Raw genomic sequence first — 144,179 nt, 5'->3', positions numbered from 1 at the left:
AACGCAAAGAGGTCCTGGAAGATCGTGATTGTCACATTGTTGTATGTGATGAAGGCGGCTTTCCTGGCTCCCTCCAAGATATTTACTTTTTCGGCATAGTAATGGAAGCAAACCAGGACATGGTGGGGTCCCCCGGTTCGGCCCCCCCACCCTGTGCGCCCTGTCTATGGTGGGTTTGTTTGTTGCTTCTTCAAACAAAAAGGCGGATCACGTCCTTGACAGCCCGCAGAGGTCTCTCTCCGTCTCCCCCTCTGTCTTTGGAAGGCCGAAGAACCTGAGGTGGTTTCTCCTTTCCCTGTTTTCGAATTCATCCATTTGTAGGGATTTTTCCTCATCCCTCTTCTCTAGAGTGGACAGTCTGGCTGGCGTTGATCTTTGTCTCTAGTAGGTTTATAGAGGATTGGTTGGCTTCCAGACCCTGTATTCTGTCCATCTTTTCTAGTCTGTGACCAATGTCAGCCCACATGTCCCCGATTTCTTGCATTAGAGCCGCAATGTCCCTCTTCATGGACATTGTGTGGTCTGCTCAGTCCGCCATATTGCAGGATGGGGTGCCTCCTGGTCTCTCCAAGGTTTCCTGAAATTGGAATTCCTGCAGTGCCTCCTTTCCAGTTCATTCAAGTGTACCAGAGGGGGGTTGCAGGTTCTTTCGTTTGTGGGTGGGCTAAGTGTTCTTCCTTTGTGGTTAGGGTTGGTAATGGTCTTGCACTTCTGGATCGGGCGTTGCTTTGCAAAAGATGATTATTAGGTTCAGGCCCCTCTCCACTAGCTTGCCTGAGGACCTGGTACCTTGGATAGGTGGGGGGAGGGCCCAGTCACTTGGTTTGGTTTGTTTATTCATAGAGCGAGGCCGAACCCTCAGGTAGCTGGGCGCATAATCATGTGGACAACATAGTTACATATCGTTGCGTGACACAAAAGGAAAAAAAGAAAATGTACATACATTCAATGTTACAATGAGAGTAGCAAATACAATAGAGCATGGGGACCGGGTTACATGGTGGTCCGTTTCAGGAAGTGGTAAGTCATACGGTAGAAATTGGTAAAGTTAGGTGGAGAGCCAGGCCTTCACCATGGCTCTAAATGGCCAGAAGGAAGCTTCCGATCTGATAGCGAGAGGGAGGGTATTCCAGCATTGAGCTGCCAAAACAGGGAAACTGGAACCTCCTGCTGTTTTTAGGTTAAATTTGGGGATCTTTAGTGGGTGCAGATAGGGGGTTCTGGTAGGTCTGGAAGTGCTGTGTCTAGAGAATTTGTCGGATAGGTAGCGTGGGGGCAGTGAGAGACAGGCACTTATGTGTAATGACCAGGGTTTGTAATTTAATTCTGTCGCGGATAGGGAGCCAGTGGGCTTCTTTGCTGGCTGTGGAGATGTGGGCCTTACGTGGGAGGTTAAGAGCGCATCTTAAGGCGTTATTTTGTAGAATCTGGAATCTGTTCAGATTTTTAGTCATGGTGCCCAGGAAGAGTGTGTTACAATAGTCTAGTTTAGACAGTATCAACGCTCTAGCTAAGGTGAGACAACTGGAGGAGGATAGAAAGTGTCTGCAGGCATTGATGAGTTTATTGGTGTAAGTGGTGGATGAGATGGTGGCATTTATTTGTTTTTTCAGTGAGAGAGTGGAGTCGAGATAAACACCTAATGTTTTGACCTCTTTGGATACTTTTATAGTGTTGCCATCAATGGTGAAGGATTGGTACCTGGAGTCCAATTTATTGAGGCGGGCCTGAGATCCTACGATAAGCAGTTCTGTTTTATCGTCATTGAGGCATAGACTATGTGTGGCCATCCAGGCTTGAATTTCTAGGTAGATTTCGTTTAGCTTTGCAACATCTTCTTCATAGCAACCAATGAGTGTGATGAGGACCTGGGTGTCATCAGCGTAATTGGTGTAGCTGACACCCAGATCGTCAAGACGGTCAAAGAGAAGCTTAGTGAAGATGTTGTAGAGTGTGGGAGAGATACAGGACCCTTGGGGGACTCCACATTGGATTGGGATAGGGTTAGCGGCCGCTGACGGGGCGAAGAACCTAGTCGACCTATCAGACAGAAATGACTGAATCCAATTGGTGGCATTCTGGGAGAATGCGGCAGCCGAAGAGAGGTGTTGAGTAAGGATCTGGTGGTCAACTAGATCGAAGGCAGCGGAGAGATACAACAGGAGCAAAATGGCCAGATTGCCCTTGTGTTTGGCTTCATCCATTTGGATTTTTAGATCCAGGAGGGCGGTTTCTGTCCCGTGCCTAGGTCTAAAGCCGGATTGTCACAGGCCTAGGAGGTTATTTTCTTCCAAATGTTGTTGTATTTGGAGATAGGCTACTCTGTCTAATATTTTGAGGAGAAAAGGGACTGTTGTGATAGGTCTGTAATTTGTGGGGGTCTTAGGGTCTAGATTGGGTTTTTTGAGAAGGGGGAGGACCCACGCTTCTTTGAGGTTATTGGGGACCATTGAGTTGTTGAAGGAGAATTGATCAGTGAAGTGATGAGAGGGGCTAGGTCTTTGGCTCCCTCCTTGATAACGGATGCAGGGCACAAGTCGCCTTTACAATTAGATGGTTTAAGGTTAGCGATTATCTTAATTACTTCCTCCTCAGTGACTGGGAGAAGTGAAAAGGTGGGCAGTTGGGAGAGGTGAGGTCTTTTTTGCTATTGAGGTTGTCTTTAGCGGCAAGGTTGGCTTTTTTGGCTTCAATCTTAGCTTGTAGAAGGGCTATTTTGTTAGAGAGGGCTAGCTGGATATTGTTACACCAGGCCTGGTCTTTAGTGCAGCTCTCTGTGGGTGGTAGCGGTGATTCAGGTTCTCTTAGTATAGAGAATAATTCTTTTGTGCTAGATTTAGCATGGAGTATTCTCATGTTGTAAATCTCTTTTTTGGCGTTTAAGATAGCGGATTTGTAGGTGGAGGCAGCTATAGAGAAATTGTCTTTCGTGGAAGGAGAGGGAGCTTTTCTCCAGCTAGATTCAGCAGCTCTTTTAATGTTACGGAGAGCCTTTAGTTCTGCTAAGAACCATTTGTTGGTATGGGCCATGGGTTTGGCTTCACATTGTTTGAGAGGAGCTATCTGGTGGAGGGCTAGTTCCATCGCGTTGTTATACAGGTCAACCAAGGTGGCGGGGTTGTCATTCTGGATAGGGAGGTTGGCTTTGGAGATAGGCGTGAGGAGAGGTCTAAGGTTTTCTATGGTGATGTTGTGATTGTTTCTGGAGATTATTTGGGGTGTCCTGGGGGGAGGTGTCATTTTAGGAGCAATTCTGGGTAATGAGAAGGTGATAAGGTGATGGTCAGTCCATGCACATGGCGTGATGTGTGTTAGGGAGAGGTTACAGTTAGCATCTGCTAGCCAGTCAAGAGATCTTCCTTTAGTGTGTGTTGGCTTGTTAATGTGTTGAGTGAGGCCTAGGTGGGTAATGGTGTCATTCAGAGAGGTAGCATCATTATCATTAGGGTCATTAAGTCCCAGATTGAAATCACCCATGATGATAATTTGTGAATTAGGTTTAGTGTTAGTGGTGAGTAAGAGAGAGATATCCTCTTCGATAGTGGGCCTGTTGGTCTGTATAATATGTGTAGGAGTATGGTTTGGGTGTTCGATAATGGGAGTTTGATGGATAGGAGTTCGGCTGTAGGAAAGGTTTTTGTTAGATGCTTCTCTGATGTTTAGGTCTGATTTAGCAATATCGCCACGCCTCCTCCTATTCCATTTTTTCTGTCGGCACGGATGATGTTATAGTTATCAGGGATGGCTAATGCTAAGGTGGGACCAGTAGCTGGGTGGAGCCATGTCTCTGTGATGGGGATGAAGTCAAGGTGGTTTGAGGAGATGTCAGCCACATCAGTAGCATGGGCTACCAATTGTAGTCAAAGATTGAATTTGTGTGTGGACATTTTATTATGCACAATGCCCATGCACAAATGTGCCCATAAGTGACACGTGTTTCTGCCTCCCCAAGGCCTTTCTCAAACTTGGGCTAATTGCATCAAAACAAATAAAATATAATTAAAAGTTAGCAAATTCATAATATTCCACATCCAGATGGTACCAGATGGTAAGCCTGCCAGCCTGAGCCTCCTCAGAGCTGGCAGCTGCCATCTCCTGTCGCTGGGTAAATGAGGTAAGTCTTCTAACACCCCTCCCCCTTACCCACATTTCCCTTCCCTCCCTCCACACTTACCTGCTTTTTGGGAGTGAACATGCTGGAAACACTTATGTCTCCAGGGCGTCCTCTCCCGATCTGCGACAGGCCGCCATGGAAAGGCAGAAGGGACTGCACATAGTCCCTTCTCTCCTCTTAGCAGCCATTTTTTTGTTTACCTTTTTCTTTTTTTTGAATGGCCACCATGGAAAGGGAGAAGGGACTATGTGTAATTCATTCTCCCTTTCCTATGTTTACTTTTTTATTGTTTTCAATGGGCGCCACGGAAAAGGGAAAACAGGCTTGTTTTCCTTTCCCCGCCGCTCATTTTTTGTACTTTTTTTTTCCTATGTTCCAAAACACTGGAGCATTTTAATTCAGAAAAAATGGGAAAGCATGGGCTACCAAGGAGCGGGCATTGATGAGAGCACCCTTAATGGGGGTGTGGGTGGGGTTAGCTTTTGGTTGTGGCGGTGTGTGTGGTATGCTGCAGTTTTGACTGATTGTGGGGTCGATATGTGGTGTCTGTTGTATGTGATTCTTAGTCTGGCTGGTGACAGATCTAACAGATTTGTAGCTCAGACTAGTACGGAGGCTCAGTCTGTCATTTCTGAGCTTGATAGTTGGGCCCACACTATGGTTGGTGGTGGTAGTTGGTGGAGCGAGGCGAGAACCTAGTCGTAGTTTTCTTAGCAGAGTTGGGCATGATATGAGAGGTGTGGGTGGACGAGCAAACCTATTTATCCATTCCACTGGGGATAGAGGTTCTGGGTAGAGTGGGGTATTCATGTTGGTGCATTTCTGAGGTGAGATATTGTGGAGTAAAGGGAGAAATGTTGCCATGGTCAATGTGGCTCCTCTTAGGGTTGCCATCATAGGAGGTAAGGCTCCGAGGTTGCTAGGCAGTCACAGGATGCAAGTGATTGGCTACGACAAATGCGTGTATAGGTTACCAAGTAGGCTACACATACTAGATATGGGCAGCACAATGGGCAACAGATGCAGGTCTGGGTATAGACCACCAATAGTGCTGTGTGCAATAAGAGTTATAGTGTTGTTTGGCTCAGAAGGTTATCCAGCAAATGGTGGGGTACAGTACCTTTGGTTGGCGCCGCTGGGAGTGGGGCCTTAGTTGGGCAGGGGTTCTGGCAGAAGGCCAGGACAGGCTTGGACAGGCACTGGCCTTGCTGTTGAGGGCCTTCCTCGAGGTGGGCCGGCTCATGCCTCCGGTCGCGTGTTGGTGGCCAAGAAGGGAGCCTCAGCCAATGGGGTGACGGCAGGCAGTGCAGCTTCAGGCTGTAGCTGCCAAGCAGAACGCAAGAACCGCCATCTTGGAGCAGGTTAAGCTGTGTGTAGGCTGATGGTGGAGTAATGATTTCATGCCCATTTGCTTCTGCTTTTAAATTATATGGGCGGCATGTGCACTAGCATACAGAAGCTAGTGATGTGGGTGATTACCGCGCAGTAGGCGCTAAGAGTAATCCAGGTCGATGAAATAACTTCATTTCTACACAGTTTGTGCCGCCTCTACGCCATTCGACCCTCTTTCTCTCTGGTCCAGTTAGGGGGTAAGTAAATGTGTCTGCTAGATGCATTTGCAACACCAGATATTTCCTGAACCAGCAGGCCCCCCCGTAGGGTGTTACCACTTCTCTCCTGGGTTCTGTGTACCCCAGCAGGCGTATCCAGTCTACTTCTCAGGGGCCCATGGTGGGTGGGGGGACCTCTGCTGGCATTGGTTAAAATGTTCAGGATTGGCAAGGTCATTCCCCAGGGCTCCCTGTGCGGGCCATTCCATGTTTGCAGGCTGCAGTAGGATGGGGTGTCTAGACAGTTCTATCAGTCGGGGCGACTGTGGCCTCCCTGTAATCGGGAAGGGGTTTGCTGGTTATGGAGACTGGTGTCCCCAGTCCATGGTCCCCCAGTCACTACAGTGGGGGACAAGCATGGTCTGTTCCCAGCAGGCCTCCCTCCCCCAGGGGTTTCTCCTTGTCCCCCACAGCCTGGCTCAACTTGCACGTCGTTGTATGGCATGGCTGGGGGGGGGGAGTTGTGTGGTCACACCGCCACCACTGGGTCTCCTGCTGGTGTCCTGGGTGAGAAGCAGATGCACACGTCTGCCCGACATGCTGCAGCCTCTCTGCTTTTCGCCCCCGGGACTGGATGTTGCAGGCGTTCAAGCTGGCCCGCCAGGGTTACTTTGGCGGCTTGCACCATTCTTGCGGATCGCAGGTGCACAGGATGATCCAGGTGACAGCGGTCACTGGGGGGTGTGTTGCCTCACTCTGGTTGGGAGGAGGGGTGGGGGGGAGGGGTTATGGATGCTGCCAGGCCGGGAAGGGGTCTTTTTGGGATGTGTCCCAGCAGGTTGTGAAGTCTGTCCCCAGCAGGCCACCGCTTTCCATAGACTCCTCTGTGTGCACTCAGGCCCTGCTCTCCCAATCCGGCACAGTCTGGCATGTGTTTCCGGTTGGGGGATGGTGTGCGCTTGCCGGCGGCCCTAGCTCGCCCTCTTTATCTCTGGTGTTACTGCAGATTGAGGCCTCAAATTCTGCCCAGGTGTGCCTCCAGTGCTACGAGCTATGGTGGGGGCACCTGTTCAGCCAAGTGGGGACTAGTAGGGGAGGAGTACTCGGATCCCTTGCTCTCCCAGTGGCGACAGAGCAATACAGAGTAGCTAGTACATCTCTGCGCCCACTGGTGGGCCGATCGATGTTGCCTCTTTTGATGAAGTGCCCTTTTCCAAAGGTCTGACTGGGTGAACGGAAGCCGAACTCCTTATAAAAGCAGAGTCTGAGGCAATGGTCCCTTCATAGACACCGTTTACAGTAACCTTAGCTCTTAAAATCTTGTATTTTGTCCAGCGATTTCCCCCCCGCCCCCTCCCCCGAGTTTCATGGTTCGCACCAAACGTAATTTCTGTGCATTGTGTGTGGGGTGTGCAAAAATCTGCGCTTACCTTCACTCATAGGGTTCGGCAAGTGTGTAGTGCATTGGTAGTGTTGCGTTAATGTGTGATCACTGCTTAGGTTCAACCAGGGGTGCCGAGTACGGGGGGGGGCTGCAGGGCCCGGCCCCCCCCCCGGCAGAATGAAGTCAGGGCTGAGCCCCCACCCCGAGGCCGGAGATAAGAGACGCAGTATGGATGGCCCTTTGTTCCATCCATACTGTGTCTCTCTCTGACGGCCCGGGTAAAAGCCGGGGAAAAACGATGTTTAGAAATTGTGGGACAGATGTAAAGCAAGAGGCTCTTGCTTTGCATCTGTCCCTCAATTTCAAAAAATCGTTTTGGGTTGGGTATACTTCTACATCTGTGCACCGGGAGGTACACCCAACCCAAAACGATTTTTAGAAATGGAGACACAGATGCAAAACAAGTCTGTCCCTCAATTTCTAAAATTCGTTTTGGGTTTGGTGTATTTGTACATCTGTGCACCCCTGTTGCCAAGAGGGGTGCACAGATGTAGAGGTAAACCCAACCCAGAAGGATTTTTAGAAATGGAGGTACAGATGCAAAGCGTGGGAGGGGGCAGATGCAGGGAGAGGGCAAATGAGACTGTTTGCATGTCTCTCAGTGTGCACGTGGTGAGAGTGAATGCTATGGGCGGGGAGCGGAGGCGTATGAGCCAGCACTTTCTAGTAGAGCTGCCATATTTGAAATGGGGCAATACTGGTACTGCTCAGTTAGCTCGCTATACTCTTGATGGGATAGTACTGCTGTAACAGGGCTTCTATAATTGTTGAATCTTCTCAGCGATAATACTTTGCTTTTGTTGAGGCAATGCTAATTCATTTTAGTGGGGCTGCTATACTTTTGATGGGACAACATCAGCACTTCTCAGTTGAGCTGCTACACTCTTATTGACTAGGCCCCAGCACTTCTCAACAGATGTACTACTTTTTATTTTAATTGGTTATTTATAATGTGTGTACTACCCAGAGGTTGGCGCGGACGAAACTGTGTTGCACAGACTGAGGGAGCGAACCAGTGTTGCACGGACTGAGGAAGCAAACCTGTGTTGCGCGGACCGAGGGAGCGAACCTGTGTTGCGCGGACCGAGGGAGCGAACCTGTGTTGCGCGGACCGAGGGAGCGAACCCGTGTTGCTCTGTGTCGTCTTGCTTCCAAGGCGAGCACGTTGCCCCTGAGCTATCCTTCCGATACTCTAAAGATCTGAAGTAGATTTAATGATACAGAACCAGAACCATTGAGAAAGTCTGTCATCATCAGATTAACTCAACACTGTTGTGGTTATACAAGAGCTCATATATTTAAAGGGATGGAATTACTCAAAATGTAGCAGCACTAGTCAATAACCCAAAGTTCTTAAGCATAGTTAATGTGAAAATACTACACTTCTCACCGTTGGGACAGAACTGCCACTTCTCAAAGAGGCTTCTACACCTTTTATGGGGCAGCACTGATCCAGCCTATTGCTCACATGCTCATAATTGTCATTTCTCGCAGGACTGCAACCTTATACCATTGTGTTCTGTATGTTGAGTGCTTCTTCACCACCAATGTGGATTCATGGCTCTCTCCCAGTGTCTAAATAGTAGATCTGTCTACATTAGATTGGCAACAGGCTTGTCCGGAAGCTGCCTGCTGTCCATAAGCTGCCGCTCAGGATGTTGGGAGCCGTGATGGGGCAAGGGATAGAAGGCTCAAGCCTGTCTGATAGCAGAATCAGCAGGATCTTAAAACCTTCTCACTCCTTCTGGAGGGGCCATGGGGCAAAATTAGCCTGATCCCACATACAGGGGGTTGTTACCCCTTTATGTCTCCTGAATTAAAGAATGAGCTCTCTCAGACACAAGTTATCACCCCTGCACACACATTGAATGAATATGGTATGGATCTATAGATCGAGAAAACTGGAGTGACAATTTAGAGTGTTTTAACAAAATATAATTGTCTTCCCAGATGGGAGACTGTCCCCATAAATAGACATGGGGTCACTGAGATGACCAAGAGTGAAACTGTACATTCATTTGTGAGATTACCAGCAACGGTTGATACTATACTCCTGCCCACTCAATATATCACACTGTTTATAGGTGTGAGACCCATCCTGAATGCTTGCCCAAAGAGCCTGGGCCAGAGTTTCACACTGAAGAAGTGAGCATGTGATCCGGGGTCTGCAGCCCACAACACGCAGGGGATTCCCATGTTCCCACTTGCGAGATTTGCACCAAATTAGTGAGATTGTGCTCCAAGGTAGGAGGCACACGCACAGTCTTTGCTCCGACGTTTGACACACTCACAGGATGGGACGGCATTTCGTTCCCCCATCCTAGTTGTGTTGCTCTGCCTTTTGAGGGCTACTACAACCTGGATGATTATAGAGGGGTGCAGTAGGGGCAGTGTTGGCCTACTGGAATGCAACTGGAAGTCGTAAACCTCCTTCTTACTTGACTTTAGTATATGCAGTACATGCTAGCCAATGCTTCCACTGTTCTGCGCTGCGCGCGCCTCCACCCCCCAAAGTGCCGTTGCACCAAGTTGGCAACTACATGCAGATTTGCGGTCCTATAACTGCCAGTGATGTCACTTCCTGTATTTGCCCCCCCCCCCTGGGATATTCATAAGTCGGCTCCTCTGCGTTCAACCCAAAAGTAATGTTCTGCTTGTTTTCCATGCCTGTTATCTGCATGATTGTGCGCTATGTTCGCTGCACAGAACGTACATCCAGACATTCACTCCAGGCATGTCCTTCCTGCCCATTTCTGTCCTGTGTATATGGTGGCCAAGGCATAGACAGGGTAGGGCCTGAGTGGGGAAGATACACCCAAAATCTGTAAATGCCCACTGAGCAGCGCTGTGTGGGCATTTACAGATGTTAAGGTCACTGTGCCAATCTACATTAGCTTCAGGCCCCATGTGTTGGACAACGCTGGCTACGTGGCAGTATATGTTGCATACGAGCAGGTGGTTGATGGTAGTTTCAGTGGGCATACCTTTTCCACAATGCACGTTATTTGTGTCGTACCAGACCAACTGCGCAAGAACAGATCTCCTTTTTAGTTTTGGCTATTAGGTGGTCCTGAAACTCCACTGATAAGCCTACTATCGCATTAGAGTACAGCTAGGGAGAAAGGGCATATGAGGGACACAAAGCTTGTAGAAGTGGTTTGGTTATTTGTCTGCCTACGGCCAATCCCACCCACTTCCTGAACACCACCCACCCCCAACACATCCCACATCCTCCTGGAATCTCATTGAACTATCTTTATCTAGCCTTACCATCAAGCTTTGTGCTCGAAGTCCCTGCCAGTGTTTTTTTCAGCGCAGTTTTCTGAGAGTGAAAGACTTAATTAGTGCTGTAAAAATGCTACTGGTGTAATGAAAATGTCTTCACCAGGTCTGCCTTCAGCAACTCAATTTATAAGCAGTATGTGTATCCTTAACTGAATTCCCATTAAAAACAAGCATTGGCAAAGCCCCCAGTTTTGGCTTGTGTATATGTATCACACATTTGCCAGATACTGCTATTTATATGCCCAGGTATTCGCACCATTTTGCGGTTGCTACCATTAATGGCCTGTGAATACCACTACAGCAGTGCCTGGCAAATGCCTTTCCCATGCCTACACAACTGTTGGCATTGCCAATACTTGGTTAGTAAATATCTCTTGGTTCACCCATCTGATTCAGGCTAAGTTAGTAAGGGGTCTTTAAGAGCTGTGCGCACTGAACTCTTGGCTGTGTTCAGTCAAACGTCAGTGAGGTAGAGGCCACCAAGATCTTTCCAGGAGATTTGTTGCCAATGATGAACATATTTATCCTTAATTTTCATATTGGGGTTGGGGAGCAGAGGTGTAGGGATCTCAAACAATGACAACATACAATTAAACCTTTATTAGAATGCACAGGATAGGGTCTGTGGTTGGATAAATACCTATAGGTACTAGGGACGTGTGCTAGAAACAATAAGGCACTCCTTAGTAAACTAGCTCCAAGGATGGCATAAGTATGTTCCTCTGGGTGTTCCATGGAGCTCAGGGTGTTCAGAGAGTTGAACATAAAAGTCTTCAATGTATTGCATAGGTTTCTGTCCCTCCTAGGATGCCCTATTCTAGCAACCAAGTTTAAACAATGATGGCCAATAGAATGTTCTAACCTACTGTTATTACCCTACAGCGTAACCCTAATATACAACACAAGAATTCTCCAAGTTTGGACAACAAAAGGGCCCCTAAAATGTATTTTAATGTCCATCCCTCTCCTACAAACACAACATACCAAATGGCTTCCTGGGAAGCCCACTCCTGGGGTTGGTCATAGTTCTGCCTCCTGCATCTGGTTAACACACATTGTTCAGGCTCCCCACAGCCTCTCATTTCTTTAACACATCAACCTGCTCAGGTCTCTCCATAATTGTTAAGATGGATTTCTAAACTCTACTACGTTTCAGGAGGGATCCAAGTGATCAGAAGGCCACAATGAGCACACACAGTAAAACTCCACAGATTATTCTTAGACAGATGTATCGAAAATACAATTATAGGTCTTATAATCAAAACACAGTTAAGAAGAAATAATACCACACACGTTCATATACTATCTAACATATAAACAATAATGCGATTAGCCCAAGGCTGATGATGGGGGGGAGAAAATAACCACAACCTGTAACAGCAAAGGAGTTAAATCAACACAGATATCAGTTTAGGCGGTCCTTCATCAACAATCCCTAGCTTATGTAGTCCAGCCCTACGAAGAGAGGAGCCTAGCACTCAAAGCGTGGATGTGCGTAAACAAAAAAAGCAGGTTCTCTTCAGAGGGCTGTAGCTGCTCAGGAAGGGGCTTGTGGCGATGAAGAATAAATTCCTATTCCTAGAAGATGGTCTACCCTTACAGATAGAGCAACTTTCGGAGTTTGGGAATAGTCGGGGAGCACAGACTATCCCAGCCAAGGCGAGTATCTTTTGAGGAACACTCGTATGTACGTAAAAGTGAATAGATGTGCCAGGGTGCCACCACTATGTTAGCAAAGTACTCACCAACCCTCGACACAGTCCAGACCAAACTTTGGCAGTCTAGCCCACTGTTCCTTTTGGTGTTGCAGTTCCAGGACACTCCGTCACTCAGCAGCTGCGGTACGGGACGATTGTCCATGACAGGACCTTTGCTTTTACTCAGCACTTGAAGGTTTGTTCCGGCGCGGTTTGTCTCAGGACACAGTAGGCAAGAACTTTCAGCGATGGTCACCACAGCGGTGCGACATAGGGACCGCATATGCTCACAGCAGGGCACACTCTCGTAAAATGCGACCCAGAGGAGCAAGGATAAGTTTGGGTGGGAGAGGGCCCAAGACGAAAAGATAGCGATTCCCCAAGTCTAGAGTCTCAACTTGGGACGGCGGCGTTCCTGTGCAATACCCTGGGTGCGAGCTGGTCAGTTTGCTGGATGGCCCAGGAACACTTCTGAAGAGGTTTTTTGTAAGGGTAAGTAGGAGAAGCAGACCGTAGTTGTTCCCACTGCTACAAAGGGGCGAAGTGCCCTTGCAGGCCCTCTTGGTTCGATGGCAGTTCCTAGAGTCTGCTTTCTTCTTAAGGATACTTGGCTCCTTGTGAGGTTCGGTGTGAACCTCAGTAGATCGACCTGGAATGGTTGCAGAGCCCCTTCTCTTATCCAAGATTCGGTTCGTGCTCAAATCTCAGATAGCCAATGGAAGATCTGCTCTCTTGCATGCACACAAGACGTGGGCCAATCGTGGCCCATGGTGGTTCCAGTCATTCATGACTACCAGAAATACTGGCCTCAGTAGTGTCAATTGGGACCAGACAATCCCATCCCTCTTACTGGGCACTAGCACAGGTGACCTGCAGGAGCCAGCACAGGTTGTGTTTTTTTCCTGGAGGCTGCATGCCCAAATAAGGAATACCCGGGTCTCTCGATCGGGGGTGGGGAGGAAGGCAAAAGGAACAAAATGCCCATAGGACAGAATAAAAGACTTCATGGCATGACCATTTTCGGCACTGCCCACAGTCTTGGGCTGAACGCGGCAAACTCGGTATGGTCCATAAAAATGAAGTAAAAATACTTAAAAGTAAACTGCTGCCACCAGTTCGTCCTAGGCACACGTGTACAAACACCAAAAAATCCTTAGAGGGTTGTTAGGCCATAAAACAAAAGGACCCCTATGCGCGGTACTGTAAGGTACTTGGCACATAGATAAAAAGTTACCAAGAAATGGCAACAAGTTGAAGACTAGCGGTAACTGTTTCCCAGTACTGACAGCCCGAAGGATGTGTCAGTTTCCCCATAACAAATGAGCGAAAGCCCAGAAGAGAACAGCTGAAGGCTTGTGGCTCAGCCCACTCATACCAAAGAACAGGGAAGTGTCTCCAACTCATCACACACCCCTCGCTTACATCCCTTTTAATTTGCTAAGGAGAGTAGACTCAAATAGTCAACTTGTTCTATCACTCGTCAGTTCTTCAGTGCTCCACCTCAAAGTAGATGGTTGTAAGGAAAAGAATCCTCTCAGTATTATCTTTAAGTTGACCTAACCATACCAAACGGGCATGGTCAGTAATGAGGGTGAACTTCCCCTTCTCTAAATAATACTGCAATGTTTAAACTTGCGTTTTGATGGCCAAGGCCTTCAGTTCAATGGTGGCATCATTTCTTTCCTCTGGAAGAGCTTGCAACTGGCATAAAGGTGGTCTTTACTGTCATAGGTTTGCTGAAATATTCCCCCTAACGCAACTTTAGATGCATATGTGTTCTGTAGAAATTGTCTATGAAAAAAGGCATAATCAGCTGTGGCATGTTACAAAGGCATTGCTACAGTTTCCCAAAGCGCTCTTGATGATCTTTCCCAGAACAATTGTTTAGGTTGATGGGTTGCCAACGAAAGTGGTGGCTATAGTTGAGAAAGCGGTTGTAAATCTCTTATAGTCCTCAATCACACCAATAAACAACCCAAGATCTTTCTTGATTGTTGTAGGAGTAGCGCATACTGCTTCCACCTTCTTCTCTGGGGTGGGTCGGTGGGGGTGCAGTGGGCCTGGGAGATTAATCAATTTCCCACAAGGAATCAAAGCTACTTCAATGCATTTTGGGCCAGATGACATTTGGGCAGATTTGCTGTGAGCCCCGCTGCTCCAAGCACACAGGTAATGACGTACAAATGGCTAACGGGTTCAACCCAGATGGTACTACAAGATCTAAATAAGCAATGGAAAATTAGCAATATAGTCTCGGTACCAGGCCAATTATTCCTTGGAATGTGGCAGGTGCCCTGCGCAGTCCAAATGAAGGGACTGTGACGTGAAAATACATTAGGTTTTGAAAAAGACTGTTTTCCTCTTCGGGACCCTTTCTTCGAGTCAAGCAGAGACATAAATGTGGTATTTTCTAGTCTCTCTATGCAATGCATATCAAATGCAATGCATCGAGTTAAACTGGAAATTGCATTAACTTTTCTAAAATTGACACAGACCCAGCAACATCCTTCAGGTTTCCCCACTAGGGTTAATGGTGATGACTGATGGCTGGGGGTATGTTTAATTACCTTACTTTTTTTCCATTTCAGCTCTAATAATCTGCATCTGGACTTCAGGTAGTCTTCAAGGTCTTAAGTGAACAAGTTGACGGATAACGTATGAACGGTGTAAAAAAACTTTTCCAAAGCAAAGGACATCCGGGAATGTGTCTATTAAATCCTGAAGATATTGATTTTCTCAGAGCCCAGGCCATCAGTGTAGCTAGAGAGGTAATATTAACTACAGGTGCTTTCCACTCCTTGTAAATTAACATGGTATAGTTAATCTTTTTGCCTCCTATCCACTTGTATGACCCAATAACTCAACCATTCCAGTACTTGAGTAATTGCATATGACCATGACATTTTTCTAGAAGCAGGTTATCATGGGTGGGCAGCAAAACAAGGCCTTTGTCACCAACTTGACTGTTGATGCAGTTAATATCGACTGCCTTCTGTTCATCTTTTGAAGAGATGAGAAGGACCTTAACATTGTTTTGCCTTTGCCCAACCGGTCATTTCTAAAAGTTAAGTTTGGTATGGAATTACATAGACCTTACACGTAAAATGCTTCTCACCCTGTTTGGACTGCTCTCGGGAGGAAAGCTCTGAGGCAACGCGGTCACCAGCAAGAAGACGCAGAGAAACACATGTTCGATCCCCAAATCTGTGCTTCGAAACCTCTGGGTATTAAGAGCGTTATTAATAACCAATTGTAATTATGTCCTGCATACTAGGTAGGCAGTGAGGGATGTTGCCAGCCTTTTGGACAGTGATGGCGCACTCCAAAAAAAGATGTGTGTAATTTACTAGTAAAGAAAAGGAAAGGAAAAGCTTCAACTCAGGTTTGACCAGAGGCTGGCATGAGCCATGACACACAAAAAAAATGTGAAGACCTAGGTTGCACTTTTTTTTAGAAAATGCAATAGAATACGTTGTTGTGTAGTTCTAGATTATTTGTTACATGTACAAATAATAAAGAAATGATCAAAATGAAGAAATGATCAAAATGAAAAGGTCAGTTGGAATACATTGATCTTAAGCGAGTTAGACAATCTAGTTGCAAGTCATAGTTCATGATTTTAAGTTCACTTTGATTTCATTGAATTTAAATAAAAAATCGCGACACGTCTCCTCTTGTCTTGACACTCTGGTTAAAGTTCACCGATTGTCAGTAGTAATTGTTGTTGGTTTGTAGTTTGTAACCTCCACCGCGTTTCTAAAAGTTAGGGCATATATCCTTTGTTTATATTCTTAATTTCAAGTCCACTTAGGTTTCACTGAATTTTTTTGAAGATCATGGCATGAATCCTTTAACTTTGAGATTGCAGTTTGTATCCTCATTGAATTCTTTTGAATTTCCAAAAGTTGCAGTTTGTACCAACGGGTACAAACTGCAACTTTTGAAACTTCAAAATAATCAAATGAGGACACAAACCGCAATCTTTGGAAATTCAAAACAACCCAATTGGATTGACAAACACGATTTATCACTATTAACAAACAGTGAACTTCAACCAACTTGTCAAAGTTAAAGGATAACATTTTTATAGGGAAGCAATATCCCTGATAAATAAAAGGAAATACAAATGTTTAACTACCATGGTGAGGTAGCAGGTGGAGTTGCTTCAATTAGTCTCGAGTTAGGACATGTTCGAGAACAAAAGCTTGGATAATGTTGGGTCAGAGGGTGCCCATTCCCCATTGGAAGGTGTTCCTCTAAAGGTTTCATTATTTGGTGATACCAAGTTTATCAGTCATATTACCCTTGGCTTCTCACTGATTAGCACAGGCACCTTACCCATCCAGGTGCATCCAAATCTTTTCAGATCCTAACTATTGAGCAAAGGCTCAATAGTTTAATCCCACACAACCATCTTAGTCAGGTTACTTGGTGGGTTTTGGACCATGGGGCAAATTCATAGGTGACGAGGTCCAATCCCCATGCACCAATCTGGCTTAGTCTGGTAATGGTGTACAGGGAAGGGTGGGAGCTTAGCAAAGAATTATCTTCGGGGAAGCCATTGGCAAATTACCTTCTCCACTCCCCCATGGTGATGAAACATTTTGTCCGTCTACAGAATGCAATCGGAATGGAAATCATCACGCAACTCAATTTTACTAAAACTCACCATTAATAATGATTGATGCTGTATCCTCAGACTGCAAAACTGTACTCTCACTCAGCGGCCCAGACAAGAGAAACTCTTTAGCTGGCTTTCTTCCCACTCGTCAAAGAAGTATCTCCACCAAGTCTTCCTGCCTGCGAGTGCAGCACGCTTCTTCCCAGGGACAGAGTGCTTGAGACCAGCGAGAGAGAGCCTTCAAACTCAACTCTTTTTAAACCCTTTGTCTGTGACCTCCCATGAACGTACGTTAACCTAAATAAAATTTAAAAAGCCTGCCTTTCTCCGTGATGATTTAGCCCAGGCATGGATCGCCCAGCGGGAAGCAACTGGCACTGATACAGTGGGCCTGCAATCTGTGGTCCCGAATGGACAAGATGTTTCAGCAATAGATGTTAACCCAAATAACCATGGCAACTTCCAGTCTGACCCACATTTCAACAGAATATGGCAACCAGGTTTATTATTGTCTTTTACCTACTTGAGCATTTTATTTTCTTGTTTTCCGTCAGTGCTTCTGTGGTGATCCAAATGTATGCAAGTACCAGTAGACTGAACTCAGATTGACGAAAATGACGTGTACCCGAAAGTCTGCAAGTTGCATTTGTTGAGTTTTGAGCAATGTGTTGTATGTCCAGTACATAATGTGATGGCAGTAGAAATGAGGAATCCATATTCTCCTCTTGGCACCATCGACATATAAGGCCTCATTACGAGTATGGCGGTGTGGGAAAAAAGTGCCGGTAATGCAATTACTGCCACTTTTCCTGCTCCGCCATACGAGTTTGGCCCTGAACTGTGGATAAATCCTCCCACTTTCAGCCGAAAAATCTGCGGAATTATGGTGGCAGCAATTCCACAGAAATCCCAAATGGAGCCCCATGGACTCCAAATTAATGGGGACTAACACTGTCACCACCACTTGTAATCCGGTGTTAAATCTGCCGGATCAAGTGGCGGTAACAGTAATTCCGTTGGGCTGTATTCCGGCAGATTACTGCCCAACCTGTAATGAGGCCCTTGGTCTTTAAGTGCTGCTCCTCTTTTGGCAAAGCTAAATCCAGGAAGGCAATACAATAAATAGCAAGCCAATGTTGTCACTACCAGGGGCCTTCCTTTTCTTTATTTCTGCCTGTCAAGGACTTCTAGACTCACTCTACTGATCAGATGTCAACTGTGTCCTCATCACCTGGGACTCTTGTTGTGTCACACTTTAAATGTGAGATCTTAGGGGGTTGTTAAGCGAGTATGGGTTGGTGGAAGTGGTACTCTGGAGCCCATGGTATTAAGAGTCCTAGGACGAGAGCTGTGAGATTCCTGGACGTTGTACTTGGGGATGTGGGGGTTGGAGAGAATCTTGGTGATAGCCCACACTGGGAGCATTCCCTGATAAAGAGTGACTCCATGTCTACAGGGGACGAATAAGTAACCCCCTGTATTTGTTAGCCATCCGCCTAATGCCTTTATGCACATATCAGTGAGGAGAGAACGAAGGACTGAGGTTAAATGGACGAAGATGCAGAAGGAACAACCCTTTCATATTGGGCAGAGTGTAAGAATATCTGCCTTTAAAGCGGAAAAGGTTGGGAGATTGTCAGGAAAGATTTCTCTTTAGAATCAGAATTCTGAACTTTATCTTGCGTTGCATTTAGATAGAAATGTGATTCTTAGCATGCGCCACACTTAGAATTCTGAACTTTAGCTTGCCGACGCAAGCTAAAGTTCAGAATTCTAAGTGTGGCGCAATCTAAGAATGCTAAGAATCACATTTCTATCTAGATGCGACGCAAGCTAAAGTTCAGAATTCTAAGTGTGGCGCATGCTCAGAATCACATTTCTATCTAGATGCGACCATCTAGATAGAAATGTGATTCTGAGCATGCGCCACACTTAGAATTCTGAACTTTAGCTTGCGTCGCATCTAGATAGAAATGTGATTCTTAGCATGCACCACACTTAGAATTCTGAACTTTGGCTTGCGTCGCATCTAGATTGAAATGTGATTCTTAGCATGCACCACAGTTAGAATTCTGAGCTTTAGCTTGCGTCACATCGAGATAGAAATGTGAATGGCGGCAGGTGCCACACCTAGATGGAATCCCATAATGGCAAGGACAGCAATGCCAACTAACCAACCTACTAACAATTTCATCCCTTGGCACACACCTCTCAAGCTCTAACCAAACACAACCACAAGCCTTAAACGCAGTAATCCGCACAAACTTCACAACACTGCAACAACAAAACAAACCACACAGACTTACACAACAGCACACGACGACTACCGACCGTAAAACACCCCAAGCCCAGCCAACGGACTCACCGGGCTGAGGCTGCCAACAGCACATCACTGCTCTCTTACACTTTTTCAGCCTATTCCCACTAACCTATCCCCCCCACTCCCTTTTTCAGAGCCGCCAGCGTGCTGGGGGCCACTCCAGTGGTGATAGTGTGCGGTACAAATATCCTTTAACATTAACACCTACCTTTGTCAAAAGGCCTCACTAGAATGTTCTATAAAACACGCAATTAGCCTTTCTTTTAGAAAGCCAGCAAACGAATGAAAAGTTATTCCGCTCCGTTTTCCTGTTCTGAAAATAAACAATGGGGCTACTTAAGTACATGGCTCTCCACATTCCACATCTCCCATGCCACGTATTCACGCAAGAAAACAGCTTTGATTCTGCACATTTATACTCTTAAACTGAGCTGGCTTATACCATAATTCTGTACTAATGTTTTGCACCAAAGAGCTATGAACTGAGTTGCCTTTAACATTACTGTGGGGATATATTAGTAGTTTAGGACGTTAGTAAGTACATTGTTAGTTTTGCAATACAGTCCATATTGAACCCCATGGTGTAGTGTTCAAACGAAAACATGAGGTTTTATGTAATGGCAAACTCACCCCCACTTTCACCTTTTAGGTTTTCAATGCATTCACAATACTGACTCAGCTTAAGTCTCACAATCTTGTTGGCGTGGGGTCAGTTTTCATCTTTGTTGAAATTCGGAACCCTCTCTTCCTACAGGCTCTGTCAAGGTGACACCGGACCTTAGTCCGTGGGAAGGTGATAGGAAAGAAACTAGACAACAAACAAAATCAGAGAAGAAAAACAAATGGAGGAGTGGGCAGGGATATTTTTGCCAAAGTAGGGATTTGTGTTGTTCCAATGTGATAAGTTATTATTATGCATGAGTGTAGGACTCAGGGGAATATAGCTTGGCTTATGTTGAATCTTTTATGACTTTCTATGCGGAGCTTAGTGAGCATGCACCAAGGTTGGTGCTGGGAAAGTTGAGTCTGAACAGAAGGCACCCGAAATAGTAATTTTCTCAACCTTTCATTAGAGTAAAGGTAGGCAGATCGGAGGTTCCTTTGTGGATTCTGAGGGAGCGCATACCAGAGACTGAAGCTTGATGTAAAATACCAATTCTATGGGCTTGGGCTATAAATGTATGGGTGGGATCTCTTACTTTGATAGGTCTTGCTCGCCCAAACATTCCCATAAGTTTGCAGTCTTGGCATAGTCCTCACTGAACAGCATTTATTCTCATTGATATGGAGTGCCTTCTAGTGTGCTACAGTAAGCCTTGCAGCCAGGGGTGTTGCTAAGTGTGGAAAATATCCGGGGCTATGCTAATGTCAGGACTCAGGGGCAAGCTAGCTTTTTGGGTGCAGGCCCGGAGCTTCTACCCTAACCAAAAGACATGGGGCTATAGCCCCCTCAGCCCCACCCCCAAAGGAACACCTCTGCGTTGCAGCCACTTTAAAGAACTTCCAATCAGGCAGCTGGTCTTCAGGAAGATGGGCCTAAGGTGCATTTTGTACGACATTCACAGAGCAACAAACACTAACCAATGGTCACTACTCACCAGGCCACAAATAGGGGAGAAGTCATCTGTTTGGGCAGCTGAAGGACAGATGATATGCCTAAATGTCCAAGCACCCAAACTGAAACCTGTGAAAACACATGCAGAGAAGCAGTGAGAGCTCTCCTGTCCTCACCATGGGTACCCATGAGCCTAATGAGAGCACTGGTGGCGGACGTTGGACAGGAAAATAAAATAGTCTTTGGGGGGGAAATCTGCTCTGGTCTCTGGCAAGACCTGGGCCCGCCTATGCCTCAAAGCTCTATTGGCCCTGGCACGAACCTTAACTAGATGGAACGAGGATTATGGGAGGCCAGGTCCCTCATGGGATGGGACTGGCCTCTTTTGGCAGTGCATCTTGATGCGGCAATGGCTAACATTCACAATCCTGTCTATATGTGACGCAGGGTAATATTCACAATTCTATCTAAATGTGGCAATTGCCAACAACCACAACTCTGTCGAAGTGTGGCAATGGTAAACATTCACGGTCATGCCAAGAAGTGACACAGGCCAATATTCACAATCATATCCAAATTCGGCACTTGCTCACATTCAGAACCCTGCCTAGATGTGAACCAAGCCAACATTTGTAATCCTGTCTAGGTGTGATGCGAGCTAATGTTCACAATGAATGATATTCGCAAGTCTATCTAGATGCAGCACTGGCTAACACTCACAATCTTGTATTGATGTGATGCAAGCTAATAATTACAATTCTATCTAAATGTGGCACTGGCTAACATTCACAATCCTGTCTAGAAGTGACGTGAGCTGATAATCACATTCTGTCTAAATGTGGCACTGGCTACATTTACGATCTGTGATTGAAGCTAATATTCACGATTATATGTGGCACTGGGTAATTCACAGTCCTGTCTAGATGTGACGCAAGCTAGTATTCACAATTCTATCTAAATGTGTCCGATGTGACACGAGCTAACATTCACAGTTATATGTAAATGTGGCACTGGGTAACATTCACATTCCTGTCTAGAAGTGACGCATGTCAAACAATTATATCTAAATGTGGCTAACATTTTGACAATCCTGTCTAGATGTGACACAAGCTAATAGTCACAATACACAGTGCTATCTAAATGTGGTAATGGCTAATATTCACAGTTCTAACTAAATGTATCAGGTAACATTCGCAATCCTGTCATTAAGTGACACAGGCTAGCATTCAACAGTTATATCTAGTCGTTGAGGGATTAGTATTAATATTCTGGTCTGCTATGTTCTGAGGGTAGCTTGACTGGCAGGGCCTCAGAGTAGAGCGATTGCTCTACTCCACACCTACCCTGATGGTTGTTGCTATTTGACGGCTGGCCTCCTCTGCCGACACCTGCAGACACAGTTCGGAGCTGCAACTGTAGGAGCTGCCCTTTGCCTTTGGGCTCTTAGCCGTGGAGCTGTCGGGCAGGGGGCTGCCCTGGGAGGGTGTGTTAAAATGCCCTAGCGGCCAATCACCATGTTGGTGGGCGGGATGGGGAGGAGGGAGCGGGGAAGCAGGAAGAGGGTCGGGTCAGGAGCCCGCGGCTCGAGAGCGTGTTAGCTTTTTTTTGTATAGGTTAACCTCTAGTGGTTGGTGCAGAGTATGTGTTAGGTTTTTTAATTCAGAAATGCACATCCCTGCAACACTATCCCTATCCCACATGGCAGGTACATGTGATCCTTCATGCGTTAACATCCTCAGATTGTTTTCTGACATGGTGTGTGAAACGGTTTGTACATTAAGGTTTATATCGATTTTTCCCTTTTCTGATCCTTTTGGGGTGGGTGCCTGAGATTCCAAGCAGATACCAGTAACTGTCTTTCTGCGGCTTGTAAGTAAGATTTACCCACTGGGGCTTGTGAATCTGATTCACAGTACTCAGTGAAGGCAATGGGGGAGCTGAAGGAGTACAAGCAAATAAAGGGTTTTAAAATTGCTTGTCCAACCAGAGCATCTGCTGGTTTGAGTGTCAACACAACATTGTGTAAAAGTGCCCACTGAACTGAGTGTCTGCTTTGCAAATGGCTTCCAAAAGGACATTAGCAGGGAAAGCCAATGTTGCTCCAGTACTCCCGGTGAATTGCTCTAGGGATAAATTAAGTGTTTTGTTAGCGAGAGAGTAGCACATTTGAAAATACCGGAGAATCACCTTCGAACAGTTGCTTTAGTGGCTGCATCTCCTTCACTACCCATTTTTATAAATATGTTTTTAGTATTTCTTTATCTTCCTAGATAGAACATAACAACTCTAAAAGTGTGTAAAGCTTTTTCTCCTCTCCTCCGTGCCTGTTGAAAGAAAGCTAGCAATGCAACAGATCAACGCAAATTTTGGTGAAACTCTAGGGTGTGTTCTAAGCACTACTTTATGCTCGTGTATTGTTACAAAGGGTTCAGTTAACAACCAGGCTTTTAACTCACTGATCCTCCCAACTGATGTGATAGCAAGAAGGAAAGACACGCTAAGAGAGTACTCTAAACTGGGCTTTATGCATTGCCTGAAGCAGTGGGCCCATACGCCACAAAAGCATCATTTAAATCCCACCTTTGGGGATGGAGGGGTGAGACATTTGGGGATAGATCCGTTTGACTCCCTCCATGAAGGCTTTACCTACCATCATGCCTAGAAGCCTCCTCGCTTTACCGACAGCATTTGTCCTGCTGTGAACTGCAGAACGAATGCTTGAAACGCATGTGCCATTTCTGGTGTAGGATAGGCTTTTGCTGATTGTCTAGAATTGCTCCTAGAAAAAACTTCCTTTGGCTTGGTATTAGGCTAGAGTCGACTTTCTCCTTGATTTGGATCCACAGTCTGTGCAAAACATTGACTGTTTACGTGTGCATTAGACACTCCTGTGCGCCCCTTCCTGTTATTAACCAGTAGTAGAGGGAAAGATACCCTTGAATTGCATCGTAGATGTGCTACAGCAACTGGGAGCACCTTGGATAGTATACGTGGTGCCGCCGCAATTCCAAAAAAGGAGAACTTTTAATTGGTAATGATTGTTTTGTATTTTGAATCTGAAGTACTTGCAATGATTTGGGAACATTGAAATATAAAAGTATGCATTGTTCATATCCACCGGTCATGTTGCCTCTTTTTAGGAGAGGTATGATCTCTCCTGTACGGTTGTCATTCTGAATTTCTGTGGGTTGACATCTTTGTATGCCAGTCGTGGGCCTAAAACTGCTCACTGTTTTGTCTTTTTTAGAAATTAAAAAATAAACAGAGTAAATCTCCGTTTAGGTACATGTTCCATCAATCCTTTTAAGAGGAGTGCCTGGATCTCTGCTAAAGATGCTCCTGGGGTACTCTTCTTGCTCTCAGCAGAGGATTGCATGGTTTGGATAGTAGCTCGATGCAGTACCCTTGCTTGACTGTGGTTAACACATGTGTATGCAGTTATCCCCTCCCATGTGTGTTATACGCCCTTCTACATAGGTTGCAAGGGAGGAGGCACTTTTACTGGGCAGTGATTTAGTGTAGGAGGCCGCCCCTCTTGAAGCTTGATCTCTACCACAGGCTCTACCTCTCAGAGTTTGTCACATGCCTGTTCTATGGGGAAATGTGCTTTGGGAACTGGAGGCCATTTGTGAGACATATAAGTGGCCTGCTGACTCGTTATAATACTGAGCCCGAAAAGGACTGCATGCCTCCGAAAGACCCCCTCCCCCCCGTTTGCTGGAACATTTTACCAGTTATTTTACCCAGACTCTATAGCATTATGCTCTTTCTTGGCCTTCTCTCTCTGGCATCACCTGCAGCTGCCGCCCCAAGCAGTCATTCACAATAGGTTGGTTCAGCAGATTTACCTGTGTTTCCGGTGTAAACCCCCTTAGCCAGGCATGTGTTAGCTATGCCTAAACCGGCTATTAGCACTTAATCAAAGGTTTTTGATAATGGCGTTGGTAGTTTCTCCCTTCTGTTATGACTTTAATCATGGCTTAAAGGGTACAGCCACTTGGTCAGTGAGATGTTCAATTTCAAGTTATATCTTGCTATAAGAACATGTGCTGGAGATGAGCCATATTTCTGGCGGAAGCGTGGATTTTCTTGCTTTCCTTATCTGGGGGGCAGGGGGGGGAAGTTTTGGGGTATCACTCAGTACTTGACAAACGAGCAAAAACCCCTTTTCCGGTTGTGGTAGCTACAGGAGAATACATCTTAAGGGGTTCCCTTATGTATAGTGGCCCACTAGGGATTTTATATGTTTTTCCTTAATGTGCGATTAACCAGCTTTGTTTGTACAGGGTTACTTTAAGGGGGGTCGGGGAGTAACACTTTAGTAATAGGATAGACAGCCTGATGCTCCTGTGTTTGTGCATCAAGTCTTGCAGCCACTCCAAGCAGATCAGCATATACAACCTGATCCGCTCGCTGTAGGTGAGGAAGAGCTTGGCGAAGGAATGGTATAATCAGGATCAATTTCTAAGTTATCATCCTCCTTTACCACAATCTGTATGTAGGTCTGCCTCAATTAGATCTTTCTCCTTGTGTACAACGTGCTCAAATTGTGCAGCTATTACCTTTTCTTTCTTTGGAGTCGGATCAAATGGGGGATCCCCTTTCCCTTCTTTGCAAGTTAATCACAAAAGTCCACAAAGGACTGCATTTCTCTCCCCCCCACCCCCCCAAGACTAGAAGCAAACCTTTCCCGTCTAAGGAGTTACTTGACGTTTGTTTGGGAATTACATCTGCTTCTTCTGGCTCCAGATCGTAGACGACTTCTGCATAGCAGATAAGAGTTCCCTTCCATGGACGTCGAGATGGTGCTCTAGTGTAAATTTTGCGAATATCTTGCACTCATACTTCATCTAATTTATTCTTGTATTATCGCAAAACCTTGTTAGTATCAATGTCAAATTCTTTTTTCTTGTTTCTTTATTGCATTTTTAGTGGTTCAAGCCACTACACAGCGTTTGTTATCTGTAACCATGTACCTACAAAATGCACCCAGATGTCTCTGGGCCAGGCGCACAATACAAATAAACTACTCTTTTCCACTACAGGCGTTGAACAAACCATTTTAGATGCAAAAACATTCTTCAAAATTAGTTTTTTCCCCCACTCTGCTTTGAAAGCTGCTCGGGCACTTTGTGTTTAGTTTTCAGCAAGAGCACGGAATGTTCAGATTACATTTTAGGTATATGTCCCACACGCCCTGTCCAATTTGACGGCTTAGGCCTTAGCAACAAACTGGTGTACTTGGATGTTCAGTTTTGGAATATTAGACAAATGCTTATTTTGGTGGTTCTCCAATTTCATCTTGGCCTTAGGCTTGTCATGACCAGCCTTGTGGATGCCAGAGGTTGTCTTCACAGCTCGACCCATCATTGGCCCTATGGAGCTGGGGACCGGCTGCAAGGATACTTAAGACGTTCGAGGAATTGCTCTTCAGTGTCACTCAAAGCCGATGCCCGCTTCTTCTGCCTATAAATCTCCGCTGTAGCAGTAGGCTCACCCCACTGCTTTTCCGCATGCAGTGCATATTATCTGAGGCTCCGAGTTTTCAGCTTAAAAAGCTTGCAAGCTTTAGATCAAGTCACATAATCCCTTAAAAGACAACTATTGCACACCAGGTGGGTGTGCTTCCAAGGGAACCCGGTGCTGCATGATGGACACATTTAAAAGACATTTCCCCCACAGGTTAGCAAGAAAGCTGGCAAGCTTATTTTAAATGTAGGTGAACGTTTCAATAGTGTTAAAGGAATTTTTAACAAAAAGTGAGATCTGCATCTTATGTCTTCCCCACTCGCCCTACTGTATGGTCTTTTGTTGCGTTGCTCCTTATGGTCAGATCAGCGTCGAACACTGCATCCTTCACTGTTCAATGCTGAAATCTTGAAACTTGGCCTTAGAGGTTCAAGCCACAAGTTACACATTCCACACCACCACCTAGTAGCCATTGCTGCAGTTCCAAGCCACATCCACCACATCCGCAAGGCATTGTTGGTATCCAAATGAGCTCAAATGCAAATCTTTTTTCCAAGACTGTCCCAGGGCAGTGCTACTTTATACATAGCTTGATCAACCCAAGACAGACATTTTGCATAGCTACAACCGCATACTTGGTTTTACCCCTTATTAGGGATCATCAGTACAGTCCAGACAGCCTTCTTCTTGGGATGGCTCCCCAAGGGCCAGACCCAGCGATGTCCATGTGGAGAGATGTTTGCCATTAGTCACCCTGGTCAGCCACGCACCTAACTAAAGCTCTTCACAATCCCCAATCTTAAGAACATACAGAAGGAGGCACCTGCACTGTTTTTCCTTGGACCCCGTTTTGAGGGGAACAAGTCAGATATACTCCTCACTGATACCCCAACGTTACTCATCCTGTCTATTAACAATTCCCTCTGAAGTCTGAACTTTTCACATTCCAAACACATAGTGATCCAAGTTTCCTGTGTGGCAACTCTGCATTCCACCCACATCTCTTACACAACCTTCCTTTGCATCACATACAAGTGCCTCCCGTTCGTGCTCATATCCCATCTGTTTGCCATTCTCCCTTCACTGCGCCTTTCACAGCCACCTGAACCTCAGCCACAAAAGGGATCTCTATATCCACTTCTTCCCTGGTCGTGGCCACATAAGCAGCCCCGTCACCAACTTGTTACCCAATATCCCACAATGATTGTGATCCATGCCAACTCCAATCACCATCCCATGCATTTCCCCAGTCACTGGCTAATACACAACACTATCTTTTCTATGGCTGTTCCATTTCTTTATAGCTTATTACTCAGCAAGTCCACAAATACCACTACTTTGCCAACTATTTCTCCATAGCTCTAACCACTGCCATCAACTCTACCATGCACTTGGAAACACGGTTCTATGTGATTTTACTGAAATCCTTCTGAGAAAGATTTTTATAACAAAACATTTATAATGAAAACATACGTTCTATTTGCCCCCCACCATGAGACGCGTTTCCCTATGCTTTTAACCCTAAAACCCTCCCTATATGGGATACATTACTAATCGTATTTCTGATGCTTGTATCTGCTTAGATTCACATGCTGTGCATAGGCCGACATCTAGTGGAAGCTGCAGAGTATTAGTTTGTTTTTCGAAACTCAAAAAGGGGTGCCGAACTACGGCGTGCCAGTAATACTATCCCTAGTGTGACATCCACTGTACCCATGATCCCTCACACGTGTAGGACCCTCAGATTGTATTTTTTCCTGACATGAGGTAGCATGAGGAGTAGCACGAGTACAGAGTATCCAAGCAGATAGATAAGACTACAAGCATCCATGCGCCTTCTCTCAGAGGAGAGGAAGGGCGGGCGCATGTGAATCTAAGCAGATACAAGCATCAGAAATACGATTATGATGAGTAATGTATCCCTTCGGAGGCTTATGGAATCTGCTTAGATCACATGCTGTGCATAGATTAGCAAGCAGTGTTGGAAGAAGGTGGTGGGATGTGAGAAGGGTCATGAGCGAACAAATGTCTTAGAACCGCTTGTCCCACTTGAGTATCTGTCTTGGAATGAGTGTCAATGCAGTAGTGCTGAGTAAAAGTGTGAGCTCCATGTAGCTGCTTTGCAAATGGTGTCAAGGGGTACATTTGCAATGAAAGCCAGAGTGGCCCCAGTGCCTCTTGTAGAGTGGGCCCTTGGCATAAAAAGGCAGTGTCTTATCTGAAAGGGAGTAACACAGCTGGATACATTTGACTATCCATTTAGAGATGGGACCTTTAGAGACGCGATCTCCTTCTCTGCCTATAGCTACGGAGACGAACAGTTGATCTGTCTTTCTTAGCGGTCTGGTCTACGTAGTAGAGGACTGCTCTTCTCACATCTAGTGTGTGTAGTGTCGCCTCAGCAGAGCTCTTGGGTACTTGGAGGAAGGTCGGTAGCTCAATGGACTGGTTAACATGGAATTTAGAAGGGAATAGTTTCTTACCTGTAACTCCATTTCTCCAGCATTGGTATCTTTCATGGATTCACATGCTTAGAATATTCCCCGTCAGGATGGGAATCCTCGGTAAGTTATATAGACCTTTTCCATAGGAAAACTTCTGACACTTTTGTGTCCTATCTACGTTGTTTTGGGCCGCCTACGGCAGCGCCACTAGGACGTAGAGGGATAAGTAGCCCCGCCCCCACAGCTCCCTCAGATTTCAACCCCTAAAGTAGTATGGGGGGGAATCTCTGGTTTGCATGCGTAGGGGAGGCTGGCGGGAGCATGTCAATCCATGAAAGATACCAATGCTGGAGAAATGGAGTTACAGGTAAGAAACTATTCCCTTCTCCAGCATTGGATTTTTCATGGATTCACATGCTTAGAATAGATTGTATAGCAGTATCCCCCAACATTGGAGGTGTGTATGCAAACCAATATCACAATAACCATAATGCATATTTATCATGGCAAAACATCACATTATAGTATGTTAATAGTGAAAACATCACACTTCAAAGTACATTAGCCGAAGGATGTGACCCCTTAATTGGGGCTTACCTTATTGAAACAGGTCCCGTAGGACTGCACAACCCATCTGTGTATCCTCAGCATGTTGCTGTTCGAGGCAATAATGCCGGTTAACGTGTGTGTTACTGACCAGGAAGCCGCCTGACAGATATCTCCCAGTGGAATTCCGGACCACAATGCCGTCGACAAAGAGGTGGATCTCGTCGAATGGGCCCTTGGACGCTTCTTCAGCGGTTTACCGGCTTTTGAGTGACAAAAGAAAATAGTAGACGACACCCATCGGGCTAGTCCTTGTTTTGGGATCGGTTTACTTTTAGCCGAAGGGCCATAAACCACAAATAGCTGTCTCTTGTCTCTGAAGCTTTGAGTGCGATGGAGGTAAAATTTTAAAGCTCTTTTCACGTCCAATGTATGGAGAGTCTTCTCCGCAACCGACAAAGGTGTTGGAAAAAACGTCGGCAGCACTATAGAAGAGTGCTTATGGAACATGGTAGGTACTTTAGGAATGAAATGAGGATTAGTAGCCAACACGACTATTACTGAAAAACCTCAAGTACGGTGGACCGATCACTAAAGCTTGTATTTCTGACAGTCGTCGAGCCGAAGTAATAGCCACCAGAAAAGCCAATTTCCACGACAAAAATTTCAATGATGACGATGACATCGGCTCAAAAGGGGCCTTCATCAGCGGTGCCAGAACCAGGTTAAGACTCCAGCTTGGAGGAAACTTTTTCGTGGGAGGAAAGGTTCGGAACAATCCTTTAAGGAAATGTTAAATCAGACGGTCACTAAATAACGGAGTTGAATGTCTCTTCCGAGTAAATCTCGAAATTGCAGCCAGATGCACTTTTATGGATGAAACAGACAAGCCTTTTTGAGCTAGGAGTAGCAAGTATGGTAGAAGCTGTTCCGGTGTGATATTAAGCGGGACCAAACCTGGTTGACTTGTGCACCATATCCAGAATCTCTTCCATTTGTATGAATATGAAGCGTTCGTGGACAGCACCCTCGCCGCTTGCAAAATGTGACAACAGTCCGCTAGAATCTCCAAGGTACCAAACTCTGAGAAATCAGGAGCCAGGCTGTCAGACTGAGGCTGTCGGGGTCGTGATGCCAAACAACCCCTTTCTCCTGGGACAGAAGGTTCGGGATTTTCTGGAACCTCATTGGTTCTGCCGCTGAAAGATGGAGTAGATCGGAGAACCACACTTGTCTGGCCCAGTACGGGGCCACCAGGATCACCCGACATGGATATCTGTGGATCCATTGCAGCGTCCGACGTATGAGCGGAAACGGGGGAAAAGGCATACAGAAACTTGTCCGTCCACGGGAAAGAACGCTTCCCCTAGTGAGTCTTGCTGTGGCCACCGGCTCGTGTATTGTGGGCATTTCTTGTTGTCTCTTGTCGCAAAGAGATCGAGGGCCAGACGACCCCATTTCTCGAAGACACGGTGTAGTTGTTGGTCATTCAGTTCCCATTCGTGTAGTCGATTCATCTCCCTGCTGAGAGAGTCTGCTTGCACGTTTTTGACTCCTGGCAAGTGGAACACCGATAGATATATCTTCTGCTGAAGGGCCCAATGCCAGATCTCCTGGGCTTCGGTCGACAGTTCTGCAGCGAGTTCCTCCCTGTTTCCTTAAATAAAACATTGTTGTTGTGTTGTCTGTCATAATCCGTACAACTGATCTCTTTATCCGTGCAAGAAAGGATTTCAGGGCCCAATGCACCGCCCTTAATTCTAGCACATTGATGTGAAGGCCGGACTCCTCCGATGACCAACGACCCTGAACCTGTAGGGAATCCAGATGAGCTTCCCATCCAGTTAGAGAAGCATCCGTCACCACTGTCATCTGGAACACCGGTTCCAGCAAGGGCATTCCCTTTGTCAGATTTATGGAAACTCTCCACCATTGAAGCGCCTGCACGAGTTTGCTGTTGATGGTCAATTTGTCCGACCAACGCCCTTGACTCTATGCCCATTGATCCACCAAGAATTCCTGAATCGGTCTCATAAAGAGACAATTGTTGATTAAGGGTATGCAGGACGACATGGTCCCCAGTAGGGACATGTACCTTCGCACTGACACTCTGGTGTCGACTTTCCAATCCGATGCTTTTTGCTGCAGTTTCAGAACCCTTTCGACGGATGGCTTTACCAGTCCTGACTGCGTCTGGAACTCCGCCCCCAGAAAGACCAAGGTCCTTGACGGCGATAAGGAGGACTTTTTCGAAGTTTATTGCAAAGCCCAAACGTTGTAGGAGGCACATGGTGGCATCCAGACTTTCCTGTGCCCTTTCCGGAGACAATCCCCTCACTAGCCAATCGTCCAGATAAGGGTACACATGATGACCTTCTTTCCTTAACCAGGCTGCTACTGGAGCCAGACATTTCGTGAACGTCCTGGGAGACGATTTCAGTCCGAATGGGAGGACCTTGAACTGATAGTGGGTTCATCCGACGACGAACCGTAGAAATCTTTTGCGTCGTCGACACATCGGCATATGGAAGTATGCGTCCTGAAGGTCTAGCGATGAGAAATAATCCCCCGGTTGTATCGAACGGACCACTACTTGGAGTGTAAGCATCTTGAATTTTAGATAATTGAGCAATTTGTTGAAAGCTCTTAGATCTAGAATGGGACAACATTTTCCATTGGGTTTCTTGACGACAAAGTAACGGGAGTACACTCCCTGTCCTCTTTCTGCCACCGGGACCAGTTCTATAGCCCCTTTCTGCAGCATAAGCACCACCTCTTGCATTAGTATTTGAAGGTGGGGCTGCGTCGAGAACACCGGTGGAATGCGTGGTGGCTTGCCCTTGAACTGTAGAGAATGGCCCAGATGTATTGTGTCCAAAACCCATTGGTCTGTTATGCGCTCCCTCATCGACGTGACGAGACACTCTGCCCCCCAGGACGTTCTGCAAGTTGTCATTGCTGGCTTTTGGCCTGTTTATCCTTCGTCGACGAGGAGGAGGCGCCTCGTCATCTGGAGGTTTGGTAATCTCCGCCTTTACGAGTAGCTTGGGCTGCGCATCTGTAGCCTTGAGAAGTGTAGGAGGGTCTGCTGAAACCTTGGTCTCTAGATGATCCAAACCGGGAGTTACCTGATGCTCCTCTGAAGGGACGAACGGAACGAAAATTCCTACCACTCTAGAGGGCTCCAAGGGAACGAGCCGTGTCAGAATCTTCTTTCATGCCCTTCAAGGCTTCATCCACTTTCTCCCCAAACAGGTGTTCTCCTTCACGCAGCATATCCATTACCTTATATTGTACCTCTGGTCTGAACGTCATGCACTTAAGCCAGGCTTGCCTTCGTAACACTACGCCATTGTTGATTTGCTTAAAGCCCGATTCCGCCAGGTCCACAGCAATGTTAATGGAATGATTGGAAGCCTCTTCTCCCTCACGTACGAGCAGCATGGCAGACTTCCTGTGTTCCTCCGGCAGATGGTCCAAGATAGGAGCTAGCCGATGCCACATCTCCCTATCATACCTGGCCATAATAGCCAGGGAGTTGGCTGCTTTAACTGTAGTCGCTCCAACCAATAGGACTTTCTTCCCAATAGCACCTTGTCTCCTGGCTTAGTTGTCTGGCGGGGTCGTGCATTTGTGTTGCGACCTTGCCTTACTGGCCACCGCGGCGGATACCACTGATTCCGGCGAAGGTTGAGACGTCAAGCACTTGGGAGTCGATCCAGAGCCTTGAATTTCTTTTCCAATCAAACTTTTACTGCCGGTTCTGAAAAAGGGTGACATGGTTTTTAGTCCCTCCTGCCAGACATGGTCTAAAATGGGGATAGCAAATATCGCCTTTCTTCTCTTGCCCATATGATCGAACAGAAAAACAATCTTTTTTCTCTTCTTCTGGGACTAGGCCAAACTCCGCACATGCCTTACCCATCATGGCATGGAAAGCACCCACATCATCAGGTGGTGATGGCTGCGCCGGACTCTTTGGAGTTTCCATCTCTGCTTCAGAGTCCCTTGAGGGGGATAACGAGATGTCTGAACCCGACCCTTTATGTTCCGACTCTGACAGTTCTCCTTCTTCCTGTGGACGAGAACAATCTTCCTCAACCGGGTAAGCGGTAGGAATTCTGGATGGAGGGCGAGAAGTCAGGCCTGGCTCATCGACGACTGGCGAGGCCTGTAACTGTCACGACAAGCTGAGGTAACCGAGTGCCCAACCGCTCCAACAGCTTCTGTAATGTGTTCAACACCTCCAGGGACACAACAGCCTGGGGATTCAGTAAGGAAGAGGTAGCTGGAATGGCACTTCCACTAAAGAGCGACCCCGAACCAGTTGGTTGTAATCCCAGATCGGTTGGATGTGCGACCGGATCACGGTCATCCTCCACCGACGAGATGGAGAAAGCCGCTTCTGGTTGCAGCAAGGCCTCAGGCGGTATCGGATCAAAAACCTCCGGTTGCCATCCCACCGACGGGGCCACCGTTGACGATGACATCTTTTCCATAGGCACTGTTTGACCTGACGAAATAGCCGTTGGAAGAGCCGTCGCCGAAGACAAAGCAGGCGTCGACGACCGGATAGTCGTCGATGAAGTCTGTGGAGCAGGGCCTTGAAGCGTTCCCACCGTTTTTGACCTCGACTTGTGGGACGAGGACTCTCGACTCGAGATAGACTTATGACAATCTCCTGAGGAGGATTTCGATGAGTCTTTTCTCTCCTTTTTAGATGAGGAGAAAGAAGACGAAGCCTTATGTGAAGAGACCTTCGCAGGATGTTTCTCCGAGGGGCGTTTTTCAGATGAGCGCGATTTCTTCGCCGGAGGCTCTGCCGACACTGATCGGCAAGGGGGGACAGGAAACTTAGATCTCGAGGCTGTAGAGCCTACCTCCGATGCCTGGTATGCACCCGCTCCGTCATTGAGCCAAGTAACCAGGCGTCTGTTGCGGTCTTTTAGGGTCTTTTGTGAGAAGCCCTGACAGATTTCACACGTGTCCGCCGTATGATGAGGGTGAAGGCAGTAAATGCAGTCCATATGCCCGTCTCCTTCATATACTTTAAAGCCGCATGTAGCACAAGGACGAAATAACGCCTTTCCAGACATTCTTCGGAAAGAAAAAGTCAAAGAAGAAGAACGCACAACCTAATAAAATAGTAGATACTCTAGGTAATCCCATTACTTTGGAAGACGGTTGAAATCTGAGGGCACCGCAGGGGCGGGGCTACTTATACCTCTACGCCATAGTGGCGCGGCCGTACGCGGCCCAAAAGAACATAGATAGGACACAAAAGTGTTGGAAGTTTTCCCATGGAAAAGGTCTTATATAACTTACCGAGGATTCTCAGCCTGATGACAGGGAATATTCTAAGCATGTGAATCCATGAAAGATCCAATGCTGGTGCAATAAATTTACGTGCAAACCAAGGGTGAGTACGTAGACTCAGCTTATCCTTATGTACAGTAAAGGATCCTGCACTGAGAGTGACTTTCACTGACCCTTCTTATGGATGTAATGGCTACTAAGAAGGCAGTTTTGTTTGTAGGTCAGGTGTTTGAGACTAGCTTTATGCATGGGTTCAGAGAGGAGAGGGGGGGGGGGGGGGGGGGGGCTTGAGTTTAGCAAGCACCACATTAAGGTCCCATCCTGGTGGTGGGTTGGAAATTGGAGGGTGGAGTCTCTTCATCCCTTCGATAAAGGCTTTAACAACTGGCACTTTCCACCATGACCCCTTGTTATGGGAGGTGGTGTAGGCTGACAGTGCTGCCAGGTGTACCTTGAGTGAATACCAACCCTGCATCCAGCAGGCGCAGCATGTAGGTGACAATATTGGGAGTGCACTCAATCAGGTTCATTTGCTTACTCTGGCACCAAATAACAAATCTATTCCATTTATCAAAATAACAGTGCCTTGTGTTGTTTTCTTGTTTCTTTTAAGATATCCATAAATCTCTGTGGTAAATTGAGATGCCCAAACTCTATGACTTCAGGAGCCATGCTGCCATCGAGTTGGGTTCAGGATGCACGGTTTGTCCTTCGTGCTGGGAGAGTAGGTTGTACCAGCACGGGAGTCTGATCGGGACGCACACCACCAGTTTGCGCAGGTGTGGGAACCATGGTTGTCTCACCCACATAGGAGCAACTAGGATAAGCGTCAGATTCCCTGTGTATCTGGTTGACCACCTTCCTCATCAGAGGGGTTGGTGGAAAAGAGTAGGCAAACATCCCTGACCAGTTCATCCAGAGCTTTCCCCTTGGAGCCTGGCTGGGGGGACCTGGATGCAAATTCTGGGCATTGTCTGTTTTCACTTGTGGCGAATAGGTCTATAGTGGGGAAACCCCACTGAGAGAAGATGTCTTCTACGACTTCTTCACGTAGACACCATTCATGTTTTTCTGGAAGGGGATCTCTGCTCAAAGCGTCCGCTAATGAGAGATCCCCTGGAACATGTTGAGACGACATGTAAATGTTCCGTCTTGAGTGCCCATATCCAAATTTTCTGGGCAAGACTGGACAGATTTGGCAAACAAGTGCACCCCTGTTTGCTATAAACATTGCTGTTGTGCTTTCTGTTAGGATCTGCACTGATAGGTTCAATAGGTGGGGTTCGAACGCTCAAAGTGCTCTGAAGACTGACAGGAGTTCTAGCAGGTTGATGCGATTCTGGGCCACTGTGTGAGACCAGAGGCCCGGAGCTGTGTAGTGAAGGAGGTGTGCTCCCCACCCTGACATGGACGCGTCTGTTGCGACTACAGCCTGTATTCCCAGATCGTAAAAGGGTTTCCCCCTTTGAAAGATTCTCTCTTCTCCACCAGCGAAGACTCTGTACTAGTGTTGGCGAAACGACCACTAGATCGTCCCACTGACCACTTGCCTGAGAACACTGTTTCGCCAACCATTCCTGCATGGGACGCAGGCGCGCGTGGGGAACCAGGTAAATGCATGATGCCATCATGCCTAGTAAACATCCTTTTGCGCACCCTTATCTGGCAACCGGACTGATAGAGGAATTTGCAGTAACAGATTCCAAATTCTTTCCTCTGATGGAAAGGCCAACCCCTCTTTGGTGTCTAGGACAGCTCCTAGGAACTGTTTAGGAGGTGCTTGGCACCAGGCTTGATTTTTTTCTCGTTTATTGAGAATCCCAATTGGAAGGGGAGTTCAATAGTTCTTTGAATGATAGATCTGCAAATTACAGGGGTTTCCCCTGTGATGAGCCAGTCGTCCAGGTAAGGGTACACTGCATTGCCTCCCTGCGTAGGTGCCGCCCCCACCACCACCTTGGTGAATACCCTTTGAGCTGAGGCTATACCGAAGGGCAGCACCTTGAACTGGTAGTGCTGGCTGCCTACCTTGACGCGCAAGAATCTTCTGTGCGCTGGGAACATGGAAATAAGAAAATAGGCATCTTTCATGTCCAATGTTGCCATGTAATCTCCCTTTCTTAGTAGGGGGATTACTTCCTGGAGTGTAGTCATGCGAGATTTTTGAGACTTGACATACTTGTTTGCTGGGCGTAAGTCTAATACTGGGCGTATTGTTAGATTTTTTTTTGGCACAAGGAAGTAAGTTGAATAAATACCCTTGTTTACCTGGTTGCCCGGGACGAGTTCTATCGCGTCCTTTGCAAGAAGAATGGCGATCTCTTCGAGAAGGATTCTTTGGTGCTCCAAGGAGTGAATTTTTTTCGTCTTGGAGGATGGTCGCAGGGGTGTTCCAATAGTTCGATACAGTATCCCATGGACACTGGACAGCACCCATCTGTTTGAGGTGATCCCTTCCCATACGTGGGTTAAGATGGAAATGCTCCGCCGTACTGGGGAATGCATGAGAAGGGACCCAGAGCAGATCACCGTTTGCTGGGAGGCGTAGCGCCTCTACCTGGTCTGCCTCTCCCCCTACCACGGCCCCTCTTTTGGCCTCTGGCGAAACCCTGGGTAGCTTGTTGGTTGCCGCCCCACGATGTTCCTTGGTTTTGAAATAAATGGGACCCTCTTTGGGAGTTTTGGCCGCGAGAGCGACGAAAATGATTATTTCCCTACTGGTTTGTGGGTTTATTAGTTAGTGGCCAAGGGACTTTTAGGTGTCATATTCATGCTCTGCCGTCTTTAGCGCTTCCTCCATTGCTTTTCCAAACAGGTTTGGTTCCACCGGCATGTCAATGAGGGTGGCTTGGGTGTCAGGTTTAAACCCCTCCCCCCCCCCCACTGCCTAAGCCAAGCGCGTCTTGATTACTGTGCCTTCTGCTATTAGTCTCCCTGCATTGTCCGCTGCATCAAAGATAGCCTTGAGAATGCATCCGGATACTGATCTCCCTTCTGACGCAATATGGGCCAACTGGCTCTTTAGAGGTTCTGGTGCGGTGGCAATGAGGCCAGCTACCTGTTCCCATTGGTGGCAGTTCTAGCTTGCCAGCAGAGTGGTGCTGTTAGCAATTCGTGCTTGGTATGCCGAAGTGGATGCTACTTTCCTTCCTAGGCCATATATTTTCTTGCTCTCTTTGTCCGGGGGAGCTACTGAAGATGCTAGTGGTGTTCCCGCCCTCTTCCTGGTGGTTGTAACCACTAATGAGTCAGGTTTTAGCTGACCCCCTATGTAAAGTGGGTCAGAGGGATGTAAAGTGGGTCAGAGGGAGCGGCTCTGAATAACTTCTTTATTCGAGGGTTAACTGCCCAGGTAAGATTAGGGGTGAACAGAGAAGATTCTGCATTGAACAGACTTTAGAATCGGGATGGCCTGGGCAATGGATCTTTTATCCCCTAGAATTTGCTCTGTGTCAATTTGGAAATGGGCTGCAGCCTTGGCTAAAACTTTGTTAAGCAAGGGCTGATTGTCCACAGGTGAGTCATTCACCGGGGGGGGGGGGGTCCTTGGGAATAGGGGAGTCGAGACTATAGGCCTCCGACTCATCTTCCTCCTCTCCCTGTCATCTCCATAATAATCGACCCCAACCTGGTCGTCCAGTATTTGTACTTCTGAATCCTCATCATACTGCTGGTAAGGAACACTGAACTGGTCTGAAATCAGCCCCTGTACTGGAGTCTCAGTATGGAGTCTTAGGAGGTTGAGGATCCTTGGATCCCGAAGGGGCAGAGGTAGTAGGGGTATTGTGAAGTAATAAGGGTCTTTTTCGTAAGAATCTACAAAAAAGGACCTTCTCCTCATTACTCTGTCGGTGTCTTCCGAGTTCCATTCTTTGGAACTGGGAATTACCCTTTCCTGCTGTGGTTCCTCCTCTAATCCCATATCCTGGGGGGTGGGAGGGACAATCTTTGGCCTAGTGACAGGGCCAGGGGCCTTGGACTTTCTAAAGACTTGGGTGTTTCTCCTTCTGAACCTGGTGTTGAGAGGCTTTTTTCTGTTTTTCCCCCCTTTCCATGTGTAGAGGAATGCTTTCCTGACCACTTGGACTTTTCTGAATCTTTCGACGCCTGGCGTCGAGATTCGAAGGAGGGAATCACGATATTCAGAAGTCTTAGAAGAGGGACATTGAATCTCGGACACAAAGAGCCTTCGAACGTGCTGCCGGGGGGGGTAGAAGTCGGATTAGTCATCTGACGACCCTACCTCTGTGACTTTAGGTAATGTGGCACTCTTAGCAATCATAGACGGTTGCTGTGTGTCAAGAGGCTACCGTGACCTGGAACACCCAGAGGACACTGGTTCTGCAGACCGCTCTTTGTGCCTTCTTCTGCCGCTCACTCAACACGCGTGTTGAATCTCGGGTGGGGTTAGTGTGTTTAGATGTGTGGGTAGCGCGCTTGCCGCCGGGTGTTGTCCCTATAACTGACCCGCCAGACAGTCCTCCGAGGTCAGGGGCTTGGGTGCCTAACAACACCCCTGTGCCCTTGCCGTCCGATACGGCAGCATTGCTGCCATCACTGAAGGAACCCACTGCGTCCATGGCCTCGAGTTGCCTGGCGTAGTGGACCCAACATTTGGTCGAGCAGTCAAGTGTCTTGGCTTTGAAGAGCTTACAAGCTTGACAATTCCCCTCGGGGTGGTCCCTTGGAAGACACAGGTTACAGGTGTTCCGTTTATCTACCCAGGGGAACTTACAGTTGCAATTCAGGCAGAATTTAAATGGAGTACTCTCCATATGTTAAAACCTGGCAGCGGGCGGGTATATGTAGGAAAAGTGTGCGTGCGAGTATGTCCACCCCCCCCCCACCCTTCCTACTTGCAGGGCAGAGGCCTCCCGAGGCCCAAAGTCCGTTGTGTAGTCTCGACGGCTGTTCGTCCTTGTTCTTAAGTACCGGCGTCGGTCTTCGTCAAACTTTGACATGGGGTTTGAGAACAGGGATTTTTGATAATTTTATGATAAATGGCTAAAAGCCAGTGAACTATGCTTCCGACAAGTATGGCGGAAAAAAACAATCTGAGGGTCCTACACACATGAGGGATCATGGGTACAGTGGACGTCACACTAGGGATAGTATTACTGGCACGCCCTCCTAGTTCAAACCCCCTTTGAGTTTCAAAAAACAAAATACTCACAGCTTCCACTAGATGTCGGCCTATGCAAAGCATGTGATCTAAGCAGATTCCACAAGCCTCAGAAATATATACATAATCATTATAAAATCATTCTCTGAAATGTTTATTAAAACACTGAATACCGGAAACCTACGATAGCCAAGCCATCTTAAACTCCTCTGCCTCTTCAAACTAGTAGGCCATACCTTCTTTGTGCCCGTTAGGGTCCCTGGATCCATCGGTATACACGTGTACACTTACTTTATACCCCCATATACCCAAGCGCCAATTTTGTAATTTCACCTCAATCCCCCTCCTTACAGCACGGTCAACATTGTCCACAATACATAGTGCCTCTACCCCCAGATGCTTCACTAACCCATCAGCATGAAACCCAATGCTCCCCCTCTTCTCTCCCAGCTTTCACATGCATCCAGTTAACCTCCAGGCACTGGTTTACTGTGTGCAATTCAACCAGTATTGAACACACAATTTTACCCTCAGATCCAAGGGCAACACCCCCTACCAACCAGAGCAGGCCGATTCAAAATGGCACGCTCACTTCAGTGCAGGAACATTTTGCCGCCAGTATGTTTTGGCGTGCGGGACGCCAAATATTGACAATTCTGAACACGAAATGTAAACATGTGTCCCCTGGACTAGTACTTTTCTGGTGCAGTAGTGTTCAACTCGAATTCCCTCCAAATGCACCTTTAAATAGTTCCAGTCTGCAGTTAGCTGCTACTTAAACTACCGTGAATGGTTTTTATTTAGGTACAAGATTGTGTCCATTTCTCTTAAACTATTTATTGCATTTTATATATGCCCATACTCAGACGCACTTGTGTCTTGTTCGTGCTATATGAAACCCTCAAATACACGACTCTTTGTGCTCCTTTCCATAAACCACCACCTCCCTCTCCTTTAACACCTCACCAGAGTCCCCAAATTGGTCTCAGGACTGGGTGGACTTTAACCAACCACCCTCCGAGCAACTTTATGGTGGCATCCATCGATTCTTTGCAAATGCAACACGTTAACAGGCATAGTACCTGTCAACTTGCCACATTTGCTAACCATTTTGCTTTTGTATTTTTGGCCAGCTGCTAAATGCCAGCATTGGCACTGCCGCCCATGGGATAAACGTCCCGGGAGCAGCCGCTCATTCTTTGCAAATGCAACATGTTAACAGGGACAGTACCTGTCAACGTGCTGCATTTACAAAGAATTGTGCTTTTGAATTTGGTGCGAGGGAGTTTAGACGTGGCTGCAATGACAGCCACGTCCAAACATCCCTCGTGCCAAATCACCCACGCCACCAAGGCTCCTGCACCCAAATAGGCTGCTGCACTGAACCGTATGGCAGCGCCAAAAGAGGGTGTACCACTGCCAACACCTGCAGAACTTCTCTAAGTAACTACCTTACTGTGCCCCCTCACAATTCTGAATGCCCTTTCCCGCAATCTATCCAGTGAACCAAGCGGAGTCTGGCTGTAGCTAGGTTGCAGTTCAACCATATACACTCCGAACCATTCTGTCTGTATACATCCCCAGACACTGCCAGGTATTTACATTCCGTGACTTGTTCCAACACAAGGTAAGGTCCAGGCTCACTCCTGTTCTACATATATGAAACAGGGTATCCAGTTAAAATGTCGAACACTTTTGACTGCCATTATGTCGAAGAAAAAAATGTCGACTTTTATTCGTATTTTTTTGGTTTAGCTAGTAAAAATAAAGTGTTAAAAAATTGAGGGTTGGGGAGAACCCCCCACATTTAAAAAAAATCCAAAATCATTTTTGTTCGACATAATGTCATTCGAAAAAATGTCATTCGACATTCACTATAAACCATGAAACAGCATACAAACTAATTTGGAGCTAGACAACCCCCCCCTCCAACCCCCACATTTCATGCACCATCCATGACATTTGCAACTTCTCCTGAATACTATCACACAGCCCGCTTCTCACCCATAGCATCCAATCATCGGCATATAACCCAACTTACATCCACACTTTCCTACAAGACCATCAACCACTATATTAAAGAGGACAGAGTCCCATTCTCCAGATGTTCCTGGGAGAACACAAAACAGTTTGCCTGGGTGAAGAACTTTCGTTTCCCTTTAACACATTTCTCACGCAATGTGTGGAACAGCTCTCCTCTCCATGCCATATAATAAGCCTTCTCCAGGTCTATGAAGATTGCACCCACCATTTCTCCACAGCTCAAGGCCTCTTCAGTACGACATTGGAGCCATCATGGCATCCATAACTGACCATGTACGAAATCAATGCTGGAACACACTTAGTTCACTCTCCGACTCAAGTACTACACATACCCTTTTCTCTCTATAACTTTACATGGGACAAACACCAGCGCTATGGTCCAATAAGACCCACGGAATCTGCTAGTTTCAAAATTGGGAGGATGACGGCCCTCTTTCCAGCCAAGCTGCATAATCCAATACCATATTATACAGCCTCCAAGCAGTTATTCAGTCACGTCTGCAGGAAGACATTGCACACCACCCTCTCCTGGGCTAAAGTCCCTAGTCCCTTCAAGGCTTTCTGTAACTCCCACTATGAGAAAAGGCACACCCATACAGCGCGTCCACACCTACGTTATCCAACACATTAGCAATCACGAAACTGGACATCTCAGACCTAGCTGCCAGGGAAACTGCATGTACTGTGCACAGCTCCAGAATGTGCCCCAAAAGCATTCCCTTTAGAATAGTCGACCAATTCACACCAGTCACCAGTGATGAGCTGTATCTGAGAACTGTTTCACCTAACCCACCATGCTTTTAAATCCCTGCACCATACTCGTATCCCCAGAAAGATTACTGTAGCATTCCCTTCAATAATCTCTTATATGACCTGAATACACGATGGGCATAAGCCCTGACCTTTATATACACCATCACATCCTCCACACTCTTGGAGCACAAGGCCTTATGCAGTTTCCTTTTCCTATACCTTACAGCCACCGAACATTGACATCCACCACGGGACCAAGACAGTTCCTCCACTACACTCTGAAACACATACACTATCGCTTGATCCAACACTCTGAAACACATGCACTATCGCTTGATCCAACTCTTCTGCTTTGGCGGGCAATTGTTAACTCTGCCCTCAATCCAGTGCACCTAGCACCAAACATCACCCAGTCATTTTTTTAATGTTACAACCCTAGCAGTCAAAGCTTGCCACCATTACCATCCTGATGTTTACCTCCAGCGCAATAGACCCATGATCGCTCTCGATCCATCCTCAGCTTCTTCACACAGGCACCAACCTCACCAATACCCATGTCAAATCACAGCAGGGCCCCTTGCCTGTAGGTACATCCGTCCTTGTGCAGTCTTTAGAGTCCAACAATACAAGACCACACTTCTGTCATTGCCTCAAGTCCCCCATTCATGCCAGTCACTGGACTATTCCACATTATTATAAGGTAGGACTATTGAAACCTGTCCCTGGACCCAGGGCATGCAACACCCCTATATCAAGGGCTTTGCACAGGTTGAGGCCAACTATCGTTCCAATTTAGAATGAAAATGTACCCATCAAACGCTACATCGAATGCCACTATTAACCAAACATACCAAACCACCTCCTCAACCTACCGCCCTATCCTTCCAATACAACACATGCCCTGTACAGAAAGTGGAGCCCACCTGTCAAGTCTCCTGTATACACAATACCCCCATCACCTTCTTAATAGCTACCTCTGCAGCTCCTGCCCATTCACCAATAAACTCCCGAGCATTAAACTGCCATCATTTCATACCCCTGCACTATCACGGGTAGCATCACCTCCACTCATTCTGTGGACATCCCTGCCAAGGATATTCCCCCTCTTCCGATACAATGCAGCCCGCACAACCAACTGTAATCTGCCAGATTTAAAACAACACTCAGCCGTCGTGTTAATGGTTGCAATGAACCATTAAGAAGTCCTCCATTCTGGCATTAAACCCCTGACCAGGCACCTTGCGACTCCACTGGATCTGCCACACCTCATGGACTGTGTTGCACTTTTTGAACAGCCACATAATAGCAGATTTTCTTTGGCTCACTTTTGGTTGCATGGCTTTCCAAGCCTCTGCTTGCTTAAGGCAACCTCTATATGATGCAATGTGTTCACCACCACAGTGCGTATCCTCAGTCACACGTCCCTTGACATCATGGGCCCACCACATTTACTAAACTGCTCATCCTTCCTATACGCTCATGCCACATTGCCATATCTTACAATTTTGATGACGCCAAAGAAACAGGATATACTGTTTGACCCTAAATTGCTGATACCCCAAATACACATTATAGGACGTATTAAACTGCAATGCCAGAGTCCTAGAGCGAAGACCCCCATCCAAATGCCACACCCCATACCCTTAAGTGATCACACCTGATCATGTGTGCCGGGAGGGAATACATATATTGCATCTTCATGTATCACCATTCAGTTATAGGGCGTTTTCCAAAACGATGAGAATAGTGGTTAGTGCACACCTATATATAATCTTATGAAAGCAGGTTAACAATTAACGAAAGGGTTTAGGTGCAGGGGGAGGAAAGATTACCCCAACACAAGATTGGAATATAGCATTCAAGTGTGCAGGGGACGCAAGAGTCCATAGATTGGACTTTCTATGTTTTCCAAGGCTACCCAAGTCCAAAAATGTTCTACTGGTTTCCTCACCTACACCTTTTACCAGCAATCTCACTCCACTTACCACCTGCACATTGTGCCTCGCCTATCCCATTCTTTACCAATTCCAAAGCAAAATGGCTAGCTGACTTCATATACACTTTCCACCCAAAAATCGGCCTCCACCCCTGTTCTGCACCGGCTATTGGCTCTTTCACCTTGCTGTTCACTACCTGCCCTCCCAGTTTCCTCAACCTTCCTATCCACTGCAGGACTGATCCTTACACTCCTCTTGACACTGCCACAGCTTCCGAAAGGAACACCTAAAGTGTTACCTCGCCGCTCTCCCCCACCAACCGTCTGCAACCCCCATATTTCCCTTTTCCTGTCTACCACCACTTTATTACTCCTGGTCTATCGCACCCACTGTTCCTCTGTACGGATCTTTCCTTTTTTACTCGGGGCTAACCCACTAGGCACTGCCCAGAGCAGCCATGTCAATGAACTAAAATGGAGGATATCACAGGGGCAACACGCTGGTCTTTTAAGCAAGACCAAGCAGAACAACAGAGGTTCAAATCCTGGATACATGCTTGGAAACCAAACTCTGGTATGGTATTATACGTGTTAAAAACCCAATTAAATAATACCCCTCTCCTACAAGGTGGCAACCAGTGCACACCTCAAAAACTGCTCCTCTCAGGGCAGAGCAATGGGCAGGCATACAGCAGCCATGCCGCGGCCACCCATGCACCCTACTGTGTCTGGAAATGTGCCATCTCCTTTCCCCCCACATTCTCTCCCAGTCAGGTCTGTCCTGCCACTTGCCATTAAACTCCAACTGAGCATGCTGAGAAGAGACTGCTTCACCAGCCTCCTTTTCAGGCCTCCACCAATGTCCTCCACTGTGCCACGGACCACATGCCTCCATTGTCTCATGAGTAACGAAGGGGGGCGGGCTGAGAAGGGGGGGGGGGCGCGAACAGTACCTGCAGAGAAAACTCTACAGGGAAGAGACAGACCACCACTTGCTACACACAAAGCATGTATCTAGCTAGTCCATCCTCCTGCAACAGCCTTGTGGTTGCAACATTGGGCCAGGTTTTCAAATCACCAAGAAAGCTGTGGTGGGTTTAAAAAGGCTTTAAAAAACTGTTTCACCTGAGATTTGGAAGCAGAAGTCAACTTGTGCCAAGTCACATTCCAAACCACCACCTAGTAGCCATTGCTGGAAGTTCACCTCCAGTTCCGAGCCACATCAGCAAGTCATTATGGGTCAGCATATTAACATCTATATCTGTATTAATTTGAACACATGGATGCAAGAATATCTGTAGGTTTCTACTTATTTTAAAGCCCAATAAACTTTTTCTGCAGCACATTAGAAGTTGCATATTTGTTTTAATCCAAATGGACAAATCACCTACTAACTGGAAGATAGTAGGTTAAGCAAGAGGCCAGGTATTAAAAGGGCCAGGTATTCAGGAATAAAATCCACCCCTGCTGCACATTAAAAAAATATACTGCAAGTCACGTTCTAAAGGAACTGACCAAATAGAGGCATGTGGTTGAAGGCAGAGAACTCTTCAGTGACTTGCAATATCACGGTGGGGTGGCAGGGTGCATTATTCCATATACTATTTTCATGTGTTGCAGGCACTTTTCTTTCGTTGTTCTTGGGTCACATAAGCATGGAGCTAAACAAAGAATTAATGAGTCCTCCCCAATAACTAGAAAATTGTGGGAAAAATGGGCATCCATGTCCTAGCACCACTCCACCACAGCCAAACGGTTACCATGGAGCAGGTACAATAACTTCTAGGCTGGTGAGAGTGTGACCAGATCCGGCGCAGGTGAGTGAAGACAAGGCAATACACTGGAGTTAATGGGCCATGTAAAATTGAAAACAAAAAAAAAAAAAAAAAGAACACATTTGTGTAACTAAGAAACCCACTTATCCTTGTCAGAAGACTTTTTGTAAAAACTATGGTCTCAAATTCTTTTCTAAAGGGATAAAGTAAAACAGAATCCATCAAGAACAAAAACGGTGCCTCTGGCCTAGGTGGTCTTTGCATCGTGGTACAGCAGGGGGCGGGGGGGGGAGGTGACGTCAATTCTTAAGCGTGTCATGATCAGCCGTGTTAACAGGGGGAGGGGCGGGGCAATATGTAGAACAATGTTGCACAAGTGGTCCAAGAGGCGGTGGGGGAATCTTGGCCTTAGACGAATTGTGTAAGATCTAGTGCTGGGTTTTGAATGTGCCGGCTATGCTGGAAGATTAAACTCACAACCGTTAGAATAATGTCAGGACAATAAAAGTTGACTTTGATATCAGGGTGCCACCTGCTGGCCAGGAGCTACACACTTCATAGTACTTTACTCACTAACTATGAATGTCAGTGATGGGGCGATTATAGAATGAATTACTAGGCATTTGCTTGATATAATGAACCACAGTGTCGATCGAAGAGACCCACTATACAGCACAGATCTCCCAAATCAGGCCCCACTGCTATAGTAGATCTTCTGGGTTCTTGAGTTGGCGCCATGTGAGAAATCTAGTACACTGGGCACCATGCATATTTTTTCTCTTTTTTAAAGGAACTAAGCGTGAACCTTTGCACCCAGATCAGTCAAAGAAGGCAAATGTCTGCCCATATGGACAGGCCAAACTGGGAAGTTAATTCTAAAAATGAATGTTTGCACAGGTGGGACATCTATTGTGCAGCATTTATAAAGTGGAATATTGTAAAAAAGTGGGACATGGAAACGAATTCTTGAGAACTTTAGTTATTTGGAAGCCCTGCAAACGGAGCGTGGTCTGATGACCTGTAATCCAATGTCGGTTTTGAGGGAAGCCAAGGCTGCCACAAGCAGATTTGTACTAAGAACATGCGCAGTCCAGGGACAAGGAAAATAACTACCAATGAGTGCCTTGCGATCATTTTCCTGCACCACAACTTCTAGTTGCAGGAAACAGGCCACACCTCGAGTAGTGACCTCGTTTCTCTTGTACTTCGGCCCCGTGTCTTCTACAGGTTAGGAAAAGGACCCTCTACCCCACATTTTAAAAAAATTACACACCACACACATGAATCATCAAGCTTTGCTCCAGAATATTGGATTTGAAACGGCAAGTAAATTCACCCATCATCCAAACAGTTGACAAACCACAGCAGATGTCGTATCGGAATGCAAATTTTATTTTTCCTCCATTGAATGCTACTTTTTCTCATTAAGTTATACAAATGGCACTTACAAAAAAGAAAGAATAAAAAAAAAGACCCTTTAACAAAATATTCAAGTTGAACGCTTCCAAACCATTCCACTCGATACACAAGAGCGAGAGATTCTCAACCTAACACTCAGCTGCCAACACTTGGTTACACGAGTCGGAGGCAGCAGGCGCGAACATGGCCGAGACCCAGCGTAACAGACTCTGCCTCCCATATGAAGTCCCAAGATATCCCGAAGGCTTTACTTCGTCAATTCGTTTTCCTCAATGTTTTCGCTTTTGATAACACTTAATGTTTTCTACCTGAACATTACACATTCACTTCGAGGAACTTCTAATATTTAGCATATGACACCTTCCCACACAGCAGCCTAGTCACTGAAAATAAAATTGGCATTTCCATTGCCCCCACAAAATTGTTACCTCTAAAACAATGGAAACATACCACAAACCAACTTTTAAGGCTCCTGCCTTTTGGTCATGGCGTACAATAGAACCGACTAATGAGTATTGGCTGTAAAGTCATTTTAGTATCTGGCTAGCCCCATGGTTCCAACAGGACAAGCTCATTGCAGTCATTAGTAAGGTGCAAGCGCTTGGGCCCAGTGGCTAGGGGGTCTGGCCAAGTGCATTGGTATATGATTTTTAAAATTAGAAGGGTCCAACGGTTCGGAAGTGCTGCATTCTGGAACTAAGTGGCAAAAAAGTCACTCCATTGCATTGGACTCCGACAGAAACATGTAGCAATTCACCACAGAGCAGGAGAAGGAAGGAATCGGCCTGGCTTGCATACAAAAATGGCAGCTTCCTATGTAAGGGCAAGAAGGACTTTCCGCATCGCACAGCACACGTGTTCAAAGCAGCATGGTCTACTTCACACCTACATTAGATGAGGACCATATGGAATGTTCAGAAATGTTTAAAACCAGGGGAAAACAAAACATGTTTGATTGGTTTCTCAGCTTTCTGAGAACATGCACCATAGCTCGAGTATCAACAGGGAGGCGCACTTAAGCGAGGCCAAGAGCTTGCCCTTCCACTCCCACTCCCCTTTGGAACATTGAATGCCCCGCTTACTGGGTAAGGCATTGCATTGGGAAATCACAGGAGGTGGGTGAGGCTACATGCACCAAACCAGTTAATGGCAGGTAAAAATAAGAACTATGCTAAAACGGTGGAACTATGCAGAAAAGATGTCGATTCCAGTTTACATTTAAAAAATAAATAATTGCCAGCAAGGATAAATCCTAGATTTGTTTTGCTTTACATTTTATCTTCCAGTCACTTTGCAGGAAATCACGCCAAAACTGTTTGGAAAAAGCCTGCTCTCTCCTTTGGCTCTTGTTGCAGAGCACTTAGCTTGCAACTACAAAACACCGTTTTCCATATTAACACCCAAATTTGAGATGGAAATCAAGTTTGGGAGAATAATGGATCCAGTTTAATGTACTTTGTTTCTGCTTCTAAACCGCACGTTTGCATGGCAAGCCCAGTTACGGTCACAGCATCCTATGCCCTGCACGTCCTCTGTGCAACTAGATCTTGGCCCCACTCAGTCAATTTGCTGTGCTTTCAAGTAGGCCTACACTACATACGTATGAATCACGCTTAAACATGTACTCTAGTCAAGACTGCTTGGCACGAGGGACCCTCCCGCCCCCAAACTGGTGAACAAGCTCTGCTTTGCAGAGGAGTCCTACAATGCATCAATGCTCTACCAGCCAATCAGAATCCGACAGTTTGTTGCCAGCTCACTTAAGGTATTCATTATGTAAACTAATATTGCTTCGCTAGTACACAAAGCAAAAAACAAAAGTTGAGCTTAGGTTAACTTAAGGCATTAGTGGGTGGTTGATGCTCACTGCCCTGTAGAACGTTCACCAATGCTACCAATTCCACCACGCAGTAACTGAGCTCAGCCAATAGATGCCTTTGCCTTGCTCACCTTTTACTTGGGATGCAGTCCATTATTTCAGGGCACGGCCCTGTAGCACGCCCACAAAGGAGATTGGAACATGCGCCGGCGAGCAGCGAACTCCCCACTGTTGCTTAGTCTACATAAAAGGGGCCTGAGCTACCACAATGATGAACTTTTAAAAGATGGCCAAGGCCTGCTACGGCTCGAGTCCCACCCACTTTACCACCGGTGCATATCCGCTTGCCCCCCTAATCACCAGTGCCTGTATCACCCTGAAGGCAAAGAGGCCGTCACAGAACAGGCCATTCCTGACGGTCAGGCATTAAAAGGGTGGCATCAGGGGCTTCACAAATCCGACTGTCACCAGTGACAGCGGTGGGGAGACACTTCCCTGCTGCAGTCATGCACTGAGCAGCACAGAGTGCAGCCAGTCCTCTCAGGGTGGCAATTACACTGCTATCAAATAAAGGCAGCAGGGCCACCCTTAAATTCCTCTAGACTAGGTGCACTGGGCAGTGCACAGGCAACATTCTAAGTAAGAGGCAGAAAATAAATCACTTGCATAACAGCACCACAAAGACCACCACTGGGCAGGCAGGGAGGTCTTTATTGCCCGAATGTAGATCCATTATTGCAGGAAATGTCATGGCTGTTTAGTTCCTTCCCTACCATTGCTAAATGCAATCACATTTCTAGAGGGAGAATAGTCAGTGATGGCCTACAGCAGTGGGTTTAAATTTGGTTTAAATGTACAAGAGCCAATGTGGAGGCCGGCCTGCTAATTACATGCTGCACCTAGAGTACATTTGAGATGTATATACGCCCCTAACAGCTTAGAACAATTCGGCTTGCACTCCTCCCCACATTAAACCAACATGGCTGTGGTTAAAGGTGCAGGTCTTATGAGCTGGACAGTTTCCTACCTGGATGGGTCTCCACAAAGAAAGTGCAAATTGTTTTGCGATCACCAGACTCGGTCCACATTTACAAAGAATGCCAGACCCCTGGGTACCATACAGCTATGTTTACAGGTCGCCCCAGAGTACTTTTACAGAGCAAGTAGCCAGTGACTCCAGCTAAAGAGGGCCAGGGGTGTTTTGGGACTTCATTCCGCAAAATAGGGAACATCCAATCACCCCAGTAATCAAAACCCCACAAGGCCTGTCCAGCTTAATAGTGGCTAACCTCCAAATTCTTAGTGGGAAAACAGGAAAGGAGTCAGCATGGCACAAATACTGCGAGGGCAAATAAAGCTGTGGAGTACCCCCAAAATGCCTCTAAAACAGAGACGTGAGATACACTGGTGTAGGTGTGAGGGTTGGCATTGGCTTGCCAATGTGTTGTACGCAGCACAGACATTTATAAGCCAAAAACAGCACAAAAATAGTAATTCATAAAAATAAACTCCCCATATACTTTATAAAGCACAGCTCTCCCACTGGCATACGGTTCAGTTGGGAGCGCATTAGGAAAACCAGGCAAAAAGAGGAAAACGTAAACCGAAGCAATTCTTGATTCCATGGCAGGCATGTGAAACGGGTCCTAGGGCGATGTTTTGCCAACAAAAAAAAAAATATTGTGGTAGAGCGCGTTGGGTAAAGTGCAGTTAGTATTCCCAAAGGGTGGCTGGCTCGACAGACTCAGCAGAGGCCTTCAGCACTCCAGCGTGGTCGCCCTTCAAGTAGAGATCATTGACCTTGATGGCCACCTTGTTATAGTCACAGAACTCAAAGTAGAAGTCCACGGGGGTGCTGCTGCTGCTCATCACAGAGGAATCGCTCCCCACGGTCCAGTACTTTCCAGTGGAATCTAAAGATGACAAACAATACACAGGGTTACTTAAGATACGGAAAAGGGCCCACGTCACTCCACGACAAGTATACCACCACCACCCTACACCAAGTCAGCTCTGATTTTGTTCTCTCGTGCAGCAAAAATTGCTTTCGTGAGCTTAGTTGGTAATGGTCATTGCTTGGAGCAGGCCGCTACGCTACATAATGGAAGCTTGAGCGTAAAATAAGTCAACAAAAACAGACTGCTTATCCTTGAGCATATGGCTACGGACCGATGAATATGTAGCTTTTAATGGGACGACTTCTCATCTACGAACTGATTTTTTTTAAAAACGTGTTCCCTCGTCCACCATAACCTGCCAGGACAATCTGGTAAGACTGCTTGGGTAGGTTCAGTGCAAAAATGTCTCTTCATTTGGAGATGTGCAGCATGCATAACCGCATGAGAGCACAGATGCCCTTCACATGTGGCATCATCCTACAATTACTCCCCATAATACTTCACTCTGGGATTGCACACCCTTCACTCCCTGCAGGAACATCATACACCCAGTTCCCATGAAAAAGGAGAGGGTGCAAGTATGTACATAACATTCAGTAGGAAAGGATGCAGGTTGCAATACATGCTAGCTAGTGGCCACCTAGCTCCCGAAACCATGTATTCTGCAAAAGGTTCACTAGAAAGGTGAGCCTTTCAATATTTTAGGCTTACCCATTGAAAAACAGCAGAGTCTATTGAAACGTTTTGTATCCTTCAGAGACCTAGTCATGGTCCATGCTTTGCCAGAAGCACTGGCATTAGCTGGTCATTTGGCTAGCAGGGTCTAGTGAAGCATCACTCCGGGTAGCAGGAGTGAATAGACAAAGCCTAGCCAGAGCACCCTTCATGCCATTGGGCACTAGGGGCAGGCGGGGGAGACAAATGAAAGCTATTGTTTGTTACTTACAAATTGGCCATGCTAAACAGATTGGTGTCAACTCAGGAAGCTGTCTGATTGGGCGTGTTATCATGTGACGACATCCACCATTGGCCGAAATGACCAAAATCGCACTGCGGCGGCTAATGTTGGTGTTAAATACTAGTTATAGGTTTGATTATTAATCTCATTTTTCAATTTTGGAACTGCAATTGATAAAAATATATGTCTAATCAGTTTTGCTTGTGAACCATTATTTGCAGTTAGTTTTCAAACACGTTATGATAAGTGGCATGAAAAAGATATTGGTAATATTGGTGAATGAACATCAATCGTTGGTATTGCTCTAATGAGCATGCTAAAGACTTCGTATCAAGCTGATCAAATTCTAACCTTTTCTGAAAAAATATCAATTTTAAAGAACATTTCTGAAGCGGTTTAGAGGTTGCTTAGTAGTTGGAAAATATAAGCATGCATATTTATATAAGCGTCTGATGTATGTTTTTTTATTAAAAAAGTGACATAGTTCATGGTCCGCATTTAAACCTGTATTTGTGCGGTCCATATAGAAAATCCAATTAGCTTCCATTTTGCATAGCTTTTCTCGGTTTCCTCTGTTAGAGATAATGACTTGTTCTATGCCAAAAAATCTTATCAGGGTGATATCTTCTTGCCTGTGATTTTCTAGGAAGTGTTTACTTAGAGGGTAACGTGAATCCGAATCCTTTCCTTTCCTTTGGCAAATTATGTTTATGAATGAGAAATTCACTTGTACAAATTTGGTTCAATCTTGGTTAATCAGATGCAAAATGTCTAAGGCGCCTGGTCTGTTCCTAATATTAAGGAACTTCTAGACATTTTTGATCATATTAACTGACCAGTCTATCAATATCTCGATTATTTTTGTAAAAAAATAATAAAATGTTTTCTCCTTTTCTTTTCTTGTTCACAAAAGCTATGTGTACATTTACCTCCTGAAGAACCACTGAAAGTAAAGTGGGGAAACATGTGTTGAGGGCAAACAAAAATATGATTCCTTCTTATTCTGTATAAACAGTACAGACAATTTTCTACAACAAAAGATGTTGGAGCGCCTGTCAAGCAGTGTTTGAATTCTTTCTTTATTGTGATGTTTAAAGCTCTCTGCAGCCTTGGGAGCAAACAAAACCCCGTTTAGGCAGCACCAACAAGATTGAGGACAAGTAATCAACATTATAATTTCCAATTACTCGCCTTGTCCACTCCATATCAAGGCTGTTTGTGTATTACTACAAAGGTCCATCTGCCTGACGCAAACTCTTGCTCTAGGCGAGTTTGCATTTCAGAAACACAAATCATTCTAGCAGCAGACTATGACGATATCCTAGAGGGTTTAAAAATTTGGACCACATGAAGAGTTGCCAGCCACAGAAGATCAGAAAAACAGGTTTCAGGTAGACTTCAGTAGTACACAATCTCATGTTTCAAGGTTCAGAAACACATGGCTGGCACAAGGAGGGTCCATCCACAGCTATACCAGACCCTGCAATAAACCATTGGATTCTGCCAAGCAATGGCCTTCTAACTTCACTGGATTTCAGGTTGCAAATTTACGAGAGGTCCTTTCAAGGCATCGGTTTTGCTCAGAAAGCCTTATTAGGGCGATTTAATAAGCAAAGCTATAGAGAGTTAATACATATACCAAATCTGGCATAGATGTCATGCTTGGTTAGGGATTGGCCCCCAAACCAATGGGCTCACCTTTGAGATTGTATGCACCATCATTGAACTCCAGTTGAAAGACATCGTAGGAAGAGCGATTGGAGTCAAGCATGCCAGTCACCTTCCGACAGCCAATGAAGCCATGTTCCCCTCGAAGGACAATGATTGGACGGTTTATCAATTTCATCACAAATGACTCCGTCTCCCCTATACAGGAACAAAGATTACACTTAAAATCAGTGGGTGGTATCTGATGATTAAGAGTCAACAGTTGTACAGTCCAAGATTTCTCTTGATATGCCAGTGATTCTCACACACCCTGCAGTCTCAGGGAATTAGGTTTCTTTAAGAGTCAAGCCCCCGCTCCCCCCGTCCCACCACCTTTGAATCCCCCAGCCTGCACCCCCCCCCCCAGACATTCCATTGGATACTTGGTGGGCTAAGAGGAAAAATAAATCTACCCTAAAGGCCGCCACTGGAAGCTTGTGCAGGGCCATACCTTTCGTGCCCAGTTTCACCAGCCCACCTCTCCCCCCCCCCCACCTACAGGCCGGAGGAATAAGCCAAGAGAAGAAAAAAAAACAAGAAATTAATGGTAGTGGCGCCATATTGCCATACCATGGTGCCATGTTCTCCAACCACAGCACTGCATCAGGCATGGAGTGTGACCGCAAAAAGGAAAGCCCTACCCCTCCCCATGCATCATTACCCCCAAGCTAGTGCCAAGCACAGGGATGCTTACCACATTTGGAGTCTTTAGGATAAAGGTTGGGGGACCATAAAAAAAGGGACAGATCACAGCATTTATAATGGCAGGAGGCATGCCAGGCTATCAAAGAAATGCTCAGATCCTTCGGATTTGGTTCCTACACTCATGGCCAGCTTTCACTCCGCTTCGGCACTTGCCCCTGGCCATGTGACCATGCACACGTCATATTGGTGATATTGCCACAGTAGGTCTCTCGCTTTTATTTTAGCCTCTGGCTCGGCTTTCCTTTCCTGGTTAGACCTACTGTTTCTTTTATGCGATTCGTGCCTATACACCTCTCGCTCCTTTTGTGGTTGGTGTTTCCTTGCTGCACTTACCTGCTCTCCCGTCTCCCTGCACATTGGTCTGGCCTGGCCTTCATGTCTGGGACTACGGGATTTGCCTATGCACGACCTGGACCCTTATGCTCGTGTTCTGGGGATCCCTGCACGTGCCCATTCTGCACTCCCCCGCCCCCCCCTGCACTTTCGCAAATATGAAAGTTACTAATGGGCGAGTATCAGTTTCCCGCCCCACACATGGCAGCACAAAAAAGATTGTTAGGCATTTCAACTAGAGATAAGTGTAAAATAATTGGTTCTAATGCCATTTACTTGGAACATGAAGCAACACAGGACAACCGATTGATGCACCTGCGCATGTGGAGGTTACTCTCCGACATGCAATTGCATGGTCCCCGCACATCGCCACTGGAACACCATCAGCATACAACAGTACCTTAGTACGTTTTGCACCGAAAGCACCACTTAATTCTTGTGAGGTCATTGGGCTCAATGATTTTGGTGAATTAACTCGTTTCTCTGTATGCCTAACGCAGCCTTCCTATGACAGGAACACCCTGCATAAACCCAGCACAAACATGATATCGCAAAGACAGTGCCATTTTTAGCTTGCACATATTGCATGGCTACCTTTGAAGATCACAGGCCCCAGTGTGCTCTTGTGCAGCAACCAAAAGGTGTTTAGCATTGCTTAAACGGGTTATACTCGATCTGATTACAGGTACAGCACACCATATCAAGTCCCTCAATCACTCGCAGGAAATTGAAAGCACAGGCAGGTTTTAAAGATCCTACTTAAGGGGACATGAGTGAGCAACTCGCCAAACCCAGAGGAGTACAATGAAAAGAAATTAGTAAGGGGAAGCCGTGGAGTGGGCAGTCTCAAGATGCACAGACGTGCCGGAACGGGGCTGTCCACTAAATAAGCAAACCACAAGAAACGCAGGAGATCTGGCCTAAACAAAAAGGCACCCACCCAAGTCATCCAAATTATAGCTCTGAGCAGACAAGGCTTCCTTTCATCTAAGCTTTTCTGGCACTAGACCGAAGGATTTGTTGGCATGAAGCCAACATTTGGCACACCATCAAATGCTTTTATTCTTCTAGAAACTGGTGTTTTGGAAACACTGGCTTTCAACCCACCAAAACATCCTTGATCAGGATACTGCAGAAAGTCTGCTTTACAACTCCATGCAAAAACGATTGTTTTCCCTACAATCACATGGTCAATTGCCCAGAAGGCACCATCTCTGTAGCAGTAAGCATGGAAACCAAAATTAACTGCATTACGACCAGAAAGATAGGACAGCACACCAGGGTGGGAATACAGAACTAAAACAAAAAAAAGAAAAAAACCCAAGCAGCTTTGTGAGAAGGGGTATGTAGAGCAAAGCCTGGAAACATGCATCATACACATTACTAGGCAGCACAGCCTTTGCACATTCTATAAATTGGAACCATGACAGAATCAAATGCATCACACCCTCCCTCCTATTTCCAACCTGCAACCATCTCCCGAACACCCCCCCATCCTGAATGCCTTTGAACATTCCTTCTCGGAAGACCACCATACATTCAAGCTTCCAATCCTTACAGGCCAGCAACAGAAACAAAGCTTACCAGGAGTATCGACAGTTGCGGCCAGCTGTCCATTTTTCTTTGCTGTAATGTATTTGCCATTTGAAGCTTTGAGGGTAATGCGCTTACCACACCAATCAATTTCAAAGTAACAGCTGGCACTCCTGTAATACAAAAGCAGAGAAAAAAAACTCTAGAGCGATGCATGGAAATGCTTCAAATTTACCAGAAGCATTGGCAATTTCCCGTGGTGAACCTTCCCAGTCTGCTATGCCAGTACCGATGGGAAACAAATTATGCAGTCTTGTTCACACCCCAAAGGAAGCAATCCAGTCAGGCCCACTATAGGTGGAATGCAACCGTGCTTGAAAGTTGGCATGTAGATTCTTCAAAAATAGAGAAACACGTCCCCATTTTCCAAAAATCCAGTTAAGGTTTTATTTTAAAGGGATACCCATCTCACAAACCAAAGAGGTTAGAAAAGTAAAAATTCACATTTTAAATCTTAAAGTTTCCAAACAAGAGTATCCGTATTTCAGAGCAAAAATGTCATCTTTTCCGACCAAGGCACAGCCAATTCCATGGCAGACCTCACATCCAAAATGCATCCTGAAAAACGGAGAAATCTACACAATGGTTGTGAGCATGCCATTTTAGACCAAAGAACATTATGGCTGCCATAATCAATAAGATTCATTAGGAGGAGTCCAAATGGAGTACACATCTGTAAACTCTGGTTCAAAGTGAGGACGCAGACCACAACCCTGTTCAGTTCTTGAACACTCTAAATCCTCGTCTTCCGGAACACAAACTTCTCCTCAAAGTGGGAGCAACCGTGATGTTGCAGAACCTCAACCCCACTTAAGTTCTGTAATGCACCAGATTGCGAGTGAAAGCTCTCCACAGTAATGTGATTGAGGCTACGATGCTAACTGGTTCTGGCCATGGGGAGTCCCACAAATAACAGTTCCTCTTAAAGGTTTGTTGCACCATGACCATCAACAAATCTCAGGGGCAGACTTGATTGACCCACAGGAAGAATGCTTCTTGCATGGCCAGTTTTACGTGGCCTGTTCTAGAGTGAGCTCACCTAACCTTGGTAAGCCCATCACCTGAAGGGAGAACCATTAAAGTAGTTTACAAAGAAGTACGCCAATGTTTTTTTGTTTTTTTTTAAATTGCAGATGAAGTAATTTTTACGTCGGTCCCATTGTCTGTTTGCAATTACAACAATTATTTCTGGACACCATGAAACATTAAGATCTGCAATAAATGTTGCTTATTCCGTCAAGACAAAACCTGTACATTCTATTTCATACAAGTTAAATCAAAAAAATAAAACCACCATTTTACTCACCGTAATCGTATTTCTGATGTTTGCATCTGCTTAGATTCACAAGCTATGCATAGGCCGAAATCTAGTGGAAGCTGAAGAGTATTAGAGTTGTTTATGAAAACTCGAAAAGGGACGTCGAGCGGTCATGCCAGTAATACTATCCCTAGTGTGATGTCCACTGTAACCATGGACTTTCGCGCATTGCGGCCCTCAGATTGTTTTTGAGATGAGGTTGCATGAAGTGTAGCGTGATTACAGGTGTATTTAAAGCAGTTATGTATCAGATAAAGCTCAGATAAAACCTATGCACCTTCTACTCCAAGGGGAGTAAGGGTGGGCGCATGTGAATCTCAGAAATACAATTACGGTGAGTTAAGTATCCCTTCTGAGGCTTATGGAATCTGCTTCGATCACATGCTATGCATAGACTAGCAAGCAGTGTTAGGAGAAGGTCCTGGGTTGTGAGCAGGTCCAGTGGCAAATAGATGTTTTAGAACCGCTTGTCCCACCTGTGTAGCTGCTTTAGAATGCGTTTCAATGCAGTAGTGCCGAGTGAAAGCATGTACCGAGCTCCATGTAGCTGCTTTGCAAATGGTGTTCAGCGGAACGTTTGCGATAAAGGCCAAAGTAGCTCCTGTACCCCTTGTGGAGTGAGCTCTTGGTGTGAAAGGCAGTGTTTTGCTTGAGGAGTAACAGCTGTATGCATCTGACTATCCACCTGGAGATGGCATTTTTGGAAATGCGGTCTCCTTCTCTGCCTGGTGCTACGAGACCAACAGTTGGTCTGTTTTTTCTGAGCGGTCTTATTTTGTTTACATAGTAAAGGACTGCCCTCCTTACATCTAGTGTATGGAGTTCTCAGCTGAGCTTGTTGGGTTCTGAAAGAAGGCTGGTAGCTCAATAGATTGGTTTACATTAAATTTGGAGAAAAAAAACTTAACCGAAAACCTAGGGTGTGTTCTGAATACCAATTTGTCTTTGTAGATGACAAAGAATGGATCTTGCACTGACAAAGCTTGAAGTTCACCAACTTCTTATCAACGTTATAGCCACCAAGAAAGCAGACTTGACTTATGCATAGGCTCAAAGGGGAGGGGGATCCCCATGAGCTTTGCAAGTACTAAGTTGAGATCCCAGGCTAGCGGTAGTTTTAAGATAGGAGGGTGAAGTCTATTCCCTCCATGAATGCTTTAAATGACGGGAACTTTCCACCATGGAACTTTATTCTGAGAGGTAAAGTATGCTGATAATGCCGCCAGGTGAACCTTTATAGAGTTAAAGACTAACCCTGAGTCTAGCAAGTGGAGCATGTACTGAAGAATGTGGGATGGAGTACATTCTATGGGGTTGGTTTACACTGGCACCAAATTACAAATCTCCTCGACTTGTCGAAATAACGTTGTCTGGTGTTTGGTTTACGCGCCTCCTTGAGGATATCCATACACCTTTGTGGTAGATTAAGATGTCCAAACTAGGACCTCAGGAGCCATGCTGCCAAGTTCATGGAGGTTGAGGGTGAAGTGTTCACTGTGCTGGGTTAGCAAATTGGTTTGGCACAGGAGTTAAGGGAATCGCACATCGCCAGTTTGCACAAATGTGGATACAAGGGTTGTCTCGCTCACATGGGAGCCACTAATCCTAGAGCGTAATTTTTTCTGTGAACCTAGTTCACCACCCTTTTCATTAGTGGAGTTGGGGGGAAAAGCGTAGGCAAATTTCCCTGAGCGACTCAACCATAGAGCGTTCCCCTTGGAGTCTGCTTAGGTAAACCTGGACGTGAAGTCTGGGCATTGCTTGTTTTCTTCTGTAGTGAACAAGTCAAATGTGGGGTAACCGCACTGAGAAAATGATCTACAGCACTTGTATAGAGTCACCATTTGTGATCTTCTGGTAGGGGATCTCTTCTTAGCGAGTCTGCTAGGGTCTTGCATTCCCCTGGGACATGTTGGGAAGTCAGTAACATCCCAGACTGAGTGCCCATTCCCATATTTTCTGTGCTAGCTTGCACAGAGATTTGGAGAATGTGTGCCCCCACCCCCCTGCTTGTTGATGAAGAACATTACAGTGGTGCCGTCTGTTAGGATCTGTACAGACTGATTTGTCAGATGTGCCTCGAATACTTGCAGCACTTTAAATAGAGCTAGAAGTTCCAGCAGGTTGATCTGGTTCTGTGCAGGGATGCGAGTCCACAGACCATGTGCTGTGAGATGAAGGCGGTGCCCCCTACTCGGAGAGTGATGAGTCTGTTGTAACTATCGCTTGCACCGCCGGATCGTGGAAGCGTTTTCCTTTTAGCATATTCTCCTTGGTCCCCCAGCGGAGGGCTTGTACTAGTGTTGGCGAACAACCACTAGATCGTCCCACTGACCGCTGTCCCAAGACCACTATTTTGCCAACCATTCCTGCATTGGGCGCATGCACAAACATGCGTGTGGGACCAGGTAAATGCAAGATGCCATCATGCCGAGAAAACATAGCTTTGCGTACGCTTATCTGGTGATCGGCTTGGTACAGAGGTATTTAAAATAGCATGTTTTGTATTATTTCCTTTGATAGAAAGATTAGTCCTGTCTTTGACAGCTCCTAGGAACTGTTCGGTCTTGTTTAGTACAAAGCTTGATTTTTTTCTCGTTTATTGAGAAGCCCAATTGGAAAAGGTTTATAGTTGTGTATTGTGCCTGCAAATTTAGGGTGTCTCCCCTGTGATCAGCCAGTCGTCCAGGTAGGGGTATGCTGGGATTGCCTCCCTATGCAGGTGCACTGCAACCACCGCCAGTACCTTGGTGAATACTCTTGGATCGGATCCTATTCCGAAGAGTAGCACTTTGAATTGGTAGTGTTGGTTTGCTATCTTGAAACGCAAGAATTGTGTGTGCTGGGAACATTGAAATATGAAAATAATCAATATCCAAGGTTGCCATAGCCCACCCTCCCCCGATTTAGCAGTGGGGCGACTTCTTGTAGCGTTGTCATGTGGAATTTTTGTGGCTTGACATAGGTGTTTGCAGGGCTCAAGTGTAACACTGGGCGCATTGTTGGATCTTTCTTTGGCACAAGGAAGTAGGTAGGTTGAATAGATACCCTGGTTTACCTGGTTCGCCGGGACGATTCAATGGCATCCTTTAGCAGCAGTGTTGAGACCTCTTCTAGAAGAAGGCGTTGTTCCACTACTGTGGTGGAGCTTTGACACAGGGGATGGGGTTGCTGCAGTAACTTCATGCAATAACCACCCGCCACTTGTCCAAGGTGATTCCCTCCCATGCATGGGTGAAGCATGTTATACTCCCTCCAACTGGACAGGCATGGGAGGGGACCTGAAGCGGGTGGTCATTTTGGAGGTGTTGCTCCACCTCTGGAAGTGGAGCACCTGCCTTGGCCGCAAGATCTATGCTGGCCTCTGGAATCCTTGAGGCTTGTCCTTGATTGGAACCCCAAGATGAGCCCTGGTTTTGGCTATATCTGGAACCCCTCTGCGAGTTTGGTCCCCGAAAGCGACAAAAATTGTTCCCACCTCTTTGGCCTGGTGGTTTATTAGTGAGCTGGCCCAAAGAGTGTCATACTCTACCTTCGCGCTTTTTAATGCATCCTCAACCGGTTTGGCGAACAGGACATTATGTTTGATAGGCATATTGAGGAGCATTGCCTGTGCCACCAATTTAAACCCCGATTGGCGTAGCCATGCATGGCCTTTTATGAGCGTTCCTTCGGCGACGATTCTACCAGCAATATCTGCCCCATCCAAGATATATTTTAGGATGCAGTTAGACCCTGCCTTTTCCTTCTGCTACTGCAAGAGAAAGTTGGGTTCTGTGGGGGGAGGGGAGGCATTAAAGTTGCAATCTCCTTCCACTTGTGGCAGTTGTAACTTGCCAGTAAGGTGGTATTGATGGCAATTCTTGTTTGGAAAGCTGCCGAGGTGGCCGCTTTCCTCCCGAATGTGGAACGCTTCTTGCTCTCATCGGGTGTGCTTCGGATGAAGCTAGGTGTGTTCCTGCCCTTTTCCTTGTCGTGGTGACCACCAGTGTATCTGGTTTTAATTGGCCGGTGATGTAAAAGGGGTCTGTAGGTGCAGGGCGACGCTTTTCAATATGCAGGTTTACTGCTCGCGTTTGATTTGAAGTTTCTAGAGAGGGTTGAAACCTTCTCTGTATTGACTGTAGAATGGGTATAAACTAGGTTACAGCCCTTTTGTCCCCCAATAACTCCTCTACAAAATCCTTGTCCAATTGTGTTCGAGTTTGGAAATGCTCTGCTGCTTTTATGAGCAGATCATGAAAATGTAAGTTGGTTGTCCACTGGTGACTCTGCCACCTGCGGGTCTAGGTGATCAGGAGAGGGTAATATATAAACGTCTTCATCCTCATAGTAATGATATACCTCCCCTAGGGTATCATGCTCCTCAGTCTGTATTTGGATCATACAGATCAATTTGGACTGTCTTGAGGGGTAACTAGAAGGGTGTCTGGACGTGGCCTTTTTGATGGGGGGGTTGTGAAGTGGCACCACTAGTAGGTGGCGTGTTCCATAAGCTTTCCATAGCCTGGGGATTTTCTCCAAAAAGTCTGCCATAAGGGACATGTGTCACTACATCAATGTCTTCAAAGGAACATGGAGAGGAACTTTGTTTAGTTACAGCTGCTGCAATAGCACCCTCCCCTTGGGAAACACTCACTTTCTCCTTATGTGAAGCACTTTCTCCCTATGGGAATGGTCAAGTTCTCCCTTTAAGGAGACTCTGGTACATGTTTATGCACCAGATGGGATGTATTTGAAGTCTGTCTTTTGCCGATTTCAATGTTAACAAGGAATGTCGAATTGTGGCAGACGGGAGGGCATCTTCTGGCGCTCGGTTGCTGTATAGACACGCCGTCCGCGTCCTTTGTCTCGCAACTTGGGGGCCTGTCGTGAGGCAAATGTGATCGCAAGTGCCCAGAGGAGATGGACCTGCCCCTTGATGCCATGTGTGGCTGTGTAGACTATGTTGTCGTCGACTTTTGGCCTTGTGTGTTCTACTGCTGCCGGGTTTCGTCCCCGTGACAGCACCGCCGGCCTGTCTGATTGGGTCGGGGGCTAGCACATGGAAATCAGAAGGTTCCCCATTGCCTTCACTGTCCGAAAAGGGATGCACCCTCCACATCCACGGTGGCTTCAGCCGACATGGCGTGGTGGGCCCAACATTTTTTTTTTCGGCCCTTTAGGGTCTTTGGTTTGAAAAGCTGACAAGCTCTACAGTAGCCCTAGTCGTGGTCCCTCAGAAGATAAGTTGCACACCCGGTGCTAGTCTTTCCAGTGAAACTTTATTGCAACTGGGGCAAAATTTAAAAGGTGTATTTTCCATAATTGGTTAGAAAGGCATCTTGGTGAAAATAGAGGGTCAAAGAGTAAATATGCATTCTCTTAGAAGCCTTAGAAATTACCACCCCACCACTCTGTCTGGGTCGAGGCCTGGTGCGCCCTTTCAAGGCCGAAGGGGCGTCATCGAGTCAGGTTTTGACCGAGGAGGTTTGTCCTTAAAACAGCTGAAGGTCGGCAATATAAAGGACAGAATAAGTAACTAGCTCTAATAATGTTATTAATCAATGACGTTAGCCGAAACAAAACTTTGCGTTACAGCACCGACTATGATGGTGGAGAAAAATGGAGGACCTCGATGCGTGAAGGACCATGGGTACAGTGGACGTCACTAGGGATAATATTACTGGCACACCCCGCAACTTCAAACAGATTGGGTGAATGTGTTAGCTAGACCCTTGCTCCCATTAACCAAGCACATTGTGTATTGCTAGGATTACTGTGACCTGTGCACAAAATGCAGAAAGAACTGGGATAACCATTGAGACTAGATGTGGTAGGACGAATTGTTACTGTACAATGTCCTCATGTTAGAGACAAGGAAAGTTGAAAGCTGTTCTTGAGCAAGTCAAAGGGGTCATTACACAGAATCGGTGAAGGAAGTTGTAGCACACTCCTGGGTCAGAACAATGCAGCACTATTGGATGAGCTAGTGGGAAGGCAACACTGCAGAGATGGAAATTAGGATTGGATAAGTAGGAGCTCCTGGGTAACTAGAATACCCAGTGACCAGGAGCTAACACTGGGGAACAAGGAGCTAGTACATAGCGTTGCACAAATCTAACTTCCAACCATACTTTTCCCCCCCATTGTTTGGCCCCTTATGTTTTAAGTGTTGCATAGATGCCTAAAGTTTATTTATAGATTGTCCAAAGTCAGCGTTAAATTCACAAGAGGTTTTTGTTCAGCATTAGTTGACCTGGGAGCCAAAGGTAGCTCCTGGTTGCTGTCTGTGTAGCTTACCAGGTTCTTCTACGCTACAAGCAGGAGTTAAATCGCCCCCGGTTCCCCTCAATTTCAAACCCTGAACTTTAACGCCTGCACCACGACAGGAAGGACTGGATTGATTGAAAGGAAGCGAATGCAGAAGGGTGCAAACCTGGACAAGTAAAGGCCTTTTGGCTGGTCCAGGTGTCCCTGCTCTGATTGCAATGAGCTCGCTGGGGTGCATTCTGAACTGGAGCCTTTTCAAAGGAATGCTCCCCTTCAGGGGTTTGGCTGTTCTGATGTTTTATATCTCAGGATTAGTACTAGAAGACTATCCATCTGCATTTTAGAGACACTGCATAGTATTTTGATTGGTGTGGCAGTTGTAGCTCTCCCCTGCCCCCCACCCCCACTTATAACCCTGCGCATGGACTCTCCTCAAAGCAGATTCTAAACTAAATGTCCCCATGCAGTGGCAAGCAACACTGATTCCATCATGGAGGTCTTGTGAAAAAACTTCTAAACAGGATCTTGGACAGGTGGTCACAATCATTGCCGAGGAATTAACACCAGTTGAGGTTATGTTATACTGATTTATACCATGCACCGCTACCACCCAAGGGCAGTTTCCAGGCAGGTAATTCACTAATCATTGATGCATTTAGTGCAGCGGAACAAAAAATTAATGCAACGCGTTTGTGTTTACTGCCAAATTTTGTGGGGTGCTGCTAAATGCAATAGCAGATAACCGCGTACATCAATAAGAGGACGGCCCCAAAAGCTGCCAGGACAGCAGATGCTTTACTTCAAGAGGAAAAATTTGAGTGAGAAAAAGGTTAGTTTTTTTCATCTTCAAAGAAGGATCCCAACCAGATTTCCTTTCAACTTTACAATCTACAGAACTTGGTGTTTGTACACATTCTAGGCCTAGTGGAAGAGCCTTCACCTATGTGCGCTAGGGCATGATTTCATGGAGGTTAAAGTCTCACTACTGCTGAGCCAAAGACAGTCAAGCATTTTACGCAAAAGGACAAACCTAGGGTGCAGACATGTGGTTTTTAACTTGGTGCAGTATAAATTTAGTTTATTTTTTTTAATCCACACGCTCATTTTTTAGGCATGGCAAATTCGCATTATAGACCCCATACAGTTACCAAAAAGTATTTCTAGGTGTGCAAGCAGTCCAGATCACCATTTGTCTTTGTGGTGTCTTGTTTCATGCCCATTTTCTCTGCTGGCTGAGCTGCCCAACAATGCTGATCTTTGGGTGCACTGGTGTGAAGTCTGTTGGCTTGGGACCAAAGGCTTCCCTCGACTCCTCGTACTAACTGTAGCACAAAGCATGTTAAAGCCTCAAAGTATAGTACCATAACATGAGAAAAGGTTGCAAGTCTGACTGCATGTAGAAGGACAGGATTCTGTCCCTTTCACGTGGCTTAGTGAACACATCCTGCATATGGACCTCATACTCCATTGTCTCTATAAGGCCAAGTAGGACTACTTGGCTAGACTACTTCCTAGTAAGGCACCAGAAACTAAATCAATCAGTCTAAAATGACACGAAACAAACTTGACATCAAGGTGCCAACCCTTTTTAATTTCAAACTACCAGTTTGACAATTCCATCCCTTTCTACCAACATTACTCTACACCCACACACACACCTCAACTAAGCCATTATGGGTGCTGGCTTGGCAGTCACACTCCCATGTTACACAGGATCCCAGCAACAATTAAGCCTTCCAGATATATAATTGCAACAAGGCCTTTTTTTAAAAAAAATAAAGGCAATTGAATTAGACGATGCCAAGAGACTTCCTTACTAAGCTGTTCATTCGTGGTGAGTAAACAGAGGCGGATGAAGGGAGCTGGCAAGCTAAAATGATGCAAGATATTCCATTAGAAGGAATTTTGGTGTGTGAAGATGGCACAAAGCAGAGGCATGTTATAGGACCCAAAATGCTCAAAAAGAACTGAGTCAAATGGCTCTGCTCAAAGCTTTGATACTTCCTGTTAGTGGAAGAGCGAGTGAAGGAGAGCTACCTGTGCGCAGTCAGATTCTAAATGAGGCGCAGAAAGAACAATTAGACAATCCAGCACAGCCGAGCAATAAGTGAGTTAAAACAAGAAAGCCTCATGGAACAAAACAAAAGTAAAAAACCAGAGCAGCAAGTGAATGCAGAGCGTGAAACAGTTTTCTGCACTCCAAGATACAGACTATGGAAAATGTGAGCACACTGCAACGCAATGAACTTATGGCCTTTCACTTTCAATTAAAAGTTGAACAATGAGTTAATTATAAAAAGGTGTTCAATATTTCAGAGGATACATAATTCTAAAACAGAAATTTCAACTGGTGAAGGATAAAGTCCTCGAACCAGCAGAATGGTGTCCTTGCACAGGAGGCGCATCAGTTGAAATGGATGCAGAAATCAGTCAGGTTCTCAGGAACGGACTGGAAATAGGCAAGAAAATGTAGAAATGGAGCGTGTGAGGCATGCCAAAGCAGACCAGTTACAGGTAGCGCAGCGTAGAAACGTGCAAGAGAAAGATGGTATTTTGAAAGCAAACAGCTTTGAATATGCACAAACAATGCAGGCTGCACAAAACGAAAATGTTTCGGAATGAAATCAGTGAATTGAAAGATCAATTAAATGGCCGTGTACAGTGCTTGAGGCCAATCAAGCACGGATTTCAGCTAAAAAGCCAGAACACCATCAGGAAATAAGGAAGAGAGAGAAGCGGGTGTGAGTGACAAACGAAATTGAAAGTTACAAACCGGCATTGAGGCACCCTGATCAATCAGGGTATGGGGAAAAGGGCTCTGATCCATTGGCAATGCCCTCCACATCAGGAACCTCATGCCAGTTAACCACAACTTCCTATGGACCAAGTGCAACTGACTTCATGCATTCCATGTATAAATCCCAAGAACCATGGGGCACCTAGAATTACCAAGGCCTAGCCAAACCGATCCAAAAGGCCAGCTCTCATCTGAGAATAAGTGGCCGGACCTTGCGTGTCCTTGGAATATAATACTGCGAGTACTTCGGACCATGAAAATCCCCTTTTTGAGAAAATTAGGGAGCTAGAGGTAAAACAAGTATGAGATTGCAGAGACCACCTAGCTTGCTTCGCTGGAGAACATTCAAGGCCTCAGCCCAGGAGATGCACATTAAAAACCTCCTTACAGTCAGGGGAAGGGCCGCATTTTCCCAGACTAGCTGGAAGGAGGGGGTAGGGGGGAATTAAACAGTTGAGTCGGTCTGAGGAAGACACAGTATTACCCTGTGGCCAAAGGTGACTATGACCCCGAGAATTCACGGAAGCACAGGCAAGAGAAGTCCAGACCTTGTGGTTCTGGGAGGTATTCCAGTCTCAGATAGGGAGCGCCTAGAAGACAGGGAATGGAGTACCAATAGCAACTGAGTCAGGTGGTGGATGGTGCAGAGAAAAAAGGAAGACCGGGAATTTAAAAAAAAAAAAAGGGTTTTGTCAAAAACCCAATTAGACATATCAAGGCCATAGAGATTCAGGACCGTGGGAACATCTAGAATTGTATAAACAAATGATATCCTCATTTGGAATTAAAAATGACGTAAATTGTATGGAGTTTGTGAAATGGACTCCAGTTTTTTTGGACTGGACCAAAATCATAAATGGTCCACCTAATGCAGCCATTTTGAAACATTTATAGGAACACACAAGAAGCTTGTAGGCTGCATATAATTTGCAATCAGTCGCCTAGAGTTAGTGCAGGAGTAAAGCGGGCATTTACCCTGGGCAGGCAAACAAACCGTAGGGAGTTATTATTTCCATGCACTCCCCAAATACATGACGACTCAGTTTGTGCAGGATTTTCACAAGCACAGGATCCTTGATTGGATAACTGAAAAGGCCACCAGGATCAATGAGGTCCAGAAGGCCAGAGTAAAAATGCCCCTAAAAACACCAAACCAACACTCCCTTCTGCTAACAAGCAGAATGAAAGGCAGAGACCACCCTCAGACCCAGCCCAATCAAAGAGTAGTCAGGCAGAATCTCAGACCAATGACCCATCTGACCCTACCACCCAAGTAAGTCCTAGGTACAAGGGTACCAAGCTAATCCTGGGGTATGTATACACTGCCCTGGCTCAGGGGGTGGGGGGGGGTTGTGGGGGTAAGGGAAGAGGGACCAATCAGCAAGTACTGCCCCAGGAAACTTCCCAATTCAAACTTTCTCAGATCTCCCCCGAACCAGAACTTCCATAATAATCCTCTTCACGCTTCCGAGTTCCAGGACAATAATCTGTGAACCCAGGAGAAGAGATATTCAGGGTGGGAAATTATGGGGGAAATGTACAGTACCCCGAGCGAAGGGACAGTTACCCTTTTTGGGAGCAGCAGAGGTAGGACTAGAGACCTCCTTACAACCCAGAAAAAAAGTCTTGCAGCTGGAGCGACAGGTCCATCAACTGACCGATGACCGGGGTGCATGCTGGGGGCTCAGTCCAACCATCAACCTAACCCCGCTTCGCAGATTGCCCCAACACCCAGGGTTGATACCCCATGGGGGGGGTAAGGGTGATGCTAAACCCAAGAGGAAGCGTCCCTTCTCACAGACAGAAATCCTAGAAACCTCTCAAGCCTGAAAGTGACTCTTCTACCCCAAAATGTAGAAAGTAGTGATTTGTGCTTTTCCCAATTGACGTGTGATTTGTGTAACAAGAAGTTTAATTGTGAGCCACAAAGAAGGTGGAGTCTGTAGTTTAGTGCAATCTCCATTACCGATCATCCAAATAAATACAAATGTACTTTCTGTACACCGGCCTGGTTCTTGGCTCATTGGTAGCTCAGTGGGAGGGATCCAATGGGGTATGAGATGTACTGGAAATATGGTTGAACAAAGAACTGACGTTAAACAGTTTGTTGAGACGCCTTGATTGGGGAGGGAAGAACTCCCCGGGTTGAGGGTGGACTCTAAAACCGTTAGACTGCTACCACATGTGGGGAAAGTGGCAATGACGGCCCCCCCCCTTACGCTTGGCAAAAGGCATTCCAAGTTGAGGGTAAAACAGAGGACTGAGTGGACCTCGCAAATAGGCAAGCTCGCTGGGGATCTTTGTCATCAATTTAAAGGTGGAAATTTAATACATACAAGGGACCACTGGAAAAGGATATTGGAAAAAAAATAGATTGAGATTACAAGAAATGTCTGGACCAAAATCTGGATTTAGCATGCCAAATTATCTAGAGGGGCAGCATTGTGTGGTTGTCAGAAACAGTCAAGTAAACCTGGGCTGAGGTGCACTGGATGAGGCCCAGCCAGTGCCACCCAGATGCAAAAACAGACAAAACATTTGAGCGTTAGAAATTGCTAGGAACATTTAGCACGAAACAAAACTCCCATCAAGAGCTACACTTTTAGCTCCCCAGGACAAATAGCGCCTTTTAAACACATATCTGACATTACATTTGAGAATGTTAATTAAGTAGGACACATCTAGTACAGTTTAACCATAATGGAGCATACATAATGGACAAACAGCAAAAGTGTGACCATAATGGAGCATACATAATGGACAAACAGCAAAAGTGTGACCATAATGGAGCATACATAATGGACAAACAGCAAAAGTGTGACCATAATGGAGCATACATAATGGACAAACAGCAAAAGTGTGACCATAATGGAGCATACATAATGGACAAACAGCAAAAGTGTGACCATAATGGAGCATACATAATGGACAAACAGCAAAAGTGTGACCATAATGGAGCATACATAATGGACAAACAGCAAAGGTGTGCCTCTACCGTGGAAGTTCGACTTGCTTTGTGCGCTGGACTGGCTCCAGGTTCTCTAATGGTAGCTCTGGCGTCCTGGGTGATGCCTGACACGCAGGAGCGGGTTTTAGCTCCTGCTTGAAACTGAATTTCGAGCCCTGCATTATTGGGCAATGAGAAATCACTACCGTCATGTATCAGCAAGGTAACAGGTAGGACATAAATGGCCAATTCTGAGGGACAAGAAAGAAATGCTCACTTGGCAATAAAGAGCTAAAATAAAGTCCTAGCATGACCTGCACAGACTAGAGTGCAAGATCACACTTTTGGCATGGCAAAACAACCTTTGGCAGGGGCATGCACTCTGCCAACGAGTTCTAGGAAGGTCACACATACACATTAACAGAAAGGTGACTAACCAAATACAGAACCAGGAGCCCAGAAAGTGCAACTAGCATGTAAAATACCAGAGGGAAATCAAGAGGGGGTATTAATAAATGGAAGTGGGCTTGGAACTAATCAAATATTAACACCAACGCAATCACAGGAATGCAGAAGTAGTTTGGGTTAAGATACAAGGAAAATCTTTCCAACCATTTATGCAATTATCTATTGCTTGAAATGACTCGTCATCCTACAAGCAAATCCTCGCTATAAACAGTGGTCGAAGTGTATGAAAAGCATTGGAACTTTGTTCCCTGCTGGCCTGCACCCACTCCCCACAAACCCCACCAGCAGCCCCCCCTCCAACGCACAATCCAAACCCACAAACAACTGCACCTGCTGTTTAAGAGAACGTTCAGTGCAGTGCCCTGAAATGCAGTTTTATTTTTAAAGGAAACCGTTGCGGCATAGGAACAGTAAAACTGGAGCACTGCTCCTAGCCGCTCCTTCCAACCACTGGCTATACAGTAACAGGACGTATCCTGTCCCAAGCTTATGATGGTCTTGCCTATCCAGGATTTCCTCTACCAACTCTTGGATTTTAGCATAATCTCGGCCTACGGTAGCCACTAAGCAACATTCCTTTGCTTTAGGCTCCAGTCAAAGCAGACCTGGTGGTCAACAAGGAACATTTTTAGTGGCAATACCACAAAGACGTTCACAATAATAACTGAACCGCCCTTCTAACAAACCAACAAGACAGTGTTCTTAATGGGTCTTCAAAAGTCGATTGTAGGTCAACAGGACAGAAAATCTCCATGCAAATTCAGAGGGGTTGAATGTAAAGAACTATTGAGATTACAGCCAACTGGTCATTGTACACTGGTTTGTCGTCGGCAGTGAGGTGTGGAATCCGAAACTATTCATTGGCATTCCCACACAGGAAACCTTCAGCTACACACAATGATCTCACCCCATTCACCTTTGAGGCACTCACTCACTTTGTGGAGGCGGTGGACTGCACGCCGCCGTTGCTGGAGAGGGTCCAGTACTTCCCAGTGTAGGTACGGAAGGCACATTTCTTGGTGTCCTTGTTGATCTCCAGTTGAAAGGTTTCTTGGTCACTCTCCTCATCCTGATTGGCAGAAAGATCCATCCCTGCAAAACGATGAAGAGAAATACATCAACTTAAAAAATCCAAGTACTGGCTGTTGGTTGAAAGCATTTTATTTTTAGAACCAAGCACGTGGATGCAGTCATGAGCAATAGAACAACGGTTGCATAATAGCATCATACTGATCAGAACAGTTAAGGGATCAAACTACAATGGACACCACTTCACTGGATTACTTAGATGTGGAAAGTATTGAAAACTCCTTTGGAAAGAATGCCCTCTAGAACGGTAACCAATGCATCTTCCAGTCCTAAAAAAATGCCTCTGCAAGCCCACAACAACAGGATAAAGCCCAGCGATGCCCCAAAAGGAAAGGGCAGACAAAAACATACAATCAATTATCTCCATAGCAGCACGGGAGGGCTACAAAGCCTCCTATACAATTCCATTGTGGAATTAACTCATGTTTAGTCTTCGGCTAGGTGTTTTTCTAGTGTGGCGGAGTACATAATACATTTCCGATACACTCCCATCTAGGGTTACCAGATGACATGGTACCAGGCGAGCAAGTAGTGAGTGGGAGAAATAGGCTATTACACATAGGGGGCAGAGTGAAGGCATGACCCCCCGTGGAAGAATTTATTTAGGGTAATTGAATATGGCCATATCTCCCAGCTAAGACCAGGCGCTTTGCTGAGAGGCCTCTCCACATATTTGGCGATGCCGGGTGTTGCCATTCATATTCTTGGAGCATCACCTTGCGTCTTGGGCTGGGAGTGCCCTTCCAGTAGGGTGGGAGAATCCGACTGCTCTGCAAGTGGCCATTGTCCAGTGTTGTGTCAAATATATACAACAGGTTACCTTCGCATTTGTTGATTCTCAGTAGAGGACCTCACATTTGTGAGGATCACCACACGTCAACAAGGACACATAATTGCATCCAATTTGAGAATGCAGAATATACCTTGTTTGCCCTCAGGGAAGTGCAACGGGTTGTAAAGGTACATTGTAGGTTACATATGCAGGGACAGTAACTGATCAGCTGTGGGCCCACAACCCTTATGGAAATTCGGCTCATCTGCATGCTTAAATTGCCTTTAAGGAGGTTCAGGCGTCCTTTGGAAATAGTTAAGGGCTGTATGCTTCAAGAGGGTCGAAGCTTGCCCTGCTGTCAGATACAATGGGAGAGATGGCAAAGGGTGATCAAAATGGATGTTCCCATATTTTTAAAAAGTTGATGTGCCCAATTCCACCCCACAGTTAGGCATGCCAGTTAGGGCTGGGAGGAGATTTGCAGATTAGAAGTGTAGCCCCAGGGCCAAGGGACCTTAAGGTAACTAGATAACCTTAATGCCTTTCATGCTATCTAGACAGACCATGGACTAAACTGAGCAAAAATTAAAGGCCGACCTCACTTGAGGTAGCTGCGGGTAAAAAAGGAACAGCACTATGTGCAACCTGGATAGATGGGTCCGACTGTCCTCCATTATAGAGCACCAAATCTGAGGGCCAAGTCAGGGAGGATAGCTCAGCGAGATGCTTTTAATTGCATTGGATTTATAGTGCGCCTTTGCCAAAAGGTGTTGAACAAAATATATATTTTTAAATAAAAAAAAAAAAACATTAAAGTACCATCATGATAAAATGTAGACATGGATCAAAATAAAGGGTAAAGCCAGAGGGTTGGGAGACTAGATTAGTTTTGAGGTTTGATTGGAAGATCCAGAGAGATGAGGCAGAAAGTGAGATGGAAACTGTTCGTGTTTGGAGGGTAGGAGAGCAAAAGAACTGAAACAAAATGCACAGAGGTTTGGGAACCGTTAAAAGAAATGCATTCTGTAATATTAGCGGACGAGATGGGACTTAAAACAAAAGTAAAGCAGACGTGGGGCCAGACCATGGGTACACTTGAAAAGGAAGTAATGAAATAGAAAGTAAGGAGGGTGTGATAGAAGACCGAATGGGTAACAAAGGAGACAAATTATAAACTGAGCGAAGAGTGAGACAATGTAAGACCGAGCAATAGAGATTAGCAGTAATCGAAATGGGAAAAGGAGAATAAAGTAGACGTTTCGTGGCATTTAAAGATGGGGCGAACAGTGGATGTTGAAGTGCATAACGACAAGAGTGAGCAATAGAAGTAATGTGAAGTGAAAATAAGCAACACCCAGCGTACACGCAGAAAGTGAGAGGAGGAAAAGATGGAGGGGAAGACTAGGAGTAATAGATGCAGGAAAGAAAAAAACCTCAGTTTTAGGATTGAGATGTAGAAATGGAGGATATCCAGTTACAGAGTGGAGAGCAGAATCAAAAGGAAGAAAAAGATCCAACAGTCATTGGCATGTAGATGAAATGAAAGACGGAAAGAGGAGATGAGGATAGAAAGAGGAGGGGTATGAGAAGGACCAAGTACTCCATAAAGAAGAGGGAGTGAAGAAGGGAGGGAAGGAGAAGAGTGCCCAGCCAAGTTACAGGGTAGGAACGGAACCAAGAACAGACCTCAAAATATCCAAGGTAGAAAGAGGAAATCCGAGTGATCAACAGCGTCAAACGCTGCATACAAGTCAAGAATACATGAGAATTTGAGACATGAAAACGAGCAGTCTGTAGAGTGAGAAGGACGAAAGCCAAACGGAAGGAGGGTGGAGAGAATGAAGATTCAGATGGCGGGTTATCCAAGCACAGGCAGCCCGCTCAATTTTAGAAAGAAAAGGCAGGAGATACGAAGAGATGATCAAGAGTGGGTTTTTTGAGAATGGAAAGAATGACATGCCTAAAAGTGGTAGGAAAGCAAGAATTTGCAAAGGAGGAGTTTAAGAGGCAGGATACAGGAGAGGATGAGGATATATTTGTTGGGAAGACTATCGGGAGAAAGTAGGGTGAGCACGAGCTAAAAGAGCAGAGGTGTCAGTCAACAAGAGCAGAGAATGAAGAGAAGGAATCTAGAGGTAGGACAGGGAGAAGAGGAAGGTGTAAGAAGCAAAAGCTGAGATTTGCTACTTTAGATGTCAAGTAGATTGCAATGTCCGAGGAAGAAACGAAAAAGCACATGGATGAGGTACTGTAGGAGCCGAAATATTGTGAAGAAGCTGATGGAGCCAACAAGGGCCTTGAGAAAATGAGATCTGAAAAATATGATTTTTTTTGCAGTAAGGAGTGCAAAGTTGAGCGTGACTAAGTCAAAGGGGAAGCAAGAATTTTTCTATTGCTGTTCAGCTTTGCGCAAGCTGCGATTAAGGTAAACAGGAGAAAAGCAGGGTTGATGGAAGGGAAGAGTGCAAAGAAGAAAGAAAAGAGAAAAGATTACGGCGAGTAAAGCTAATCAGAGAGCAAGTGGGTAGATCAGGGGGGATGGGACCGAGAAAGAAAGTAGTAGGTGATAGGAAGCATACAAGGAGGAGGAAGAGACAGGAGAGGGAGGAAGTAAAAATCAAATCAAGGCAGGAACTAGACTGATGGGAAGGAAGAAAATGCAAATAAGGGTCAGTGAGTGAAAGCAGCAAAGAACAATGAATTAGTCTAAACTCCCAAGAAGAAAGGCGAAGATGGGATAAGAGTTTTTTTTGTTTATTTTTTAAACATCTTGCAGTGGACCAGGAGGACTATAGACAAGGAAGGGAGACCAGGAAAAGATTAGAAAAAAGAAGCCTACAGGACTTGCCCATGACTATACAGTCTCCCCCCTAACCCCTTCGACCCTGCCATATAGCAATTCAAAAACAGATTGCTCAGCTCTTTGGAGAAAACACTTAATTCAAATAAACAGAGTGAACTCAGCCGCCGAGAGATAGCGTAGTGAGTTAACAGTGCATCTTTGCCACAGGGGCTCAGGTTAAATTCCCCCAGCAGGGAAACAGATCTAGATTATATATAAATAAACCAAAGAAAAGAAAAAATGGCATGCTCTCCTGGAACGGTGTTCCAGATCACTTATAGTAAGGAACGAGGATTGACAAAGAAAGGGGAACGTAGAACCCCTTAGTCCCCGCCCACTTGAACCTCTGAATATGCCCAATTCAGTAGCCTAGTAAGACCAGTAAACCAGACACCCAGTAATTAAAAACAGCATGTCCTGCCTCTGCATACACGATCAGTTAGAGCACCAAATCATCTTCAAGATTAGCCAGAAACACGAAACAGGTGGTTAGAAGGAACCGCGGATACCTTGATCTTATGCACACCCTGGCTTCCTAGTGTTGCACTGCCAGCTGCCGCCGAGGCCATGTTTCATTTTGCGAAAAGTCATTTACATTCGGTTTATCTGAACAATGTGGCATGTGTGTGCTAAGAAAATGCCCGATTTAGCTTCACATTCCTCAGAAACAGCTGGTGTGCAACATCTGCAAACATTAATTTCAACATGCACGGCCAACTTCTGTTTTCCTCACAGAACAAAAAAAACGTGGTTTACAGAGTGCACCATCGCCAAAGCCCGACACTCACAAGGGATTCACAATAGACGGAGCGCAATAGCACCGATTCAATTACCACAAATCAGGATCAAACGGCGGTACCGTACCATTGCTCTACTGAATTTGAACTTGTACACAGGGCTTTAAGTGGGCCCGGCTGGAGCTCCAGCCTCTGAACAGCGATTTGGAGATGGCCGCTGCCTGTGTCCACAAGCCCCCTTAGTATCACGAGTCAATCGGGCTGCTACAAGAGAAGGCATTTTGTTTGCTGCCTGAGGCGAATATGGGAGAACTAGTGAGAAAAACTATTCTGTTGCGAGGGCGGTCGCCTTTACTGGTGTTCCTTAATTGTGGTGCTGACTCCCTTAATTGTGGTACTAACTCCCAAAAGGAATCACCCGCTCACCTCGGGTGAGATAATCGCTGAATCAATATAAAAAAAAGGTATGTCTGGCACCACAATTTGTTAAAGGAGGTGGCCCTTACCAAAAGCCACATGTCGCCCTTTAAGCGATCCCTCCCTCTGGGCCACCCCGACCTCGATTTCAAGTCCCACATAAAGGCACTGCTTCTATCCCCAGTGAGAATATTAAATACAATTGCCAATATGACTCACGTCATGAAGGACAGCCATCCAGTCCGTGCTTTCTAAAATTGCCAACAAAGGGAATGATTTGCTGGACAGGGGGTTTACATTTAGGAGTATGGACCAACGACGAGAGCATGCTGGCAAGGCACGCACAATGAGGGTTCGGGGCGCTCCTGAAACATGGAGCCATTTGGCAGCAATGCCTAGCTCGAGCCAATATCCTAGCTCAGACTCCGTCCTACTGTGTTTGATCTAGCCAGTCAATAGTTGCCAGAAAGGCAGCTCACATCAGCATCCCAACACGGTACATGTCACTGGACATGTGTGAGGGCCTTTCCTCGTCGAACTCGGGAACTATTCCTCTTTCATGGAAGATTACCAACTTCCCCATTTTCAAAAAGAAGGTTTTGTTGTCCAACAGGGCTTTCGCGAACCACGGTTTACATATCAGTGCAAAAATACCCCACCTGTAGCAAATGTGCACCCTTTAGCAAAACAAACAGCCACATGTTGAATACAAAAAAGTACCATGTTAAGAGGCCTACAGAAGTACACGAATGATGCTGGACATAGAAATCCTCATTAGGGGAGGGTATGAAGCGGACCCGTTTCGACCCTTTTCCCAGTCCTCGTCCCCATCCCACTTTACCCCTGAAGGAGGTGGGAGCCTTCTTTCCCAACCCTTGAGGAATCGGTCGAGATGGGATGACCAGGGCCTGCGGGGGTGGATACTGTTAGATACCAGTGTGAACCTGGCAGAAGCATTCTGAAAAGTAGTGACAAAAAAGCTACAAAGCTACTAGCTTGGGTTAATTGGGTGTGGGCATTTTTTCAAGTTATATGGTGCCTGTATAGACTTCTCCAACCTCAATTCAGCACAGGTTTCGTTTATGAAAACTGGAGAACTTGCGCCAGTGTAACGTTTTAGGATCCAACATTTTAAAAGCCAGCAAATTAAATGTTAAACTTCAGACAAACGCCCCAGGAAAAAAAAGCCAGTACTAGGGGTCGATGCACAAGGGCAGATGTGCCTGGACAAAGGGAGGTTAAATCCAGGATCGTTAAATATTTAACATCTATTGTGTTATTTTTCCGACCTAAAAATAACCATTTTGTTTTTGGTGCAGGAAACTTGTGGCTCTGCTCTGGGATACAGACGGAAGCCCGCACACTAAGGCCACCCGCGGCAGATGCTTCCGTGCACACAGGCCAGTCGTGTACATCTTGTTGACATATCCGGAGAGGTCAGCGAGTTAAAGGCCCCCATAAAAGTCTATCGGAATGTCCAGCTTAGAAGTCATTAATTCAGGTTACACTACCCAAACACCATCAAGTAGTGCAGTAGATAGCCACAACACGCAGAGTGTTTCCTCCATTTAGTTTCTGCTGGCTTATGAACAGGGTTGAAAGGCAACCAATTTAAAGGGGGATCCCACAAAGGCCCGGGTGGCTGCGGAGTTTGGAGGAGCGGGGTTCCAACGAGGCAGAGTTGAGGGGGCAGAGCTAGCAGCAGTTGAACTCCGCTCAACGGAAATGCTCAAAATAAGCTTTAAAATTTTACAATTTATTTCATGCTGATTATTTCCAATAATTACGCTGGCAAAAAATGCTCACCTTTTAAACCAAACAATCTATCTTTACATATAAAGCTGAATGTATGTACGTGTGCATGTTTGTCCGGCTATACAAATCCACACCGTTGAACCCACTGCTACCACATTTTGCATGGATTCCTCTTTTGTCTGGTGCAAGATTGTAGTCTATGTTTGCATGCAAAGAGTCACTCTGTAGACACCCTCATTTACTGATACTTTGGAAAAGTGTCTGAAGCAAAATGTTCGTTATGTTGGTTATTCCTTTAAAATGTATTACTATTGTATTCAGTTCGAAACAGTTTCATTTTTAAAGGAACTACTTTATCACAGCGCTCCAAATATGGGAAATGCATGGTTACTAATTACTTAAGTTAATTCACGAGAAGAGCACAATCAATCAATCTTTCTTGGACATTTTCTCAAATGTGCTGAAGCCATTGAGTGACTGAAACATGCCACAAAAACGATCACGTGGAAAACCTCCATCTGATGCAAAGAGAACATCAATATCAAGAGCTTCTGAAACAAACAGCAGCACACGACTTGCCGACAAGAGCAACATCCTCCAGGGCACATTAGACACCACTCGATTAGGACACAGGCAACATTGGTACCCTCAGGTAGTAGTGCAATATACCCTGGAAAACAAAATATCCAAATATAATCAGACATGTGCTTTGATGGCAATTAAGTGGTGTTGTGGCCAAGCGTCAACACTGGGCATGTGCCACCTGGGGGAAATCCTAGGTGCCAAAGACTTGAGCAAGATTTCTGGAATCAAGGGGGTTAAAGTGTCTGCCCTCGAGAAAAAAAAGTGACACTGTCCACCCACATGCATCCTTCCTTATGCCCTGAAAAGTAGCACAGGGCCACAATCCAGGGAATATAACTGCTCCAGTCTTCCGGAATGGCCATATGACATTGTGCGGAAATAGTCATGACTTACTTGCACTCCTCACCCCTCAACAGCCCCCCTCCCCCTGTTTTTTGTGCGCGTGCCTTACCATGGTTTGTGCACTTGCAACCCATCTTTTATGAAAGGAGAAATATGGTAGGCAAAAAGTGTATAATTGTAACATCCCCACCCCTGCATCTTAACAGACTGCAAATTATATATTCCTTGCTGGCATATTTCACAGAGCTCCCCAGCTAAGCGCATGTTCCTCAGTGAAGCTGGGGGCACGGGAATGTGAATGTAATCTGCTCGCATAGAGTAGATTTGATCACTGAGCCTCAAGTCCAGGGCCATGTTGCGAGATCCGGGTAGACGTGAAGCTGGATCTTGGACCTGGCAAGAGCCAGACCACTCGCCATCTCTGCTTATGATGCACCTTTCACGGAAGAGGAGCCATGAAATGTTGCCAATACATGCTGAAAACCAGGTTTCAAAAGAGAATATTTTGAGTCCATGACCTAAACTGGGTCAGCGCATGCATCTTCCCCAAAAGAGGACAAACTTTCTAAAAGGAGCTCAAGGGGCACCAGACAGCTCTTATGCTGGTTCACGTTAGAAGCACCTCCCGACCAAAGCGAAGCAATGACTAACAATGTTATACGTTTTAATTTCACCTGCCACCGTTTATTAAAATAAAAAAATAAAAAATCCCTCCAGAAATGAATGCAAAGCTTGTAATATCAAACACTACAACAGCAGAGCATGGAGAAGGTCAGTGCTCCAGATATGATGAGGTGGGAGTATTGTTCACCATTTCTTAACATTGAGAGTAAACTTGTTTTTACAAGAGTAAAAATGACGACTTTGCAAGAGTAAAATGTATGAGACATCCTGCCGACATGTGCACAAACTGTATGGAAATCATTACTAGGTGGTATGCATTGTGAGAACACACCTTTCATTATTTCTCCATGGTCTGGCCATTTGATCCCTCCTGCATATATTTAAATGTTGAAAAACACAAACACCTAGCCAATTACACAATAAAGTAATATGAATTGTATTTTGTGATTTGAGGTTCGATAGCAAAATTGTCTTGATGTTTAATGAAAGTCCTCATTTCCTGGAGCTATTACTACCTAATGGTATGCCAATGTTATGATACAACAGTGCAGAGAGGTAAGGACTCCATGCTAAATTCTATGCCTAATCTCATGGCCAAATGGTTAGAGAGCACTTTTGGCAAAGCGCTGTTCAGAACATATTTATAACAATTATCACCAAAGCGAAGTCGGTAGATGAAAGGCTGAGTTGGCCTTGCCGGGATTCAAACCTGCAACATACAGATCGACCGGCAGAGCCATCTTATTGGCCAACGTCCTTCATAGGTCGGTTAACTGAGTATCAACTGAGGTATAATCTCAGTACTTATGATGTTGGACGAACCATGTATGAAGCGCTACATAAAGTTGAATACCTATCTGGGTTATTCCAGGGACAGGTTTTACAGAGTTTCTATTTCAATTACAAATGTAACTCATTTGTTGGTTTTTGAACAGAGCTTGCACTTCCTGGAGAGTCAGTTTTTTGATGTTTTAATTATAGTCTTGAAGATTTGAGAGGCTAGAACACTTAAGACTGTTGCCACTGACCATTTATAATAATGTAACCCATTGACTGCAAGGTTGAATGGATGTAAAGTAGACCGTGCATACTCATTTTACACATCATTAGAGTGTAAATTATAAGTGTAAAAATGATATGCCTCCACATGATTATGCACACAGCACCGGAACCCAATAATATTGTGCAATACTGGTTTGCTTTCACTCCAAAATATTAATTTAATTGCATCTTAGTTTTCCATCTCATTAATTATACAATCCTAAAATGCTAGGAAAATAAATGCGCACAGTGCTTCGGTTTGCTCCACACACCACAGCAGAAGCTGAATAAAGAAACCAGTCTTATCAGGGTGTGCAGTTTTTTTTTTAAAGTCTTCAGAGAAATACATTCTGTTTGAGAGGCTTTTATCCATGTAGATAAAAATCAAAAGCAGCATTCTGGTTTGTGTCATGTAACCTGGCCTTTGCACTGCCCTATGCTCTAGGCTACACAGGAACATAATAAAGCTGTCGTATTTACAAGATGTTCATCCGTAAAAAGGCCTTGTATGCACCTTATCTGGAGGCCTGGATACGGTAGTCCACTAAAGACAGGCTTTGAAATTGGACAACTTGACTACCCCAGGATAGCTGCCCCCCCCCCCCCGTGTGCACACAGACAGCCATGGGATGTGAACACATCATTTTGTGGAAACAGGCCAATAGAAAGAAAAAAAATCCACAGGTCTGAACTGTTTATATCGCATTTTTTCACCTAGGCATATGCAGCTGGGGGTGAAAAGGGTGGGCATTGGGATGTAAACCCAACAAATAGGCCCAAGCTCTATAAAATAAGATGGTTGCCACCATGTAGTCAGTGAAAATTATGTTACCATTAAGTAAACTCATTTGACGCTTTTGTATGAAATGTTCCAAAGAGGTTTTCTGGACTGCTCTCCATTAAAAACAAAATAGGTCCAGTGCATTTCACCTTTGGCATCACCCATAAAAGAAATTTTACACAAAGGGTTTATAATCGAGCTTCCACACGAAATCCAAGCCACAGCTCTTTGCCTATTATATAGGCGAAAAAGAAAAAAAAAAAAAAAAAAAAGATGCGTACCCTCCAGTTCCTCTACCAACTAGGTTTAGTCACTGTTGAACAATTCCTTATTGCCATAACTGTATTTGTCCTACGTTATAGCGCATGTCTTAAGATATGCTTTGCCTTCTCACTGCATAAGGTTGCCCATATTGAAGCGTGTTTTGGAGACGCACCTTACCAGGCAAAGCAACTTTAGGGGGTAGAAGCAGCCACATTAGGTGAACCATCTTAATCTGAACCAGGGAAGTCAGCAGAAACTAAATGCATCACAGAATGTCTTCCGCCATTTATCAAATTGTACTTTCCCAGGTGTGATACTGTAGTGCATGCCTAAGACTCAATGCTGAGAATCTAAACATCACGCAGAAACATTCTTGCTAGTCAACCTCATGCACTTTCTGAACTGCCCCTTCTATTGAGATGCATGGGAGTCTCGTTTGGTTGCAGTTTGCTGGCTTTGCTGACTGCTATTAAAGATATTCACCAATCCACCTGAAGTCTAGTCTATTTTTCGACAATGTGTAATCAGATGCTTTAGTCCCAGTCCCTTGATCTGGTCTACCAGATCTTAAACAAGGGCTCTTAGTGTAGGAAGCAGTTCACTTCTAACAGCAGCCTAATAGCATATGGAGCAATAAATCACCAGAGAAATTCTCTGGACAATAGTAATCTGCATCCCATGACTAGACACATGCCACAGCCCCCAATTCTTCACTGGATCTCCCAATGGCTTTTAACTCACTGACTGTATAGGGCACATGCGCCTTAATGTGACCAAAACCCCAAATGAAACTACCAGAAAGCAAGTGCAGCTTGGCACCTGGGCCAATAATGATTTTCTTATGGGTGGGTCTCCTGGGATTCAATACACATGTAGAAATGGCATAGAAAGCTGTCCAAAGTAGTTTCCACTGAATTGCTCCAAGGCCAGGGTCTCCGACTAGAAGATCGCGTGCCATGCCACTCTTAGCTCGCTTGAGACTTCCCAGTAGCTCCTTATATCATACACCAAAAAAAAGCATGGTTTGTTCATTTTGGTCTCTGCCTGGGCCCCTTCCTCTGCCCCGTCCCTCTCCTCTTCCTGCAAAGCAAACAGTCAACATCTGGGTGCATGGTGTTGGGGAGGAGCTAGCACCTTGGCTAGCGCCTTCCTGCACCCCCCCCCACACCCACCCCCCCAAGCACTTAAAATTAGGCAAGACTTATCCAAATACTATAGCACTGAGAAAGCTTTTTTCATGCAAAAAAATAATCAGACGTGGCCAGCCACTAAACGAAAATAGTTTGTATTTAAATATAAGGTGCAAATAACTATTTAGTTGAATACACTTGTAAATGTTATTCTGTTATTCTATATAATTTTAAAATCTCAAAGCATAGTGAATGCAGCCTGTGCTAATATACTACAGGCATTGCCTGGTGTCGGCTAGCTCTGGTAGAGCATACAAAGTGGCTGAGCAGCCGTTCCCTGTTCATCAAAACACCCAGGCAGGCTGGGGCTCATATACACAATGTAACCGTATGGTAAAACAGGGTTTTAAGTGGAATTACTGGATCAGATAAAATATACGAATATTGAGTGACGTGTTGAGTATGGCGGGAAGGTGCGTTATATAGCAAAATGATGGAAAAAGAAGCAAACATGTATTCCTGCTTAGGCAGCAGTATGCTAAGTAGTTTGCAACCTGGCCGTGCAAGAAGGAAGAAAGCAGCGGCCCTTTTAAAGAAGAAAAGTTTTGGATAAGCTATGCCAGTATCCAGTAACCAAGTTGAACAGTATTAAGGTGCCTACTTGTCATCAGTCTGGAGGAGCCAGCCACGGAAGACAGAATGCTGGTCGTGGAGCAGAGTCCTTTGCCCCCCCCCCCATCTTCATCTTTGTACAGGTTAAAGTTTGTTTTCCTCGCACCTTAATTCCCTAGAGGGCTGAACTATTTATCTGAGTGTGATACCCCTGTAAGTTTAAGTTGGGCTACCTTTCAATGGTGAGAGGTAGGGTTGCATCTGTACTGGAATAGCTCTGCAGTGTCCCATGTAGGAGTTAACCATCAATAACAAAATGGGTGTGTTGTGGTCATTGTCACCAAGAGGTCTAAAGGATGGTGGATTAGAAAAGAAAGGGGTGCATAAATATGCATGCTGTGTTAAACAAAGCTGGAGCTGTGATGGTCCCGCTTATCTAGATTTATTTTGGTTAGCATTACTTTTCATGCTATCAATTGTAGGCTTTCAATCAGAACAGAGAAAATAGCTGTAATGGTTTGTTGCTCAGTGTGTAGAAGAAAAATAAATACATTTTTTTAAAAAACAGGCAACTCATGAGTCCGAGATTGCAAGAGAAAACACATTTAAAAATGTAAAAAAAATGTTTTAAAGTACATCTAGCAGTATGTGTTGTGGTCAAACTTTATTTGAAGATGTTTGACGTTTTAGGGCACTAGTATCCCAATTGTATTTAAGGTTAAGATGGAATTTGAGTCCACCTGTATCCAAACAGGAATTCAAGCGCCAACAGCAATGCAAAACCACTAGCTGCTCTGCATTTTGGAGCTTGTCCACCTACATTTATAAAAAAAATTAAACACAGCACATGTCATTTTACATTCCTATCAATGCCAGGATTTGAGCGTTCCGTTTCAGCCTATGTTTTACGAAACAAGAGTATGAATTAAGTAATTAGGTGAGAAAAGTGAGCAGTATTTATGCATATTTTTGATACATTTTTTGATACACAGGATTAATATGGCTTAAACCTAGTTCGAGCCGATTGTAGGACGCTTAGTTCAGAAGTCAGAAAATAACTCATGTCAGAGACAACTGCAGAATCTGACACTAATTAGGGTAATCCCTGCACAAGTGTTGTGCCGGTGTCTCATGCGCTTGCCCTAGATATCAAGTTCTTGTCACATAGAATAAGTCAATGAGCAGGAGATATTTGTGGTATTAATTTATTGGGCATTTATGGCTCTCATATTGCCAACATGTGTTTGGACCCATTTGGTCTTTTTCAAGGCAATTCATTTCTCCTTAGCTCGACTCTTGTGCTGCCTTATTGCGTGACCAATAAGCGATGAATTGGATTGGGATACAGACCCAGGGGTTCTTCAGAGTACGTTGTAAAGTTCTCATCGGGTGTAGTACGGCTGTAGTCCATTTCTGCATAAAAGCCATGGGTATTCCTTATTGGTCACGCAATAAGGCAGCACACCAGCCGAGCTAAGGAGAAATGAATTGCCTTGAAAAAGACTGAATAGGTCGAAACACGTGTTTGCAATATATGAGGGCGAATAGACAAATGCCCAATAAATCAAATGCTGCAAATCTCATGCTCATCGACTTATTTTATGTGACAAGAACTTTAATTAGGGCAAGCACATGTGATACCGGAAGAACTTATGATCCAGTTAATAAAGAGCACTGTACAAAACAGCGTGTTGAATACAGGGAGAGACCATAGACCAGGGGATGGGAGACAAATTAATAGGGTCGATCGCCTTTGGCTATATACACCAACCAGGACATCTACTGAGATTTGTATGCAAGTGTTCAAAGTCTGGCAGGAGATTTTCTGCCTTTCAATACTGGGTTGAGTTTGTGCAACTGTTTAAATTGGCTAAACACAACACAATTTACAAGCAATACTTAACTAGTGCAAAATGCCAATAGATGCCTCACTGTACTATCAGCTATGGGTCACTTCACTACACCCGATGTGCCAAGAAAATACCTGAGGCGTAATGCAAACTAGTGCAGACTGCTTCAATCTGAAGCCATTATAGTGATGTATGCTTTGAAGTAGTGAGCTAGCCTCACAGGATGGGGTATGGTGGCTCCCAAAGTGCAACATTGCTTCCAGCGCAGGAGGTCCTAGGAGGGCCGAGACTGCCTGTGCCCTTCGTTCATTTAAGCATGATTGCCCACAGCTGCAGGCAATTCAGGCTCAATGGCACAGAGCCCAAGTTAATGACAGTAAAGCAAGTCCCATTAACAAGGGCGAAGGGCAATTAAGAGCCTATACTTTTGGAAGGGAGGTTGTCCACTCCCAAAAAACAGCTGAAAGTCTGGTTTAGACAGCCGATCTCAATGTGCAGCAAATACAGGGTTCAGTGGGCAAACATGAAATGTTGTTATTCATAAATATCACAGGGAATGCAATAGATTTTTGGCACAAAAACGCGTGCAAAACGGATAACGAGAGGACACTGGTATGGTGCCTGTTCTAGCACAAGGAACAAAGAAATCCTCTTTTTCTGATGGGCGATGCTTGACAAAGTCCCCTTTTTAGTTTTGGCTATTGGGTGGCACTGAAAGCGCTACCTATAAAGCCAAAACTATGGTCATTGAAAAGCCATTAAAATAAGACATGAGAACTTGACAGAGGCTTTGGATGCAGGCTTGTTATGCTTTTCAATGCAGGTTGGCATAGGAGGATGGATACATGGTAGTTTGACCATGTGTCCCGTCTGCTAAGTGACATGTATGGGATTTTCTGCCTCTTCCCACCTATCTCCACCCACGACATGCCTCTTTTTGCACTATTTGGCAGAATTTCTACTGTGTGGTGGATTAGGCGGCCATTTTTACTTTCAAAATGGCGGCCACCATATTTTAAAGTTATTTCAGTTGATTACGGCATATTTTCAGTTATGTCGTAGATTTTAATGTATTTGGTTTTCAAAAGATACAGGTTTGGTAAAATTGCTTTCAAACTGTCCATGGACTGGTTTGTGGGCGTCTAGTGTTTTCAGCTGTAGTACCCGATTGGATCTCAAGTTAGTGATCTCAGTATGTTGTGATACTGAGTCTGCATTCCCCCAGGCAGCCATTTTATTTGAGCATCATTAGTACAGCTGGGTTACTTGAACACCTTGGCACGCGTCGTGCAGTAACCCAGCTCTTTTTAAATGTTGCTGCCCTGGTTAATAAACAGGCAGCTCCCCCCACCCCCCCCTCTTTTTTTTTTTAGGGAAGAGTCCGGGCTCTGGGAAGTGTGCTGATGCCATCACTCACAGAGCCTAGTTTTGCTCGGTGTGCTGCTGCTTCTGTCTGTTCATGCAGGGCTGAGCCACTGCTCGAGTCAGAGGCGGCGCAGAGGAGCTATGTGATAAATATTAATAAATATTGCACAACATCGGGAGCAGAGATGTGTCCTTCCAATATGGCTGCATGTATTATCCAGGGATAGAGATCTGTTCACTTGGAACGGACCCTCAGAACACAGTGGGAGCCACTTTCTACCGCCCTAGTTACTGGCACTCTCCGTTGGTGCCCGAGACCTCTGGTGGCTGGTCTTCCTCACACCCTGCTGGCACCTAGGACCATGCACAAATGTTTTCCATAGTCGGCAGAAAGCCGGGTAATGATCGTCCCCTCTACCGTTGGTTGAAAGGCAATCTATTCCCCACAGATCCCCCTCTTCCCTCCCTGTAGGAGCCCCCCCCCTAGTTCTACACCAGCACACCGCAGGGACACCCCAGACACGAGTTGGTGGAGTGACTTATGGGAGAGGGTCACTTTGAGGGGCTTTGCAACCCTCACCCCTAGTCTAGGGTAGGCGGTCCCCCAGCCACGGACTTTCCCAGTATCACTACTGGAGCCTTTGGTGTGGGGATGTCTGGAGAAGGGGGGGCAGAGTTGTGTCCTGGGTCCCATTTCACCCCCTTCCGGTTTGCCAGCAAGTTAACTTTTCAGTGTCCGCAGACTCCCTACCTCCCTGAAGCCTCTTACGAGTGTACGCAATGGATGTAAATGCATGGGTTCGCATATGCATGTCAAATATATGGTTCAAAAAGTGCTCATTGAAAGCAGTTCACAGCTTGCTCTGTTTAAACCATGGCATCGTGATTTTCATTTGGGAATTTGAAATTCTTTGCATGTAATCACATGGGCTGGGTGTGAATGTTTTGCAAATTGCACTGCTTCCAGTGTAATCTGCTTTTATTTGTGGATCCGTATGGGTTTTCGGTTCTACCCAAAACCTAGTTTAACAATAATGTCCTGTGCCAGGTAGAAGGTTTAACAAAGAAACTCCATTACAAACTGAAAACGACAGTATGCAACCTGCATGTTTATCAAAATATAAACCCCTTTTAACACGGATAGGGTAACCTAGACCCTAGTCAGTGACTGTTGGCTTATGCAGAGTGCACACAGTGAATGGGACTTGCAGAAATGGGGTAGCTGGGTTGTATTGCAGTGCATATAACCTAGTAAGGCGTATGCCGAGCTCGGGCTCAGCACAGAGGCTTCAGGAGTTGGGTAGGAGGTTGTGTGTTGTGGGGCTAATTTCGCTCTAGGTGTGCTACGGCACCGGGCTGTTGCGCTGTGTTGAACAGTGTCGAATGCTTCACTTTACATTCAGTGGAATGGAAAATACGTGGGAAACCGCTGTAGAAATATGCGAAGACTAGACACGATTTTTTTTTATAAACCAGCATTGGCAATGCAAAATGTGGCTTTTTTGGTAGCCATTTGCCAGGCACTGCTATAATGAAGAACAGACGGTAGCAGATCCAAAATGGTGCGAGTAACTGGGCTTATAATGGCAGTACCTAACAAATGCATAATACGTATACACAATTCAAAACGATTGGCTTTGCCAATGCTTGCAGTGCCAACATTTTGGGCTTTTGTGTAGGCATGGTAAAGGCACAGCCATTGTGGTATTAACTGGCCATTGATGGTAGCAGGTGCAAAATGGTGCGAGTACTCGTCAAATGCCTAATTATACACAAGCCAAAACCATTGGCTCTGCCAATGCTGGTTTATTGTTACATCTAGAAGTGCAGCAAAGGCGAGTAGACAACATTGCAGTCAAGAGCCTGGGAAGAGCTGACAGTTGGATGGGCTGCACAAAGCAACCGTTCAACCAGTCCTCACAAGGATGCTGCAAAACACGTCGCTTTGTGCGGCTCAGCTCAACCTGTGGGAGAAGAATAAAACGCTGTTCTTTATTTTTTGACGACATCCTGGGATGTGCATCATTCGTAGCGTCCTTTTGTTGGTTTTTCATGCATTACTGTGGTGGCTTACCAGACCTGATGAGCACCAACTCCTCTTCAAGGCGCACAGATAACTATGCAGTATTTTTTTTTGATACATCAGTGAGAAAAACCTTGGTTAAGAGACCAAAAAATGAGTGACCATAAGCGAGGTCACCATTGTGGTCGTATGGTGCCCAACAGGGGGCGCAGGGTTATGGTGGACTTGCTCAAAATGTGGTCGTTTTGGACAGGACAGCGACAGCCTTTACGAGCAAAGATTGCTAGAAAACGCATAACACAACTAAGGTCTATAAGCAAATTCACTACCCCAGAGCACCTCACAGTAAAGACTAGTGAAGCATTTAGTGCGGCAAATCGGGACAGAGAAGGAAAAGCAACAAGCCAATACTGAGGGGGAAGCAGCAAACCAGGCTCCACTATGCTAGAAGCAGGCGCTAAATAGCTCCCAGCTCTCCTCAATTTCGAACCCTGATGAGGGTGGCCATGAACCACTTACCATTCACCATCCCCCCGCAACCCCCACCCCCACAATATGAGTGAATTGTAAGGGCCCTTTCATCCTAAACAGAACTAAGAGAAACGAAGGGGCATGTGGCCATGGAGAGCAAATAGACAGGGTTAAAGCCAATGTTAAACACGTGACAAAACGCTGAGATGGAAGGGGTAGACATTGAGAACCCCATTAGATGGAGCAGGGGTACAAACAGAATGTTATGGGAAAGGTGCCAAATGAATCCTTCAACGTCCCTCTTCCTAGAACCAGTACATGTGTGGGGGGGGGGGGGGGGGGGGGGCTCACCTCCCCAGGAATCTCAGGAGCTGAGGGCAGCTAGCACTAGGACGCCTCTAAGGCCGGCCCTGCCGATGTCCACAGTGATGGGCAGGATCTGGGGAGATTGGAAATAATTCCTGGGGAGGCGAGACGCCTCACACATAAGTACTGGAACGAGGAAGAGTAGGACTATGCGTAATGAATATTACTGGTAAACAATCTATGCATTAGATTGAACAGTGGGCGGTGTTTGCGCGAGCAGAAACCAAAAGCTTGATAGAAAAGAGATACCGGGAGAATAGCTTGGGCAACACCCTCACCTCGGAAGCAAGACTATGCGAAGCAACACAGGTTCGATCCCCTGGTCTGCGCTTCGAAAAACCTCTGGGTATTGAGCTCGTTATAAATGACCAATTACAATTATACAACAGCAACATGAAGAGACCTAAACGGATGGGATAGAATAATACACGGCAGTTTGCGCGGGAGGTGGGACACGTTATGAGAAGCGCAAAGCACAAGAGGCGCGTGCTTGCAAACGAGCGCCGTTCTTTTATGCGTAACGTGACACTAAAAGCACTTTGCCAGGTGACCGCCTCATTCACAAAAGGGGCCCGTGTTCCTCTTTGTGGTCTACGCAAAGCAACAGTTGTACGCCAAAGGGGACAATGGGCGGCTGCGTGCACGGCCTTCACCAGGAGGCAACCCGGGCCTCTCCGGTTACAGAGAGCAGGCCTGGGGCGCGACAGCAACGCGGAGCCCGGCCTCCCTCGGCGGGACTTCACAACTGGTGGCGATGGGTTAGTTGCTCCGTGTGGTATCAGCTTCTTGCCCACCTCCAATTCGGAAACAACCAGACCACTCGGGCCCCGCAATTCAAGTGCTTAGGTTCGCGGAATTAGGAGGCAAGCACACCCACCCCCCCACCACCCCCACGAATTAAATGCGAGCTCTTAAGAGAACACAAAACGTTTGACCTGCGCAGGCACAAGAAAATCCAGGCTTGCTGCGCCCCGACGCTCCACCCCGCTAGGACCGCAAGAGTATTAGCCGAAAAAAATATAAACTAGACGCTTTCGACCAAATATTTTATTACTCATTAGGCAAACGGGAGGGAGGCTACCTGCTCAAAGACACGGTTCGATTTGCAAATTGATGTCTTGGGGCATGGGCGTTTACACTGTGTAACACTAGACTGAGCAGGAGCCACTCACCATTTTCGGTTTGCCCCGTCTAGCGGCATTAGGTTTGGAAGTGTACATTTAACAGGATCTGACACTAAGATTACGATTCTCCACTACATACCACGGGTCAGCCAAAACCATCAGGTTTAATGGGCGCTCAGACATGGTGCGCTCCTTCCGGCAGTGTGGCCATGCCGACTGCCCTCGGAAGAAGCCCGGGGCAGGGGCCGGCCCCGCTCCAGACATTTTGCCAGTAGAACTCAGCGATAAATCCGATGTCCACTATTACACTGTTCACGTGGGTACACCCCCCTCCACCCCGTCCCCTGGCCGGTTTGGGGAAACCAGTCTCGGGCCGATGCATGGGTTACCGCCTACATTAAGTAAGCCACAAACTTCCTGAAAACGCTGAAGGCAAAATAAAACCACAGGTTTGAAGAGAGGTCACGACTGCGATTAATTATATGGACTGTAGAAGTAAAGCGTGTAGCATCTGAGCCTTCTAGACTGAGGGAGGGGTAGTTACCACAGGATATTCCTGTTCCCAAGTTGTGGCCCACAGTGGAAGAAGAGGGTCACGAGTGCCAATTTGTATTTCTTCATTTATATAGCACTTTACGCTAAAACACGGCCTCCCATGAGCTACAAGGCTAGATTTTCTATACCACATACCCCGAGACGTAGCCAGGATTGTCCCGCCTAAAGCTAAGGTAGCTGCGACCACCGCAGTGACATTACATCTGTTAATGCACACAGCGCTGCTGGATGGCCATTTGCAGATTTTGGGTGGGCTTTGCCCACTCAGGCCCTACCCGGTCTACACCTCTGCACATACTATAGTAGAAAAAGTTAGTAATGTTAGCTTAGTGATGGACGTATAGCAAGCGTAGGTTACTATTATAGTAAAGCATTAGACTTCTAGAGCTTGGGTGAAAGACAGTTTAAGCCTGCGATTACTTTAGGTGCAGTGTTAAATCTAACCGTTTTGCTTTACAAACGTGAAAGCGTTCCATGTTTTAGCTTTCACTTTGTTCTATTAAAATTAGGTTGTTGTATCTTATTGCAAGCAAGCTTTCCAATAAACTGCATGGATGTTTCCGAGCACCGTCAATTAATGGGCGGTAATATGGGAGTCGTAAAGCACAGATTGCCCACTGTGGAAACCATGTTAAATGAGCCATGATACTCCAAAATGGAGGCTTTGATTAACTGCTCCCTCCCACCCCCCATCCCGGTTCGAAACCGTACAAAGTTATTAGGCATTCATGTAGCTCGTGCGGTTCGCGTACATTTGTTGAATATTTTGCAGCAACTGACAAATTACAAACGTGCACTGCAGAACAAGCAAACGATATGCTACTTTGATGAGTATGAAATAAAATCTACAAGAAATTGAAGTATAAACGTATGTGAAATTGAGCCGTGTGAAGGGGGTTTGTGCATTGGTTCCCTGGTTGAGGAGTGTTCTTCAAAAAATGCAGGCTTAGTAGGCAATGTAGACTGACTGCACATTGGGAGCCTTTGTTTAAAAGTAGGTCAGCCTATCTGATGCAAGCAATGCTTTGCAAGGGACAGCAGTGCATTGTTTTACTGCAAAACAGACAACCCAAATGCAGTGACGCCGGGTTGGACAGGCCACGGGAGGGCCTGGGGCCCACAGGTGGCTGGGAGTGCCAGGTGCATAGTAGGGGCAGACAGGTTTGCGGGCTGTGGCCAGGTGGGGGCACAGTGGTGCGAAATGCCCCCTTAAGGGGGGCAAGAGTGCAAAGGAGCACAGTTCCCTACCTTAGGGACCAGAGGCAAGTTGAGTAACAAAAGGCTGGGATCACCCCCCCCCCCACAGAACATGGCATGGTGGGCATAGGGCCTCACCACCATGCGCCGCCTTGAATGTCGTAGGGTGGGGTCTACCTGGACCACCTGTCAGTATTAGGAGATGGTGATTTGCAATATGGTTTGAGTCGCATTTTTGGTTAGGATATGTGATGGAAGGAATACAAATGTGGCCAATTTGGCATCCAAAAAGAGGGTGTCAAGCATGCCCTGGCATGTCCCCCGCAGAGCCCAAAGGCAGATGTGGGCAGTTATTATAGCTAAAGGGTTGACTGCTCTTGACCAACAGTCCCCCGAGAGAAATGGGCAGTTTGCAACTATCCCTTTACCAAACAGATGCAGGTCATGTAAAGGACTTCTGAAGGATGAAGGGATCGGAGAAGAGAATCTCCCTGGAAACCTGCTAAAAACAGCATCTGTTCAACAATCACTCACCAGCACCTTGTGGTTTGGCAAGTAGCGCTCATCAAGTAGTCTCGCATGATACTCCGCCTTATGGTTTGGAACCGGAAACTAGTGCTAGAGGCCCAAAAAGTGTGGGGTGGAGTACGCAAGCAAGGCATTACACAATATGAACCTCGGCACTGTTGGAGGACCAAAGCAGAGCCCTTTTTAAGTAGGGGAGACTAAACGCTCTCCACATTCTCTACCTTTAGATGTGAAGTTATTTTAAAGTGTAGTGGGAAGTAGTCCACAGGTGGAGATCCATTAAAACTTTGAGAACTAGGGTACAGGCCTGTGTACACGGGACAACGTGCAGGTTCTCATTGACACAGGACCATTCTATATCCTAAGGCAACAGCGCCCTCTAGCGGTGACAGCAGGCAAAGCTACTGCATCGTACAAACTTACACCTGAACTTTTATTATAGGATTATATCGGCCCATTGAGATGGTACTTCCTTGAAACTATACCCCGCCTAACCGCCAGTAGGGGGCTGCAGCAGAGCAAGTGAGCAGTATAGGGACAGGACCCCATGATCTCCCACTAAAGACGTATATCACATTATATCCCTTTGTTTAAAAAATGTATATTGATTCTACAAGTGAATAACTGGCCAGAGACTACAGCAGAAGATGGGTAATCGCCACTAGTTATTGAATTCACAATTTCCCTTAGTCACTCTACTGAACAATTCGACACGCCGATGCGGTTGTAGAATTGACACAGCCTTGTAGGAAGGCTAGCTCAGGGGCAACGTGTTTGGTTTTGGTAGCAAGACAACGCAGCACAACACGGGTTCGAATCTTAGAAATCTTGGTGGGGAAATTAAGACAGTAAGGGTAGAGCAATAACAAGCCTCAGAAGCAGATAGCAGATAATATATGTCACAAGAGGAAGTATGGGAGGAAAAGAGGGGGAAAAACACGACAGAGTGGAGCAGGTGCACAAAAAGGACATGCATCTTTGCGCCAGTGGGGTCCAGCGCGATCAGGAGGCCACACACCGCAAAGCCAAGACAAACAATCTCAAGGCGAGGGTAAGTACACCAAGGTTGTGTTGTATGTATGTGGAGGGTTGGGAGGGTGCAACCATTTGACTGCTGCTTGAAGCCTTAAAGTGCCTAATTAGCTTGCAAAACTGCTTGCAGGTGCTACTTTAGACCACCCAGGCCATCTGGTGCCATAGCATACGGCATGTATACAAAGGAGAGGTTGAAAGCATAGCAGGTCATATATTCTACTAATAAACAGTGGCTCTCACAGGGAAGTTACATTAGTACTCTATGCAGTCTCTTGCCAGCCGGATTCCAGGTATTTAAGCAGCTGCTTTTTAGGTCCTGCTCACCAGATTAATTTAGATTCCACGCTGGCGATTGGGCCAACTCTTGCCGGATCCGAGATCCGGCACCAGATGGGCAGCCGTGGCCATGGGTGCACGTTTCTTCTTTACAGAAGCGGCGGATGCATGAGAGTGCTTGCTGGAAGCCTGGCGCGCCATTCCTTGGTTCTGCCGCAGCATTGACTTTCTCATCTTAAGCACCATTTCGTTGGTGGATCCAGGCCTAGAGGTTTTGCACCCCGCTTTCCCGCTGGGTCGCTCTGCTTGCTGCAGGGGTTCTTCTGTATGGTGCCGAGGGCACGAGCGTGTAAAAGCCTGCTCCCGACACCGCACAATCAAGACACCCCAGGGCACCGAGAGGCGTGGCCTCATTTACGGGGTGTGCGTATGCACTCCCAAACAGACCCCCGGGGGCTAAGGCAACCTTCAGAGGCTTGCAAGTTATCCAACTTGTTGCACAGAAGTCCTGAAATTACGCCCTCAGGTTCTGTCCCCCTCAAAGCCCAGAGGGTGATTTTTTAAAAAAAAAAAAACCCGGTCAATGGTGTAAAAAACAATTGTTCATCAGAACAGTTATAAACCAAATAAAGAGCCCAATTCACAGCAGCGTTTTATAACGACACAAAACCGTGTGGGAACCGCTCTCTGAATTAGGTCCAAATATTCATTTGATCCGAGGTCCACTGCCAGCTCTGCCCCCTCTAAACCACGCCTCCTCAGGCACCGCCCCCCCAAAACTCCACCCACCCCACAACCAAGTGGGTTCAATTTCCACCACCGTTTACATAATTGCAAGCAAACTGGTAAATATTGGCGACTGAGGATGAAGGGGAAAGTAGAAGGCTCAGGGAGGGAAAAATAAGTTAGAGCAACAACAAACAAAAAAAAATACAACATATATCAAAGCAAACAAAATCCTGGGGATGCCTGTTCACTTACGTGCAGTACATTTGGTGCATTACACCATTGCTTTTGCATTACATTAGCTGTACTGACGGCCACATACATATGGGCCAGGTGGATGTGCGTCTCCTACATACCACCACGATACACATTACAAGAAATTATAAGTCTACATATGCAGGTGCAAGCACTTGCTGTGCATTTACTGGAGTCTACTGCCCTGCATTTAGCGGCAATTGTAGTTCACCACAGGGCAGAGCAATCTGTCCCAGTGACCAGCTGGGGCAGCAGCCCAGTGCATTTTGCTGCGTAATAATGACAAGAGCTTAAGGCCGCAGCTGTACCCACCAACCCCCAAACCAACGTGCACTCAAAAGTCGATGGGACACTGCAGCCTACATGTCACAAAAAACCAGCAAGGACAGATTGACCTTTTGTGACAGCAAGGAGTAAAGCGCGCAAGTGTGCGTCTGATGGGGAAAGCAGGCACTCTGCAGCGGCCTCGAGCCATTAGTAATGCTCAGCGTGACAGGCCTCATACGAGATTAACATCTCAGCCTGCAGAGAACGAAAGCGGAGAAATACGAGGCTTTGGAACAACATACGGTGGGGATATTAGAGGGGTGGGCGCAAATATGAAAGGCTTTCAAGAAACAATGCTTGGCCTAGATTTCCTTGAGAGGCTCCAAACAGGATCCTAACAAAGCCATACAAATATAAATACGACGAGCAATTTCAAGCCCACACCAAAGTTCATCTACTGAATTTGTTAAGATCTAGAAAAGGTAAAGTCCCCACTCAATTGGCATTTTTCAAGATTAATTTGCAGTTGCATCTTTTTCAAATTGACCCTCACTGGACATTCCTGCTACAAATGATTAAGAGGTCTCTGGGACTTGAAAGTTTATGGAACTACCAATTTAGCATATTTTGTTAGCCCAAAAAAAAGGTATCAAAACGTGCATTTTGCTTGAATGTCCTACTTGTGAAAAATATTGAATCTCGTGGTAGCCTCATGATTGTGACTTCCCACAATACTTTGTAAGGTTTCCCCAAAGATGGTACAAGGATACTTGTTGATTTTGGCATTTCTTCTCGGCTGGTGGGTTCTCATTTTATAGGTCAGGTGAGGACTGGAAACTTTAGACCACAATTCAGAAGCCCCAACGTCCTCAAATAAACTAAAGACAAACCTCTTCCTCACACACATTCCCAAGTAAATGTAGTAGGCATTATGAGGACCACTCCAGTGGGGATTATGTTAAACAATATTTGTACGCGCACTAACATTTAACAATATGCAACTTCAGCTAGGTTTGTGGTTTCTCAGAGTCGGGCTCCAGCAAACCACCACATACCAAACGTAGTAAAATGATTAATGGATAACATTTGGTGAAATTGGAAAGCTGGGATTGCAGCCCAGGTTTCCTCGTGTTCTAGTTTGCTACATCTCTACCATTCCATCTTTAGTTTTAAACCATTGTTAAGACGTGGGGAAAACTACAGAATTCATTGTTAGAGACAAGCCTGAGGCAGGTGGCCTGGCTTCACTGTACCAGCCAAACATTCGCAGGCATGGCAAAATGACCCATACCTGGCTTCCTGCCTACCCACAACACAAAAACCATACCCCTAACTGGCACTTTGTCTGCCAGCCCCACACACACACACAACAGTCACTTTATATAAATGTGGCTTATTTATGTAGTAACATTAGATTATAAACCCATGCGAGTTCCCTACAGATAGTTGAAGAAAATTAGGGACAGTAATCAAAAGTGATTTGCTCCGGATAAATGGGTCATGAGGAGAAAGCAGGGATTTGAGCTCTGGCATCATGGTCCCACCGTCTCCAATTTAGATAGAATGGAGTTTTAATCTTCAATATTAGAACCAGTAAAACACTTAAAGGGCTAAACTAGTACACTTCAATACACCTGGCTTTCAAGGAACCAAGTCATGTGTTTTTTTCCTACTTTTTGAAGGTCGCAGGGTCGATTTTGTGCAGCCCTTAAAAGCACAACCCCAGCCTCCAGGCAAGCCGTTCCCCTACACTCCTGCATCACTTGCACAGACTGGTTCTTCACCCCCTACCTCCACTTCAGGGTTCGAAATGGAGGGGAGCTGGGAGCTATTTAGCTCCTGCTTCTAGCCAAGGGGAGCCTGGCTTGCTTGAAACCAACAGCTACCAGGAGCTACTTTTGGATACCCAGGCAATTCGTGCCATACAAACATGCATTGGTTAAATTAAGAAGGCTTACAAAGAAGAATTAGGGCACATCTAAACTGAATGAAATCGTACATAATGGACAAAAAGTTAGGTGTGCATCCCATGTCGAAGTTACATTTGCGCTGTCCTGGGTACTTGCTCCTGGTACCACAGCAGTAGCTCCTGTCTACTGGGTGATGCCCGACACCCAGGAGCTGGTTTTAGCTCCTGCTCATTGAATCTTAATTTCAAACCGGAACCCTGCACTTTGCTCATTGCTCCCAAAAGCCTTTCGCCCCAGTCATTGCCACTCAATCTCCCACCCCATACACAGACAGCTAGATTGCCTCCCCCTTCACTAACATACTCCTTTTACACACACCTAGGGCTCCGAAAACCCTTCTGCTGTGTTCCGCCATGCCAGTCGACCCCTGCGTGCACTTGTGTGGGTCGCAGAGAGTACTGGTAATGAGTCCCTCAATTTAGCATGAACAGTACTCTACTACACAACAACTAGGACTAAGAAGAATGAATACATTATGTGTACATTAATCTGTTTTCTTGTCATTGTTATTATACCCTGCATTTTGTTAATTTTTCATGCCAATAAGTTTAAGCTTTTGTTTGTACAATAATGATAGATGTAATTTTCTACTTCATAAATTTATGTTTGATTATTTGAGATACTGACTTTTTGCACGGCAATTTATTCAGAATTATAAATTTCACAACCAATTGAGTTGCTTTCAGCGTGGATCATTTTTCCTTATAACATATTGACCCCAACCATGCATGCCACCCATGGGGCTCCCCTATTGAATGCATCATTGTCCCACCTAGCCTCAGCTGGCCTCTTGGTCTACCTCTTTGACTGGCAGGGGCCAATCCTTATCTTTACCTCCGTTTCTCTCCTCTCCATATATGCCATCCTGTAGTGTTACTATGTTATTTAACATCTATGCTCAGCCCTTGGTTGTCTCAGGTGTTGCTCTTACACGGCTAACACTCGGATCCTGGTCCGTTTAGATCTTGACCAGGTAGAGGTGTCATCCCGTTTGCATGAGTGCCTGGGGCTGTGAAGGGCTGGATAAGTTACAACTGGCTTAAACTTAACAGGGCTAAGACCGCGGATGGGTGCTTCTTCTGATTTGGGTCTTTTTGGCCAGCTGCAGTGGGTGAATTTTCCCATTCCAACAACGGTAGTGAAAAACCTTGGTTGTCATCCTCTATGGCTTTTCAGGTGAACAGTGTGTAAAACAGGCCACTTTCTGCAGAAGATGCTTGGCAGGGTTTTGCCTTTTCTGCCCGCCCACCTTCAACCAGCACTAGTTGCCTCACTCGTCACAAGACTACTGCAATGCTCAGTATCTGGCCCAGCACATCGGCCCAATTCTGTGACTTCAGCTGTTGCAGAATCGTGTCTCGGATGGCTAATGCCACCCCTTACAGTTCCCATATTAGTCCAGCTTTGAGATCTCTTAATTGGCATCCAGTGGAAAAAAGGACAGTCTTTAAATCTGTGTTTGGTTGACTGGACTACTAACAGGTGGGAGCAGATTCTTCTGGAGAGGTTTCTACCCTACATTCCAGACAGGGCTCTGCGCTCCAGCAATGATGGTCTGGTTGTGGTTCCGAAGTTTCGTCGTTGGAGGTTTCTCAGTGGCTGCAAGGAATGGTTTCCCAGCTAGCTTGAGACATACCAAAAATCTGCAGTTTGTAGTCACCTTAAAAATTCTAAGCTCAGGAATGTTATCTGTGTGCCATCCTCGCGCCCAGATGCCCATTGGTGTACCTGCGCACTACAAATTAATGTAACGTAGCAAACCACATGTGTCTGCTTGGCACAGGTGGTGCTCACTACATGACCGGGTTTCAGTCATTCAACTATTTTAAGTGCGTCAGAGATACAAACCACTGATGCCTCACTTGTATTTGTTCAAGCCGGATTGAATAGTTTTATCATATTTTACAGTGATGGGCCCCTCAAGGTGAAATGCACCGGAGTGTGTATAATATTGTTGGGAGAGTGCTTCCGGCACTAATGTAGTCAAGGCAGCTGGCCAGCGTATCATTTATGCTACAGCTCATCCACGTGGAAATGTGCAGGTCACCTTTGAGAATGTGACCTGCTCATTTCCAAAAATGGGTTACCTAAAACAGCATATCCTCTGCTCTATTTTTAGCTGGCCTATTTTTGGGGGATTTGACCCAAAATCGAAACTGAAAATTCATATATATATATATATATATATATATATATATATATGGGTTGGGGGAGGAGAGAAGGGAGTAATGTGCCAGATGGGGAATTATAGGTGAGAAAGTAGAGAAAGAGCAGTGGGCCAGAGGGGGAGTGGTTGGCCAGAAAGCAGAGTGGTAGCGTGAGCTACATGGGGAGTGCTGGGCCAGAAAGAGCCATGGGCTGGAAAGAGGCAGCAAGCTGCTGACAAAAAAATAGGATGTGGGAAGTGCGATAATGGAAGACAGGATGCAAGATGCAGAAGTAGCAAGAAAAAAAATGAAGGACTGTGGGAGGAATTGGGTAGCGTAAGGTACGAGTTGGTGTGGCAGAGACTGGGGGAGTGCAAGTTGGGACTTGGCAGTGTGAGAGCATGCGAGTGTGAGATTTGGTAGTGTAAGTTGTGATGAGGAATTTGTAAGCGTGAGGTGTGTTGGTTGGACACGTGTGGGTGTTTTGGGATTAGAGACCATAGAAGGGGAATATGTTCACCATTACCACACATTAATAATCATAAATCGGCATGCAGATTAAAGCAAAACAAATATTCTATATAGAGTTTTTATACTGCGCCAACATACCCAAAGGCCTCATTGTTTGCTCTTAATCCAGGGACTCTTCCTATTAAATTATCCATAAAGGAACACAATGACAACCAAGATCTCTCGTAGCCTCACACACTGCCTCTTTCTTGCAATGTGCCAATCTTACACCCTCAAGTCATATGTGCCACAAGTGCAAATTCGTGCTGCAAATGTTCCATTTCATGCAGCTATATATCTTAGAGGGTTGTTTATTGGTAGCTGGGCCAACCAGAGGGGATGGCTTCAGCAAAGCTCTGGTCGGCAACATGAATTTTACTTGAGTTCTTTTGGAGGTCCTCCAAGTGCCAGCTCTCCCCATATACCTGGGGCAGGTGCACAATAGACACCTTGGTATGTTTAGGCTTCACCCACATATCCCAAGTGGCACTGCTGCGTAGCATGAAAACCAAGCTCGAGATTTTTGTAAGCAATAGAAAGCTCCTAGAGGAATGCCAGATTCTAGTAAAATGCAGACAGCCTAGATGCAAGGAAATGGCAACAGAAGCATCCAGTCACGGTACTTAAAACAGCTGCACAGCCTGCAGGTGACCTGCTAAGGTACAAGAACGTCTAGCTGGACCAACCCTCCCTCAACCCAGCAGTCATCACATAAGGCCTGGGAGGGGGGGGCAAAGGGCATTACCATGAACAAAAGCCATCCAAGAACCCATTAGGCTTTTAGTACCTTCATCTTATAAGCAGTGCTAGCATTTAGACATTTAAACTTTAGGTCAAACTAATTGAGGAACACATTAAACTTTTTTTCTGAAGTTTAATCAGTGCAGAGCAGTTTCAGTGCCCCTTACCAGGACAACCCACATTGGTGCCCTTAACAGAACATCTCACTCTTCTAATTACCAATGACAATTGTAAACATGAAGAGATGTGGGGGCGATGGGGAGTGGGAAACAAGAGTGCACAAGAATGGCAATATGGACAAGGGGCAGACCTTAGCAGCTCATGTTGTGGACCAAATAGGACTGGGTCGTTAAGCTTCTGAATTCTGACATCAGGTCTTTCCACCTGGTTCGTAATACAGTTTAGAATTAAAGTGTTTGTAATTCAAGCATTTTAGCTGGGAGCTGGGGCCGTACATGAAATTGCGGATGATCCTGTCCCATCAGGGCATGTGGCTTTAGAGGGGCAAAGCACAGCACAAACTGGATGTGGACCAAAGGGACCTGTAGGGGAGAAAATTGGGGTCATGCCTTTGTTCTCCTAAATATGGAGAATGGCAGATAAATAGGGGAGGGCGGGGAAAGAGTAAAACAGTGTACCGCCGAGTGGAAGTTGGCACCCTACTAAAAATGTGAAGTAGACCCCCCACATCATTTTAACAGTGGCCATCCAGGCAACATCGTAAGGAAAATTGCAAAATGCCCCAAAGGCATAGAACATTGCTGAAATATCACTTTTCAGTACATAACTCTTAGAGTTCAGTCTCAGGATCATGGGTTCGTCACAAGATTACTATTGAAGCAAAGCAGGTGCTCCACATGGGCAGGTTTATATTTCGGCAGGGGAGCAAGGTTTCAGCACAATTTAGACAAGCCACATGGCAAAGCACTGAAGGAAACCTGGACTTGAATTTCGATCACGGTCGATTGTGAGACTGGAGTGTTAGTACCAAATCACTGGTCAGATGTATGTCACTGTACTCTTAGGATCACGCATGTGGTTCGTTGTACCCTGTAGCACAGCAAAGGCACGAAAACTACACTGAAATCAAGTCATCATACTAATGCTTTGGACACACAATATAGCTCCCAGACTGCCAAAATAAAGCACCATCGCTCAGACTGCACGCCATGACGAGCCTCAGTGCAGGTCCACAGGCTGCTGCATATCACAAGGCAGTACAGCCCGATTGTACACAAAACTACCAAACACTGCCCGTGGCTTCCTGCCAGATCTCACCTTAGTAACAAGGTGCACTTCCGAGCCAATTAGCGTAAACCCTGAAACACGTCCATGTCTCCGCCATTCAGAAATACACACTGAAGCGAGGAGCAGGTGCAGAATTCCCTGCTACCTACTGTGTGCAATTATTAGCCACGTTTAACGCACCGCAGATGCCCTCCTGGGGCAATCTATGGGGTCATCTCCGTGCAGCAACAGCTCGGGGGAATCTTAGTTTGCTTTCAGGCAAGACCTTGGCCTCCAGAGAAAACCAGGTCACTACCGGAGAATGAATCTCGACGTCGGCGAGCAATGCCACTTCACGCTGGGTTACAGGAAGTGCAAGTGAATAACTAGCCTGGCACACAGGCATTTCCAAGATCTACAAACCATGCACAGCTCTTGCAGTTGCAGGTGGCACACGGGTCATCTGGCAGAGCACAGCCAACCACTTTGGCCTTAAACCAAAATAAATAGAAAAAGTGTCCCACACTCATCCACAAAGTATATTCAAAACGCACACAGGACAAGAGCTTTAATCCTCTGCTCTGAGAGTTCAGCACATGCAGATTTCCTGCTGCAATATCTTACATTTTCATCCCGCAAGGTTACTGGTGATGGAACCAATGCGTAGGTTTGACCATGTATGAATTGAACTGGTCTTGCGAGGTTGCCTGCCTTGGCACACCAGCAATGTTTGAAAACTAGCCTTTTGTGCCATGGGTGCTTCATGGATGGTGTGGTGACCGAGGCTTTCGACGCACCCTTGAAGATGAGATCTTGGAGAGCGAGTGGTTGCCGACAAGCCTCTTACTCGAAGACTGACCCACCTGCTATGAGGTTGTAGCTGTCTGGATTCCCCTATGACCTTGCAGCATTAAGAAGACTGATGGTGCAGCCGGTCTAGTGGCAATTTCTAGACCCTTCAACATTGCTGCTCTGAATCACCCAGACCAATTGGTTTATATACTGCAAGCATTCAGCAGTATTTTTGGACTTAAGATCAAGATAATATTTACAGTAACTGCCTCAGAGGTGGATTAAGGCGATTGGCTGGCTGCTGTCACATTCCTAGATGACGGCACTGCCAAACGATTCCTTTTACAGGGCCATTAAATGATCAGCAAACTGATGGACATCCTTGGTTGTGGGTTTGACCTGGCCAACAGATTCCATGGTTCTGCTGCCATCTCATAAAACGCACTGCCAGCCCATGAATTGATGGCAATCGCTTAACACCGGTGGACTACCAATAAGCGAGATCGGTCTTCTCAATCTATGGCTAACCTCACTAAACGAAAGGCTTTTCTATGCACAGAGCACATCATGTGCTTCAAGAAAGATTTCGAGTAAAACTAGGTATCTGGCCATCCACAGACAGAGTGGACGATGCCAGCAACGTGCTCCACATGTTACAAGTGCAAAGTAAGGTGTGGCCAGAGACTGCATAAGTAGAAATGTGGAGCTTCACATAACTCCCGGACCACCGTCCCCCCCACCAACCTAAAAAAAATTCTTGCCATCGAGCCCCCCCCCCTCCAAAGTCGCCCATGCCGAGACTCCCCAAAGCTTGCTGCGCACTCCGCACAATGCAAAAGAGAAACTTTGAAGTGCAGCGTGGGATGAGGTCTTCTAAGACCAGTGGAACAATATGGGGGAGGAAGGCATTTTGTGCCGAGCGAGGACTTAGTTTGAGGCATGGTAGATGTCATGCTAGATCATGTCAGCACCTGCAATTTGGTCAACTGGCCACTTTCTTCTTCCAACTGCCCACTAACATTACAATCAAAACACTATGTAGCCGTATATGGCGGTGCAAACAATGCAGAGGGACATGCGCTAGCTTAAAGAGTCAACCACAGCACGATTGCGGCGACGTAAAGGTTGACATACTAGATTCCATTTCCTTAAGTGGTTCTACAATCATTATGCAGATTCTCTTGCAGTAAGAGTGTCGTAGCCTCAGACTCCAGTCCTTAAGAAATCCCCATGCAGCCGGGTATATCCACACTAGCCGAAGCCATACAAGGCTATAAAAGCAGATGCAGGCTCTATATGTTACAAGTAGCACAAGAACAAAGTATGGGTGACCACGTTCCTGGAGGATTAAAACAAGCACTCTTTATACTGTGGTTCGTTCCATTGTTCTCGGGTTCATGAAAGTACTTCCGCAACACACCAAACATTTCCAGAGATTAAGTACTCAGGAGTCAGGAAAGCAGGCTGTACCCTGACACACCCAAAAGGATTACATTGGGAATGCCAGATGAAAGCCCATGCATTGCTTTCAAACAACCCGAGCCTCAGGGTGGTTTTGGACCGGTTCACTCACAGAAGCGTTTGGCAGGGACCTAAGAGGGAGGGACCCTCCAGAAGGCAAGTGAGCCCCAAACATCAAAAAGGTCCACAATAGCGATTCCTTACATTGTACCATTTAAAGTGAGACTGCAATTGGTTTAAAGTGCCAATATAATCAGTGCATCATGTCAAAGTGCATGATTAAGGGTGTCTTGATGGACAGTCAGGGTGAGCAGTGTTACCCACCAGAAGACATGGCGAGGACTCAAATATCGTCTAATTTCCTCCAAAGCCTTCCTGAGGGACATAGGTACATAAAACAGTGACGGATGCATAGTAGGTCCATAAAAGAGTGAATGATGCCTAGTCAATACCCCAGTCACTTGCAGTGCTCCGGGTCTCCACTTCTGCACAAGGGGTATGGATTATCTGTGCGTTGGAGCAAAAGCCATCGCCTTGTGCATCACTGAAGAAAAGGCTTCAGACGACCCTTGTGAGTACCATCAGTCTGGAACGATGGAACCCAAGGTGGACAATTTTAAGTGAGGACCTCCCAATGTGAAGACCTATTTTCTTCAGCCAGCAGAAGACTGGCTTAAATCCCAGTCGAGGCAGCTCTACCCTTCATCCTTCCGAGGTCAATAATTCATTATAATCTACCTTTATCTTTGGAAGAGCAACAATAAAACTAGGGCACCGAGTTGGTAATCAAAAAAGAACAGGTGGGACACAAAATGCTAAAATCATTCAGAAAATGTTAAGAAGCAAATGTGCTGCTGGACAAGACCAGTGATGTTACCAATACAGGAGGACCATGTCCAAGTTGCAAGCCAATCGCTTGTCATGAAGTCACTGGTGGCCCAAACACTCTGCATGCTGATCATTTCCTACTCGCCACTGCAAGTGGAGTGCACATTTTGTAGCTTGGAAAAAAGAAATTCCAAGACTAGGCTGCTGATGACCCCACAGGAAAGCTGAAAGTACAGCACAGAGCCTAGTGCTGCAAGAGGAAAGGTATGTTTCAACCTAACTGAAATGTACACCGTAAAATCCAAAATGTTTCAAGTGAAGGGAAGGAGGAGAGAATAAAAATGTAGCACATTAAAGCAGAGAATCTTTTTTTAAAAGCACAAAGATCATTCAAGTCCATTTCCAAAAATCTGCCCCAAATTTCTTCAAATGACTTCTCAAACCAACCCTTTCAATTTTGGAGAAGGAATGCATCTTCTGAAGCCAGTCTTGGTAGGAAAAATGGTGGACTTCCAGTGCCAAGGAATAATCCTATTGGCCAGCATAGAAGCCCTGAAAAGCCAACTAGTTTGCAAATCAGTTCTTCAAGTTTGGTTATCTTCTCCCAAAATCAGAGTATCAAAGCGAAATTCCATATCCAAGCCCAATACTTGTTCACTACTTCAGCGTCCTTGCTTGCTTCGGTCGGTCCAGTCCCACAACATATGTTCCAATGATGCTACTTTGTGTTTACGCCCCCTAGCAGGCATTGCAGGTACAAAGACCTGGTTTAAACCTTTCTGGACTCCAATATATCCAATTTAACAGTTTGATCTGCCCCACTCCTTCACCAAGGTTAAGACATTCTTGGGACGTTCCAATAGTGAGCGCCCCACCTCGAAAGAGTAATTTCAGCATCAAGAGCTGGGAGTTCCATTGCAGCGAGCCATTCAGAAGCAGACAGCAAGAGGCTATAGGGTCCGGTTCACTCATGCGGTGCAAGTGTGCTATGGAGATCAGTATCAGCAAGCACATCAATTGATATAGCAGATCCAAGACCTATATTCTCCATATGTGAATTCCTTGAAGCCATGAATATCCTTCAGTCTCATGGACAACCAAGTTCCATTCTGAAAAAGGTAATCAATTCATCGTATCCCACCTAGATCTCGGCCAGAATATGGTCATTTAACCAAAGGCTTCAACCAAATGGATGCTCTTTGCAAGCAACGCCCGATTTCAGATGCTGACAGGTCAAGCCAATTTATGTAGAATTCGGTAGGAGCAGATTGCCACTCCCAGTAGTCAAGCGGCTGGTTCCTCTGCCCTCAACCAGTCATCACATGGTTCATGCATGAAGGGCAGCAGATGACTTAAAAGCCAGTTAATACCTGGAGGTATGGCACACCAAGGCCTCCTTTGTTGCTAGGAAGCTGCAGTTTCCAGTTTTATCCTGGGAGACTTTTGTTCCCAGAAAAAGGCCTGAATCTGTTTATCCATTTTCAGGACATAATTGAGCCACAGGGCTGCTATCTTACAGGCACCGACTGTCCCGAGGGATAACCAGAGAGGCCACCACCCCTGGAATTCCCTGGCCACCTACAGCATTTCTAAAATTATCCAAACATCAACCTATGCAAGGATGCAGATAACCCAAATACATTGCAAATTCCTAAAGTGCGCAAACTACTGCAGTGCGCTAGATATTGCCGTAATCCACCGAGCCACCAAACCAATTGCCCCATGTTACTGGATTTTAACCTTTCCATATGGTAGACACGAGTAGCATATTACTCGTGTAGTGAATGTATCTGTGTGAAATTACCGAGTGGAAAAGTCAGACCACCAAAAGTCCGTTTTTACCCCATTTTATTGCAATATATATATATATGGGATACATTACTCACCGTAATCGTATTTCTGATGCTTGTATCTGCTTAGATTCACATGCTGTGCATAGGCCGACATCTAGTGGAAGCTGCGGAGTATTACAGTTTGTTTTTCTAAACTCGAAAATGGGCGTCGACACAGGCGTGCCAGTAATACTATCCCTAGTGTGACGTCCACTGTACCCAAGATCCCTCACGCGTCTAGGATCCTCAGATTGTATTTTTTCTGACATGAGGAAGCATGAGGAGTAGCGTGAGTACTGATAATCCAAGCAGATAGACAGAAAGGTAAGACTACCAGCAATAATGCGCCTTCTCTCGGAGGGGAGGAAGGGTGGGTCGCATGTGAATCTAAGCAGATACAAGCATCAGAAATACGATTACGGTGAGTAATGTATCCCTTCTGAGGCTTGTGGAATCTGCTTAAATCACATGCTGTGCATAGATTAGCGAGCAGTACCAGAAGAAGGAGGTGGGATGTGAGAAGAGTCATGAGCAAACCAGCTAGCCATCGCGGGCCCAGGATTCCAGCAGGAAAGGGTGAACTAATGGCCTTGAGTTCAGCAGAAACACCATAGCACAAAACCTTAAATATTAGCGGCTACCGTTTGTGCGGCCAAATCCTTGCACCAGCCCTGCAGAAGCGACGGAGCTCCAAATAGGAGTCTCGTTATGGCATGGGCGTACACCGATGCCATGGGATAAAATACTTCATTCAGCACTAGATCTCAAAATGGGAGGGGTCAGCACTGAATTGGTACAATTTGTATCTATTATTTTCCAGTCTCTACATAAGTGCTTGCTCCATTTGGTTGTGACATGGGTGTTTAGCTGATCCCAATTATTGTGGGCCGAGCAGGTATTTCTGCTCTGACGTTCAGGGTGATGTCGCCTTTAGGGGACACTGGGAGGCTCATATATTTAAACAAGGCAGGGAGTGATCCCCACGTGGCATTTTTTTTGCACTTGGCAGCAGCAAGTTTCAATGGTTGGTATACTGCCATGCATTCCGTGAGCACACAAGGGGTGTATACCTTGGTACACAAATAAGCAGGGCAATTATAGTCACAAAGAGGGGCGTTCAAACTTGCTCACAACAAATGCACCACGAAACATTTGGCAGGAGGCCTGTGCTGCTGCAAAAGTTTTGTTGACAGATTGATCTTCCGTGAGCAGGTTGCTGAGGGTACCTGCTCCACTGGTCAATCCATGCATTGCTCGAAAAACGTGTTTTAAGCATGCTTAGAAACACCAACAGCCAGAAATACCAACAAAAAAAGGAGAACTGCACAGGTAGGCCTGGTCAGCCGAGTATTGAATGCACGTGTAGAGCAGGGAACGCTGCGAACGCACCATCACAAAAGTGAGGTGTATAAGGGAATTAAGAGTCGATATTTTTAGGCTCTAAAAGAGTTGTGCTCGTTTAGACGCGAGACTGGTGGAAAACCATTGGCGTTTTTCTCCTTCCCTTGTTAGGAGTTCCTATATTGACAAAGACAACCCTGTCCCAACATGCAGAACTACGGGTTACACACGCACATTTCGGCAGCAGGAACTCAACCCGCACAGTTACCTCGTCAGACAAGTTCTACACCCAATCCCCTTTAATAATCCAGGATATGAAGTCATCCATTTGTATGCAAACTTTCTCCGTGGGTGGCGAATTGCAGCTCAGACCCCAGCAGTTGTGAAAGGTGCATGCTTTAGTGGGAACAATTTATGAGAGCACGGGAAGGGGTTGGGGGGGGGGGGGGGGGCACTAATGATTGAGCTCGTCCCATGGGGCCAGGAGGCAAGCCTCCCTCAAAAGAAGCGGGATTAGCATGCGATGGGATGTGACGTCAGCCGAAATTAGCATATCAAGGTGAAATTCATTCAATTGACTTTGCAGAACTATACACATTGCACGAGGTGAAGGCCGGGAAGACACCTGGGACGGGAGGTGGTTAAATCTGACAGGCAGATGCCTTGCAGGATCATCACAGTGCAGAGAAGCCGGGCTTCGAAGCAGGAGGCTTGTCGGTATGTTAAATGTTAAAGGTATTTGTACCGCGCACCGTCACCAATGGAATTCCCCAGGCGCTCTGGCGGATCGAAAATAAGGTGGGATGGGTTAGTAAGGTGAAGAGGGAGTAGGATAATGAGAGGAGTGGTGTTCTGTTGGCAGCTTCAACTCGGTATACACCGGGTGCTGAGCTTTGGTGCAGGTATTGGATCGGTGTCAGTCCGCGTGTGCTGTTGCTCCGGCTTATGTGTTGTTGCAGTGTTGTGAAGTGCGTGCAGCTTGTGGTGCGAGAGATGGTTGTGTGAGTTTTTGGGTGAGACAGGTATGCAGAGTTTGAGGTTATATTGGTTAGTGGGTTACCTGACCTTTAGCATGCCAACAGTCAGTTTTGTCTAAATGTGGCACTTGTTGGCCTTCACAATCCTGTCTAGATGCGGCGCCGGCTGGTGTTCACAGTTCTAAGTGTGGCACATGTTAACATTCAAGTTTCATCTAGGCGCGGGCATGCTTTCCTTCAATCAAAGTCCTATCTAGATGCGGCGCAGGCTAATGTTCAGGATTCTAAGTGTGGAGATGCTCATATTTACAATTCCATCTACGTGTGGACATGCCAAGATTCACAATTCCATCTAGATGCGACGCAGTCTAATGTTCACAATTAGATCTAAGTGTGGACATGCTAATATTTCAATTCTAAGTGTAGACATGCTAAGATTTCAATTCTAAGATTGGACATGCTAAGATTTACAATTAAATGCTAATATTATGGCACTCTGTTATTTGGAGGTAAGATAGAGTCCCAGAGGTTTTCTGGAGCCGAGTAATTGCTCTGCTCCCCACCCATGCCATACTCACAGTTTTTGTTGGTGTCTGTTAGCTGCTGGCTTCCTTGGCGTCACCTGCAGACACATCTTGGAGCCGCCAATGTTGGAGCCGCCAATGTTGGAGCCCTTAGCCACAGGGGCTGCCGGGCAGAGGGCTGCCCTGAGATGTCCTTGATATATGGAATGTGGACCAATCCGGATGCAGTGGGCGGGTAGTGTGACAACCAGGAAGCGGGTGGGCACAGGGGGACACAACACGCGCCGAGTGCGCCATGGTGCTTGCGAGCGCCATTTTTTTTAAAAAATTGGACTTTTGGGAGGTAGGGGTCACGAGACTCCTTATCTTGGTCTGGGGGTCGCTGGATATGATGTGCATCAAACTATAGCCCAGGGTCCAATGAGCGACCCATTTTCTACCGATAACCATTTGGTGGGGATGGGAGAAGGCAGGAGGGTTGCAGAGAGGGTTCAGGTGTCATCTAAAAAAGGTACCTTCGCTGTCATCTAAAAAGCATTACCATTATCGAAATAAACATAAATTCCTCCCTTCTCGCCTCAGGCGGCAGCAGCTTGTGCCTCAAGCAGATGAAGTGTCACAGCCGCACCCACAAGGCTGCCTCCAGGGCCTTCTCTGCCAATGGAGATTGCCTGGAGGGCTGGTACTGGCTGCTATGGGCGCCATGTGTACCAGCCCCCGAGAGCTGGATCTGCAGGTCCAGTATCGAGTCCTAGTCCTAAATAAGTGCTTCTGCAGGCCATGTCGTCTGCAGAGCATGACGAGGCAGAGCAAGCAATTCACCTGGATTTCTTAGTCGCCACAATTCAATTTCCACTCGCCAATAGTGACGAGTGGCCATTTTGTGGCCTGTGTCAGAACACCTGGAGGGGTCCAACACCACACAGACAGGGTTGGCAAATTGGGGCAGGCAATAGACTACAGAGATTCATTGTATTACACTGGAAAAGTGTTATTGAGCACCCAAAAATTCTTTGGTGCCCGGTTACTCTGCATTTAGATTTATTGTAAAACGGACTAGAAACAGGCTGGGAGCGTGGCTTGATTTACAAACATCAAAAGAGTACTGGTATAGACTTCCAGCTTTAGGTCACAAACATGCGTCACCGTGTTCCAAGTAAGTCTAAATGGTGGTAACCCACCTAATTCACAGCTTTTTTACAGAGCATTCTGCACGTACACCCTCCCGCCCATCACAAATGCCTTTTGATGCAGCAGAAAATTCACCGAAATTAATCCTTTTTGCCCGTTGCCATGGAGACTGGTGACGTCAAACACTAAACAGAATTAAATTGCCAGAGCAAGTAGTAAACATGCTGATGAACAGGAACAGTGAACAGAGGAAGTGCAGGGAAAATGTGTGAACCACACTCAAGTTACAGGTACACGACCATTTACACGAGCAAAGGCCAGGCAGTGAACCATCATCGTGGGAAGATCACCATTTCTGAGATCCACCACAGAGCTCAAAGGAGAGGGAAAAGCAGGAGCTTCCCAGTCCACACATGCGTTGCAGGACTGATGGCAACTAGGGCACTCGGGGCAGTGCAACAGGCAGAAAGCCCACACAGCACTGTCATGGAGGATCTTTAGTGAGGGAGATGTACAGGGATAGAATGAAAAATCCAGTGAGAATCAGCTACAGGGCAGAAGTAGTCACCCAGAGAGCATCGACTAGTCCTTGCTGCAAATGCAACTCGCACATGAACGTCATCAAGATCTGTGTCCATTATGTAGGACCGGTTATGCAGCGTTCTCTTGTAAAGATGCGTCTTACTAGGCTCAGTGTGAACGTTGCATTGGTATGGTTGTACGGCACCCGGAAGTGGAAGTAGCTTCTGGTAGTGGTTGTTGCCAAGTTACCAAAGTGCCAAAAATCCAAGTTACAAACAGGCACTATATTGCAAGAAGCAAAGTACCCTCTAGAAACATTGCTTCAACTGCTGATCTATGCCAAAACAAACATAGAATATATACATATATCCACACACAGGAAAGTCCATTTGAGCCAAGTCAGACATTCCACAACGCCACCTTCAGTTCTGAGGCACACCACCAAGGCACTGAAACACTTGTTTACAAGCGTGTTATAAATGCTGTATCATATTGTCGGTATGCAAATTAAATCAAATGCAAACCTTTTTCCTCCAGGATATTGTCCTGTCCAATTGGGCAGTGCTACTTTATACATAGCTTAATCAACCCAAGAGACATTTGCAAGGCTGACAGGACTACATACCTTCACCCTTCTTAGGGATCATCAGTGCAGTATAGTCCCGACAGCCTTGTGTTTGGAGCGTACCAATTGAAATGAACCGGACTGTTAGATCTACTGACCCATTTGATCATTTTTGGCATGTGTGACTTGGCCTGCGCGGCACCTTGCCCGCATACTTGCAAAATACTGACTGGGCAGGGTCCCCCACTCCCCACGTTTGGTATTTCCTGGAGAAAAGGATTTGCATTTGAGCTAGTTTGCATACCCACAATACCTTGCTGTCGTGGCTCAGCTCAGAACTGGAGGTGAACGTCTAACGATGGCTACTAGGTGGTGGTGTGGAATGTGTGACTTGGCTCAAAAGGACTTACCTACTTTCACATTTCAGGACAAATGTTTGTTCACCACCACGTACACCCCCACCCCCACCCCACCAAACACCCCCTTGGGAACCACTAAAGGCTGTGTGTGCCAAATTAAGAGTTGGTTACAGACCCTGCACCTACAGATTCCAGGTAGGAATCCAAACCAGAGTCCCTGAATCCAAACCAGAGTCCCTGAATCCAAACCAGAACAAGCTACGCTGCTGCCCTAGCAAACAATGAACTCCCAACTGAGCTGTATCAGGAGCAGGAATTATACTTGGGTGGAAGAGAACTCCTGTACTCACCATTAAACCAGATGGGGATATGTCAACAAGCTGCTCAGACAGGCTTTTAACTCCATTGATATCACGATGGGGGCCATCCTCAAGAGATATATAACAGAACATGCGAATTCACATAAAACAGATATGAAGGGTGGCCAGCCGATTTGTGGAACACTTTGCAGGGGTAGTGTAGACTTTGTATAGCTTAGCTAAACCTCCATCTCACCATGGGATATTTAAAAATCATCCACTGCAATCAGAGCATAAAAGCAAACTACCTGCACCATGTAAAATGTCTTCCCTCAACAGCTACCGCTGAACGTCGCCCCTTGCAATCCAGACCACATTGTGCAGAACACTTCATAAACATCCAGCTTGTGTTTCCAGAAAAGCAGATAGCCACTTCACACCTCAAACTCTCCCCTTGTCAAGCACCCCATGTCAAATTGGACAGCAGGAGATAATAGAAGTTACTGTGCATACATTTCAGGGTACTGAAAAACCACTGAATGGATGAGGTGGGCTAGATACAGATATTGAAGGACTACTCGGTGGGGCTTGCTGGATAGCCAGTAGTGACTTCAGTCCTCCCCAAAGCATGACGTTGCTCCCAGGGAGCAACACCCCGCAGCTAAAGGCAGCATTCACATCCACAGCAATCACAGACAAGGAATCCTAAACGCAAACAGAACGTAGTCAACATGTGTAGGCAAATATGGAATCCAAATTAAATTCCAATGTGGAGCGAGAAACGTACAGACTTCAAAGTTATGCGAGAAACATACCATTCACAGAGCAGTGAAGGCCCAGGAACTACACGGAGTCAGATTTAGCTGGTCAACTGTGCCCAACAGTAAAACTATACAAACACACGCAATGCCAAAGTGGTAAATTCCAGCAACAGAAAACGTGACATGGACTTGTCCTGCAGGAGTGGCATAATCAAGGCTTAGATGCTCATCGGAGGTATTCAGCAAGAGCAGGGTCCAGGGTGGCATTAGTGCTGTCCAACATTTACTCATGGAGAGGCTCCCATCAGCTGAGCTCTATTCAAGCACAAATAGCAAATGCAATGGATCAGCACAGAAGCGTGATCACTTAGTGTAAAATTATGTCCTGGAAGAGCAGACAGGTGGAAGATTGGCAAAGGTGACTCGCAACAGGTCAGAGTCCAGAGGAGACAGCTCAAAGCCTACTCCTACTAAGTTCCGCCAAGGTTTACTGGCCATAGTCGCAAGCCATTTGGTGCCCCATGGCAATGAATGCAAATTAGTGTTTGAACAGCCTAGCAAAAACAACCAAGGCTATTTTATGGGGTAGCCCGGCATACAGGGTTGGCATCTTTTAACAGTAGTGCACTACTGAGAGCTACGGTCTGTGCATCCATCGTGATTAGACATTCGTCAGTGTTGGAAAAAGTCATGTTTTGAGATTTGTGAAATTGGAGAATGGTGGGGGCATTCCAAGCAGATACCAAGATTGAAAGATGTGTTGCAAGGGCAGTTTGCAGGTCCTCTCTTTGCAGAAGTGCGAGTGGTTGAGCCAATTGGACGATATGCTGTGTGAGCACATGTGGCACCAGGTTCTGGCACTTACCCACCAGGTATGCAGGTGTGCTACTGCAAGTGCTTCGTAAATGATAAAATCAGTCTTGAGCAGTTTCTTGGCCTGAAGAGAAAGTCAGTGTAGTTTGTCTAGGACAGGGAGGTGGGGAGAATTCAGTCAAGTTTCCATGCACCGGTAATAAGACATGCTGCAGTGAGGCAGACTGCATTTAGGGGAGCCAAGTGAGCGTCTGGGAGCCCTGTCAAGAGGCCTTTTCCCCAGTGGATATGCAAGACCACAAGGGCCTACACTAGTATCCGGAAGCCCTGTGGCAGAGTTAAGTATTCGATTTTGAGAAGGGTGGAGATTTGGGGCCAGGCTATTTCGAACTTCTTGGCTATGCGTTTTAAAAAGGACAGGCGAAGCCTAAAGATTTTCCTGAATACAGGAGTTGTGAATCAAATCACAACCAGTGTTCGGACAGTTTGTTGTTTAGTAGGGATACAGAAGTGCTGGTCTGTGTTATCACAAAACAATTAATGACGTAATTGGAGTTGTAAACGAGCTACTGGTCTAATGTCTTAACCAGGTCTGCCTTCAGCCAGCATTTACCAGACACTTTTTTTTATTGTGTTTTAGTTCAAAGACACTTTCACAATCTGAGTTACAAAACAAAGTAAAGTCATCATATATTCAAATTAGTCTATCAACCATAAAAACGGATCAAATATACATCATGATTTATAATAAATCCTAAAGTGAAAATCGGTTTAATATAAACATTAGCAGTGCCCCTTCAATTAATTACACTGCGATTTCTATATAGCAATAATTCTTGATTTGAAGAATATTTAATTTGCTATCACTAGGTATGAGGCACTCATATCCCCTATAACATGGACCTAATCGCCCAGGGAAGAATAGGTTACCCACCCTACTGCAGCTAGTGAAAACAGGTTGCTAGGACTCTAATGTGCTGACGTCTACACAGTCTAGAGCCTGTTTCTTCTTTCCCAGCCTCGGCCCCCTAGCACCTTCTTATGGCCAGAGATAGGGATATCGTCAGATCTTTCTTAGGGGCTCAGATATGTAATTTAGGCACTGTATGCTTTCCATGTGGGCATGATTATGTGAATACTCTAAAATGTACTCCCTTCTCCCACTCAGGGGTCCATCCAACATACACCAACAGCTCACAACACGAATGCTGAAATATCCCTAAAGCCATGGCCATGGGATCACCATTATTCACTATGCTGCCCATTATGGACAATAGGGGACAAGTAGGATCTTTCATTACCAAGTCCACACAGCAAAGGTACCTGATATATATAACTCCCAGCGCTAATTGCAGAGCCTGCAGAGGAACACATTGGACCAGTCTAAGCAGGCATCTCCATATCAAAACCAAGATAAGATTAAGCGAGCCCATCTTAATTTGGTACATTGGTACCCATCTGGCTTTGAAGATCATTGCCCAGTAAATCCAAAGTCTTGACTTTGCAAGCTATTCTTCATGAATGGCCTCCAAGCCAGGGTACAACTAACGCACAGACTTGTCTGACATGGCAAAAACGTGGGTCAGCATTGCCTTGCTTCTGAGAGTTGGGTCCTCACCTGCATTCCAACAAGGCAAGGCACTACAACCTTTAGAGGACGCACCTCTAAGCGGTTGTTTCACTTTAGACAACAAATCTTGGATGGCTAGAGGGTAGTCATGTGGAATGTGGCGGAATGGAATAGGAAATGAAGGGCTCACGCAAGAGCTTCAGGGGCAATTAGAATTAGACATTTAAAAAAGACCCACTTAATGCCCGAGTCATCATTGATATTATGAATCATATATATGGAATTTGGATCGCTACTGGCAACGAGGAGATGACCTGCGCTGCCGAGAACTAAGACTAAAATAGGTGGCCAAAGGAATTAATAAGCCTATGGAGGGGGCCAAAAGAACTAATAAGCCTACGGAGGTAGCTAAAAGGAAGGATAGAGGATAAGTGCAAGCGACCTATGGAGGAGGTCGCAGTTGAATTCACAAAAGGCACGTAAACAAGATAAGGAAATAAGGGCGCTGGGGGGAAACCAGGAAAGACTGCCTGTTCTTCTACTAAGAACCCGACGCGTGAAGCAGGAAACCAGATTGTTAAGTGCTTGCGATGCTTATCAGTCTGATGGGACTCGGACAACACGAGATCAGTGCACGCATTCCGACGATAGTATATCAAGCCTTAATGCCCAGATTTGAAAAAGGCACTTAGGGGGCCGAAACACGTGTCATCATCAATAAATATAAGATGAATTAAGAAAAACGGGTTTTTGTTGATAGCTGAACTTCACTGTGGCGCAGTAATAGATGGGCGCAGAAACCCTTTTTACCATTGAATCAAACAATGTCTTTTGGACCGGGGAGGGGAAAAGTTTGACTGAGTTTCTCTGGGATCAGAGAGATGTTGGACTGCCTGCAGAACCTGAAATTTGATATGATACCGACACCTTGCAGTCCAACCAGCAGCTGATAAAACGCTCTGCAAGGGAAGCGAAGAAGAACCAGTGTGGCCTCACTTCATTAAAGGTGAGGTCTTTCTGGACAGATGGAGAGGGTGATCTCATGTGATGAGTGCAAGGGGGGGGGTGTTGCAGTCATGTGGAACGTGCCGCAATGGAATAGGCAAGGAAGGGTTTGTGTGAGAACTTGTGGGGAAGTTAGAAGACAGTAAAAGAAGACCTACTTAATGTCAGAGTCATCATTGATATTATGAATCATGTTTATGGAATTTGGATAACACTAGGGTGAACAAAATGGCTCTGCGCGAATGTGTAGACGTAGAGTTGTATCTGAAGCAGTTTGATGTGGGTGATTCTGCACAGCATCATTTGCATCCCATTGCTGCACCATTGCCACTTTAGTTGAGCTAATGGCACAAAACATGTCGCCATTTGAAATGGTCCAAAAAACTCATTATGGCCTATCCGACCAAGGCAAGAAGAGATGAAGGTTACAGTGAAGCGCCGAGGAGGCCACGTTTGGTCAGCAAGGCCCGGTATTCCCAGTCCTGCGAAGCAGATCTCAAGTTTGCAGGGAGTATGCAGGGCTGCTGCGGCTTTCTGAGCCCTTTGTGAAGCATGCTGGATTATTTGTATCGCGTTGCAGCGTGCACTACCCGTCATCAGCGCACAAAGGGAGCATGTTTGCCTTGCACCCTTTGTGTTTCCACAAAGACGGGCCCTGCTGCCTGTGCTGGAGGACGCGGCAGGGGCATGAAATTAGGAACAGATGTGCGGTGGGTGGGGGGGCTGGTTGCAGCTGGTTACCGACAGCAACACTGTATCCGACCCAGAGTGGCGTTAATTACGCGCTGCCTCAAGAAATCGCAGTATGGCCCTTTTGAGCGGGGGGGGGGGGGGGGGGGAGGAGGAGGGGTGAGGGGGCTGTAATTTGATCTCGGGGATTGGGGAAAGTTTAGTGTTAAAAGATGCAGGGACTAAAAGGCCACACAATTTGAGAAACAGTGTTTCCTCCCCACCATCTCTTCGAACCCATACCAGTCTAGACCCAAGCCATTGCAGGAGCGAGGCACTCACGGATGCAGGCAAGAAAAGTGTGGACCAATGAGCTGTGCTCTGAAACACATACGAGGTACCCCCTCCCCGCACACGTCTTTGTCCCCTCCCCGTCTGAGTTTTGCAGACGGAGACTGGCAAAAAACGCCATGTTGCATCGCCCCTGAAATGGCAGCCAATTTGAGGTATCTGCCATATCCCGCGAAGGCCCTTACCCACTCCCCCCGCACAGAGACCAAACACATTCTGACCCTTGCAAAATCCAACGTGATGGGGGCATGCATGGCACTGCCCCGGCCGACAGCTGGTAGAACCGCGTGTCAAAATGCACCCCCGCCTGGGTTGTTCGCAACACGAAGGAAGATGTTCTGGGAGCACGACAGAGCGGGGACTGAACCCCCTCCCCTGTGCAACTCAACATCTGTTTTCCCCATCGAAAAAAAGAGGCCTGTGGCAAAAGGCCGAGAGAGCAGAACCCACAGATGGCCCCGAGCGAGCACCCCCGCCCGCCGCTTCAGACCACAATGCCGGTGCCCCTTGCCTGGCTGCGGCCGCTGTGGGGTTGAAGACAACCGTTATATTTGCAGAGTTCACGCAGACGTGTCTCGCCACTACAGCCATTTCCCAAAAAAAGCGGCGTCGTTCTTGGAATTGCTTCTTGTGCGCCCTGTGGATGGGGTGTGCGTGTCCTTTGGGGTTGTGGGGCGGCGGACACGAGATCGTCCGTCGGACAAAGCAGATCTGGGACAAGGACACCGCCCGTTTCTGTAGGAGAGCACCCCATACACCGGCGGCACAAACGAGGGGGGCGTCAGCACATGTAGTATAAGGCACCCCCCAGAATTGAATGGGGGAGGGCGGGACTGCAGACATAATGGATGAACATTGCCCCTACCCTCTCCCCAAGTCGCTCGGACGGGAGGTCGTAATTATTGCCACGGCCGACATCATAAAATAGTGATTTTGTAAAGGCCAGAGGTTTAACAATATTTTACATATTTTGTTACGAGGCTAGCGGGGAGGAGGGGGGGCGTGGGGGCAGGAACCGGCTCTATTGGCTCAGTTTAAAAAACGTATTATGCAGCGGAGGGAAAACCCCTCTTGTGCGGTGCGTACAGGTCATGGCTTTGGTTCGCAAGCACATCCTCATTAGTGCCTTTTGGGGGGGTGCAGGGTAAAACATCTCCCCGGCGTTCTGGGAAACGGGGAGGACCCCCACAGAAAGGCTCATTGAAACCACAGCGCGCGGGCATGGGCGGGCGCGGAGCCTCCCGGCCAGCTGGGCACTGGTAGCAATGCCTGGATGATGACGCAGAGGAGGCGGTTGCAGAACCGCGACCGTCGAATGAAATCCATTCAGAGGGGGATTTTCTGGGGCAGTCATCGGGAAACAATGACTTCAAAGTCCTGTTTTTTTTTTAATAAACTCTGGCGGGGGGCGGTGGGGCAAGTTCCAGTTCCCAATCACGCAGCTCCTTTGCTTAAGCACACCCGGTGGGGTTGGGGGGGGGGGGGGGGGGGGCAGAAGGGAAAAGTGATTTAGTGACAGCCGAATTAAAAAGGGGAGGGGCTAGTCGCGGTGATGGGAGGGTGGCGTTTACCAACCACTGCTACACACCAGTTGTCAAAAACGGACCCCAGGAGAAGGGGGCCAACAAGTCATTAGAGCAATAGGAACTAATGTGAATGGTGCGCCTATACCCAAAAATTGCAAAGCATGGTTTTAAAGCATCTATGAAAAACTGGCACAGTTGCAAATGGAAATCGTTCCTTACGTCGGTCTGTTTGAATGATACCCAAGGGGGGGGGGGCGTATACTTGGGCAATGTAAAGTATATGTATTCAGCAACAATTTTGAAAACTACTAGCCGCACAGTGAAGCAACTCAGCAGGCTGACCCACATTGGATAAAAAGCCCCACCATGAGCTCCCAAAAACTGGTACACTAGGAGTTTGTTTTTGACTTGGGCATTGCCCTATTGTTCAGTTCGAGCCTGAAGACGGGCAGAGTCAAATATGAAGTTGCTCCGCCTTTCTTTTGGAGCATTCAAACTAGAAAGTGCAGTAACCAACTCTTAAACAAAAGTGTGCGGCATATAACGATAGGCGAGATAACCATGGCGAGGGTCGCCATCCACCTTTAGTGAACCACCATACAGCGGTGCCGCGTCGATTTGTGACAGCGCATTATCTCCGCGCATGTCACCAGGAACTGCATCACCAAGTATGATCGTTACATCCGCGCCACGATGCCTTCGGGCCGCCTTGCGCGCTTTATAGATGCAAATAAATCAAAGTGAAACCAGCATTTCCAGACAGCATCATTGCAGGCGCCACCCAGTTACCGTTGCATATTATAGCCCAGGGGAGGGGAACAAGCTGTCATAATCGCGACAGTGCACATCACAGAACAGTTTCACTCCCCTGGACCAACAGTGCTTCGCGGCCATTCCCCACCAGAGCAGGATGCACCAGTCAATCAACATCTTCAGCAGGGAGCATGTAGTACAATGACAGCATTATGCACTGAATCGTCCCCACCAGTGCTTTATTCTCACGTGGGCGACCCAGCAGGACATTGGCCCACCCCCCCCCGTGTGCGCGCGCGCGCCATTTGGTGACTTGGCCAGCTGGACACCACCGCCTCCAGCACCCCCACCCCCTTACCTTGCCGGGTGGAGACGTTGCGCTCGTTGCCCGCCTTGAGCACCACCTGCGGGTAGCTCTGCTCCAGCACGAAGAGCTCGTCTTTGCCCACCTTGCCGCCCTTGCCGGACTTGAGCGTGCCGCTGGGGCCCGAGGGCGCCAGGTAGCGGCCCTCGCAGTCGCGGAAGGCCACCTTGCCGGCGCGGAACTCGAGCGTGTAGGCCGTGTCTTGGTCGGGCGCCGCGCGCAGGGCCCCGTCGCGCGCCAGCAGCCGGTGGTCGGCCGTCTGCACGCTGTAGCGCTGCTCCTGGAAGAGGAGCGTGATGAGCGCGTCCACGCCCCACGGCACGTCGCGCTCCACGGCCAGCTCGCCGCGCGCCGCGCTCAGCTGCGCGTAGCGCTTGCGGCTCAGGCTGTAGAGGTTCAGCTGCGGGTGCATGGCCAGGTGCACGCTCCAGCGCTCGGCCGGGCCCATGCTCTGCGCGAAGCACGTGATGCGGTCCTCGCTGCCGCCCAGGTAGCGCTTCTGCAGCTCCGACTGCAGCGACCAGCGCCCGTCGTCGTGCGCCACCAGCGCAAAGCGGCACTCGGGCGCCGGCGCCTCGGCGTCGCAGGTCACGTTGCCGTCCTTGTCGGCGGCCAGGTAGCGGCCCAGGTGGCTTTTCAGGAAGACCACGGCCGTGTCCTCGGGCCCCTGCTCCAGGGTCCAAATCTGCTTCTTCTTCATGCTCGTGGCCGAGGCGTTGATCTTGAAGCCGAAGGCCTCGGCCGTCAGGTACTTGTTGCCGCAGTTGATGAGGCCGAACTGGATCTGGACCGTCTCGGAGGTGCCGTTGGTCGTCATGGCGGGAGGCTGCTGGATGCACGATGCTGCAAGATGCTTGGGGGGGCTGAGCGCTCAGTGGATTTGGATTTCTGGGCACGCGGGCTGGTTTTGCTTTAGCGTTGCTGCCGTGTGCCCCTTCCCCAATGCACTGTGTGAAACTCCCCCCTCTTCTGTTGCCTTGCAACGGAATCGGCAGCCCCGCTCCACCCTGACAAAAGCCTGCTTGACACGAAAAAAAAATCCCGCAGCTGCAGCCTATATAGGCTTCGTGATGTCAGCTGCAGGGCTCCGCCCAGCGCCGCGTGCAGAAAGGATGGAGACGGCCCCCCTTTTGGTGCATATGTGGTAGGTTCCAAAAGGAAGCGAATGCTGAATATCAAAGAGCACGCTTCCTGCAAGCCTCGCACACCCACTGCACTGTGGAGGGTGACAAAGGAAGGCAACGGTGCTTTGATGGGCTCCATTTCCAGTGCGTCCGCGTATAGCGGTTCGCGTCTCTTTTATCACGCCGGGGGTCGCTCATGCATTTACAGAGCGGGGCAGTACAATGGGCACGCTGTTGTGGCAGTGGAGCAGCATTTCCTATCCACAGCAGACTGAACACAATCGAGTGCATTTTCCCATGGCCGTGCTGATGGTGCCACTCCCATTTTCTCCCTTTAAGCGTTGTTTGGGTCTTCCACATGCTACACAGTTTAACACACTGACGGTGGACATGTTTACTAGTCTGAACGTGCAAGAGTTTTCAGCACAGACGAGTAAAGAGGTGAATGCTTGGGTTGATTTACACTTTGTTCTCCCTATTTCTCCCCTCTTATCTTTTTTTTTCCCCGTCGCCGACCTTTGCTTTTTCCTTTTATATTTCACACGCCCCATTTTCTTTCATCATTTGCATTGCTATTTCATTTAGTGCCTGCCTCACCCCTCGCTTTTACTCTAACAATATAGTTCACCCCAACCTCATTTCGCCCATCTCTACTTTGATGCTGCTTTATCCTGCCACTACATTTCTCCCACTTTAACCCCCTTTCCTCTCCGTTTTAGCTTTCACGCTGTGCATACTTACAGTTCCCTTCATTGCTTTCAGCGTCCATTCATCCTATCTTTCTCCCTTCCACATTCCCCTGCTTTGGGCTCCGTCTTTCCAATGTGTATTTCTCATTCTTATTTTGTCTCTATTCACTGATCTTTCATTCTGGCCCTTCACCTCTCCCCACCCCCCAATCTCCCTCCCCCTGGATCTTTCACGCCCCCCCCCCCCCTTCACTTCTTAGCATCCTCAAGCAGCTGCGACACGACACGTGATCCTTTGTTTATGAAACTCCCAGAGAGCAGCTCTTTCATCGCAGCCTTCCCAGAGGGGACAGAATCCCAAGGCCTTGGCGATGCAAGCCTTTATCTCGCATATGTGCACCCACCCGCACACAAGCTACTGCCACCCGGTAACTTCCACCCTTACCCTGGGAGTTTGTTGTGGTAAAGTGAACTTCTTGATGGCGGAAGTGTGGTAGCCAGAGCAGTTATCGGGCAGTAATTGCCTTCAGCTGCTGCACAATATCACATTTCGCTGTTAATGGATTTTTTCGTTGGAACACTGGTGGCATACCTAATCAGAAGGACAGTGTTCCCATTTGGTGAGGTTAGTTGCCAGCCTGGACGCCTTTTGGCTAATGCAGATTTCCTGAAATACATTTTGCACATGTGCATGCAAGCACTGCATCACAAGACCCATCTTCATTCAATACGACCTGCATGTTCAGCCGCCGTACAGCAAGGGGTAGGCCCACCTCACACCCAAGTACTGCTATCAATCTATAGCCTGCATATTCGCAGCTCCAGCCTTGTATGCCCAAGTATAGTCTCAGGCACCAGGTATTGCCATTTTATGTCCCCTACAATTTATATGCCGAATTCAGCCTCATATGCGACCCTTGCACGCCCAGGCGCTCCTGTCTTAAAGGGCTTTCCATCTTATGGCCAGGTACTTGGACCGCATGCATGTATGAGTGCACTTTAAGCTCAATACACAGCTGAATTTCCCAGAAGACACTCTTCTTATGCCAGAGAGAGTGGAAGACATCACAGAATTGCTTATCACACACCGCACAGTCAGTGTAGCGGTTCCAACAGGATGAGCTGTCCCAGACGTTCAGTGAAAATGCCAGACAGGAATGCATATCACGCTATGCACTCTCCCTAACCAAGCACACATGCCACAGTGGTATAGGTGACCAAGAATACATTTAGCATCACCTAATGGTAGTGCTACTATAGGGCTATATGCCACACAATGCACCCTGCCACATCACAGATTCTCATACAGAATGACATCTCACTTACTGCATTTAGACTCACCCATTCACTCAGCCACAGTCAAGTGAAACAACCTCACATGGCAACAGGTCACCCAATTATGTGTTTTAAAGGCATGCGCATGTGCTTACTCTGCCTCTTTTGACCCAGTCAAGGAAAGTAATTGTCTTGATGCAATCCTATTCACTGCACAGTTTAGTTTTCTGGTGAAGGACTCTTCTGTGTCGCAGCCAGCGGTCCCCACATATTGGGGATCAACATGCCAGGATCTGTCACCTGAGTACCTCACACAGAGACCTTAAACCCTGTCGAGAGTCGGACCCAGTAGCAGAGGGAAGGTAACCAGAGAAGACAGGTATCTTTCAGGAAGCATATCACACCCTGCCACTATATCCCCCTCATGTGCAGTGAACTCCTTGTGGTGCCAGGTTTGGTCAGGTTATGGAATTAGCAGAGTAATGGGGGCATGGATGTCCAAAGCTGGTTCCCATTACCTGTTTTTGAGGTATTCCAAAGTACGCCGCCCTAAACAGGTATTGGTTATACATTGCATTCAGGGTGATTGTATATTAGCACAGGTCAAGGGGCAGAAGTGAGTTATGCAGATTTTAGTAGGTAGACCTGGAAATCCAGATTAATAATCGTGAATCATGGATCAAAGCACGAGTAAGGGACTATACATAACCATTAGCAGTGAAGGTCCTTTTGGTGGTGTTTAACCGCTGTAGCAGTACTCACATGATATGTTGCCTAATACTCGTAGAGCTCAGGCTGCTTCACTGAAGTGACTACACACATCAACGCTAAATATACAATGTATTCATTTATTTAGTGTAAATATTGTTTATTTAAAAACATTTTAGAAACATATCAATCTTCCACAATTTATGCATCTATACATGTCATCAATCAGTACAAACAATTGGGCATAAATCACAAACAAACCAGAATCAGCCAACACAAACAGAATCTACATTTACATACACAAAAATGTAAATAAAAGTCTATTCCATATAGACTCAAATCCCTGACATATGTATGTTTCTTTTCTCAACAGTACGCTAATACCATGGAATTTCCTTAGCGGGGATGTGGTTATTTCTCCTGAAGTTTAACAGTACTAAATAAATGAATACATTGTGCATTTAGTGTTGATTTGTGAAGCCACTTCACTGAGGCAGCCTAAGCTCCAGGAACATTAGGCAACATAGCATATGAGTACTGCTACAGCGGTTAAAGAACACCAAAAGGCCCTTCACTGATAATGGTTATGTATGCTCTCTTGGATTAAGATGCCGGTTTGCCATTAGCGTTCTTCTCTGGCAGTCTTAGTGGGTTTAGTTCAAAGCACTAGTAGACAGACCATGACCGGGTTAATGATATCAATGAGGGGAAAGGAGCCCAAAACATTGTCTTATTTTAGTGTGAAATCCACGAGATGGATGTGCCTAGTGGAGAAAGATACATGGTCCTGTGCATAAAAATGGGACTCCTCTCACAGATCAGCGTAACGCTTGTAGTCTAGCTGAGTCTTCTGTGTGTGCTAGCAGACTTGCTTTCCTTTCTCTCTGAGCCTTCCAGCCTTGTCTTTTGTAATTATTTATACTCTGCCAAATACCCCTGTAGTTCTCTCCCGGTACTGTGTCCTGTTGCGGGGAATGTATCGTGCACATGCCTGGGTGTTCAGGTTTGAGTCTGTGGATGAAGAGGAAAGTGTCAAGCGGGGGGAGAGGTTTAGTCACAGCAGGTACAGGACAGCCCTAGGGGTAGAGGGTTTGGAAATACAGTAAGTGGGGCGGGAGTGTTTGTTTCAGCATGACTGCGTGTTAACTCACATTTCCTGGTTCCATGCCAGAGGAAGTGCAAAGGTTGACTGAAGGTAATAGGCTGAAGCTGGATGCATACATATTGTTGTTCTATTGGCAATTCTGAGTATAATACTTACATGCTTTAAACCCCTGTCCATTATGTCCTTGTAATAAATGTGTCTATGGCGACACACCTATATACCTCAAGAACAGGCTGAGAGTATATATGCCTAGTAGATCTCTTCTTCAGCTAAGGCCTGCGCCCTACAAGTAGACTGAGTTAAAAGAGCTTGTGGAAATGGTCGCGCTTTTCATGTGCAGGCCGCACAGGCCTGGAATGCCCTGCCGGTTCTCTTACGTAACACAGCCAATCTTTTAATCTTCCGGAAACAGTTGAAGACCTTTTTATTCTCATAATTTTCTGATCCAGCTACCTGGTTCTATTAGATAGGGCTCTATCTTTCTTCCTTCATGGCTCCTGGACGCCCTCAGGCTTTGGCGCTTTATAAATAAAATAACATAACATAACAAATGCAAACCTGCAATTTCCGTACAGAAGCCTGTATGTAATGTTCAGATTACAGGATAGTTGTGACATCAGAACTGACCTGTAAAAGGAAAATTACATCACTATGGTAATAATAATCAGTTAAACAAAATGACATCACAATTGTAACTATAATTAGTAATTACAGGTCAGCTGTGATGTCAACATGCCTGCTTCTTGACCCATCACAGAGCAGAATTGCAGCTGGCAGCAGTACTTAATTAAAGCCGTGATTAGCTTTTCAGGTTTCTTTCTTCTACAATTGCTTTCTATCACACCTGGGAGAGCAAGGGTCCATCTGCATGTTGTCATTTATTTCAAACCACAAAAAAGTTTGCAGATGCATTTGATTAAACTGCTTAAAATATAATTTACTATAACCCATGACAAGGTGCCTATTTTCTTTTTCCAAACAGATTCTATTTTGATTATATCTATCAACAACTGGAAGATCTCTCACATTAGATTTAGCAAGAATAATGTGTGTCAATGCATTGTAAGGAATAAAGTACACCCAATCATACGTTATAAGGATATTGCTAGTCACTTTGGAGTTCTGTGACCTTAAACAAACTCTTCCTTCAACCTCTTTCTGGTTACAGAACACCTCAGTGTCTTGTAGTATTCTTATGATATACAATACACCATATATTACATCACTATACACACATACACTCACACCTGTAGTAAATTATTACAGATGGATAGTGACCTGATGCATGCTCTGATCAATGCTCCAAAGATGCTCACGTTTGTCAAATAACACAGCACATGCAGGTATGCTTGGTGACACTGCTACCTTCAGTCCAGTCCAAGTTCTTTTAACATAAAAGAAAGACACCCCTTGACATTTTGGGTCACTCAAGGAATGCAGTTTTCCCGTATTCCTTCAGTAAAAAAAGCAAAAGAGCCACACAGTTGTAATACATTTTTTTTAACGAGGTGGCATGATCTTTCTCAAAAGCCAGAAAGCAAAATACAGTAAACGCAGAGTGCTGACATGTATGTGTGACCTGTGCATGCCACAAGTTAAAACCTGGCACAGCATATATAGCCCTTTGTCACCCCAAGGCAATATAATAAGTATCGTTAAAATGGCGCAAAATACCAACTATGATGTGCATCATTATGAAATGGCAAACTGAAGTAGCGGGCAATATTTAAAAACAATCATGCATGAAAAGAGCCTTCACCATTCACACAATGCAAGAAGCAGAGAAACACAAGTCTTGCTGTCTTGTTAGTATTAGAAGACATATTGTACACCTATTGAATATTATAAGACTGTTTCCAGTGTAAGAAACCTGAAGTTGTCCCTCCCGCTGGTCCCTAGGGATCTGTCAACTAGGTAGCCAGGACACGGCCATCGCTTTTGGATTCAGTTCCTGGGGGTGGACCAGTGCGGGAGTGTCAGAATTCCTCCTCACTGGTTGACCCCGTAGTGTAGAAGATGAATTCTTCCCACTAATGTAACCCTCTGAATGGTACCAATCACACATACAGAGGGATCAATTAATTGAAAGATATATGGAATTCCCGTCGAGACCCACGTAGCTGTAGAAGGAAGGAAGCACAATTAGTATACAAGTATACTTTTATGCTTCAAACAGTTACTAACACTCCTTCCCCACTAAGCTAATCAAGGGCAGAGCTAATCTCTGAGCATGAGTCATAATTCGTAGTAAGTACTGCAAAACAGTATCCACCCTTCTGATCACAACCCCTTAAGTGCGAGACTGCCAAGAATACTTTAACTGTACAATATCTTCTTACCATGAATTCTGATATTGATGCACACGTATTCACTGACACATACTGGAGAAACGAGGAAATCAAACCCCGTATGGTTTATGAGTAATCCTTCAAACAGAAAGTTACCTCTCCCGCGGAGCAGCAGAGGCTGTGTTCGCCGGACGGGTAGCGCTCACACGTTGCAGCAGAGGCTGTCCCCCGGCGCAGCGGAGGCTGTGTCGCTGGACGGCGAACGTCTCCCACAGTGCAGCGGAGGCTGTGTTTGCCGGACGGGTAGCGGTCCCACGTTGCAGCAGAGGCTGTCCCCCAACGCAGTGGAGGCGGTGTCGCTGGACAGTGAACGTCTCCCACCGTGCAGCGGAGGCGGTCCCACGGCGCAGTGGAGGCTGTGTCTGTGGACGGCTAATGCTACCACGTAGCCGTGATCGTACCGAGAAGTAAGAAAAGTTAACTTAGAAACACAATCCTTGTAACAAACCGGGTCGTAACCACACAAGCAAAAACAGGCCAAGGAGTAGACAAATTCAAATCCAGGGACGGAAGGCGAAGTTAAAAAAAAAACCAGGATATCACCGAAGTACCGGAACAGACAAGGAGGATCCGAAATCAAGGTCGGGTTCAATAGCAAGAGTCAGAAAACCAGGGAATCAGGAAACAAGGTCAAAAACGAGGAGCTCCCAGAAACAATACTTGATCAGAAGCACCGAACAAGCAGGGAGGCGGTGTTAAGTAACCAAGAACACATGATCAGCGCCGTGACCCAGCACGTACGTTGCGCCTCCCTAGCAACGTATTGCCTAACTTCCATGGCAACCTCCAGCCGCCTCGGAAAGCCGGGTTCAGAAGTATTCGTTTCCTGGTTGCATGAAGCGTGCCTAGCCTGGTACAAAACCTTGCAGGCATAACAGTACCCTCTCCCAAAGACGGGTCCCGTCCCCTCGAGGCCCAGAACTCCGATACCAATCGAGGAGCATGAATATGACTCACAGGTTCCCAAGTTCTCTCTTCCGGACCGTATCCCTTCCAATCTACGTAATACATCCTGACACCCCTGGAAACCTTGGTATCCAGTATTTTGTGGACTTCATACTCATCCTCACCCTTCACAGACAGAGGAGGCGGGCGGGAAGGGAGCGTGGTACCAGGATGAAAAATCTTAACAAGAGATACATGGAAGACAAGGTGTACCTTCCACTTGGCAGGTAGAGACAGTCGTATAACAACAGGATTTATCACTGCCGTGATGACAAATGGCCCGATGTAGCGTGGGAGAAGTGTCCGTCTACCAGGAATATGCAAATTCCTTGTGGACAGCCAAACTTTACCCCCCACTGCGTATGTAGGGGCCGGAGAACGACGGACGTCAGCAAAACGTTTAGCATCGGACTGAGCATTTTTGAGATGAAGTTTAACCTGCGTCTGTATTGAAACAAGCTGCTGAATACAAGCGGAAGCCGCGGGGTGATGTGTAGAAAGAGCCGGAGAGAGAGGCATTGACCTAGGATGTCTACCAAATAAAGCAAAGAATGGCGAAGAGCGTGTAGATGTGTGGAGAGAGTTGTTATATGCAAATTCTGCCATAGAAAGTAACGAAAGCCAGGTGTCCTGATACTGGTGAGTAAGGCATCTAAGATACTGTTCCATAGTTGAATTGAGGCGCTCGGTCTGTCCGTCCGTTTGAGGATGGTACGAGCTGGAATACCTTTCATCAATCCCAAAGGAATTGGTAAGGGATTTCCAGAAACGAGACGTAAACTGCGAACCCCTATCCGAAACGATAATAGACGGGAGGCCAAAAAAACGGAAAACATTCTTTAGGAACAGATCCGCCAAAGCTGGCGCGGTAGGGAGACCCTGACAAGGTATGAACAACGCCAGCTAGGTAAAATAATCAATGACCACCCATATGGTGTTGAAACCAGAAACCGGGGGCAAGTCCACCACAAAGTCCATGGAAATCATGTACCACGGATAGTCAGGAACAGGCATAGACTGAAGTAAACCTACAGGTTTAGAACGTGAACTTTTACACTGAGCACATACATAGCAACAAGCGATGTGTTCTGCAACATCTTTAGCCATAGAAGGCCACCAGCACCAGCGTTGTAGAAGATCGAGTGTCTTCTTCGTACCCGGGTTTGCTGCTAACATCGAATCATGGCACCACTTGATGGCCTTTTTACGAACACCACCATCTGGAAGGAACAGCACACCCTTGATATGAGGCAAACCGTTAATAACTTCAATATTAAGTTCAGCTGCTTCCGTAGGATTGACTCTCACCCATTTCTGCAATTCATCCCGCAGGGTAGTTTGTAAGGTACAACCACAAATCACCTGAAATGGCAATAAAGGACGACCATCTGTGTTTGGAGGAGAGGACTCGCCATGGAGGCGTGAAAGAGCATCAGCCTTCGTGTGCAAAGAACCGGGGCGATATGTTATGGTGAAGTTGAACATTGAAAAGAACTCATGCCACCTAGCAGGCCTGGCCGTAGAACACTTAACTGACTGTAAAGCCACTAAATTTTTGTGATCAGTGAAAACCTGAACTGGGTATGCTGTACCCAATAAATGATGTTGCCAGGTCAGGAAGGAGTCCCGTACCGCTAACAATTCTCTTTCAGTAATAGTGTAGTTTTGTTCATAGGATGTCAATTTCCTTGAATGAAAAGCCACCGGATGCAACCCCTTGGTTTCCGGATACTCCTGAGACAAAATGGCACCAAGGGCAATGTCTGAAGCATCAGCATCTACCACAAAGGGTAGGCCAGGATTAGGGTGTTGAAGCACCGGAGCGCTAGTAAATGCAGCTTTGAGACACTGGAAGGCTTGCTCACAAACCCTGTCCCAAATAAAACCCTTTTTGTTGCTTGTTAAGGCTGTTAATGGGGCGACCAAAGCAGAAAAATCCCTAATAAACCTCCTGTAGAAATTAGCAAACCCCAAAAAGGATTGCAGATCTCTCAACGAGGTGGGTGGGGGCCACTCTAAAACCACCTTAACTTTAGATTGACTCATTTGAATTCCTTTACTGGTTATGTCATACCCGAGAAACTCCACTTCTGAAGCATGGAAAATACATTTCTCTAATTTAGCAAACAGATGGTTTTCACGTAGTCTATGCAACACGCGAGCAACATGTGTTACATGTAACTCATAGGATGTGGAATATATCAAGATGTCGTCCAAGTAAACTATCAGAAATTGGTCCATCATGTCGTGAAAAACATCATTGATGAAATATGGAAATGTAGCGGGGGCATTACAGAGTCCGAATGGCATGACTCTGTATTCAAACAATCCGTACCTGGTTTTGAATGCCGTTTTCCACTCATCTCCGCTACGGATTCTTACTAAATTGTAAGCACCGCGTAGATCCAATTTGGTGAACACAACCGACGAACCCAGTTGATCCAGGAGTACAGAGATGAGAGGGATGGGATATTGATTCCTAACAGTGATGGAATTGAGAGCCCTATAATAAATGCACGGACGGAGATCCCCCTCCTTTTTTGGGCACAAAAAATAAAGGAGAAGCCGCCGGTGAACGAGAGGGGCGTATAAACCCTGATTTTAGTGACTGATCTATGTATTCTTTAAGAACGAGATCTTCTTTGTGGGTTAAGGAATATATCCTGCCTGATGGTAACTTACCCCCAGGCACCAGATCGATGGGACAGTCGTAGGGTCTGTGCGGAGGCAAAACCGACCCACCTCCTTCATTGAACACATCTTTGAATTCAGAATATTCCGCAGGCAAAACACTGGTTATAACCGCTCCAACAGTAGAGGCAATATCCAATAGAGAATTGCAAGGACTATTTGCTGGGAGCTTGTTCTTCCAACACAGATTCTCATAATACTCTGACATAAACTCGATCCTACCTAAGTGCCAGTTAATGGATGGATTGTGTAAGCGTAACCACGGAAGCCCCAATATGAGCTTGAGCTGAGGGGTAGTTATGAGATCAAAGAAAATAGTTTCTGAATGTCCCATTATAGTCTCCATTGCCAAATCCTCTGTTTGCTGGATCACCATTCCAGATACCAGGGAAGAGCCATCCACAGCGTTCACGGCTATAGGATTCGCTTTATCAATAATGGGAAGACCCAGATCTCTGGCATACAAGGTATCAATATAATTTCCTGTAGCGCCAGAATCTATGATTGCTGTGGCTTGAACAATTTTGTCTTGTGATAGCTTGAAATTTACCTCCATTTCAAAAGGTTGAACTAGCAGGGAGTCCTTGAAAATGTAATTACTCGGCAATTGGACTCCTTTAATTGCCGAGCTTTTGCGTTTCCCTGTCTTTTGGAGGGTTTCTTGGTACAGGCTTTCAATAGATGTTCCAATGATCCACAATAGAAACATAGATTGTTTCTCTTACAATTCTCTCTTTCTTCTGGCGAAAGAGGACCTCGTGTAGCTGCCCCGATCTGCATTGGTTCTGGCGCAACAGTAGACGATGTAGGGTTGATGTGGACGTCAGGAGCCACACCTCGTTTCTCCCCTTTTCGAGCTGCCTTGTGGGCGTCCATCTGAAGGGCTAGCTCTAGTAATTCGGGAAAAGAAGCTGGTACTACTGGAACCATAGCAAGGGTATCTTTTAAGGTTTCGGATAATCCCTTGTAAAACAAAGAGGCCTTCTTATCATCAGGCCAGCACGTCTCAGCCGCTAATTGATTAAACTTTGCTAAATAACCCAAGAGCGTCATATCCCCTTGTTGCAAACTTAACAATTCCAACTCCATGACTTGGGCCTTGTATCGAGTATTGAATACTTTCCCCATCGCTGCAATCAAGGCGTCACAGTCGAACAATAAAGGACTTCCCACTTCCAGGAGAGGGTTAGCCCAGGCAGCAGCAGTACCTCCAAGATGGGACAGTAGGAAGGCTGCCTTTGTTGCAGAATCAGGAAAAGAACCAGGTCGACATAGAAAATGTAGGGATCAATTAATTGAAAGATATATGGAATTCCCGTCGAGATCCACGTAGCTGTAGAAGGAAGGAAGCACAATTAGTATACAAGTATACTTTTATGCTTCAAACAGTTACTAACACTCCTTCCCCACTAAGCTAATCAAGGGCAGAGCTAATCTCTGAGCATGAGTCATAATTCGTAGTAAGTACTGCAAAACAGTAACCACCCTTCTGATCACAACCCCTTAAGTGCGAGACTGCCAAGAATACTTTAACTGTACAATACCTTCTTACCATGAATTCCGATATTGATGCACACGTATTCACTGACACATACTGGAGAAACGAGGAAATCAAACCCTGTATGGTTTATGAGTAATCCTTCAAACATAAAGTTACCTCTCCTGCGGAGCAGCAGAGGCTGTGTTCGCCAGACGGGTAGCGCTCCCACGTTGCAGCAGAGGCTGTCCCCCGGCGCAGCGGAGGCTGTGTCGCTGGACGGCGAACATCTCCCACGGTGCAGCGGAGGCTGTGTTTGCCGGACGGGTAGCGGTCCCACGTTGCAGCAGAGGCTGTCCCCCGACGCAGTGGAGGCGGTGTCGCTGGACAGTGAACGTCTCCCACCGTGCAGCGGAGGCGGTCCCACGGCGCAGCGGAGGCTGTGTCTCTGGACGGCTAATGCTACCACATAGCCGTGATCGTACCGAGAAGTAAGAAAAGTTAACTTAGAAACGCAATCCTTGTAACAAACCGGGTCGTAACCACACAAGCAAAAACAGGCCAAGGAGTAGACAAATTCAAATCCAGGGACGGAAGGCGAAGTTAAAAAAACCAGGATATCACCGAAGTACCGGAACAGACAAGGAGGATCCGAAATCAAGGTCGGGTTCAATAGCAAGAGTCAGAAAACCAGGGAATCAGGAAACAAGGTCAAAAACGAGGAGCTCCCAGAAACAATACTTGATCAGAAGCACCGAACAAGCAGGGAGTCGGTGTTAAGTAACCAAGAACACATGATCAGCGCCGTGACCCAGCACGTACGTTGCGCCTCCCTAGCAACGTATTGCCTAACTTCCATGGCAACCTCCAGCCGCCTCGGAAAGCCGGGTTCAGAAGTATTCGTTTCCTGGTTGCATGAAGCGTGCGTAGCCTGGTACGAAACCTTGCAGGCATAACAGGGAGGATCACCTAGATGAGGGGTCTTTGTGGAGTGGAAGTGGGACACCAGAGGGTGGACGCGGTATCCCTTTCCTTGTATCACCTTTTCCCCATCGTACAATGTAGGACACCTAGGAATTTAACCCTCCACACCCCTTTCCTGCCACAAACACTTTCTCGCGGACAGTTCACCGTGTGCGACAACGGACTAACACCAGAGCCCAACACCATGGACAGGCAAGGTCAGGCACGGATTATTACACACACCTGACTTCCATCACACTTCCCCACCCGGATAAAAGTCGGAGCACGAAAGCACACTCTAGGTGAGACAAACCACACAAGGAAACAGCAGTTCCAAGATGGCAGTTTAATACAAGGAGAAAGATGTTGAGACCAGAGAGAGTTGCAAGGAGGGAAGTGCCTGTGACCTCTAAAGACTGTTACTTTCATGATCATTGGAAAGTAAGAAACCGAAGACCATAAACTAAGGCGGATCAAACCTGCACAGTGTTTTGGAGGTACCCAGGGCTCTCCCGCGTCGATAACCAAGGCAGGGAGGAGTGATTGCCGCTGTGGTACTGTCCTTGGCTCCTATAACAGAGCAGCGTCTTAAAAGACAGCACAGCTGGTGAGTCAGAGAGGCTGAGACCAAACCAGCTTGTGTTTTGAACCAAGGTTGCTAACGGCAACTTTGTATAAAGAGAACAGTGTGTGAGGCGTTGGCGATGAGCAACGTGGATATAATTGGAACCAAAGAAGTATTTGAACTTTGTGATTGAGCTTTGGGAGGCAACCGAAGATACCATACACAGAGTGGACCAATATCACATGGGCGCTCATTCGAAGGTCTCTGTTAGGTATTCAACTGATTCTGAATGTGAGACAAAGGAATGCGGAGATCGAAGTGGTCATGCAACTGCTAAATCCTCGGCACACTCAAAAGTCTTCGGTAGTTTAAAATACATTGCAATTGGTCCGAGCCCAGCTGAGGGAGACTAATTGGACGAAGGAAAGGGATCTGAGCCTGGCTGAGGAGGATCTGGGGTGAACCATGAGTAATTGGTGAAATAACTCTTGGACATTGGTTTGAAAGGGACCTGAACCCGACTGAGGGGGACCCAACGTTGAATTTATGTTGTGAAAAGGATCAGAGCCTGGCTGAGGGGGATCCAGGGTGCCCGCCCAAATTGAATCCTGGAAGAGAACGTTTTAGTGTTGTTTTTGTACAGCAGGCCCACTGAGTCAAGAGACTTACCAGGGGTAAAGAGGCTTGGACACAGAAGGTCCTGAACTGTGGAAACTGAACTGTATCCTCGTGCCGCAGTGCCAGAGTGTGTTCTTTGCTCAAGTGACCCACCTTGCCCCGTGCTGAAAACGGGGAGGAAGGCCAACAGCCAATCATCCTGACATGATTTTGTGAACTCTTCTTTCTTTTTCATGAACATAACCTGTAAGGAACTCATGGTGGCAATAGTAAAAGGCAGACACAAGTGCAGGGTGCGGAAACGCCTAACCTTAACCCATTCTAAGATGGGAGCAAGTGTCGACCATCAAAGGAAAATAAGGCAGTCCTCGTGGTGTTGTGTCAAAATATAAAGGCCTATAATAAAAAGAACCTATTGCCAATCCTTACAACTAATTACAGAAAGATTGTAGGTTAGGATTTTCAATAAAGGAAGAAGTGTTCACAAATAATAGGTCAGGATGTGATTACCAGGGTTCTCCCTTCCCCACGTTTTCCGCACAGGACAAGGTGGGACCTTTGAGCACAGCGCACACTCGAGCCTTCTCAGCACGAGCCAACAGTTTCATATCACCTAGCAGGTTCTTCAACGGTTAAGTCTCTTTTCAGTAAAAGTCTCTAGCCTTCGAGGGCCTGATGCATTCAACATTCACCAAACAAATACAAAGTTCTGTTCCACATATACTTTGGGTGATGACTTCACCCCTGGGACCCCCTCTTCCGGGTGCAGACCCCTCACCAATCGTGTTCTCAACAACGTTTGGGTGATGAGCTTTCACACTGGATCTCCCCCAGCCAGCTCGGACCCCAATTGACAAGGGAGACACTTCACTTCCCCTTGTCTTGCAATATTTCACAAATCTTAATGTCTCTTCAAACAATGCAGTGTGAGTTCCTCGATTTGATTTACTCTTGCCAACTTTAAGAAACACAGTTCATTATGGGACTTTAGACTTTTTGTCCCTTCTCATTAGCATCCCTCCTCCGGGTTCACTCTTGCAAATCTTCACCATGCAGGATTTACTTCCCCTTCTTCACAATCATATGTCAGTCAAAGACTTTCGACGGTATAGAGGATTTTACAAGACCCCTGTATCACTACTGTGACCTCTCTTTACCTTTTCCCAAGGCCTTCTGGTTAATAGTATTCTCCATTCCTTCGGATAATCGCCCAGAGTTTTCTGCATGAGCATCCATCTGGTGCTGGACGCTTCTGTTGCATGCTTTTCTCCCACTTTCTCAAAAGTTCCTTTGTTTGTTCATAGTTCAATTAGCAGCGTACTACTTTCATTCAACACAGTTTGTTTTCTTTATAGGGTTCCCCCTCAACTCACCGATTGTGATGAACTGTTTTGCTTTCTTGTCTGTAGTGTCAAGGCTGGTACCATTGGGACATGCGTCTCTCCCCGGGTTGGCTGTCAGCGGAGGAGGCGCCTAGGCACCGTTGACATCTGCTGCAACACATGCTGGCTATTGCGATTCCTTCTCTTGAGGCTCCACAGGTCTTTGTCAATAAGTACAAGGTCAATTCTCCCCTGGTATCCTCTCGACTTGCGCCGTATTTCGCCTCCTCTTGAACTGCTGTGCTGAGTTAGCTCTCACGTCTTGCGGTCTGCCTTGCTCATCCTGTGTTCTCGTGCTCCACTTTTTATCCCTGTGGGGAAGGGAAAGGCCATCAAGTGTGAGTAATTCAGGTCAATTGCCTGTCTTTGCCTGACCCTTGTATTGGGACGTGTCAGATAAACGGCTCTGGTGTTAGTCCGTTGTCTTTCGTGTTATGCAAAAGTGTTCATGTTGGAAAAGGGGGCAGTGTTTTGGAATATCCTACGTGGTAGGATGTGAAAAGGTGTTGAAGGAACCAGGATACCGCGTCCCACCCGTTGGTGTTCCACTCCTACTCCCCAAGGACCCCCCATCTAGGTGATCCTCCCTCACTGGTCCACCCCCAGGAACTGGATACAATAGCAATGACCCTGTCCTGTCCACCTGGACCACAGATCCCTGGGGAGTAGTTAGGGGGACACCTTCAGGTTTCTCACACACTCCACATTATTTGTAAGTTAGTAGTAAGGATTGGCAATAGGTTTTTTAGTATAGTCCCTTTTAATTTGAAAAGACTCCACTAGGACCGCATTATTATTATTTGATGGTTGTAGCTTGCTTCTTTAGATTTAGGTTTAGATAGACGTTGCAAATGTTCAATAAACACCCTTGAACTGTGGTTACTTGTGTCTCTCTTACTGTGAATACCATGCCTTCCTTACACCAGCCACCTCTGAGTTACCTGACGTTATAAAGAAACAAAGCTATATTAGTATGGGACGTCTCATTCACTTGTAGTATCATGATAATTTAAAGTAGGGAGTACTTTATCCCATGTAGGTGTACTTAGCAATACTTTGGTAGGGAGTGGCTGGGTGATGGGCTGGAGATATGCTCAAGCAACTCTATGTCACAGCTCGCTCCCTTCGCTCCCGTTCCCGCCACTTGGGTGCATGTTTTGGGGTTTATTCCCTACTGGACATTTCCTCCCAACCTTATGCTACAGTGCTGTGATGAATTGGGAGCGCTAAAACCTTATTTTCCAAGTTACTTCCCTTCCGGATCCATTCCAGGATTTTGGCAACCAGGATGCTACTTTAGTCTAATGACTATGCTTCCCAGAATGCCTGGCTCACTGCTTCACCTCCTCCCTTGCAGGACAAGGTTGGGTGGAGGATAGGCAACACCTGTGGCTGCAGGTGCAGCAGGCGGCACACCTGAGGGGTGTGCTCGTTAAACAGCTTTAAAAGCCTCAGTTTGCTTCAGTCCAGCGCTGGTCATTGTTGCATTGTTCCTGTTGTGACTGGTCCCTTGTTCCTAGCTTTTGTGCCTAGTTCCTAGTTCCTGTTTCTTGTTTCTCTGCCCTGGATTTCGAATTTATGTGCTTAATTGATTTCTGCTTTCTGGATTTCCCTTTCTGTCTTCCTCTGTCTGCAGGCAGCCTTTCTCTGTGCTTTACCCTTTGATGCAGCCCAATTTGCCTGTGTTCTCTGTTTATTTGATGCTGTCCTTTGCTACTGAAAAACTTGATGCATTAGTCTTTCCCTTTATAGATTTAGCTTCCTGCCTTTTCTCCTTGGATGGGTGGGAAAGGATTCCTTTTGTGATATCATTTTCCCTGCTCCTGATCCTTACTTTCTATTGGGATACATTCCATGTTTTCCATTGCACTTCTGCATTTATTTCCCATTGATTATTAGGTGTGGGGTGCTGTTGTAACTAGCCCCTGTGTGAATGCCTTTTGTTTTCCTCACTATTCTATAATCACAATTCCTACTTGCCCCTTGACTTGGGTCTTATGTATTTAGTTATCCTCCACCCATTGCTGTTATAGCCTTCTGGCTCCCTGTTTGATCAACTGGGTTCGTGGGTTTACTGACATTCAAGTGGTCTTTCCGGTCCTCGTGAGTACTGTTTCTAAGTTCCTTATTCAGTATCATCCAGAGTGTCAGCTCACAGATCCTGTCCTTGCTTGCCCTCTGCGTGGGCTTAGCGCTGTCAGTATCTGTAATAGCATAGTGGGTAAGGAGTTTGCCGACTTTCCTTTCAGTCATAAGGAGGTTCTAAGTGCTTACCCCACATCCCTTTTCATATATTGGTATTATTGTTTCACTCTATTTGCACTCCTGGGTTTTAGTATACACGAGTCTTGGGTATTGTATGCACGTTGTTAGATTCAAAGTTGTTCACTGTGCGATTCCGTGCACATTTCCCTTGCCATATTCATTGCCTTCCTCCTTTCTTAACACCCTAGGTAGAGGGGAAGACTTCCCAGCTCAATATCCAGCCAGGAAGGACTGGGGTTTGCAACAGCGTATGCTGTTTGCACAGTTGAGGCAATATGGGACTGGGTAACATAGGTGAATGCAGGGACCAGAAGGAGGCAGGTTAGTGTTGTAGGGACATCAAATTCAAAGAAAAGCTGCAGAACAATGTGCCATGTAAAAACAAACATGTAAGCTGTGGCCTGCGCATATCATTTGAAAAACATACATGCAAGAAAAGTGTGCGATATTTTCAACTCCCCTCAAATCAAGATTGTGGGCCTCATCATGAGTTGGGCGGTATCCCGGCTGTAATACTGCCCAGCTGTAATAACGTTAGCGCCAACCGGTGCAGTGGTATTACTGCAGGGTCACTGGTTGGGCATTAACAATAAATTCCCATTCCCCATTGGGTCCGTTGGACCCAATGGGGAATTTTCGGTGCAAATACCACGCGCTAATACAGTCAGTGCTAATTATGCCATAAATAGGGCACTAAATGGGTTTTTCACCTCCAGAAAAAAGCTGGGGATAAAACAGCCCATTTAGAACCCGACCCGTCATAGGGCCAGCCCTTAAATACAGCGGTCATACAGTTACCGTCAGATTTAAGGGCTACCACCCCCTCTCGTGATGAGGCCCATAGTGGCAAGGCCTGAGATAAACATTTCCAAGTACAAGAATGTATTCTGCAACGTTGGTTAAAATGGGTAACTGCTTAATCTGAGGACAAAAAAGTAGAGCATTTTCAAAAGACGGAGAAAAGCTAATTAGCTTTTTTTGACACTGTTTGTTCTATTTTCCTTTATAGATGTGAAACGATAGAATTAGGAAACCGACATATGTTGAATACGGTGGACCTTTGAAAGGAGTTGATAATACAATACAATGGATAAACTGCCATCTCGTGAATAGGTAAAATCTAGGGGAACAGGAAAATGTACATTTAAAAGTTGCAATAATGAATGAGACAAACCTGACATATAGTATTCTGTTCAACTCCCCAACCCAACAAACAAGATGGGAAAACAGATAATTTCCCCTCTCAAGGAATTCAAATGAATGCGAAACTGAGCCATAAAGATAACAACTGTCCTCCGACTAGGTCAGAGGGAGGCAGATCCTGCAATTTCTAAGTGTCGAATTTATGGCTGGCATCTGTGTGTATGTTGGGTTTTAGATAATGAGAAGAAAAAGGAATTGAACTCGACCAGTGGTCTGTCTTATCCAATCTGAGATTTCAATCTCCCAGGCCTTTCCAGAAGGAAGGAATAAGACACCTGGGAAAACAGAATGTTTTATGTAAGATCTGCCAACCCCTGGAAACTACTCAAGGAGGGCCGCACTGAAGTTATAAACACCCAGTTACTTCAAACTACAAAAAACTGTACCACTGTCAGATAGAAGTCATAAATACCTCAAACGAACAGCAAAGATAGCAGATGCTCTGTTATTCACAGACACAACTACATATGCCGTGTCATATTTTGTATTAAAAAATGCCCTTTGAATTTTATATTGGGATTCACTATTTTGATTATAAATCTACCCAAAACGTTCGCAAAAATTGCACTTTTCTTATTTAGATTGAATATTATTCTCTCTATATCAGCAAGTTTATACATGTCATCCAACCAATCCCCCTTCTTCAGAGACAGCTTAGATTTCCATACTCGCAAAATAATATTTTTGCATTGCGAACCCCAAACATCCATTTCTTCTGTACCTTAAGGTCGTCCAGTTTAAGGTTACAACATCAAAGTCCAATGAACTTCCCAATGTCCTGTTAAAAATAGTGCAAAGACTTCCCCGAAATTTCCTCACTTTGACACATTCCCAGAGCATATGTTCTAAATGTCCTACTCTGTGAGAGCAGCCCCAGCAATAATCAGAGTCAGACATACCATGTTTGTGTAATCTCTTAGGTATCCAAAAGACCCTATTGAGGATCTTAATCTGTCATGATCTTTCTCCCAAACTCACAGACTAGAGGTACACATTCCTTCATATCCTCAGCCAACGCTCCTCTGATGAATCACATGGCAATCTCCTTATCCATTCTTCCAACATTGCCCTTTGTCTTTGATACAATAAACTTATAATATTTACTCTCTAGATGACCTTCAATTTCTGCATGCCTATTAATAACCTGAAAATCCAATTCTTTCTCCTCTGAAAATTCCCCAATAGCTCTTTTAAGTCTTTGGTAATCACGTGGTGTGCGATTTGATAGATGCTCCAATGCTCGCACTTGATCCAAAGACAAACACTTGCCGCTCCCCCTGATGTCTCCAATTAAATGAATACCTCAAAAATCCAGTCCAGCTAGAAAATTTCACAGCGAGAGAATTCCTTTTGCAAAATGTTGAACATGAAATGCCCTATAAGTGGTATAAAAAAAAAATTTGTTTAAGGTAATTTTCATTATGTAATTAGGTGAATTTGTATCTCATTGCGCAGAAAAACCACACAGTAGTGATACAAAATTTCTTAGCGTCCACATTGTTGAGCCCGTTATGTTGAGATGGAAAAATAATTTGTTCAGAAAAGTATAAATAAGTTATAAGCTAAAATGTGTACGTCATTACCATTAGTCCTACCAAGATAAAAATTGCATTATTTAATTTGCGCCAGAGAATTAAATCTGGTCACTCTATTCATAACACGAGTAAATGTATGGAAATTACTATTTCAGAATATTAAAATGTTTAATGCAAGAAATATCTTTGATTACATCACATCCAAGGTGTAGGGACCTGGGGTAAGAAGTTACTCCCATCATACTGCTGTACATGTGCAGAAGTAAGGCTCAGACACAATGGTGGCATGATTTTGGAGAAAGACTTTTATTAATGATAAAAAAGGTTAGAGATATGCCTCTCTATCCCTAAAGCTAAGCAGAGGTTCCCTGCCTCAAAAGAAACTTGTGAAACTGTCAGTAAGTCCAAAAGTAAAAAGTCTGTCACTGTCATGTCCAAAAACCTTCTACTGTCACTAGCAATCTAACAACTGCAAGAATGGACTTTTCACAAAGTAAAAGTGTTCTTTGTGTTCTCAAACAACAGAAAGTTCCCAGTCTCGCTGGCAATAAAGTGAGGCAAAACAATGTTCCAAAATACAGGATCCAAAGCCTAGAGTTGTACTCCTTTCTCCTAGACTTATTCTTCTATAAGTCTCTGGATAGTTCATGAGGAACTGTTGCTTGCCTTCACAGTTCCTATAACCTACCATCTTGGCGTGCTTCCCAGCCAAGTAAGTGTCTTCTCTTGTAAGGTCTTTTTTCTCCTATCTTGGTCCCAGACCCTCTTTACAGGGCTCGAAATTGGGATTTGTTGACCAGGAGCAAAAAGCAGCTCCTGGGTATCAGTCCTCACCAGTTAGGCAGGAGCTATTTTTGGGGGACCAGGAGCTAGAACATAGCATGCAGCAAATCTCACTTGTGCGCAAGATAAACTCTAACTTTGTGTCTATTATATATTATCCAATTTGCTTTAAATGTGCCTAGGGTGTGCTCTTAACTCTCCTTTATGCACATTCCCAACACCTACACAGTTGATATCGGATAGCTATGTTTGTATGACATCACTTGCCTGTGTAGTCTCAAGTAGCTCCTGGTAGCTCTTGGTTTTAAGGTAATCAGGTGCCCCTTCACTATAACCAGGAGCTAAATAGCTCTCAGCTCCTGGCAATTTCGAACCCTGCTTTACTTTATACTTTGGCTTTATATATGGGTGTGAATCCCAGACTGGCATGGTTTCAGTTTATGCTCTTGGTTCACTCTCCTTTCAAGTGTACAGTTCTCTCTCAGTTGTTTCAGGGTCTCCGACCCTGTATCTCATCTGGGTCTCAGATCCTCTTGCTTTTGTGTGCGAGTTGCAGACTCACACGGGTCCCTTGTATCTATTTGGTTAACTCTCCTGCCAACTAGGCAATGGTTTCTTCCTTTGTTCCGGCTTCCAGGGCCTCTTTCCTTTGGGTGTGTGTCCCAGACACATATCTTTTTCTTTTGTACGCTTGGTTCTCTCTCCTGACAATTGTACAACTGTCTCTCCTTGATTACATGGTTCAAGACCCTCTCTCTCCAGTTGCTGAGCTCACCTCAGTGCTTCCCCGGACCTCTCACAGCTCCTGGGCAACCTGCATACCTGTTCGGCATTCAGCGTCATTTGCAGTGTCCCTGTCAATCGAGAATTCCCTCCGTTTTCGTGTTCTGTCTTTCCTGTACTTCTCCTTGGATTCGGGGAAGTCTCTCGCTATTCCTCTTTGGGGGACGGCTTTCGCTTGCTTGCATCTCTGAGGCGCGTCCCTTAGAGCGTGAGTTTGTCGCTCTTTCTGTTTGGGCTTTGCACGTCGGGTCTTTGCAGCTGTTTGAGCCAATTAGAAGACTAGACTGCTTGCTTGGCTTCATGTGATTAATCCATGTACTCCTTGCCATCTTCCACATCACAATATTGAGTTTAAAGGTTCATGCCTAGTATTGTAGATGGTCTGATCTTTCAATATTCTCATTTATGTCAGTTTGACTGCATGGATAATGTTTGGGATTATTTTGTCTCTCTGTTGTCAAGTAAGTTGGTTTAGCTAACTTGACAGAAATACATATTAGCCCTATCCAGCGAGGGGGCAGAAGGATTTGGAAGAGGAGTTGCACATTGTATGGTGGGGAGATACCACGTTCTCTGTTGATGATCGTCCCCAATCCCATAGGGGGATTCCCTCCCCATGTGATCCTCCCTTGGTTCACCCCCGTGGGGGGGAATTTTGTACTGTGGACGCATCGCCCTGGCCCCACGGGAAAGGTCTTCCCCAAGGGGAGAAGGGACACCATCATCAGATTCGTCATACTGCCCTCTTATTACTATGCACAATGGCTCTGAAGTGATGTCACTTTTTGAAGACTGTCCAATCAGATACACTGACCAATTAGATTGGAAAAATTATGCAGACCTCAAAAGGGAATGTTTTGCGTTCTATGAAAGGTCAAACACGCACTAGGAGGACTCAGTGACAGATGCAGAAGAAGGAGAGAAAGTGAGGCCTAGCAGGAGTTAAAATCCCAGGCCACCTTCAGTGGAAGACACAGCAGACAGGCTATCGATGAATGCTGATCCCATCCTGCTGATTGATACTCACCTCTGTGAGGGGTCAGTAATGTGAGACTCACAACTATGTTTAGTTTTCTTAAGGTTTGACATTTTTATTTTACACACAAACAGAAAATAAACCCTAAGTAAACCTACTCTACCAGGGGATTCCCTAACTAGTCTAGTCCTAGCATACACAAAACTAACCCTCACACCAAACAACAAAACATTCAAAGTAGCATACGAACAACATAAAATAAAACATTACAAAATGACCAGTGTCTAGGATGACCTCTACTTGTCCTGGGCAGACGCCCCTCACCCAGGAATGTCCCAAAGTCAATTGTCTCCAAGGAAAAAGAGAATCTTAAATTAAACCTTGAAAAGTTCCCAAGAAACAAAAGTTCACCTGAACAAAAATCCACTGGTAACAGTTCCTTCTTCGCTTGATGAAAAGGTTCCCTTTCCAAG

General features: G+C 46.1%; 1 protein-coding gene across 1 annotated transcript; it reads right to left on the bottom strand.

Moving 5' to 3' along the window:
- Positions 1-47,361: 47,361 nt before the first annotated feature.
- LOC138567391 (fascin-like) lies at positions 47,362-121,229 on the bottom strand. Its single transcript, XM_069645555.1, has 5 exons — positions 120,266-121,229; positions 71,140-71,296; positions 56,414-56,535; positions 53,783-53,950; positions 47,362-51,141 (listed from the first exon to the last, which is right to left on the bottom strand). Exons 1-5 carry the CDS (start codon positions 121,086-121,088, stop codon positions 50,939-50,941), a joined length of 1,473 nt encoding a protein of 490 aa, XP_069501656.1. The 5' UTR covers positions 121,089-121,229; the 3' UTR covers positions 47,362-50,938.
- Between the last annotated feature and the right edge of the window lie 22,950 nt (positions 121,230-144,179).

The sequence above is a fragment of the Ambystoma mexicanum genome, chromosome 2p (assembly GCF_040938575.1).
Source record: "Ambystoma mexicanum isolate Mex_15411 chromosome 2p, UKY_AmexF1_1, whole genome shotgun sequence".
Lineage (NCBI taxonomy): Eukaryota > Metazoa > Chordata > Amphibia > Caudata > Ambystomatidae > Ambystoma > Ambystoma mexicanum.
The sequence above is the reverse complement of the archived record's forward strand: the minus strand, read 5'-3'. Positions and strand labels throughout refer to the sequence as shown.

Bases quoted from the DNA above. Each gene is read 5' to 3' on its own strand.
- LOC138567391 (XM_069645555.1), bottom strand. From the start codon at position 121,088: ATGACGACCAACGGCACCTCCGAGACGGTCCAGATCCAGTTCGGCCTC. The intron at 56,536-71,139 runs GTGAGTGAGTGC...TTTGTATTACAG, and splicing joins CAGTCCACCGCCTCCACAAA to GAGTGCCAGCTGTTACTTTG. The intron at 53,951-56,413 runs GTAAGCTTTGTT...GTTCCTGTATAG, and splicing joins CGCAACTGTCGATACTCCTG to GGGAGACGGAGTCATTTGTG.